The sequence below is a fragment of the Coregonus lavaretus genome, assembly GCF_964263955.1.
Source record: "Coregonus lavaretus genome assembly, chromosome: 20".
In the NCBI taxonomy this organism is placed as follows: Eukaryota; Metazoa; Chordata; class Actinopteri; order Salmoniformes; family Salmonidae; genus Coregonus; species Coregonus lavaretus.
This window is the reverse complement of record NC_140007.1, coordinates 32,266,281-32,401,918: the sequence shown is the minus strand read 5'-3', so window position 1 is coordinate 32,401,918 and position 135,638 is coordinate 32,266,281. Positions and strand designations below refer to the sequence as shown.

The 135,638-nt window shown below is 42.6% G+C and overlaps 3 protein-coding genes and 2 pseudogenes across 6 annotated transcripts; 3 read left to right on the top strand and 2 right to left on the bottom strand.

The window, feature by feature from the left end:
- The first annotated feature begins 4,222 nt into the window (after positions 1-4,222).
- Positions 4,223-9,861, top strand: LOC311148127 (putative nuclear hormone receptor HR38; annotated as a pseudogene). Its single transcript, XR_014615639.1, has 7 exons — positions 4,223-4,285; positions 4,496-5,303; positions 6,980-7,109; positions 7,229-7,392; positions 7,563-7,765; positions 8,012-8,190; positions 8,479-9,861. The product of XR_014615639.1 is annotated as a putative nuclear hormone receptor HR38 (transcript).
- A 44,122-nt stretch (positions 9,862-53,983) lies between these two features.
- Positions 53,984-60,037, bottom strand: gtsf1 (gametocyte specific factor 1; the record flags this gene model as incomplete). The annotated part of the gene is made up of 7 exons (XM_084184040.1): positions 53,984-54,407; positions 54,559-54,629; positions 54,746-54,809; positions 55,010-55,093; positions 55,192-55,318; positions 55,454-55,560; positions 59,941-60,037. Coding segments are annotated over 7 exons (552 nt in total). The 3' UTR covers positions 53,984-54,405.
- A 14,278-nt stretch (positions 60,038-74,315) lies between these two features.
- On the top strand, positions 74,316-82,947 carry LOC311148126 (LETM1 domain-containing protein 1-like; annotated as a pseudogene). Its single transcript has 6 exons — positions 74,316-74,482; positions 74,835-75,026; positions 76,798-76,912; positions 77,598-77,721; positions 82,637-82,733; positions 82,874-82,947. The product of its transcript is annotated as an LETM1 domain-containing protein 1-like (transcript).
- Positions 82,948-92,875: 9,928 nt separating this feature from the next.
- On the bottom strand, positions 92,876-108,525 carry cd63 (CD63 molecule). 2 transcript variants are annotated; one of them, XM_084185135.1, is made up of 8 exons: positions 108,449-108,525; positions 106,783-106,868; positions 100,209-100,397; positions 98,375-98,449; positions 98,137-98,235; positions 96,719-96,865; positions 96,514-96,597; positions 92,876-93,380 (listed from the first exon to the last, which is right to left on the bottom strand). In XM_084185135.1, exons 2-8 carry the CDS (start codon positions 106,846-106,848, stop codon positions 93,315-93,317), a joined length of 726 nt encoding a protein of 241 aa, XP_084041261.1. In that variant the 5' UTR covers positions 106,849-106,868; positions 108,449-108,525; the 3' UTR covers positions 92,876-93,314. The 2 variants fall into 2 exon arrangements, with proteins under 2 accessions (XP_084041261.1, XP_084041260.1); XM_084185134.1 differs by having other exon boundaries at positions 108,085-108,512.
- A 14,202-nt stretch (positions 108,526-122,727) lies between these two features.
- LOC311147513 (nuclear envelope integral membrane protein 1-like) lies at positions 122,728-129,911 on the top strand. Its single transcript, XM_084184264.1, has 9 exons — positions 122,728-122,837; positions 123,586-123,707; positions 123,892-124,111; positions 127,318-127,390; positions 127,485-127,578; positions 127,781-127,895; positions 128,040-128,265; positions 128,374-128,550; positions 128,832-129,911. The coding sequence occupies exons 1-9, from the start codon at positions 122,744-122,746 to the stop codon at positions 129,010-129,012; spliced, it is 1,302 nt and encodes a 433-aa protein (XP_084040390.1). The 5' UTR covers positions 122,728-122,743; the 3' UTR covers positions 129,013-129,911.
- Positions 129,912-135,638: the final 5,727 nt, after the last annotated feature.

Here is a 135,638-nt window from a genome sequence, read left to right as displayed (position 1 = left end):
ATACCACAAATTGGGCCAGAGGGCCCAAGATGAATTAGTTACGTCCATAAGAGGGATGTACTCAGATCAGATGGTAGGCCTCCTCAGATGGTTTATGATGATGACGACTGCTGTACTTTCCCTGGTGGCTCTGACACTGAGCCAAACACATTCACACACACACACTTAGGCTTCAATAATAAGCTCCTGAGTGGCGCAGTGGTCTAAGGCACTGCATCGCAGTGCTAACTGTGCCACTAGAGATCCTGGTTCGTATCCAGGCTCTGTCGCAGCCGGCCGCGACCGGGAGACTCATGGGCGGCGCACAATTGGCCCAGCGTCGTCCAGGGTAGGGGAGGGAATGGCCGGCAGGGATGTAGCTCAGTTGATAGAGCATGGCGTTTGCAACGCCAGGGTTGTGGGTTCGATTCCCAGGGGGGGCCAGTATAAAAATAAATGATTAAAAAAAGGGTTTCACTAACTGTAAGTCGCTCTGGATAAGAGCGTCTGCTAAATGACTAAAAATGTAAAAGTAAAATAATGTTCTATGTTTTGCTCCAGTGCTATATCGTCCATGACAATAAACAACTCAAACCCACTCAGAAATCTATACCCTCCCATAATAATGTAAAATCGGAATAATTTAAATTATGATTACAAACCACATGTAGATCGGTGTGGCTGTATTAAAAGTTACTCTGCAGAGACAAACAGCTGCTCAGCACTAATAAATCACTCACAGAGTGACAGGTGATGGTCTGGTGGAGCTTCTGCCCCATGTGATGTGTGTGTGTGTGCTTGCATGATGCGTTTGCGTGTGCAACAAGCTTGTGTGTTTACATCATTTGAAAAGTTAAGCGTCGCTAAATCTACGTGTTTACACAGTAATTCCATAGGCAGGTACAGTGAAAATATATTGTCACTAACACACACATACAAACAGATTCCACCGTGGTAAGTAAATAGGCCTATTATGCAAAATTGTGTGACAGCAACTTGCTATTTGCAGTTACACAATTTTGCATAATAGACCTATTTACTTACCATGGTGCAATCTGTTTGTATGTGTGTGTTAGTGGTTCCTATAGTAAACGTTTAGCGTTTACTCTAGGAACTAAATTGAAGCAAACAGAACGAAACGGGGAGGGACCTACCTAAATTTGTCCAATAGAAAAACATTTTCCATTTGGAGTGAACAGTTTCCGTTGCAAAACGTTTTGCAAGAGACCAAGCGTTTTACAACGGAATCCAACTAATTAATACACCCAGGGAGTCATTTGACAAGAAGGCACTTCTCTCATTCCTTGACCCTCCCAGATCCAAGTTAATATCACAAACAGGGATTCCACGGATGTCACCATATCCCAAGTATAGCCTACATCACTGGAGACACTACCCTCATAGTTTTGTTTCTCTCTTGGCACATTGAAGTACAGAGGAAGAATCAGAATACAGTAAGGCCTAATTAGAATAAAGCCTGGTGCTTTCATCACATGCAGGAAGCAGGGGTCTCCTCAATGGGACAGAGCCTGGCTCCCTTCAGAGGGCAATGACCTTGACATTCAGACAGGAATAGCTTGCATGGGACAGGGTTTTAGATAGCCCACCAGCTACCCCTACCATTACATAAATTGCCATTGGTTATCTGTACGTTTCAAAGTTTATTACATAATTAGGCTTGTCAGTCTTTAAATAATGAAGCTGCAATTTGCCGCCTTGGCTAGACACCAGGTCTTCAGCCCGTCAGGCTAAATGTGTGCGGTTTTGCTGGCTTAATGCCAATTGGAGTAAGCAACTCGTAGACTTGTGTGTGTGTGTGTCCCACTTCCTTCATTTCACTCAGCTCATTTACTGATGAATATTCAAAGGCAACAAACATTCACAGGCAACAAACACAAGTGCAGGATGCTGGCAAGCAGTTAAACTGTACAAACTACAGGTGTGGAAAGGAGATAACATCCTGCCTGGATTGTGTGATTTGAGACAGTCACTGAGACTACAGTATGTCTGATACTAGGCCCCTGACTGACACTGAAACTAATGTCCAGAACATCTGCCTGCATGGAGGTACACAGTGCTGCTGTGTAATGGACGTTCAACGTCAAGCTTTGAGGAGCTTCATTACAAGTTTTAGCTCACCCTCTTCGACTGCATCTCCTGCACATGTAGGCTACTTTGGTACGTGACATATGAATGACAGTAATATAGACAATATAATTAACCTTTATCAGCTATGTCCAAAAATATAGTCACTGTAGAAAATGAAATAAGAAAGGGAAAGGAAATACTGACATGACAAAAACATATGAAACATAATAAAACCCTGGTAAGCAGGTGTGATGAAGGTTGTTTGTCATATCTAGCATCTTTGATTGCAAAAAACATCACTGGGTAAAAAGTGGCCATTGTCAACAACTTAATTTAAATTGGGAAAAGTTTGTTTAGTGAGCGTTTTAAATGGAGAGAGCGTGCCAATTTATTATGCATGTGATAACTGCCCAATGAGCGACTGAAAGTTGTTTTGTGTAATCGAAAGTAGCCTGTTTTGCGTTAAGTTCTATTACATAGTTTTTTAAATATTTAACAAACTTCTGTCTCTCGCTGTGTTTGTAGTAAGCAACTTCTGTGGATTTGTGGACGCTTGCTTCAATGGAATCCCACCAAGTGCTTCACTTGCAAGGACGTCTGACTGAACGCGAGCTGATTGGCTTCAGCCTGGAAAGATACCCGCCTCGTCGTTGCCTTGTACGGGAAATGGAACGGGGCGTCCCTCTGACGTAATGGTAAGATACAATTTATCGTATAAAGATATGTTCCCCTCAACAACATTTGGACTGCAGAGCAAAATAACTACTGGAGATGACGACCTACCACTTGGAATACAAACATTGCTTAAAATACTAGTGGGTTATAACAGGTAAGGAACCACTCACCTTTCAGGTATTGCGGTCAGTATGATATTACATTTACTACATTTAGCAGAAGTGCTTATCCCGAATGACTTACAGGAGCAATTAGGTTTAAGTGTCTTGCTCAAGGGCACATTGACGGATTTTTGACATAGTCGGCTTGGGGATTCGAACCAACGCTCAACCACTAGGCTACCTGTCACCCCTTATTACAGTGCATTCTGTAAGTTAATGTAATTACGCTACTGAAATGAATTTCCCTTGCTATTTACTTTAGGATTGACATTAAAACCATGTTATCCTGAGATGCATACATTTAAAAAGGCATACATGCAAAATACCTTAGAACTGGAGAGACATGCCATCCACAGGTGATTGGGAGGGCAATTAAAAGTTAGGAGGAAAATACTGTATATTTGACAGTAAATTGCTGCAAGAGAAGTCAAAACAACAAATCATCATAGTGTATACTGTTATTTAGTTATAAGCATGCTACATGCACCTGTCAGCATGCAGTGGCTTACCTGTTGATACAGGTAGGAGGTACTACAGGTGCTTCCACATAGTTCCTCTGATGTTCATCTTCTGTGTCGTAATCTAATGCACTGCCAGCTACACTATTTTTAAACCAATGTACTAGTCAGACAGAAACATACTAGTGTGGCTACATGGACAAAGACTTAAAGTTGCAATATGTAACTGTTTGGGGACCTGACCAAATTCACATAAAAATGTGTGTTATAGATCTGTCACTCTTCACTGAAAACAAGTCTAAGAAGCAGTAGATCTGTTCTATGTGCGCTATTTCTATGCTTCCCGTTAAGATTTGTTGTGTCTTTTACTTTCGGTTTTGTACACCAGCTTCAAACAGATGAAATACAATATTTTGGGTCATGTCAAATATATTTGACAGCGGTTTAGATGGTACAATGATTCTCTACACTATAGTTGCTTGTTTTGTCACATAAACTAAAATTAAGCAAAACTGTTAGAATTTTAGCAATCAGGAAATGGCGGAGCGATTTCTGCATAGTGCATCTTTAAGAGTCTCCCTGACTTTAGTTGTGCTGACAGACATTCAAATCAGTCTTTTACCTTCAGTGGGGGATCTACACTCCTCTTCCTTCATGGCCTGAGTCCATGATCTGAAAGCCAACCCCCTCAGACATTCGGTGTGTTTTAAAACTTCAAGGATTTCCATGGGCGTGTTCATGATGCTGATTCTGTTGCAAAACATTTCTTAAAATAGAAGCAAATGGAACGAAACAGGGAGGGACCTACCTGTATTTGTCTAATAGAAACTATTGTTTTAGTTGCAAAACGGAACGTTAATGATGGCTAAAGATCACACCCCTGGTAATGGAGATTTCTCAGAATCTACCGGCGGGGTCAAGGAGGTAAGGATTACCTACTACATGTTAGGAGGAAGGGCACAGTTATGAAAGTTATGTGGCTTGTCCTGCACGGGAGGGGGAATCTGGCACCTGAAGTGAATTCATTTCATGCCTTTAGATGAGACCGATTTGACAGTCCTCCATAACCTATGCAGGGATTGGCAACCAAGGGGTACAGGATGTCCACTACAAATTCATGACTGTAGATTCTAGAAGATTCTAGTATCTCTTACAGTCAGCTCACACAGGCCCCCGCATGGAGCTCAGCCTTATGATAACAGCCTCTAAAACTCAGTCTCTGAGCCTGGACCTTACCTGCAGGTTAGCCATGGAAGTGAGTATCCAGACGGACCAGATCTCCGCCGACTCCCTGCCTAACATTAACCCCCTGGTGGGCACCTACACTGGCGAGTTCGATGCCTACTTCTGTCAGATCGCCACAGCACCTACAACCACTAGCCCCGCTTCTGTCCATGAGTCGCCCTTCAAGCTGGATGACTTCCAGATTTACAGCTGCTACCCTGGCACCTTTGCACTGAGCTACTTTGATGAAGCCCTGTCTTCTGGTGGCTCTGAATATTTAGGCAGCCCTGCGTCGGCCCAGTCTCCCTCTACCCCAGGCTTCCAGCCTTCATCGGATTGGGCCTCGGCCTCCTGCCCCTACTCTCCCAGCCCGGGCTGCTGGGTGGCTGATAAGACTGCATTATCACAGACATCCTCTTTCTTCACCTACGGCCCCGGCTCAGTGGAGGATCTGTCTCCTCTGGGTCAGCCACAGCCCCAGCTGGCTGAGCAAGACCACTTCTCTCTTGGCCTGGAGCAGCACCCCTCCCCCCTTTCCTTCTCCCCTCTAACCCTGGAGCCAGGCACCCTAGATGACTCTGGCTTCATGGAAGGTAGCATGTCGCTGAAACCGAACAGCCCTACTGGAAACGAGGGTCGCTGTGCCGTCTGTGGGGACAACGCCTCCTGTCAGCACTATGGGGTTCGTACCTGTGAGGGCTGCAAAGGTTTTTTCAAGGTGAGCAGCTTTTTCCTCTCTTCAGTCAATTTATTTCATAAATTGGTGTAAATGCATTTTTCATGCAATGCAAACACAATTCATACACTGCTCAAAAAAATAAAGGGAACACTAAAATAACACATCCTAGATCTGAATGAATGAAATAATCTTATTAAATACTTTTTTCTTTACAAATTATCAATGGAAATCAAATGTATCAACCCATGGAGGTCTGGATTTGGAGTCACCCTCAAAAGGAAAGTGGAAAACCACACTACAGGCTGATCCAACTTTGATGTAATGTCCTCAGTAGTGTGTGTGGCCTCCACGTGCCTGTATGACCTCCCTACAACGCCTGGGCATGCTCCTGATGAGGTGGCGGATGGTCTCCTGAGGGATCTCCTCCCAGACCTGGACTAAAGCATCCGCCAACTCCTGGACAGTCTGTGGTGCAACGTGGCGTTGGTGGATGGAGCGAGACATGATGTCCCAGATGTGCTCAATTGGATTCAGGTCTGGGGAACGGGCGGGCCAGTCCATAGCATCAATGCCTTCCTCTTGCAGGAACTGCTGACACACTCCAGCCACATGAGGTCTAGCATTGTCTTGCATTAGGAGGAACCCAGGGCCAACCGCACCAGCATATGGTCTCACAAGGGGTCTGAGGATCTCATCTCGGTACCTAATGGCAGTCAGGCTACCTCTGGCGAGCACATGGAGGGCTGTGCGGCCCCCCAAAGTAATGCCACCCCACACCATGACTGACCCACCGCCAAACCGGTCATGCTGGAGGATGTTGCAGGCAGCAGAACGTTCTCCACGGCGTCTCCAGACTCTGTCACGTCTGTCACATGTGCTCAGTGTGAACCTGCTTTCATCTGTGAAGAGCACAGGGTGCCAGTGGCGAATTTGCCAATCTTGGTGTTCTCTGGCAAATGCCAAACGTCCTGCACGGTGTTGGGCTGTAAGCACAACCCCCACCTGTGGACGTCGGGCCCTCATACCACCCTCATGGAGTCTGTTTCTGACTGTTTGAGCAGACACATGCACATTTGTGGCCTGCTGGAGGTCATTTTGCAGGGCTCTGGCAGTGCTCTTCCTTCTCCTCCTTGTACAAAGGCGGAGGTAGCGGTCCTGCTGCTGGGTTGTTGCCCTCCTACGGCCTCCTCCACGTCTCCTGATGTACTGGCCTGTCTCCTGGTAGCGCCTCCATGCTCTGGACACTACGCTGACAGACACAGCAAACCTTCTTGCCACAGCTCGCATTGATGTGCCATCCTGGATGAGCTGCACTACCTGAGCCACTTGTGTGGGTTGTAGACTCTGTCTCATGCTACCACTAGAGTGAAAGCACCGCCAGCATTCAAAAGTGACCAAAACATCAGCCAAGAAGCATAGGAACTGAGAAGTGGTCTGTGGTCACCACCTGCAAAACCAGTCCTTTATTGGGGGTGTCTTGCTAATTGCCTATAATTTCCACCTGTTGTCTATTCCATTTGCACAACAGCATGTGAAATGTATTGTCAATCAGTGTTGCTTCCTAAGTGGACAGTTTGATTTCACAGAAGTGTGATTGACTTGTAGTTACATTGTGTTGTTTAAGTGTTCCCTTTATTTTTTTGAGCAGTGTATATGCATCTCCATTGCTAGCCTGAACTTACATAGCTAAGTGTTTTTTTCTGTGTTTTTTGCAGCGTACTGTACAGAAGAAAGCCAAATACGTGTGCCTTGCCAACAAGGACTGTCCAGTGGACAAGCGGCGACGGAATCGCTGTCAATTCTGTCGTTTTCAGAAGTGCCTGACAGTAGGCATGGTGAAAGAAGGTGAGCCCAGCACATCAGATCCATTTTACTACCACATCTCTCACCATAACTACTGTTTCTCTCTCAGTTCTCAGTTGCTAAGACATTATTGACCTTGTATCCATTTCTCTCTCTCGAAGTTGTGAGAACAGATAGCTTAAAAGGTCGAAGAGGTCGTCTGCCCTCCAAGCCAAAAGAAGCCCAGGACCGATCGTCCGCTCGGTCTCCAGTCAATATCATTGCCTCTCTTGTGAGGGCACACATTGAATCAAACCCCAGTGTTGGGAAACTGGACTACTCTAAGGTAAGGACTACTGCAAATTCTCCATTGTGGTCTGTCTATTAGGACTTATTGTTTTTTGGGGTTTAAGGTCGCTGTTGGTACTCTTTCTAAGGATAGAGCATAAACTGAACAAAGAGAATGCAGGGCATTCCCCTAATGGAACTTACTTTTCTCCTTCCTTTCTAATTCAGTATCAGGAGACTGTGGCCAGTCTGTCAGAGAAAGCGGAAGTTGGTGACGTCAAACAGTTCTACAACCTCCTCACGGCGTCCATGGACGTGATTAGCAAGTGGGCTGAGAGCATCCCTGGGTTCACCGCCTTCTGCTCCGAGGACCAGGAGCTGCTACTGGAGTCAGCCTTCGTGGAACTGTTCATCTTGCGACTAGCATACAGGTAAGAAGAACCAAATGGCGTCATTGTAAAAAATGTAAATGCTCCAGAAGACCACCTTGCATATAAAGAGCCATAGCTGTGTTGTATTGACATTGGTCACTGTACTGCTACGATTATTCAGTACATACAATATGAATATGACTGGATTGATTGCACCCACAACACACTGTGCAGATATTTTAGCAGCAACAATCATGGGTTAACAAAAAATATTGTTAATCATCCTATTTATAATATCTTTCCAAGGACCAACCCTGAGACACACAAGCTGATCTTCTGCAACGGAGTGGTGCTTCACCGGATGCAGTGTGTACGGGGCTTCGGTGACTGGATAGACTCCATCATGGACTTCTCCCAGAGCCTCCACCGCATGAACCTGGACGTGTCGTCCTTCTCCTGCCTTACAACCCTGGTCATAATCACTGGTGAGAGCTCAACCCACCTACACATACACACCAGCCTGTCTGGCTCTGTTAACAGAGACATCACACCATAATCCAGTACAGTATGACATTGCAACATAGAGCCTGCAATCAATCTTTATGCTCACCCTGACCTGAGCTGCCTGAACAAGCTGGATATACATAAATCTTGATACACAGGCCTACATAATGTTATTGTGTTACAGAATAATGATAAATGTCCTATTTTTGATGCTCTCTCTGCTTTATTTAGTCACACTCATGCCTTTTCTGTCTCCTGATTCCCCATAGACCGCCACGGCCTGAAGGAGCCCAAACGGGTGGAGGAGTTCCAGAACCAGCTCATCATCTGTCTCAGAGATCACGTCTCGAGTTGCACCTCCGACTCCACTCGGCCCAACTACCTGTCCCGCCTCCTGGGAAAACTGCCCGAGCTACGGACTCTCTGCACCCAGGGCCTGCAGCGCATCTTCTATCTCAAGCTTGAGGACTTGGTTCCACCACCCCCCATAGTGGACAAAATTTTCATGGACACTCTGCCTTTCTGAGAGCGAGAAAATACTATATACAGAGTGTGCTAAAGCGACAAGAAATGATGAAGCGATCTCCCTGTTTGAGTAGGGACAAACGAAGGAAACTAGGCTCCCAAAGACTTTCTGACATGAAAGTGCTGAATAATACTATGTCTTAAAAGCTATGAAGCTATTCAAGCACTATCATATTTGAGGAAAAAAGGACCTCTTGTTCATTAGCAATGGTCATAGTATTGTGCTAAAAGGATAATAATGGACTTGTTTTTCATTTCAATAATAGTTTTGTGTTTTAGTGCAGTATTTCAGACGTATGGCTTTGAGTGTGCACTAATGATTTATTCTGCAGTAAAGAACAGACAGGCCATGGACCAAAAGCAGACCGCGCCATTAGTTAACTGAGTCTCTCCATTAGATTCTGATGAACAAGCGTTAGTGCACTTTCAAAATAGTATCGGTCATTACATTTCACAGGCCTTATGACTGCATCATCTTACTTTGTTTGTACATTATGCCTTAGCTAGATGGTATTTTTAAGATTAATGTTCAAGATTTTACTCTTATTATCATTGTGTTATAGCATAGCCACAATTAATCCACTGCAGTAAACGTGTTACAATCATAGGGAAATGTGAGAAGGGTCCCTGATCTTGTTGAGAACTACCAATTGCAGATAGTGATGATTATGCTTTGTCAGTGATGTGTAAATATCACAGAAATATGTCAGCTATGATTGAGCAGCCAGAACAAATATTACAACCTAATTATGTTTTTTGCATCTATGAATGTTATACACTGAGTGTACAAAACATTAGGAACACCTACCTAATTTTGAGCTGCCCTCAGAACAGCCTTAACTCGGAGCATGGACTGTACAAGGTGTGGAAAGCGTTCCACAGGGATGCTGGCCCATGTTGACTCCAATGCTCCCCACAGTTGTGTCAAGTTGGCTGGATGTCCTTTGACTGATACACATGGGAAACTGTTGAGCATTTTATCAAAATTTTACAATACACAGTGCAGGATCATGTTACAAATATTAACCGCCATGACAACACTAACAATCTTTTGTACAAACAAACATACAAAACTATTTACATACTGTCAGGAGTCAATTATTTGAGTACACAAAATGAGATTTACATGAAGGAAGTTTACAAGAAAAAATATTCTACGTTCTCAGAAAATAAAATGTTGTCACCCACCTCTCCCTTACCATGTAGGTCCATTGCTTGGTCAAGAGTTGTTAATATCTGATAAGAGCTTTACATAATACATCCCATGCATCAACTGTATTTGCCCGAGCTTTGTTTATTGTTTATCACGGCAACCGATCGCTCTATACGAACAATATCTTGAAAATATGATAACCATGTTTGAGGCAAGAGGATTGTAGGGGTAATCCAAGCTCTAAGGATAACCTTTTTTGCTGCTGTTAACCCCGCATAAATTAGTATTTTCTGAACCAGTTGCAGTACAAATGAAGAGTAATCGAATAAAAAGGTGGATCTTTGTTCACAGGGAAACCCATCATTTTTGTGAGGAAATCTGACAAATTTGACACCACAGGACATTCCCAAAACATATGCATTAGTGTTCCAACAGCATCTATCACAGATTGGAGTAGGAATCCGCTTCATCTTAAAACGTCTAAATGGGGTTGCATAACTTCTATGTATAAGCTTTTAATGTATAAACTGGTGTGCTGGGTTTTTAGGTAACAAATACATTTTCCCAAACGGTATCCCAGTTCAGGTCGTGCCCCAACCCCTCAATTTCAGTTGCAGTTCTTGACGCACTCAAAACCGGTGTACTGGCACCTATTACCATACCCCATTCAAAGGCACTTAAATCTTTTGTCTTGCCCATTCACCCTCTGAATGGCACACATACACAATCCATGTCTCAATTGTCTCAAGGCTTACAAATCCTTCTTTAACCAGTCTCCTTCATCTACACTGATTGAAGTGGATTTAACTGTTTGACTGCTAGGTTTTATGACACCTCCACTGTGGGGCTCTATACAATTACTTCCCTTCCCCCAGTCGCTCAAGTGACTTATTTCAACAATGAATAGTGAGACATTCTCACTTTCAAATATGTACAGTATGCCTCAATTGCTGAGTGTAGACTACCACTTCTGGCGGGTTGCTACAAAGGTAATCCTATGAAGAGACCATTCATGAAGTACAGGTGCTCCTTACATAGGTCAACAGTAATTTTGAGAATCATCTGGGTATTATTGATAAGTTATCAATTGCCCAAATCAGGCAATAAGCATTGTGGGGGGTGCAACTGCTAAGATTGAAGAAGTTGCTAACCCAGTGACGCTAGACTGAAGACAGACAACTCCATGGGGAATGACTGGGGTTTCACATGGCCTTGTGGGAACACAAACTGCTATGGCCTAATTTTGTCACCATGATTTGCACCAACAATAGTGCACAGAAATGTGTGTGCAAAGAGAGACATGGGCTGCAGTCAGACTCAGAACATGTAGCAAATGCAACCTGTGAGGAAACTTCTGAACACATATTGCATCCTAGTGGAGTTGATAAAAAGTAAATCCCTTTAAAAAGTTTGATACAGATCTTACTCAATGCTCCATTAGCTTGGTTACCTGCCAGTCACGCAGGTAGTTTCTTTCAATCCAATAACCGCTCTTATTATTATAATTATTATTATTATTATGATGATGAAGTGATGGTTTCAGGGCAATTACATAATAGCTGGGAGCTGTTACAGCCCTGTATGTTATATTCAGACAAAATGTGATTAAAGCTGCACTAGTCAAGTACAATACAATGTATACTGTCTGTCTGTATAACTACTGCCCAGTTCAATTAACTATAAAGAAAAAGGGTCACCTTGTCCATTAAGGGTCACCTTGTCCCATTTAGCTATTCCTACTGCATGAATATGTCCCATCTGTATGCCTTAACAAGGCTCTTAAATTAAGAGACAGGTGGTAGTGACTGTATATGTGCAGGTATTTTAGTCTCCAATTGTCTGATATTGAAAAACTACTAATCCTGACCAGATTCTGGTTCAATATGCCTCTCATACCCCAAGGACAGTGTTGGGAAGGGGTGCGTGTTGAGCAGGGAGGCAGTTTTTAGCATGATGTGCAGATTAGGAAAATCACTGTCTGGTATGGAAACCCAATATGAACATCTTAAAGGCATGGCAACTTTATAATAAAAAACACCAACACTCATCCAGCAAGAGTAATTGGATAAAGTCACTATCACACACTCCGATTACAGTAGTTATGTGAGCGATGGCATGCCGTCGTTAGTACCCTACCCTTTGAGAAAGAAGAAAAACATGAATGATAAAACATGTGATAAATAAATTCCTAAAGAGCACATGGAGAAAACTGGCAAATCATGGATTTACAGTTGTCTCCAGAAAGATCAAATTACATGGCCACTCCAGATCAGACCCCCCACCACCGACTGACTACCAACCATGCACTGTTTTGGAAATAGGGCGGCTGTGAGAAGATGATAATGTTACAATTATAAAACAAGAGTGACAGGGAGGCTTGGGTTCCAATTGCAGGCGACAAGTCTTGGACGCACGCCTGAAACTTGTTTGCGGCAGGCACATCCCCCAGGCAGCCAGCAATCCCAGGCATGAGGAGGTCAGGGGAAATCACATACCGGACACAAGAAGTCCGGTGAAATAAAATAAAGCCAGGGCCTGGAGAAGTCAGAGGATAATGTAAGAGTCTGCAGGGAGGCTCACTTGGTGAAATAAGCATACCTAAAATCATGGAGTGATTCATGTTCTCTACATCTGTAAATTACAACATAGAACAATTTTATCTGCAATGATTGAATTCCAGCTTTAGTCATAAAGAAATGTGGGCTACACGTCATGTGATGAGAGATGGGAGGCATTGGCATTTGATAAAATGCACCCATTGCATTCTTATCCAGAGGTGGCACCAATGCTGTAGTCTCATGCTAGGAGTAGGCCTACCAACAGACACTGCATGTTCAGATTCAGCATAGAGAAACGATTGTTGCTGTTTTTATCTGTTTGATATTTTTAAATCATCTGTCGGTTTATAGTTACTGAAGACTATCACCGCTCCCAGCTCTACAATACTCCGCTTTCGCCACTTACGTATTCCTGCGTCCCACAGCTGTGCAAAACGAGCACGCCCCTTCTTACTGGGTATGAAGGCTTTCACTCCAGCCCTAAACAAATGGTGTGAAATGGCTAGCCAGTTAGCGGTGCGCGCTAGTAGCATTTCAATCGGTGATGTGCTCTTGTGGAGCGATAGGTAACGATGCTTCTAAGGTTGACTGTTTTCGATGTGTGCAGAGGTTCCCTAGTTCAAGCCCAGGTTGGGGCTAGAGGGACGGATTCAACACTGTTAAATTGGTGCAGTGACCCAGACCACTCAGTTGGGGTTGCTGCGGAGAAGGTCAAAGGGGGGTGAGTGTAACCGGTATGAAATGGCTAGCTAGTTAGCGGTGCACGCTAGTAGCATTTCAAATTGGTGACGTCACTCATTCCGAGACCTTGAAATACATTTTTCCCTTGCTTTGTGGAGCGATAGGTAACAATGCTTTGACGGTGAATGTTGGCGATGTGTGCAGAGGGTCCCTGGTTCAAGCCCAGGTTGGGGCGAGAGGGACAGAAGACAACACTGTTACACAAACACACCTGAATCAGCCAATCAATATCTTGAGGAGCAGGGCCCAGATTCACAAAACCTTAAGAAATATCTTCTTAACTGCCATTTTCCCCTTAACTATAGACTTAACTTTCTTCTTAAGCAAAGTTGCTATTCCTCAAAAAGGTTATTGGAAATGTTCTTGCGCCATTTCTTTTGTTTCTCCTTAAGTAAAAAGTTAAGAAGAAATTAGATTCTTGAAAATAAAGTTATTGGAAATGTTCTTAATTCCAAGATAGCTAAACCCTTATCTTAAACTCAGGGCAGTGAGAGAAAAAGCTCATGAAAGCAATTTAACATGTTTAATTCACTCAAACGTCATCTGAAAGTTTCAGTATTGATTATTTTAAACCCAAGAACATGTTTTAGATCAGTAATCTCAGTAAGAAATATGCTAACATGATTGCCATTGCTAGCTAGATAGCTAGCTAAAATGGTTGCCTAGCAACAAACATCTTAAGAAGATTTGTAAGAAGTTATTTGAGAAGTTTGTAAGAAATTCATTAAATTAAATTATTGAGGAATTGCACTTACGAACTATCTTATGAACTTTTATATTTTTTCTTAAGAAGCTTCTTCAGTTTGCGTAATAAGATTCACAAAACACTTCTTACGCAAAACTTAAGAAGATTCTTAAGAAAAAAAATACAAGTTCATAAGATAGTTCGTAAGTGCAATTCCTCAACAATATCTTAAGATTTAATGAATTTCTTACAAACTTCTCAAATATCTTCTAAAGATGTTTGTTGCAAGGCAACATATTTAGATAGCTACTGCATCTAGCTAGCAATGGCAATCATGTTTGCATATTTCCTATTGAGATTACTGTTCTAAAACATGTTCTTGGGTTTAAAATAATCAATACAGAAATATTCAGTCTATAGTTAAGGGGAAAAATGGCAGTTAAGAAGATACACTGCTCAAAAAAATAAAGGGAACACTTAAACAACACATCCTAGATCTGAATGAATTAAATAATATTATTAAATACTTTTTTCTTTACATAGTTGAATGTGCTGACAACAAAATCACACAAAAATTATCAATGGAAATCAAATGTATCAACCCATGGAGGTCTGGATTTGGAGTCACCCTCAAAATTAAAGTGGAAAACCACACTACAGGCTGATCCAACTTTGATGTAATGTCCTTAAAACAAGTCAAAATGAGGCTCAGTAGTGTGTGTGGCCTCCACGTGCCTGTATGACCTCCCTACAACGCCTGGGCATGCTCCTGATGAGGTGGCGGATGGTCTCCTGAGGGATTTCCTCCCAGACCTGGACTAAAGCATCCGCCAACTCCTGGACGGTCTGTGGTGCAACGTGGCGTTAGTGGATGGAGCGAGACATGATGTCACAGATGTGCTCAATTGGATTCAGGTCTGGGGAACGGGCGGGCCAGTCCATAGCATCAATGCCTTCCTCTTGCAGGAACTGCTGACACACTCCAGCCACATGAGGTCTAGCATTGTCTTGCATTAGGAGGAACCCAGGGCCAACCGCACCAGCATATGGTCTCACAAGGGGTCTGAGGAGCTCATCTCGGTACCTAATGGCAGTCAGGCTACCTCTGGCGAGCACATGGAGGGCTGTGCGGCCCCCCAAAGAAATGCCACTCCACACCATGACTGACCCACCGCCAAACCGGTCATGCTGGAGGATGTTGCAGGCAGCAGAACGTTCTCCACGGCGTCTCCAGACTCTGTCACGTCTGTCACATGTGCTCAGTGTGAACCTGCTTTCATCTGTGAAGAGCACAGGGCGCCAGTGGCGAATTTGCCAATCTTGGTGTTCTCTGGCAAATGCCAAACGTCCTGCACGGTGTTGGGCTGTAAGCACAACCCCCACCTGTGGACGTCGGGCCCTCATACCACCCTCATGGAGTCTGTTTCTGACCGTTTGAGCAGACACATGCACATTTGTGGCCTGCTGGAGGTCATTTTGCAGGGCTCTGGCAGTGCTCCTCCTGCTCCTCCTTGCACAAAGGCGGAGGTAGCGGTCCTGCTGCTGGGTTGTTGCCCTCCTACGGCCTCCTCCACGTCTCCTGATGTACTGGCCTGTCTCCTGGTAGCGCCTCCATGCTCTGGACACTACGCTGACAGACACAGCAAACCTTCTTGCCACAGCTCGCATTGATGTGCCATCTTGGATGAGCTGCACTACCTGAGCCACTTGTGTGGGTTGTAGACTCCGTCTCATGCTACCACTAGAGTGAAAGCACCGCCAGCATTCAAAAGTGACCAAAACATCAGCCAGGAAGCATAGGAACTGAGAAGTGGTCTGTGGTCACCACCTGCAAAACCAGTCCTTTATTGGGGGTGTCTTGCTAATTGCCTATAATTTCCACCTGTTGTCTATTCCATTTGCACAACAGCATGTGACATTTATGTCAATCAATGTTGCTTCCTAAGTGGACAGTTTGATTTCACAGAAGTGTGATTGACTTGGAGTTACATTGTGTTGTTTAAGTGTTCCCTTTATTTTTTTGAGCAGTGTATTTCTTCTTAAGAAGGTTTTGTGAATCTGGGCCCAGGTCCAAGGAGGGTTAGAATGGTTGGTTGAGAATCACAGATCGGCTCTTGGACATAAACAAACGGCATGATAATCAACACACAATACCCCATGATGACAAAGCAAAAACTGGTTTTTAGAAATGTTAGCAAATGTATTAACAATAAAAGTGAAATATTACATTTACATAAAGTATTTCAGACCATTTACTCAGTACTTTGTTGAAGCACCTTTGGCAGCGATTACAGCCTTGAGAGTTCTTGAGTATGACGCTACAAGCTTGGCACACCTGTATTTGGGGAGTTTCTCCCATTCTTCTCTGCAGATCCTCTCAAGCTCTATCGGGTTGGATGGGGAGCGTCGCTGCACAGCTATTTTCAGGTCTATCCAGAGATATTTGATTGGGTTCAAGTCCGGGCTCTGGCTGGGCCACTCAAGAACATTCAGAGACTTGTCACGAAGCCACTCCTACGTTGTCCTGTTGGAAGGTGAACCTTTGCCCCAATCTGAGGTCATGAGCGCTCTGGAGCAGGTTTTCATCAAGGATTTCTCTGTACTTTGCTCCGTTCATCATTCCCTCAATCCTGACTAGTCTCCCAGTCCCTGCCGCTGAAAAACATCCCCACAGCATGGATGCTGCCACCACCATGCGGGCTGTCATGTGCTTTTTACTGAGGAGTGGCTTCCGTCTGGCCACTCTACCCTTAAGGCCTGATTAGTGGAGTGCTGCAGAGATGGTTGTCCTTCTGGAAGGTTCTCCCATCTCCACAGAAGAACTCTGGAGCTCTGTCAGAGTGACCACCGGGTTCTTGTCACCTCCCTGACCAAGCTCTAGGAAGAGTCTTGGTGGTTCCAAACATCTTCCATTTAAGAATGATGGATGCCACTGTGTTCTTGGGGACCTTCAATGCTGCAGAAATGTTTTGGTACCATTTACCACTGGTGGACTCCAATCAAGTTGTAGAAACATCAACGATGATCAACGGAAACAGAATGCACCGGAGCTCAATTTCAAGTCTCATAGCAAAGGGTCTGAATACTTATGTAAATGAGGTCTGTTTTGCAAAAATGTCTAAAAACCTGTTTTCGCTTTGTCATTATGGGGTATTGTGTAGATTGATGAGGGAAACAAAGTTACTTAATCCATTTTAGAATAAGGTGTAACAAAATATGGAAAAATGTCTGAATACTTTCCGAATGCACTGTATCTGTAGGCCAATGGAATCCTAACCCATGTGCCTACACCAATGACCATCTCAAGTAGTTTACAGGCAATAAGGAACATTTGTTGCAGAGCTTATGTTGTCCACATATTGTAGGATATAGGCCTACATATACAGTGAGGGAAAAAAGTATTTTATCCCCTGCTGATTTTGTACGTTTGCCCACTGACAAAGAAATGATCAGTCTATAATTTTAATGGTAGGTTTATTTGAACAGTGAGAGACAGAATAACAACAAAGAAATCCAGAAAAACGCATGTCAGAAATGTTATAAATTGATTTGCATTTTAATGAGGGAAATAAGTATTTGATCCCCTCTCAATCAGAAAGATTAACGAGCTGAGATTAGGAGCACACTCTTAAAGGGAGTGCTCCTAATCTCAGCTTGTTACCTGTATAAAAGACACCTGTCCACAGAAGCAATCAATCAGATTCCAAACTCTCCACCATGGCCGAGACCAAAGAGCTCTCCAAGGATGTCAGGGACAAGATTGTAGACCTACACAAGGCTGGAATGGGCTACAAGACCATCGCCAAGCAGCTTGGTGAGAAGGTGACAACAGTTGGTGAGATTATTAGCAAATGGAAGAAACACAAAATAACTGTCAATCTCCCTCGGCCTGGGGCTCCATGCAAGATCTCACCTCGTGGAGTTGCAATGATCATGAGAACGGTGAGGAATCAGCCCAGAAGTACACTGGAGGATCTTGTCATTGATCTCAAGGCAGCTGGGACCATAGTCACCAAGAAAACAATTGGTAACACACTACGCCGTGAAGGACTGAAATCCTGCAGCGCCCGCAAGGTCCCCCTGCTCAAGAAAGCACATATACAGGCCCGTCTGAAGTTTGCCAATGAACATCTGAATGATTCAGAGGAGAACTGGGTGAAAGTGTTGTGGTCAGATGAGACCAAAATCGAGCTCTTTGGCATCAACTCAACTTGCCGTGTTTGGAGGAGGAGGAATGCTGCCTATGACCCCAAGAACACCATCCCCACCGTCAAACATGGAGGTGGAAACATTATGCTTTGGGGGTGTTTTTCTGCTAAGGGGACAGGACAACTTCACCGCAACAAAGGGACGATGGACGGGGCCATGTACCGTCAAATCTTGGGTGAGAACCTCCTTCCCTCGGCCAAGGCAACAAAGGAGTGGCTCAAGAAGAAGCACATTAAGGTCCTGGAGTGTCCTAGCTAGTCTCCAGACCTTAATCCCATAGAAAACCTGTGGAGGGAGCTGAAGGTTCGAGTTGCCAAACGTCAGCCTCAAAACCTTAATGACTTGGAGAATATCTGCAAAGAGGAGTGGGACAAAATCCCTCCTGAGATGTGTGCAAACCTGGTGGCCAACTACAAGAAACGTCTGACCTCTGTGATTGCCAACAAGGGTTTTGCCACCAAGTACTAAGTCATGTTTTGCAGAGGGGTCAAATACTTATTTCCCTCATTAAAATGCAAATCAATTTATAACATTTTTTACATGCGTTTTTCTGGATTTTGTTGTTGTTATTCTGTCTCTCACTGTTCAAATAAACCTACCATTGAAATTATAGACTGACCATGTCTTTGTCAGTGGGCAAACGTTAAAAAAATCAGCAGGGGATCAAATACTTTTTTTCCCTCACTGTAACTATCATTTTAGCAGCTCAATCAATGCAACAAAAAGGGTATTTCACTACGAGAATCACAAAAATACATTGGTTCCATCTTTAAAAGGAAGTAGAAATCATGCCTTGTTTAGATTCCTCCAAGTGTACACCATGTTCCTAGGGGGACTCATTCTCTCAACCCAGATGGCGAAATGGAAGGAGACAGGCAGTCATCTGAACACCTCCAATATTAGCCTCCACTTTAAAAATAGCCAGTCATCACATGAAATCAATAATGCCACTTAGATGCGACTGAGTGTGTGTTGGCAGGGCAAGTCCCTTCTAGGATTAACACCCCACTTGTGGCCTTGGGGCTCTGTAACCGTAACTGATACTGCTCATGCTTGCTCACATGGGGCTCGAGGAACATCCAAAAGTGGAACAAGGACATTTGAGAAATGAAGTAAAAACTGCCCATTGGAGATAACATAGTATCCCCAAAGTCCTAAAGGAAGCAGCCTGGACAGGTTTATCCAAATTCTAGTCCCCCTATAATCTCTTTAGGCTAGTTCTTGAAATTGATTCCACGAGTAATCAGTGGCAAGGGGAAAACCAATCTATAATAGGTCTTGATTAACATTTTTTACATTTTAGTCATTTAGCAGACACTCTTATCCAGAGCGACTTACAGTTAGTGAGTGCATACATTTTCATACTGGCCCCCCGTGGGAAACGAATCCACAACCCTGGCGTTGCAAACGCCATGCTCTACCAACTGAGCTACAGAGGGCAATGTATAGCAACATATGTATGAAAGATTACATCTTTAAAATGAAAATGTATTTGTGGCATACATAGTCAAGTATATTTCAATAACTGTCTCTACACAGTGAATTGTGTGTAAACCTAAATAGACTTTCCAGCTACAAATAGATGAACACTGCCATCAGGTGGACATGAAGAGACGCAAAGGCTGCCCAAGAAAGGGAGAAGCGCACACACGCAAACACACACGGCTCCTTTAAAAGACTTCTGTCAGAAACCTAGCTTGACAAAGAAGCTTCAGAGAGCAGAGCATCACTACACCAAAAAAATGAAAGTCTTTGCAGTCTAGTTTTTATTCAAGAAATCGTTAACCTTTTGACATTCTTCTCACTTAAATTCTGACCCTGTTGTCCTTCAAAAATGACATTTACATTTTAGTAGACGCTCTTATCCAGATCGACTTACAGTTAGTGAATACTTTTTTTTTTTTTTTTTACATACTGGCCCCCTGTGGGAATCGAACCCACAACCCTGGCGTTGCAAACACCATGCTCTACCAACTGAGCTACATCCCTGCTGGCCATTCCCTCCCCTACCCTGGATGACGCTGGGCCAATTGCGCGCCGCCCCATGGGTCTCCTGGTCGCGGCCGGCTACGACAGAGCCTGGATTCGAACCAGGATCTCTAGTGGCACAGCTAGTAATAAACATACATACATTAAGGCATGGCTACACACTACATTGGCTATATTCCTTATTTGAGCATGCATCTGGATTACAAAGTATCAACCATGTTTACTATATTTTACCTTTTAGCACTTCCCAACATTTGCCTTATAAAATACCTCTATATATTCCCCAACATCTATATATACTTCCAAAGTCCCAACAATTACAAAGATTAACTTTAAAATGAATGTAAGCCTGTGCATTTACTTAGTCTTAGCCTTGCCATATGTGGTTACATTTTATATGCATATATTTAAACCAATATATCTTCCTCATTGTTTGACCCATCCTGATGAGGACCCAGAGCCCAGTCAGGTATTGGATACAAGTCTAAAAGGTTTTCCTCTAAATTAACCTCCAAGTTTTTCTGTTGAGGTTTGTAACCATGGCAGGCCCATCCACCCCCAGGAACAACACCATACAGACATTCAGGATTCCCGAATGGACAGTCCATTGGTCCTCCTTTAACATGACAAGGTTTCCCATATTTATTAACATACTGTCCTGGAGCTCCCTGAACTGGATGTATTTCTTTGTAAACATTGCTCCCCACTTTTGTTTAGTTATAGCATTTCCCATATATGTGTTAGTATCCTAACACATCAGAATATGCAACTTTGTCTTAATAATAATATCTAGAACATGTTAAAAATGGTGTCAACATCTTTAGCTTACATAACCTTTTTCACCCATATCACAAGTATTATAACAATCAAAATAATCAATATCAATATCTAATCCATTAATTGCAATGTCAACATCATTAGTTATTAACTTTTTTTTTTTTTTTTAGCATCTAATCCATTAATTGCAATGTCAACATCATTTTTTTTTAGCAATCTAATCTTCACTGGACTGCAAGAGCCTTACTGCCTTTACAGAGAGCTGCAGGGCTAAATTGTAGCCAAACACTGAACTGGCAGTTTTTTATCGTTTTCAAATTAATGGCAACATTAATGATCTTTACTATCATTGGATAAAAAACATATTACACATGTAACAGTCTTGGGAGGATAAAAGAGAGCGAGAGAGAGGAGAGAGAGAGAGAGAGAGAGAGAGAGAGAGAGAGAGAGAGAGAGAGAGAGAGAGAGAGAGAGAGAGAGAGAGAGAGAGAGAGAGAGAGAGAGAGAGAGAGAGAGAGAGAGAGAGAGAGAGAGAGAGAGAGAGAGAGAGAGAGAGAGAGAGAGAGAGAGAGAGAGAGAGAGAGAGAGAGAGAGAGAGGGAGAAACAGGAGGATTCATTGGATAAATGGACTGACATTTTTGAAGGGAATCAATTCAGTTACCCCACTGAAACTTGCACTTGTGTGTAGCCTATGTTATGATGTGTAGACTATTTTATGATATGTGTTGTACTAAACAGTATATTAGAAAACCATTCATGATTGCTTTACATACAACATTTGGTCATTGACATACTGTATGTCATTTGATGGTCTCTGGTGGCCTTTTAAGGCATAGCAGCACAGCACTGCCTCCCCATGCTCTCCCATACAGATGACAAAGATGGTGAATAATGAAGGTGTCGCATAAAGGCTATTTACCTATCTCTTATGCTACATGTGGCGGCGATCTGCTTTTAATAGTGCAGACATAGAGGAGGTGTGAATATAGATGTGTTGCCATGACTCTTGCCCGCTGGCCTGCATGTATTCACTGAGTAGACTCTTGGACTACAACAAGTATGTGTTCTGATTGCCAACAGTAGTAATATGTTGAGTGTGGCACTTGATAATCAACTGTATAATCATTCTCAATGTGGAGTGATTGACCTGTGCTCAGCCACCCTCTCCTTGCAACATGATGCAGGCAGGCAATAGATGAGAAAACAAAGTGCTGCAATAGGGTGAAGGCAGAGGTTGAATATGAGTACAGGCAGAGAGAGAGATGGAGAGAGAAGGAAAGAGAGAGACAGACATACAGATGTAGGATCTTAATTTGAGCCAGTTTGCTACAGCAGGAAAATAATTCTGCAGCAACAGGAAATGTGAATTATGATGTGGATTATAATTAATGGACATTTTTTGTAGGGGTTGATACATTTTCTGTTTGGGCAAATCAAGTCTGACATTTTAAAATGGAAATGACAAACTTTAGAAGCCTTTTGAAATACAATACAAGTTTGCATTTCTTGCCCTGCAGTACAAATCTCAGCCACAAAAGAGTGATCAAATTAAGATCCTACATCTGTACAGACAGACAGACAGACATACAGACATACAGGCAGACTAGGTCTATAGTAATAGGCTGCTCCAGTGTTCTGGAACTTGATGATGTCACAATGCCACTTTACCAGGGATGGAGCACTAGTTATTATAAGGGAACATTATGAGGTAACGTTGCCACGGAAACACACTTCTAACATAATCCCAGACCACATTAAAATTGTTAGACAAGCTCAGGAAGAGCGTGTTAGCTACATCTCTCAACCTATAACTGATTTGATTGATTACAACAGTACACTACCCTAGCGTGTTATGGGTCAGACACTTAGTGACCCTGTCCCTCTGGTCTCCCCTAGGGAGCAACCAAAGGAGACCCATAAACATAAAAATAAACCCAAGGAGAAGAGCATCCCTCCAGCCCTGACCTTTCTTCAGCTGTTTACACTGCTGAGCTGCGTCAGGATGAAGAAGACACCATTTGATCCCTCCCAGAGCGGTGAGGGGAGAAAGGCAACAACGATACACGATATGAACAACAATAATGACTCTGATACTGGTGAGTGTGAGGAGGTGTCTATTGACTAGTGCTGCTACATAGTACAATTATTTAGGCTTCACTTGGAGGAAATGTTTCACTTACAGGCTCTGACTATTCTGCAGGTGATGTGAAAAGGATCAAGGACAAGAGTAAAGGAAAGGTTCGGAAAGAGAAAGTTTGGATTGAAGTTCAGAAATCTCAGGACCACAAACGCAGAACGACACCGGAAACAGAAAAAGACATTAAACAAAGATCTAACTCGGTAAGACATCCAAACCTGCTTATCAATGAGGATTTGCCAATGCATTTGATAATTGATAATGACCACAATAAGGAAAACACAGTATATTGTGTTGAATTTGATACTTTGACACTGCTTGACAAATGTGATAATGTCACAATGCCCCTTCGGATGGGGTAGGCCCTACTAGTTAAAAAGTCTTAACGGAATCCATGGAACATCCCAACTCTGACCTTACCCCCATTGAAGTTGAAATTGAAATGGTTAAGGTAAGGGTTAAGGTTAGAGTTAGGGTAAGGGTAGAGGTAAGGTTAGGGTTTAGGGTAGGGATGTCTCAAGGATCTCGGATAGCACTAACCCTAGTTATTATTGGGTAACATTTTGCCATGGAAACACACTAGAGCTCATTGGCTATTGATATTGTAGTTTGAAATATCAGTAGATTTCTAACTGATGTACTGATTGTGACCCTGAGGTCTCCCCTGTGGAGAAAGCAAAGGAGACCCAGCAGAAAGAGAAGAAGCAGAGCATCTATCCAGCTGTGGCGGCCCTGCAGCTGTTCACTCTCTTCTGCTGTGGAGGGAAAGTCAAGCTGAAGAAAACTCGTCCCTCTCAGCACAGACAGAGTAAAAAGGACCAGGACGAAGATAATGCATCTGATACTGGTGAGTGTTATGGGTTGTCTGTTGATTAGATATAGAATGATATTGCTCCACTTGGAAAGATGTGTCTTCAAAATCAAAATGTCTAATCTAAACAGGCTCAGACTGGTCTGGAGGAGATGTTACAACCAAAAAGGTCAAGGACAAGAGTAATGGAAAGGTAGGGAGGGAGAAAGACTGGACTGAAGTCCAGCTATTGAAATCATCTCAAGACCACGAACCCAGAAGTACAACACCAGAAACAGACAAGGGAACTAATTTGGGACAAAGACCGAACTCTGTGAGACAAGCAAACATGCTGTATCATATTTTATTGTGAGCAAAAGATCTTTCCCATAATGTTTGATCATTGGGTATTGCAATTGTCTTATGCAGGCAAATCAAAGGACACCCCGGCAAGTGAAGACCCATGTGGAGAAAATTTACATAAGTCCTGACTCTCCGACTCAACCACGTGCCCACGTAAGTTACTGAAACCTGACTTACTATACGGACAGACAGAGATTCACACATCCAGGCAGTTTCCCCTCTGACCTCAACCTAACCCCCCTTTTCCTCCGGGTAGAGCTCCCTCTCCCAGTTCTCCCTGGCTAGGAACCTGGCCATCCTCCCGCTGGAGTGGCAGCTACCTGGAGTCCCTCTGACCACCTCGTCTATGGCAACTAGGACAGAGAGAAAGCCATCCACTACCAACACTTCGACACAGGCGCAGACAGAAACACAGACAACAGATATGAACACAGACACACAGACCACTGCCACCTCTCAGAGACAGATCTCCATGGTGACCACCCAGTCATCAGAGACCATGACAGAGGTTCACACATCAGACTCAAGCACCCAGAACTCCACTCCTGACATGGCACTGACCCCTGAGAGCACTAAGGACATGATCGCTAGTGATGAGGATGTGAAGGATGACTCTGCTGAAGATTTGATCTCCACCCTAACAGACACCTCTATGGAGAAATCCGTCAGTGAGACCAGCCTGAAAGCCCTCATCGCTGAGGATGAGGAAGATAACATTGAGATGAAGGATATGGCTGCCTCCGCTAGCCCTGCAACTGATAATGCCAATGAGGATGCAAAGCTACTGGAGCTTGCAGCACTTTATGACTACATGTTGACAGTGGAGACCGAGCTGTAGGCCTAATGAACATTTCAATATAGCAAAAGCTATACTATGATCAATTAATAAAAACAGTTAATATTTCTGCAGCAAATGTTCACTACTGTTGATATGTGAAGCAGCATGCTTAGGTTAGGCATATGTGTTTGAATTCACCAAAACTAATAAATAAACAAAAAATATATCAAACCACTACAGGTAGGGAAGAGTGAATACATCAGCATTGAGTTAATTTGGTCAATAATGATCCATGGGCATATTACATTCTGTAATACATGAAATAACAATCACCCACAGTGAATACAATGTTCTAGACATGTTCTATTTTCTCCCTCTGTCCTTCCCTCCCATGTCCTGATGAGGTTTAGATTGTCTTGTTATCCACCCCTTCAACTGTTTAGCATTTTAATAACGCCTCGCAATCTCAGGGCCTAATTATTTTTGATTCACATGCTTAAAATAGAGCCCACATATCACCACATATCTGAGCGGCCTGAAGGTGCTGTGTTACTGGTGGGTTTCCAACAGATTACAGGGAGATTGGTGAAATAAGTCAACCTACAGTGGGGAAAAAAAGTATTTAGTCAGCCACCAATTGTGCAAGTTCTCCCACTTAAAAAGATGAGAGAGGCCTGTAATTTTCATCATAGGTACACGTCAACTATGACAGACAAAATGAGAAAAAATCACATTGTAGGATTTTTTATGAATTTATTTGCATATTATGGTGGAAAATAAGTATTTGGTCAATAACAAAAGTTTCTCAATACTTTGTTATATACCCTTTGTTGGCAATGACACAGGTCAAACGTTTTCTGTAAGTCTTCACAAGGTTTCACGCACTGTTGCTGGTATTTTGGCCCATTCCTCCATGCAGATCTCCTCTAGAGCAGTGATGTTTTGGGGCTGTCGCTGGGCAACACAGACTTTCAACTCCCTCCAAAGATGTTCTATGGGGTTGAGATCTGGAGACTGGCTAGGCCACTCCAGGACCTTGAAATGCTTCTTACGAAGCCACTCCTTCGTTGCCCGGGCGGTGTGTTTGGGATCATTGTCATGCTGAAAGACCCAGCCACGTTTCATCTTCAATGCCCTTGCTGATGGAAGGAGGTTTTCACTCAAAATCTCACAATACATGGCCCCATTCATTCTTTCCTTTACACGGATCAGTCGTCCTGGTCCCTTTGCAGAAAAACAGCCCCAAAGCATGATGTTTCCACCCCCATGCTTCACAGTAGGTATGGTGTTCTTTGGATGCAACTCAGCATTCTTTGTCCTCCAAACACGACGAGTTGAGTTTTTACCAAAAAGTTCTATTTTGGTTTAATCTGACCATATGACATTCTCCCGAGCCTCTTCTGGATCATCCAAATGCACTCTAGCAAACTTCAGACGGGCCTGGACATGTACTGGCTTAAGCAGGGGGACACATCTGGCACTGCAGGATTTGAGTCCCTGGCGGTGTAGTGTGTTACTGATGGTAGGCTTTGTTACTTTGGTCCCAGCTCTCTGCAGGTCATTCACTAGGTCCCCCCGTGTGGTTCTGGGATTTTTGCTCACCGTTCTTGTGATCATTTTGGGCCCACGGGGTGAGATTTTGCGTGGAGCCCCAGATCAAGGGAGATTATCAGTGGTCTTGTATGTCTTCCATTTCCTAATAATTGCTCCCACAGTTGATTTCTTCAAACCAAGCTGCTTACCTATTACAGATTCAGTCTTCCCAGCCTGGTGCAGGTCTACAATTTTGTTTCTGGTGTCCTTTGACAGCTCTTTAGTCTTGGCCATAGTGGAGTTTGGAGTGTGACTGTTTGAGGTTGTGGACAGGTGTCTTTTATACTGATAACAAGTTCAAACAGGTGCCATTAATACAGGTAACGAGTGGAGGACAGAGGAGCCTCTTAAAGAAGAAGTTACAGGTCTGTGAGAGCCAGAAATCTTGCTTGTTTGTAGGTGACCAAATACTTATTTTCCACCATAATTTGCAAATAAATTCAATAAAAATCCTACAATGTGATTTTCTGGATTTCTTTTCTCATTTTGTCTGTCATAGTTGATGTGTACCTATCATGAAAATTACAGGCTTCTCTCATCTTTTTAAGTGGGAGAACTTGCACAATTGGTGGCTGACTAAATACTTTTTTCCCCCACTGTAAATAGGGACGATAGGAACATTATCATACTACAGCCTCATTCTCTTTGCCTATATTACAGCAGGGAGGATATATTGGTGTCATCAGAGTAATGGAGTACCACACATACTGTATGTACCTCATGTTTTCACACATCATGATGTAGTCCTTGTAAGATAACTCTGGAGCGTGATCTTGTCGTTTTATCATCTTGAAGGGTGACAGAATAGTGAGCTTTATCCATGACTTTGAGAATGTAGTTATTTTATGAATTCTCACAGGTACGATTTCTGTCAAACTGCACTTTTCTGTCTCTGTCATGCCTGCGGTCACCAGATGTACAGCCTCCCCAGAGCTGCATATTCCAGTGGCCTACATGCATGGATAATGAGCTGAGAGAAGTAGTTGCAGCACATCGTTTTAGGCTACAGCCAAGCTCTATCTTTAACCTGAGAAACATCTTAGTCCTACATGAGTGCACTCTCCACAACAAAGACCAGCCTGACATCAACATACTGTTGATAAAGTAGACATTGAATTAAATCAACCCACTCCTCTATCCACATGAAGTGGTCAGGGCATCACAGTGATCTAGTTACAAGGACATTGAGAGAAGCCATTTCTCTGCTCTAGAGACTGTAACATATTAATAACTTATTCAAATCAATCAGTCACCTTATAATTCATAATCATTATCAAATTAATTACCCAAAACAAATTTAGAATGACAATTCTTAGTTATTCACTTTGGTTCCTTCATTCAAAGTTAAAACTCTCACCTTGGCACATATTGACACTGGCAGAATGTATATTTATATTATCATAATTCTAGCATTAACTTCCTCATAACGAGAATTACAACAGATCAGTATCTTAATGCATTCCTAGTCCCAATTACTATACATTTAGCAGTGTATAATACCTCCTTAATCAACATACTACCTACTAACACTCCAATCAACATACTACCTACTAACACTCCCTTCCTCTACCGGCACTCAATCTTCTGGCGTCTTCATTATGTTCTTCAGATAGCTTCATAGTTCATCTTGGATTGCCCGTGGCAATATCCCAATTCCAATGTCACACCTGAACCACCTCACCTCTACCCCCATTTTGTTTTGTCCATTTGCCAACCAGTATACCAGCACCATCAGAGATGTTATATTTGAATAAATCTCTATTCATGCCCACTCCAAATGGACTCCTGTCACACTCTTGAGAGAAAAGGCATAAGAGAAAAGAAAAGGCAGTTGATTGCTTCGATTGGATGCTGGTTCTGATTCAGGTCTCCTGGTAGAGGTGATTCTGAACAGGAACATCTTCAATGCCTTTGTTGCTCCTCTTTAGCCGGGTAGAGTTTATTTTTATTTTTTATTGAGGTTCACACTGTTCTGGACCGAATTATCTCTGCTATGCATCAAGACATCATCCGTTGCAACCTCGAGAAAGGACAAATCATAACAATTTAGTTGAGTTCATTTCCAATCCAAAACATCCCTATAAGCATTGACTATTTGACAAGTTATTATGTTTCACCAATCATTCTTATTACCAATTTCTAATACTTGATCCTGCTGCCTGATACATTTTTCCTTGAGGGGTCCCTGTATTCCAAAGGCTATCTGTATAAATGCCACATATTTCACATTCTCCCTTGTATTCTTCCAAATTCTATAACCCAATTGTTTTATTGTACCACTCCTATATATTTGCTCATAGTCTATTTGACATTACTCTGGCGCTTTCCTTTTCCTTGTTCCTATTCTAACCACTAATTGCTTACCATTCTCTCCCCATCCTGGTTGATTATACAATTGTTTATATTTAGGATTTCCTAAATATTACAAACATTCTGCTGGCCAATATGGTCTTTCCGAGTTCCTTATATGACAAAAGTTGTGGTTGAATCATAGCACAGTCCTAGTAACTGTGGAGATGTTGAACTACTGTTAACTATTTAAAACGGAGATGTGGTGCATATTATACCATTTACTTTTAATGCAATATATTGTACTCATCTATACCAATCATTGTTTAACGGCTCCTTCAATTCCCTTTCTTCTGTATTTGGTATGGCTCTAACATGTACAGGGTTTAGTGCACTTTCCCAAGGAATAACTACTCCAATAACACTTCCCCTGTTCTCTTGTGTCTATGATTCACCTGTCTCTTTCTTTCATTATCTTAAGGTCACACTACCCCATGTGACTTCCCCATACTCTTTGTGCTGGTTCCTCCCACACCAATAATAATTTAACCCTTGTATTTTAATAGTGATCCCTTCCTGCATTTTAGTTATGGTTCCTGCCTGTGCAAGAATATACATTTTAATCCTGTCTATATCCCTTCTATGTCTTGTTCTTCTGCTCTTTACTATTATCAGTACCCCATTCCCCTTATTCTCAGGGAACTAGTCAAGTGCAGAGAAATCAATGATGGGGATATCTGGTGCATCTTGAATGTCTAGAATATCTTGAAGATCTAGAAGGTCTTGAAGGTCTTGAAGATCTGCCCCTCCGCCAAGGGAATCAGCAAGAACACATAGCTCATCAGTAATTGCCATCCTGACCCATCTGATTCTCGCCAGCATCCTCAGCTCTCTCATCTCTCAGTCATCGGTTCCCTCACTCTGGTACAATGGTTTAGATGGTACCAGGTCACGCTCCCCTCTATCCGTACCACCGTTGGTGTAACCTGGACGCCGATGTATGGTCACTTTAGCTGTTAATCTTCTTCCGTCACTAGGGTCTCCGGATCAGCCAGAGTCCCTCTCAATCTATCGACATCGGTCTGCGAAGAGTGTCCTTCTACCAGCCTACCCATAGGGAAGCTCGGAGTTACTGCTGCAAAGACACACAAGCACAGACAAACACAAAAAACAACAATGCTACCGAATGGCGGGCCGTCTTCCTCTCCTGGGGTTGGAACACTCCTATAGTGGGAAACATGGATCTAAGTATCGGTCTCTCCCACTTTTACCATCATTGAGGTAGCCAACAACACCTAGTATGGGCCCCTCCACATAGGGTCTTTCCAGCTCTTTCTTCTGTAGTCTTTTGCCATCACATAGTCTCCAGGGCGCAGAAATACTCAGATTCTCCTACTCAGTTGGGCAGAGTTATCTTCACCCATGAAAATAAAATCTTAAGCACATTGTTAGGTTAGGTGAGACACAGTATGCTACTTATGTCCTCTCATCTGTCAAGAGAAGCCTTGAGATTATGAACCCCCCTCTTCCAGCTTGTTGTAGTCCACTCATTTCATAGACCTCCTATCACAAAAACAAAAAATATTTAACCTAACCCATAACACATTATTACTACTGCTCATATCCTTAATACACCTTGCATATTTCCCCACAAAACCATTATAAAACATTAAAACCTCTGTAAGCCCAACTTCCCCCCTTGGACACATGCATCACATCGTGATTAATGTGTTCAAAAAACAAAACAACAACAATATTGCCTATCAAACCAAAAATAATAACTAAGCATATCTTTACTTAACTGTATCCCATAACACTATTCAAGGAATACCTCTCCTTCAGGACTAACTCTCTCACTTCATCCTTGTCCTGTTTGAACTAATATATAGGATTTTTTCCAAATTATAAACTTCTTCACAATTATCCTTATTATATCTAACCCCCAATTCAGCATGCCTCTAAAATTTACAGTGCGGGTGATCAGGTCACACTATAAAGCCAGGACAGATTTCAGAGGTCATTGAAATCATTCAATGAATTGTTCCATCCAATAGTATACTACTCATTAACAACCATCAAAACATTTCATAAATGTTGTATCCCGAGTGTACAGTAAGTCCTTAGTACAGCTCTTTTCAAAATAAATCACACGTATTTACTTATCCCTCAGTAAATAAAAACCCAAATTACATGTGTTTGCCCCTTTAAGATATTTCACTTCTATCCCGTGAAAAAAACTAAAATACAAATAAAAATCCTATACAGCTAACATTTCATACTAAGTGGGTTGTTTATGGTTATTTAAACACCATATAGTAAAACCATAAACAAACAAAAAATAGGCCAGGACCTATTGATAGTCTCTGAAAGTTTTTCAAAGAAAATAGAAAATCACTCCCCCCTTTTTCCTGGAAGAAAAAGTACACATTTAGTTAGTTTACATTTTGATACCTCCTAACCAGTCCAAACAATCTAAATTCGAAATTCTCACTCTCTATTCCTACATCTCCTAATTCTCCTACTCAGAAAACCCTCAAGAACATCACTTGTGACTGCTCCCTTCCCCGATGAATTCCACAATCCAGTGCACATAAAACAACATAAAGTCCCATGAGATTTCAACCCCCGAGGCTTTTTCCGTAACCTCAAATACAGTCAATTTCTCTGTGTAAGGAATCAGTGATATTTGATCCCAAGTATCTATTAAAATATTGTTTGAGACATGGGTCTCCTACATCTCCTTCATCATTCATTATGTAGGGGATTCCCATCAATCCCAGAAAAGACTCCCAACCAAGACACATCAGACATTTATCATGTTTCACCTACAGTGAGGGAAAAAAGTATTTGATCCCCTGCTGATTTTGTACGCTTGCCCACTGACAAAGAAATGATCAGTCTATAATTTTAATGGTAGGTTTATTTGAACAGTGAGAGACAGAATAACAACAAAATAATCCAGAAAAACGCATGTCAAAAATGTTATAAATTGATTTGCATTTTAATGAGGGAAATGAGTATTTGACCCCCTCTCAATCAGAAAGATTTATGGCTCCCAGGTGTCTTTTATACAGGTAACGAGCTGAGATTAGGAGCACACTCTTAAAGGGAGTGCTCCTAATCTCAGTTTGTTACCTGTATAAAAGACACCTGTCCACAGAAGCAATCAATCAATCAGTTTCCAAACTCTCCACCATGGCCAAGACCAAAGAGCTCTCCAAGGGTGTCAGGGACAAGATTGTAGACCTACACAAGGCTGGAATGAGCTACAAGACCATCGCCAAGCATCTTGGTGAGACAACAGTTGGTGCAATTATTCGCAAATGGAAGAAACACAAAATAACTGTCAATCTCTCTCGGGGAGGATCTTGTCAATGATCTCAAGGCAGCTGGGACCATAGTCACCAAGAAAACAATTGGTAACACACTACGCCGTGAAGGACTGAAATCCTGCAGCGCCCGCAAGGTCCCCCTGCTCAAGAAAGCACATATACAGGCCCGTCTGAAGTTTGCCAATTAACATCTGAATGATTCAGAGGAGAACTGGGTGAAAGTGTTGTGGTCAGATGAGACCAAAATCGAGCTCTTTGGCATCAACTCAACTCGCCGTGTTTGGAGGAGGAGGAATGCTGCCTATGACCCCAAGAACACCATCCCCACCGTCAAACATGGAGGTGGAAACATTATGCTTTGGGGATGTTTTTCTGCTAAGGGGACAGGACAACTTCACCGTTTCAAAGGGACGATGGACGGGGCCATGTACCGTCAAATATTGAGTGAGAACATCCTTCCCTCAGCCAGGGCATTGAAAATTAGGTTGTGGATGGGTATTCCAGCATGACAATGACCCAAAACACACGGCTAAGGCAACAAAGGAGTGGCTCAAGAAGAAGCACATTAAGGTCCTGGAGTGGCCTTGCCAGTCTCCAGACCTTAATCCCATAGAAAATCTGTGGAGGGAGCTGAAGGTTCGAGTTGCCAAACGTCAGCCTCGAAACCTTAATGACTTGGAGAAGATCTGCAAAGAGGAGTGGAACAAAATCCCTCCTGAGATGTGTGCAAACCTGGTGGCCAACTACAAGAAACGTCTGACTTTTTGCCACCAAGTACTAAGTCATGTTTTGCAGAGGGGTCAAATACTTATTTCCCACATTAAAATGCAAATCAATTCATAAAATTTTTTACATGCATTTTTCTGGATTATTTTGTTGTTATTCTGTCTCTCACTGTTCAAATAAACCTACCATTAAAATTATAGACTGATCATGTCTTTGTCAGTGGGCAAACGTACAAAATCAGCAGGGGATCAAATACTTTTTCCCCTCACTGTATAACATAACAAACCCATAACTACTTTCCAGTAATCTAATAATTTCAACCTGTTGCATTGTTTTTAGTAAAAATATAAATTGTTGTGTAATCAATCCAGAACCCACAATAAGTTAGTGCTGTCTCCTGTCCCCTAAATAAATGCTTCTCTAGCTATCCTGATTTGGTCCTTCCCACAAGTTCTAAGACTGCTGCCATTCAGCCAAGTTGAGCCCATTCCCTTGCCAATTACCCTGTTGTGGTTGCCTAGGCCACCACGGCTTGGTAGGACAATCCCTTCTTGTATGTCCTGATTGACTGCACCCCCAGCAGACCCCTGGTCTTCTTGGTCCACCATTCTGATTTTGCCACTGTCCAAGGGATTGTTGTGTGTATACATTCACTACTGGTAAGGTAGGAGCTCTTTGGCCCTGTTATTGAGACTAGACCCATGACCTGAGAATACTGCCCCCCTTCTGTGTATGGTGGTGGTGTAATTAAGCCAGCCCTTTTTGGTTCACACTCCCTCTATTGTTATCCTTCTAGCTTTGTATCATTACTGGATTAATGACATATGTAATAACTGTTTCGCATTAGATTGTGCCTTTTTCTGATAATGTTGTAATTGTAGCCTATTGCATTAATTTTTACCCGAGAACTAGATCATGGCATTAGTAAAGTCTATTCACAACCCAACAATAACTAATAGTATATTTGTATTCATATTATTAAAAGACGTTACTTTCATTCCAGTCTACCTAAACAATTCAAATTATGGCCACAACTCTATCGCAATTACCAGTCCGCTATTCAAATGTATGTAACTGTCCTTTCTGATTAGACTATAGACACTCCTCCTTCTTTCCTGTTGAATAAGTGAGTCCTTCAGTCTGAAAAGACGCAGGCTGCTAAATCGTCCAGTCTTATCCTGACTGTTCCGTCAATCTAAACAATCCACAACCATAGTTGAACTATACTTAGAAAACCTAGACTCTAATCAGCGATGCAGAATCTATGCTTTATTGAAATGACAAGTAAATCCTCCTTTATTCCAATGATAATGGTCAGTAGTTTTAGTATCTGGCACATACCACACTTTATCAGAAAATAGCTTTACAGGACTAAGATTTCACAAGCTGGAAGCTTTAGCAGTCAACGAGTCAAATCTACATTCATTAATTTGGAAACAGATCTAACGAATTCAATCAAATGGATTATGTTCTTTCCCCCTATTATACTAAAATTCCTTTACTATCTCACTTCTGCTTCAAATTATAGATAGTTATCATAATGCCTACACTTATTTCTATCAATGATCTATGTACTTTCTCCCACCCTCACGTACGTCTACGTTTTTGGGTGTGCAAGTCAGCACCTATTATTTTATCCAATCCCTCGTAATAAATTACATTCACATAAAATTCATTCTATTCTAATATATTCACATCACCCAAACCATTCATGTTTCTAATGATTCTTTATTACCACAAATCAGTTAATCATAATCTAGTCTCAACGGAACAACAACTAATTACCCAAATCCTTCCCCTGTCATAGAATCCTCCCAGAATCGTATAGGCTGGTCACTATTCACTGATCTTACAAAAGTATATGACAGGCATTGTTGTACGAAACTCCAAGATATCATTTACATGAAAAGCTTATTATTCAAACGTATATATAATTATCATACACACCTCTATACAGTGGGGAGAACAAGTATTTGATACACTGCTGATTTTGCAGGTTTTCCTACTTACAAAGCATGTAGAGGCCTGTAATTTTTATCATAGGTACACTTCAACTGTGAGAGACAGAATCTAAAACAAAAATCCAGAAAATCACATTGTATGATTTTTAAGTAATTAATTTGCATTTTATTGCATGACATAAGTATTTGATCACCTACCAACCAGTAAGAATTCCGGCTCTCACAGACCTGTTAGTTTTTCTTTAAGAAGCCCTCCTGTTCTCCACTCATTACCTGTATTAACTGCACCTGTTTGAACTCGTTACCTGTATAAAAGACACCTGTCCACACACTCAATCAAACAGACTCCAACCTCTCCACAATGGCCAAGACCAGAGAGCTGTGTAAGGACATCAGGGATAAAATTGTAGACCTGCACAAGGCTGGGATGGGCTACAGGACAATAGGCAAGCAGCTTGGTGAGAAGGCAACAACTGTTGGCGCAATTATTAGAAAATGGAAGAAGTTCAAGATGACGGTCAATCACCCTCGGTCTGGGCCTCCATGCAAGATCTCACCTCAAGGGGCATCAATGATTATGAGGAAGGTGAGGGATCAGCCCAGAACTACACGGCAGGACCTGGTCAATGACCTGAAGAGAGCTGGGACCACAGTCTCAAAGAAAACCATTAGTAACACACTACGCCGTCATGGATTAAAATCCTGCAGCGCACGCAAGGTCCCCCTGCTCAAGCCAGCGCATGTCCAGGCCCGTCTGAAGTTTGCCAATGACCATCTGGATGATCCAGAGGAGGAATGGGAGAAGGTCATGTGGTGTGATAAGACAAAAATAGAGCTTTTTGGTCTAAACTCCACTCGCCGTGTTTGGAGAAGAAGAAGGATGAGTACAACCCCAAGAACACCATCCAAACCGTGAAGCATGGAGGTGGAAACATCATTCTTTGGGGATGCTTTTCTGCAAAGGGGACAGGACGACTGCACCATATTGAGGGGAGGATGGATGGGGCCATGTATCGCGAGATCTTGGCCAACAACCTCCTTCCCTCAGTAAGAGCATTGAAGATGGGTCGTGGCTAGGTCTTCCAGCATGACAACGACCCGAAACACACAGCCAGGGCAACTAAGGAGTGGCTCCGTAAGAAGCATCTCAAGGTCCTGGAGTGGCCTAGCCAGTCTCCAGACCTGAACCCAATAGAAAATCTTTGGAGGGAGCTGAAAGTCCATATTGCCCAGCGACAGCCCCGAAACCTGAAGGATCTGGAGAAGGTCTGTATGGAGGAGTGGGCCAAAATCCCTGCTGCAGTGTGTGCAAACCTGGTCAAGACCTACAGGAAACGTATGATCTCTGTAATTGCAAACAAAGGTTTCTGTACCAAATATTAAGTTCTGCTTTTCTGATGTATCAAATACTTATGTCATGCAATAAAATGCAAATTAATTACTTAAAATCATACAATGTGATTTTCTGGATTTTTGTTTTAGATTCCGTCTCTCACAGTTGAAGTGTACCTATGATAAAAATTACAGACCTCTACATGCTTTGTAAGTAGGAAAACCTGCAAAATCGGCAGTGTATCAAATACTTGTTCTCCCCACTGTATCTCATCATTCAAACTTCAGAGTGCGACTCATTTACACCATTATACCACTCTCATTCCACATTCACACAATGTTGTTCTCAAACGCGCTTAATTACTATTTGTATAACCTACAGGAATATTGTATTCTATCAAAGGGCCCAAATTTGGAATGTTAACCCTATCCCAGTTATTATTTTACTGTAGTCAATGTATCACAATACTACATCACCTCTAAAGATTCCAAATATAATGTCAGAAACACACCCTAAAAGATTGACCAAAATACAATGAATAGACGTCATATGATCACACCGGTACACGTGACCTGTTCCTCCAACAGGATTTCTCATACCCCTCCTACAGTGAGGGAAAAAAGTATTTGATCCCCTGCTGATTTTGTACGTTTGCCCACTGACAAAGACATGATCAGTCTATAATTTTAATGGTAGGTTTATTTGAACAGTGAGAGACAGAATAACAACAACAAAATCCAGAAAAACGCATGTCAAAAATGTTATCAATTGATTTGCATTTTAATGAGGGAAATAAGTATTTGACCCCTCTGCAAAACATGACTTAGTACTTGGTAGCAAAACCCTTGTTGGCAATCACAGAGGTCAGACGTTTCTTGTAGTTGGCCACCAGGTTTGCACACATCTCAGGAGGGATTTTGTTCCACTCCTCTTTGCAGATCTTCTCCAAGTCATTAAGGTTTCGAGGCTGACATTTGGCAACTCAAACCTTCAGCTCCCTCCACAGATTTTCTTTGGGATTAAGGTCTGGAGACTGGCTAGGCAACTCCAGGACCTTAATGTGCTTCTTCTTGAGACACTCTTTTGTTGCCTTGGCCGTGTGTTTTGGGTCATTGTCATGCTGGAGTACCCATCCACGACCCATTTTCAATGCCCTGGCTGAGGGAAGGAGGTTCTCACCCAAGATTTGACGGTACATGGCCCCGTCCATCGTCCATTTGATGCGGGGAAGTTGTCCTGTCCCCTTAGCAGAAAAACACCCCCAAAGCAAAATGTTTCCACCTCCATGTTTGACGGGGTCTTGGGGTCATAGGCAGCATTCCTCCTCTTCCAAACACGGCGAGTTGAGTTGATGCCAAAGAGCTCGATTTTGGTCTCATCTGACCACAACACTTTCACCCAGTTCTCCTCTGAATCATTCAGATGTTCATTGGCAAACTTCAGACAGGCATGTATATGTGCTTTCTTGAGCAGGGGGACCTTGCGGGCGCTGCAGGATTTCAGTCCTTCACGGCGTAATGTGTTACCAATTGTTTTCTTGGTGACTATGGTCCCAGCTGCCTTGAGATCATTGACAAGATCCTCCCGTGTAGTTCTGGGCTGATTCCTCACCGTTCTCATGATCATTGCAACTCCACGAGGTGAGATCTTGCATGGAGCCCCAGGTCGAGGGAGATTGGCAGTTCTTTTGTGTTTCTTCCATTTGCTAATAATCGCACCAACTGTTCTTCCATTCCAGCCTTGTGTAGGTCTACAATCTTGTCCCTGACATCCTTGGAGAGCTCTTTGGTCTTGGCCATGGTGGAGAGTTTGGAATCTGATTGATTGATTTTTTTTATTTTTTATAATATGTTTATTATTTTCCAATAAAAATAAAGTAAAAGAGACAGCAATACAAACAATGACATTCATTGTACTGTTGGATGGGATGGCCAGTTTAGAGGACAAAACAAAAGTTAACTCACACATACACAAAATAAAACAAAATCCTATTAGGTGGTACGTGTATAAGAAGACAGCATATAGTCATTACAAGCAGTGTAGTTCAGCCAAAAATAAATATTGAGTGGAGTACAGCACAGAGTAGCAGCAGATCGTCAGCCCAGTTATGAAGCGGGACTAGACCATTTATCCAGTATCGGCTGCCATATTTTGTAAAACAATGGACTTCTATTGGAGGTGTTGTATCGAATCTTTTCCATATGGATTACATTCCCTAAATCCCGTAACCACATTTCAAAGGTAGGTACAGTCTCCAATTTCCAAAATTGCAATATGAGCCTTTTGGCTAATAGAGTACAAAGAGAGACAGCTTTCCCCTCCTGGTTATTCCCATCAACTATACCAAACAGAGCGATCAATGGGTCTGGGGCTAGAACTCTATCAAAGGCCTTAGATAAGTAATCGAAAATGAGAGCCCAGTAAGCCTGTAATTTAGGGCATGTCCAGAATAAGTGGGACAACGTCCCCTCCTCCTGCTTGCACCTCTCACACAGTGGTGAGGTGTCCGGGAATATTTTATGCAGTTTTACTTTTGAGTAGTGTAACCTGTGTATCACCTTAAACTGTACAAGGTTGTGTCTGGCATTCACTGAACTGTGGTTTATATTCCTGAGAGCTTCTATCCAGTCCTCATTTGAGATTTCTGAACCAAGTTCTTGTTCCCAAGCCCTTTTAATGGTGTCTGTGGATACCTCTATGTGGGCCTGTAGCACATCATACAGTCTGGAGACCGACCCTTTTGAATGGGGTTTGACAAGGATCAAGCTATCTAATGTAGGACTATTTGGCTTCATGCCATACTGTGGGATGTGTGTCCTTAAGAAATTCCTGATTTGGAGGTATCTGAAAAAATGTGATGTTGGCATGTTGAACTTTGCCTGTAGTTGTTGAAATGAAGCTAACTGACCATCTATGTATAGATTACCAATTGTTGTGAGCCCCTTCTCCCTCCACTGTGAAAACACCACATCATCCATTGCAGGGTGGAAAGCATGATTCCGGCTAATCGGGCTGTCTATGTACACAGTGGGTATGTTAAGAAAATCCCTAATCTGTTTCCAGATCCTAAGAGTATGACAAATGACTGGATTGGAGTCATAAGTGGCTTTTTTCACATATGATGGGCTATTAACAAGTGCAGGGAGTGAGGAACGTTGACAGGAGGCCTGCTCAATCAAAAGCCATGAAGGCATATCCTTCCGTCTCATCTCAGGTAAACTTTCCCTCCAGAAAGACACAATGTTCAGATTAGCAGCCCAATAATACAGTTTGAAGTGAGGAAGGCCAAAGCCCCCCTCTATCTTGTACTTGCATAAATGCTTCTTTGCAATTCTGGCTGCCTTGTTATCCCATAAAAATGGAGTTACTATTGAATCCAGTTTCTTAAAATAGCTTTGTGGTATGAAATTGGGTAGACATTGGAAGAGGTAAAGAAACCTGGGTAGGACAACCATTTTAATAGCGTTTATACGACCAACCAAGGAAATAGGCAGAGTTTTCCAGAAATCTATATTTTGTTTAAGCTGATATATTTTCATGTCCCAATTCACTTTCAATAGCTGGTCAAGGTCTCTTGTCACTACAATGCCAAGGCTTGTGAACTTGTCCCTCACTGTTCTAAACGGGGTAGATTGCAGAAATTGCATATCCACAGGCCGTGATATTGGCATCATCTCACTTTTTTGCCAGTTTAACTTGTAGCCAGAGAAGGAGCCGAATGTGTTTATCAAGTTAAGTAATGGTGGAATAGACGTTTTAGGCTTGGACAAAAACAAAAGAACATCGTCTGCATATAGGGAAATTTTGTGCTGTGTGTCTTTTATTTTAACAGAGGCTATATCGGCACATGCCCGAATGCGCGTAGCAAGGGGTTCCATGGCTATAGCGAAGAGAGCAGGCGAAATAGGGCACCCCTGTCGGCACCCCTTGAACAGGCGGAATGACTGCGACATTTCCTGATTGGTCACCACGGACGCCATTGGGTGTGCATAAATAATTCTTATCCAATTAATAAATTCCTTTCCAAATCCGAAATGCTCCAGAACCGACATCATATACTTCCACTCAATCTGATCAAACGCCTTCTCTGCATCAAGAGCTATTACCACTGCCTCAACTTTATGATCATGATACATTACGTTGAAAAGGCGTCTCAAATTGTAGTATATATGTCGGCCCGGGATAAAACCTGTCTGGTCAGGGTGTATGATGTCGGAAATATATTTTTTCAATCGGTTTGCCAATATCTTTGTCAACACCTTGTTTTCTATGGGGAGTAACGACACGGGGCGATACGACGACATCTCCATGGAATCTCTATCTTTTTTCAAGATCAGGGCTATTGTAGCCTCATACAGTGTTTGTGGGAGTTTGGTATTTTCTTTGGATTGTTGAAACATTCGCAGCATAAGTGGAGATAGACTAGCGCAGTACTTCTTATAGAATTCTATTACATATCCATCGGGCCCAGGGGCCTTGCTGTTTGGAAATTGTGCTATCGCTGTGTTAATTTCATCTAAGGTTATCCCTGCATCGAGTGCGGCAGCTGCCCCCCTGTCTAGTTTAGGAAGTTCACAATCAGCGAGAAAGCGTTCCATAGTTTGTGGATCAGTAGCATCGCATTTTGATTGGTATAGCTCTGAGTAAAACTGTGCAAAGCATTTATTAATGTCCTGCGGATCTGTTACTATTTTACCCTTCTTGTCTTTTATTTTGTGAATAGCTCTAGATGCTTGTACATGCCTTAGCTGTCTTGCTAATAACTTATGTGGTTTGTCCCCCAGTTCAAAATAACTTTGTTGCGTTCTAGCAAGTAAAGAGCCCACCCGTTTCGAAAGGATGGTATTGTATTCATACTTTAACTTTGTGATCTTCTCAAGGACTGTATACGAGGAATTTGTCCTAAAAACGTTCTCCTGTTCCCCTAACTCTCTTTCAATTTCTCTCAGCCTAGTATTGGCACGTTTCTTCCTCTCTGATGTATAAGAAATAATGTAACCTCTAATCACAGCCTTTAGAGATTCCCAAAGGGTGGAGTCGTCAACATCCCCCGTGTCGTTAGTACTGAGGAAAAAGGCAATCTGCTCCTCCAAATACTGACAAAAAGCCTCATCTTTCAACAGGTATGCGTCTAAGCGCCACGGTCGCCGACCTGTCGACATATTGTCGAGTTTCAGCACCATGGACAGAGGAGAGTGGTCCGTAATTAGAATGGGGTGATAGGTAACCGACTCAGCTGCTGAGATTAGTTTGGAGTCCAACAAAAAATAGTCAATTCTGGAATATGATTTATGAACTGATGAGAAGAAAGAATAATCCCTGTCTGTTGGGTGCGTCAGTCTCCAAATATCGACAATGTTAAGGTTTGTCATCAATGTATTTAGACAGACACTGGCATTTGATTGTTGAAGTGACCTTGATAGCTGTTTATCTAAAAGAGGGTCTAACGTACAGTTAAAGTCACCTCCAACAATAACACTTGTATCCGAGATATTTGGTATGGCCTTAAATACCCTTTGAAAAAATAATGGATCATCGAAGTTGGGTCCATATAAATTGACCAAGGTTATTGGTTTTGAATTCAGTGTACCAGCCACAATAATATACCGACCATTAGGATCTGAAATCGAGGTTGAGTAAACAAAAGGAATGTTTTTCCTTATCAGGATTGCTACCCCTCTCGCTTTTGCATCAAAGTTAGACTGGTATATCTGACCGATCCAGCCGACTCGTAGCTTGGCCTGCGCGGGGCGTTTAATATGAGTTTCTTGAAGAAGCACTATGTCAGCACCCAGTGATTTAAGATGAGAAAAAACCTTAGCTCGTTTCACGACATGCCCTAATCCATTACAGTTCCAGCTGACTATCTTTATTCCACCTGGTCTACTCTGTGCTCGGTCACTATGTGGCATTTCTTATTTTAAAGCAAATTGCTGCTGTCATACAAAACCCAGAAGAAAAACGTCCCGCCGTGCGGGAGCTTGTCATGCCACCTGTACTAATAAACGTGAACATAAAACACAGACCCCAACCCCCCTCCCGTCCCTTTACTGAGTGACTTCCCCAAACGAAGCACTCCTTGGCTAACACACAAACGTTAGGGTGTCTAGACATAAAGCTTGAACTAACTCGTCGTCTATAGATGCTCCGCATATAAACTAATATTAAATAACACTTAACTTAACTCTCATGTTAGGGGGTGAGTGGCGCTAAAACATGACATGCCAAACAATGCTATATTAGCCACAACATCTCACCTATCCTATAAGTCCCAATTTCTGATCTTCTGATCGAAAAGACATAGGCCGGAAATTCAATTCACACACATTCCTGGCCTGTATTTGGCCATTTAGCCTGCTGGCACAGCCGTTCTGTATCCTCAGCCGGGGAGCTTGCTTGTCAAGAACAGATCTGCCTCTTTTGCGTTGTCAAACGTACGTGTTGATCCCTCGACTGTCACCTTAAACCGGGCTGGGAAGAGGAATCCATATCGGATGTTGGCCGCCCTGCATTTGTTGCGTACCTCATCATACTCTTTCCGTTGGTTCCTCACCTCCAAGGTAAGATCTGGGTAGAAAGACACCCTGGCTCCGTTGTAGTTAAGGGGGAACTTTTGACTAGCCAGCTTGAGGATGAGATCCCTGGTGTGGGGATAGTGCAGCCTTACAATGAATGGCCTTGGTGGCCCGCCCTTGGCCGGCTTCGTTGCCTGTGCTCTGTGTGCGCGGTCGATCAGGATGGCCGTTTTGAAGTGTTCACTCCCCAGCAATGCCGGTATCAGCTCCGAGACAAATTCAGTGGGTTTCCCTTTCTCCGTGTCCTCCTGGATCCCACATATTCGGATGTTCTGGCGTCTTGAATGCGACTCGAGCATTTCCAGTCGGGCCTTCAGGGTTTTGTTGTCATTTTTGAACGTTGCGCACTGTTTCTCTATGTCCTGTAGCCTGGCCTCGTGATCGATTGTCGTCTGCTCAACCTCGTGCACCCTTCCCTTAGTTGCCTTCACAGTTTCGGCCAAAGTCCCAATACTCTTTGAGATATCAGCCAACCTTGTGTCCACCTTCTTGCTTAGTGCGTTTATGGCAGCCAGTATGTCACTTTGAGTAGGATCTGTGGGGAACTCTTGGAAGCTAGCCTCTTCAGCTAGCTCCTCGTGGGTCGGCGACGTTGAAATTGGTTCGTTGTCTATCTCATTCCAATTATCTTGTTTAGCGCCCCCTTTTTTGTTGCCTTTTCCCTTTGTCATATTTGTTTGAAGTTATAGGTTGTGAGAGGTTAAGATAAATATTAATTTGTTTCAAAATTGAGCGGAGCTCTAGCAATGCACGTCTACTCCATAGCACGCTCTCTAGCGCCCCCCTCTGATTGATTGATTGATTGCTTCTGTGGACAGGTGTCTTTTATACAGGTAACAAACTGATATTAGGAGCACTCCCTTTAAGAGTGTGCTACTAATCTCAGCTCGTTACCTGTATAAAAGACACCTGGGAGCCAGAAATCTTTCTGATTGAGAGGGGGTCAAATACTTATTTCCCTCATTAAAATGCAAATCAATTTATAACATTTTTGACATGCGCTTCTCTGGATTTTGTTGTTATTCTGTCTCTCACTGTTCAAATAAACCTACCATTAAAATTATAGACTGATCATGTCTTTGTCAGTGGGCAAACGTACAAAATCAGCAGGGGATCAAATACTTTTTTCCCTCACTGTAGTAATGTGAATTTTCCACTCAGCTGGTAAATGTATATCCACATAATATTCATTATTCTCTTTCCTTTTTGAACATGTTGAGTACTTATTTTTCTCTTTTTCTTTTGGCGCTTCTCTTCTTTCCTGTGTCTTTTGCTTTATGGTTCTTTATCAGTGTTTCCATTTCCTCACACACCGAGACATCAAATGTTCCTCCTTCTGGCCATTTGGTGCCCATTTTCCTGGTGTGTTTCTCCCATTTTTCAGATGTTTTCGCTATTTCTTCCTTGCCTAAGGGATACTTAGAACTCAGTATTTCTACCGCCGTTTTATTCATATTTATGGCCTATATTTTTAACTTCCTTTTTAATCTATTTTAGTATTCGTCCTATTTATTTATTTCTCCTTAATTATTTTTATATTAGTATTCGCTTTTATTGTTAAACTATTTGTGCTTCTTTGATTATTGTTTGGTCAGAACTTATTTATTATTAATGGGCATTTGACAGTCTCTTTATGTAATAATAATATAATATCTCCTGATGTCCACTTTTCTTTTGTGTGGAACACCTCATGAATCTTTCCCTTGCTAGTGTTTTTTCTTAGCTTTAAATCACTCAGCTATATGTGTTTCTACCCCTATGAGCATTCACACACCATTCACTCTTCCTCTCCTGGTGCGAGACCGGGTGCGTCCTTCCTACCAGGTTACACTTAAGTAACGGTCCAGGAAAGGTGCGCCAACCTTTCTCCACCAAAGACAGAAACTTCAAACGACCTCAAACACAGTTTCTCTCCTCAACACAGAAAATAAGCTATTATCTGCAGGATTTCTTATTATTCTCATTCATACAGATGAGTAGCCACCCACGCCCAAATGAATCAGACAGTTAAATGACTCACAGTAGCCCAAACAAACCACTCATCCACATGAGATGATCAGACCTACTCTAACACTTCCTCTATATTTTGAAGCCTTAGTGGCTGTTTAACCCGTTCACCTACTCAGGATGACCGGTGTTAACTTCAATTTATGTCACCTACTCCGGATGACCTATCTTTTTACCTGATCGACCCTTTCTGATTCACTTCCCCGACACAAGAAAGACGATTTTATACAGGATTTATATCTACCTATATAGCCCTCTAGGTGATTCACTTCCTCGACACACCCTTACTGGACTTCAAAGATCTCCTTTTATACAAATACAAGTGCATAGTCATCCTTACATAGCATATACAGTTACTCCCCTTAGGGTAAATGATTAACTTCTTTCATGGCCACGCCACCCTTATCTTTCAACGTCTAGATGTCACATGTTGTTTTCTCCAAAAAGGCTATGTGAACTTTTCCAGATGAGACCTCTTTCCCTTATCTCATTATATTGGTGGCAGACCCTTTCTTAAAAATAATACACATACATACATTAAGGCATGGCTACACACTACATTGGCTATATTCCTTATTTGAGCATGCATCTGGATTACAAAGTATCAACCATGTTTACTATATTTTACCTTTTAGCACTTCCCAACATTTGCCTTATAAAATATCTCTATACCAACTACAAGAAACGTCTGACCTCTGTGATTGCCAACAAGGGTTTTGCCACCAAGTACTAAGTCATGTTTTGCAGAGGGGTCAAATACTTATTTCCCTCATTAAAATGCTAATCAATTTATAACATTTTTGACATGCGTTTTTCTGGATTTTGTTGTTGTTATTCTGTCTCTCACTGTTCAAATAAACCTACCATTAAAATTATAGACTGATCATGTCTTAGTCAGTGGGCAAACGTACAAAATCAGCAGGGGATCAAATACTATTTTCCCCTCACTGTATGTAAATTGACATTTCGTCCCGATACCTCTGCTTCAACTCTCTGCAATGAGAATAAGCTCTTATCCACCATCTTTGGCAGTAAATCGCCAACCTTGGCTTTATACCTGTTCAAACAACAAACTCTAGGTGGCAGTACACACCCTTTCAATTTGTTTACCACCACAGAAGTAGTAGAACTAATTCAAAATAGACAGGTTGGTTGTTTAGCAACAAAACCAACACGTTTGCAACTATGGGGCAAAACAAACAGGGTTGGCTTAGATTGATGACAACATGTAAACTATATTTTGTCTCCAATGTTTATTGAAAACAAAAATGTGCACAATGAGCACTTGTCACAAATACATTGTTACAGTTGTTGGTTAGCTAGCTAGCAAATTAGCCACATCAGTCAAAACAAGACATGGTTTCAATAACAAGATACAACAAGCAGAAACGAACCTCATGATATGATTCCCCAAATGGTAGCTTCTTGTCATTGTTGCTACCTGGCCATCCAGAATCACAAAACACAGACTTCTGCCCCATTTCAAGTGCTCGCATCGTTCGTGATGTTGTCAGCTAATCAGTCTATGGAAATGGCCTCAATGGCGCTGCCCATGCGGGACAGATAAAAGATGTGTCGTTTAACTAAGTCTTTGGGTAACACCAACATCAGGGCTGCATTCGTACGAAAAATCGTACCGCAACGTTCAATTAAACGGAGCGGTTCTGAACGACCAGTTCAAAAATGGGGAGGGCTGTCAGCATTGGCCGTTGCCCTTTTAAAATACGTCACTCATAGCTTCAAGCCACACACCCGCCAAACGGAGCAAACGTACCCGTCTGTTCAAAAACGCACCTCAGTTTATAGGGAACGGTAATGAGGTGACCATTAATGGTTGCAATTGAGAACAGCTGCGCGGGTGAATTTAGCGCATATTGATGGCTTAATTAAGGATCGGACACGTCCTCTCAATTTCCGCCTAAAATGACATACCCAAATCTAACTGCCTGTAGCTCAGGACCTGAAGCAATGATAGGCATATTCTTGATACTATTTCATATGAAACACTTTGTAGTTTGTGGAAATGTTAAAATAATGTAGGAGAATTACACATTAGATCTGGTAAAAATATAAAACAAACCAAAAAACATGCAACGAAACAAAAAATAGAAAACGCATCACCTTTGAAATACAAAGGAAAGGCCATACAGGGCTGGTTGCAATTGAGAACAGCGTGGTCTAAGGCACTGCATCGCAGTGCTAGCTGTGCCACTAGAGATCCTGGTTCGAATCCAGGCTCTGTCGTAGCCGGCCGCGATCGGGAGACCCATGGGGCGGCGCACAATTGGCCCAGCGTCGTCCAGGGTAGGGGAGGGAATGGCCGGCAGGGATGTAGCTCAGTTGGTAGAGCATGGCTTTTGCAACGCCAGGGTTGTGGGTTCGATTCCCACGGGGGGACAGTATGAAAAATAAAAAAATTATGTATGCACTCACTAAGTAAGAGCGTCTGCTAAATGACTAAAATGTAAAATGAGAACATACAAAATGCTAAGGTAATTAAAAAAATATATGTTTACACACTCCCAGGAATGTCATACATGATGGATCATTAGCTTCCCTACACAAAGACATTAACCTTCACACATCTAGATGGCCGGGTGGGTGGGTGTGGAGCCATAGACAGCAGTGGGGTCAAACTGTAGAACCCAGTTCCTACATTTGAATGAGTGGGGGATGGAGGACTTAAATGTGGGTTCCCACAGGCCATGTTACTCTACCACTATTGAGGATGTTTTTTTTGTTTTTGAAATAGTTAGAACCCATGTTTACTATTACTTATTTTATTTAACCTTTATTTTAGCAGGGGGTGAGCACTACATCAATACACAACACATATCTATAAATATATATACACATTATATAGAGTATGGGGAACACAATCACTATAAAGAAATATTTGGATCAATAGGCATATCATATATTGTATACCTCAGGTCTATATATTATATAGAAAAACGTATTTTACTTATCAGTCTAAAGTAAAAAATAAAAAAAACATTTATTCTACGTTTGAGTCAAAACTGTGTTCACTAACAGAGTCCTCATCTACTTGTTCGGTGTCACTTTCCCGGTCGATTTCTGCAACAATCTCATCCAAGTCTGTATACTTGGACTTCAATTTAGCTTTTCCAGTGTTAGTAGCCATATTGTACTTCCTAAATTTGCAGAAAACTTTGTAGAACTAAATCGAGCTGTACGTAATGCAAACTCCTCTTCATCCTCTCGATGTTCAATGGAGAATGAATCTCGTTGCGCGCGGGCTTAGCACAATGGCTTTTACTCATACAAAAGGACCATCACATACTCATGTAAAGCCCACATACTCATGTAAAGCCCAGCTCATTTGCGATCTAGCTAGCTATGTTTCAAAACGATAGGTGGTCATTGGACCAAGATGCAGTCAATCAAGTGAACACCGCCTGTCTCATTGGTGCTTAATAAGGTCTGTCCTTCGTGGGCAAAAAAAATAAGGTGTTGTGTAGCCAATACATAATGTAGAATGATGAAGCAAAGTTAGGTTGACTTCTAGAGTGTCTGAAGATTGCACAGACACCGAACTTGACTGGGTAAAACAAGGTTTACATAGATTGTGTTGTTGCAAGTTGAAAGAGTCGGAATTAATGAGAAATGCTGTATACAACATGGACCGTGTTAGGATATAAAAATGGATTTTATCAAACAAAACTACGCTACATTTTATCTCTGGGACCCTCAGGATGACAAATCAGAGCAAGATTACAGAATGTAAGTACATTATTTACCTTCAGAGGTGAATGTATCAAACCAGTTGCCGTGATAAGTGTTTTGTTGTTGTGCACTATCCTCAAACAATAGCATGGTATTTTTTAGCTGTAATTGCTACTGTAAATTGGACACCGCAGTTAGATTAACAATAATTTAAGCTTTCTGCCCATATAAGGCATGTATAGTTGAAGTCGGAAGTTTACATACACCTTAGCCAAATACATTTAAACTCAGTTTTTCACAATTCCTGACATTTAATCCTAGTAAAAATTCCCTGTCTTAGGTCAGTTAGGATCACCACTTTATTTTAAGAATGTGAAATGTCAGAATAATAATAGAGAGAATGATTTATTTAAGCTTTTAGGTCTTTCATCACATTCCCAGTGGGTCAGAAGTTTACATACACTCAATTAGTATTTGGTAGCATTGCCTTTAAATTGTTTAACTTGGGTCAAACGTTTTGGGAAGCCTTCCACAAGCTTCCCACAATAAGTTGGGTGAATTTTGGCCCATTCCTCCTGACAGAGCTGGTGTAACTGAGTCAGGTTTGTAGGCCTCCTTGCTCGCACATGCTTTTTCAGTTCTGCCTACATATTTTCCATTGGATTGAGGTCAGGGCTTTGTGATGGCCACTCCAATACCTTGACTTTGTTGTCCTTAAGCCATTTTGCCACAACTTTGGAAGTATGCTTCGGGTCATTGTCCATTTCGAAGACCCATTTGCAACCAAGCTTTAACTTCCTGACTGATGTCTTGAGATGTTGCTTCAATATATCCACATACTTTTCCTTCCTCTTTTCCATCCCCCCCCCCCCCCTGCTTCATGGTTGGGATGGTGTTCTTCGGCTTGCAAGCAACCCCCTTTTTCCTCCAAACATAACGATGGTCATTATGGCCAAACAGTTCATTTTTTTGTTTCATCAGACCAGAAGACATTTTTCTAAAAAGTACGATCTTTGTCCCCATGGGCCGAGCGGCCTTTCAGGTTATGTCGATATAGGACTTGTTTTACGGTGGATATAGATACTTTTGTACCTGTTCCCTCCAGCATCTTCACAAGGTCCTTTGCTGTTGTTCTGGGATTGATTTGCACTTTTCGCACCAAAGTACGTTCTTCTCTAGGAGACAGAATACGTCTCCTTCCTGAGCGGTATGACGGCTGCATGGTCCCATGGTGTTTATACTTGCGTACTATTGTTTGTACAGATGAACGTGGTACCTTCAGGCGTTTGGATACTGCTCCCAAGGATGAACCAGACTTGTGGAGGTCTACAATTAATTTTCTGAGGTCTTGACTGATTTCCCCATGATGTCAAGCAAAGAGGCACTGTGTTTGAAGGTATGCCTTGAAATACATCCACAGGTACACCTCCAATTGACTCAAATTATGTCAATTAGCCTATCAGAAGCATCTAAAGCCATGACATAATTTGCTGGAATTTTCCGAGCTGTTTAAAGGCATAGTCAACTTAGTGTATGTAAACTTCTGACCCACTGGAATTGTGATACAGTGAATTATAAGTGAAATAATCTGTCTGTAAATAATTGTTGGAAAAATTACTTGTGTCATGCACAAAGTCAATGTCCTAATCGACTTGCCAAAACTATAGTTCGTTAACAAGAAATGTGTGGAGTGGTTGAAAAACGAGTTTTAATGACTTCAACCTAAGTGTATGTAAACTTCCGACTTCAACTTTATATGTCCCAGAAAGTTGGCTGTTGTTTACGTCGTCATTCTAGTCACATTATCGCATACTGAGCAACAACTATCCTGATTTCGTGACAACGATCCAGTAGAGGTTTTAACAAGAGATCAGTTGGGCCCAGTTTTTCAAAAGTTATCTGGACTTCACCTATACAAATAGAATGGACAAATCATGGACTTCAATGGGGATAACTTTAGAAAAACTGGGCCCTGGTGATAATAGGCTCAAAAGGACTGTGAGAGGTGTGCTAAGGCTAACCCACAGCAATGCACTCTTGCAGCCTCTGATCATGGAAAGGATCTAGCCTATACATTACACAATACATTTATTTTCAGCAGATAAACAGTAATTTCCAGTCTATTGATGATTTGAGTCATATAGATACCAAATCACAAAGATAACAGTATAATAGACACTAGCTAGGTTTCCATCCAATTTGCGACAGATTTTCATGCGAATAAAAACAATATGCATTTTCCCACCAGAGATGTTTCCATCAAATTGACTTGTTGCGGATAAAGGCTGCATGATGACATAGTGCACATAAAAATACCTTTTGCGGTTAAATTCCCATGTACTGAATATATAAAAAAATAAAAAGTTAAATGTGGTTCCATTGCATTTTCAACGCTACTGACGGTTGTCACAAAAAATGTTTTGCATTATATAGCGAATGTGCCCACTCTGGTATTGGCACGCACACTCCAGCCAACAGCTCGCAGATAGACTACAGTGCAGATAGGCCTATAGCCTAAATGATGAGATTATGGACAAAAGAGCGAGATTCTTTTTATTTGTCAAAATGGCAGCCAAGTATTGATCATCATGTCAGAATAATAAGACCCTAGATAGTTATTGGAAAGGAGCATCAAGCTCATCACCTTGCACTACTTTGTGAAGTTCATAACTTACTTCATCTGTAGCCTAATAAACGGAATGCTTTCCCCAGTCCTAGTGGGAGGACCACACGTCATCGCGTGACTCCAAGTTCACTTTGATACGATGGTTATTATATTAATGTTTGCGCATAATTAATTTTACAGACACAAAAAGATCCCACCTTGTCTAGCGTATTTAGTTGTCGACATTTGGAAGGTTTACCAACAAATTTGCTGTTTCCATAAGGCCTTTCGTGACATTTTCTATCCAACATATACTTAACGCGCATAAAAAGATTGGATGGAAACCTGGTTATGAGAATTATTTCCTGTCTAATGAACTGCAACATCAGACCATTAGCCTAATCTTTAGTGATTTGATCATGCCTATTTAGTTGCTCTGACAGAACTATTAGGCTAGTGTCTTTAGGATCATACTGCCAGAGGAACTCGTCCCCTATATTTCCAGGTCAACTATCTGACAGAGTCCGGGAGCGTCAACATTGAGCTCATCAGTGAAAACCGCTGCAATAGCTTCCCATCACAACAAGAGCAGACCGTCCCGGGACTCTAGTCATGTGTTATGACTAGGAAGCGATAGCTTCCACCCACCCCCCAATCGCTTTCATTTTGTTCAGTCCACTAAAAAGGTGATTGACAGCAACACAGCAAAAATATCCAGTTATGACAGACGGGCAAACCATAGTAAAATGTGTGTACACACATTGCAAAAATCCTAGTCACTTTTTTTGGGGGGGGGACTTGATATCCTGAGCTTTAGCTACACACAGCTACAGATTTGCTGTAAAATGCAAATTAGACAACATTACCAGCATTGCACCTTTTTAATTACATTTTGAGGAAGCAGCCACAAAAAGCACAAGACTGAACCATGTTAAAAGAATATTGCGGCCCATGACAACCATGCTTGATACACAGAAGAAAAAACGACTTAGATGATTTTCCACCAAAGACAAACATGAAAAATATAGGCTAGCACACGGGGCAGACAAAAGCCATCATTGCAGCAAGTCTGTTGCGAGTGAACCCACTAGCTCAGAGCTGGTGTACTCAATTGCCACAGTGGGTTAAATGAGCCAGCTGAGCTGTGTCTGGGAGGGCAGACCTGTGGGTCTGATACACACTACACACTCAATTGATATTGAAGATGCTTGCAGTAGCTAGCCTTTATACGAAGAGTACACCCAGTCCAAGTCTAGTCCAATCTGCTTAAATGCCCAATCAATTTTCACCCCTTCAGTTCTCTGGTGCACAACATGCAAATTGGTAGACATTTAAACCTTCATGAGGATAGAACATTACTCTACCTCACTTAAAAAATAAAATAATTACAGGCCAAAATCCAATAATACACATCAAACTGGCCAAGCAAGATCCATTATGAGGCTAAATCAACTTTACAGTCAGCATAATGAGCATCTTGAAGATACAGTGGGGAAAAAAAGTATTTAGTCAGCCACCAATTGTGCAAGTTCTCCCACTTAAAAAGATGAGAGGCCTGTAATTTTCATCATAGGTACACGTCAACTATGACAGACAAATTGAGGTGTTTTTGTAATGAATTTATTTGCAAATTATGGTGGAAAATAAGTATTTGGTCACCTACAAACAAGCAAGATTTCTGCCTCTCACAGACCTGTAACTCTGCTCCTCTGTCCTCCACTCGTTACCTATATTAATGGCACCTGTTTGAACTTGTTATCAGTATAAAAGACACCTGTCCACAACCTCAAACAGTCACACTCCAAACTCCACTATGGCCAAGATCAAAGAGCTGTCAAAGGACACCAGAAACAAAATTGTAGACCTGCACCAGGCTGGGAAGACTGAATCTGCAATAGATAAGCAGCTTGGTTTGAAGAAATCAACTGTGGGAGCAATTATTAGGAAATGGAAGACATACAAGACCACTGATAATCTCCCTCGATCTGGGGCTCCACGCAAGATCTCACCCCGTGGGGTCAAAATGATCACAAGAACGGTGAGCAAAAATCCCAGAACCACACGGGGGGACCTAGTGAATGACCTGCAGAGAGCTGGGACCAAAGTAACAAAGCCTACCATCAGTAACACACTACGCCGCCAGGGACTCAAATCCTGCAGTGCCAGACGTGTCCCCCTGCTTAAGCCAGTACATGTCCAGGCCTGTCTGAAGTTTGCTAGAGTGCATTTGGATGATCCAGAAGAGGATTGGGAGAATGTCATATGGTCAGATGAAACCAAAATAGAACTTTTTGGTAAAAACTCAACTCGTCGTGTTTGGAGGACAAAGAATGCTGAGTTGCATCCAAAGAACACCATACCTACTGTGAAGCATGGGGGTGGAAACATCATGCTTTGGGGCTGTTTTTCTGCAAAGGGACCAGGACGACTGATCCGTGTAAAGGAAAGAATGAATGGGGCCATGTATCGTGAGATTTTGAGTGAAAACCTCCTTCCATCAGCAAGGGCATTGAAGATGAAACGTGGCTGGGTCTTTCAGCATGACAATGATCCCAAACACACCGCCCGGGCAACGAAGGAGTGGCTTCGTAAGAAGCATTTCAAGGTCCTGGAGAGGCCTAGCCAGTCTCCAGATCTCAACCCCATAGAAAATCTTTGGAGGGAGTTGAAAGTCTGTGTTGCCCAGCGACAGCCCCAAAACATCACTGCTCTAGAGGAGATCTGCATGGAGGAATGGGCCAAAATACCAGCAACAGTGTGTGAAAACCTTGTGAAGACTTACAGAAAACGTTTGACCTGTGTCATTGCCAACAAAGGGTATATAACAAAGTATTGAGAAACTTTTGTTATTGACCAAATACTTATTTTCCACCATAATTTACAAATAAATTCATAAAAAATCCTACAATGTGATTTTCTGGATTTTTTTTCTCAATTTGTCTGTCATAGTTGACGTGTACCTATGATGAAAATTACAGGCCTCTCTCATCTTTTTAAGTGGGAGAACTTGCACAATTGGTGGCTGACTAAATACTTTTTTCCCCCACTGTATCTAATATGTGCAATACAGTGAGAATATATTCATCTCTGCAGTAGGGCATCAGGAACATACAGTACATTAACAGCCTACATACAGAGTTAGTATAGGGAAACACTTTTGCAAAAAGCCTTTTAATAACAAAGGAGGGGAACACACAAACCCCAATCACCATGTCTAAGGTTAAGTTACAAAGCATGCATTTATAGTCAAACAAAATAGTCAATGGGATTTCTCAAATGTGCCCATAGTCAAGTAAAAGTGAGATAATAAAGCATGCATCTATGATATAAACCTTAACTGCAAGATAGCCTCTTGACTTCAACATTCTGCCCTTATTGTCAGTCCTGAACAAAAGGAATGAGAAATACAATGAGCCTAAGAGGGACAAGTGAACACCTGGCCACAAGCTTTTAAGTGAGACAGTACAGCAAGAAAAGACAGCGTGGCTCCAAACCATAAGAAATACTGAATACTATGACATCAAACATTACTTACACATTTTCCAGGGCAGAGTTCTTGGAGCTCGAAGTCCAGGAGTAAGATTGTTTGTAGTGCATGGCTCAGGCCTAAAAAGAACAAAGACTACACTTAAAACTACATTTGAAAATATTAACCAGCCTTGTTTCAGCTATCATATTTAGAAGCAATGAACTCCTCTGCCAACGTTGTGTGGTCAGCTGACCTGTTCTGACTGATCAGGTTTGTGGACACTCCCCATACGAAAGGCACTGAAGAAATATCAGCCTCTGCAAAAAGAAAAAGCTGCATTTTAATAAAATGATGCCGATGGAAATCGAGGGAAAATCTCCAGCATAAAAATATCTGAAAAGTTGCATTCATTGCCTCAGAGTCACCGAAGTGTGCAGAAGTTACTAAACAAATAAATGCATACATGGCAACCTTGCTTTGAGTATACAAGCATAATCAGCAGCTCGTGAGATAGTACCTTTATCCCAGTCCTCATCACAGTTGGTGTTTGTCCACGTGCTAACAGGTACCTGCCATTTGGTCTGCACCTCAGCGCTGCCCACTGGAAACCACATAACCTGGTTAGACTCACTACAGGGTGCAAATAGGCTTATCATTGAATAATGAAAATACAGAAAGGGTAAAACAAAAAGAGCTCACAGTCTTCTGCATTCACAGATATTCTGTCAACACAGTTAGCAATGTGGTGTGAAAGCTCATGCTTGGGCATCAGGTGGCGGGCGTTGAAAGGGCACGTTTTTAATTCACTGGCCAGTTTAGGGTGGTTCTACAGTAAAGGACAAGAGGACAGCAGAATAACTTGTTTTCTCCATGTACTAACTGACTATATTAGCAACATTTGAGATGTCATGGACCACAATGTCATATTGCGCCTTCAACATTCCTTCCGATAGCTACTAACCTTGCTGCACTTGATCAGATGGTATGGAAAGCGGCAGGCACGGATCTGATGGTTCTTGTCGTATGGACACTGAAGGAGTTTATTTGGATCACAGGCATCTTCTGGATCTATTGACAATAGAGAGAGAGAGACTAATGCAATGGAGCCAAGTTAACATCAAGGAAATGATTTAGTTGGCCTACTTTTAGCTCATTCTAATGTAGGCAAGGTGTCACTGGTTTACCCAAATGCAGGGTGCGAATTACGGGTGCAGCCCCCCTGAATGATATGTTATCTCCCCTAAATGCAACAAAAGTCAAACTGCTAATTTAACCACTATTATTTATTTAAATTAGTGGTGAACATTTCTCACAGTGGTAAAAACAAGTTTCCAAATGAAACGAACACCCTCACCTCTCTGTCATGGTTTAAACCAGGGTTCCCCAACTGGGTGGTTTTATTTGGCCCCCCAAGTCGAGCAAAACAATTATACAAAAAATAGAAATCACACACACAGTTGAAGTCGGAAGTTTACATACACCTTAGCCAAATACATTTAAACTCAGTTTCACAATTCCTGACATTTAATCCTAGTAAAAATTCCCTGTCTTAGGTCAGTTAGGATCACCACTTTCTTTTAAGAATGTGAAATGTCAGAATAATAGTAGAGAGAATGATTTATTTCAGCTTTTATTTCTTTCATCACATTCCCAGTGGGTCAGAAGTTCACATATACTCAATTAGTATTTGGTAGCATTGCCTTTAAATTGTTTAACTTGGGTCAAACGTTTTGGGAAGCCTTCCACAAGCTTCCCACAATAAGTTGGGTGAATTTTGGCCCATTCATCCTGACAGAGCTGGTGTAACTGAGTCAGGTTTGTAGGCCTCCTTGCTCGCACACGCCTTTTCAGTTCTGCCCACAAATGTTCTATAGGATTGAGGTCAGGGCTTTGGCTTTGTGATGGCCACTCCAATACCTTGACTGTGTTGTCCTTAAGCCATTTTGCCACAACTTTGGAAGTATGCTTGGGGTCATTGTCCATTTGGAAGACCCATTTGCGACCAAGCTTTAACTTCCTGACTGATGTCTTGAGATGTTGCTTCAATATATCCACAACATTTTCCTTCCTCATGATATCATCTATTTTGTGAAGTGCACCAGTCCCTCCTGCAGCAAAGCACCCCCACAGCATGATGCTGCCACCCCTGTGCTTCACGGTTGGGATGGTGTTTTTCGGCTTGCAAGCGTCCCCCTTTTTCCTTCAAACATAACGATGGTCATTATGGCCAAACAGTTCTATTTTTGTTTCATCAGACCAGAGGACATTTCTCAAAAAAGTACGGTCTTTGTCCCCATAGACTTCCGACTTCAACTGTACACACACCTTTTTCCTCTTCATTGTTGGACATAAAATACTTTAAAAACACCAGGAAATCAGTGCCAAGTGATTTTAATTTAAGAAATCTGTTCCAAGTATTCCCTCCGACCGCAAGGCACTACAGAGGGTAGTGCGTACGGCCCAGTACATCACTGGGGCCAAGCTTCCTGCCATCCAGGAGCTCTATACCAGGCGGTGTCAGAGGAAGGCCCTCAAAATTGTCAAAGACTCCAGCCACCCTAGTCAGACTGTTCTCTCTGCTACTGCACGGCAAGCGGTACCGGAGCGCCAAGTCTAGGTCCAAAAGGTTTCTCAACAGCTTCTACCCCCAAGCCATAAGACTCCTGAACAGCTAATCATGGCTACCCGGACTACTTGCACTGCCCCCCCACCCAATATTTTTACGCTGCTGCTACTCTGTTAATTATTTATGCATAGTCACTTTAACTCTACCCACATGTACATATTACCTCAACTAGCCGGTGCCCCCGCACATTGACTCTGCACCGGTACCCCCCTGTATATAGCCTCCCTACTGTTATTTTACTTCTACTTTTTTATTAAAAATAAATGCATGGTTGGTTAAGGGCTGTAAGTAAGCATTTCACAGTAATGTCTACACCTGTTGTATTTGGCGCATGTGGCAAATAAAATTTGATTTGAAATTGTTTGCTTTTGTCAGTCAGTGGTTTAGAGCACTCATTGCTTTGTTTTTCAGGTTCTTAATTCCAAGGTAACTAAACCATGGTCTTAAACTCAGGGCAGTGAGAGAAAAAGCTCATGAAATCAATTGAATTGTTTAATTCACACATACTTCATCTGAAAGTTTCAGTATTGATTATTTTAAACCCAAGAACATGTTTTAGAAAATAATAAATACTGAAACTTTCAGATGAAGTATGTGTGAATTAAACATGTTCAATTGCTTTCATTAGCTTTTTCTCTCACTGCCCTGAGTTTAAGATAAGGGTTTAGTTACCTTGGAATTAAGAACATTACCAATGAAATTATATCCTTGAAAATAAAGTTTTCTTAAGGAGAAACAAAAATAGCGCAATAAAATTTCCAAGAACCTTTGAGGAATAGCAACTTTGCTTAACTTTCTTCTTAAGTCTATAGTTAAGGAAAAATGGCAGTTAAGAAAGTTTGGTGAATCTAGGCCCAGGTGAATACAGGTGAAAGCCATGATCCCTTATGATGGTCAACAATATGACTAGACAGCTAGCCTACAGTTACATTTTAGTCATTTAGCAGACACTCTTATCCAGATTAGTGAGTGCATACATTTTTTATTTTTTTTGTTCATACTGGCCCCCCGTGGGAAACGAACCCACAACCCTGGCATTGCAAGCGCCATGCTCTACCAACTGAGCTACACGGGGCTAGTAGACACCAATGCACAGCCAATCCATCCAACATGTATACGTTACGGACAAGTATACATTAAGGACAGTAGGCCTATAATGTGACTCTTTCAGTTAGATGAGGTTAAAGTTCAGTTAGAAGCATTCGATTTTGCAATGGTATATGCCTACATTATTTTGGATTTGTGTGCCCATGAGAACTGTTTTCACAGTGAAACATAATTAAATGTTACATAGGCATAGTTACGCTTACAGTGCATTTCTCAGAGATCTCCAAGATCCATGATTCATACAGGGTTTAAGTTCAATGTTCAAGTAAATTGTTAAATGCTTAATAATGACAACACTGTCATAAATGTAAGGAAAGAAAGGTAGTGTTATGTCACGATCTGTGAAGACTCCAAGCATTAACTCATGAATTTTGGACAACTTTTCAGGCTACATTAAGGTAAATTTGTCAGCAAGACACAAATTAATGTAGGCCTAATCAATGACAATTGATGAATGTCATTGGGCACACTTTTTGGTGTTTCGTAACAGATGTCTATTTCCATTCATCAAATGTCGCAAGTAGGCTAGCTTTACAAGCAGTTTGGATAATGGAATTATGTTGGAGTGGACAAACACAGGTAGCCTACTTTTTGAAGTGATTTGTTTGACAATCAGATGAAAATATCATGACTGGTTGTGTTCTTGCCACATTAAAATGGTAATTCATTAAATTAATAATTAGTGACCCCCCAAATGTCATGGTGTAATTCGCACTCTGCCCAAATGGATCCAATCAAAAAGGGATAGTTAGGCCTAGGCCTGTTGCCTTCCTGTAGCATACATTAGCTAATTCCAGCAACATTGAAGATTACAAACACAGTAGTGCTAGCACAGATAGAACAACGAGACATTTCACTGGATGTATAAATGTAAAGCAGCCGGTTGGCGTTTCCACTAGATTAAGCCCACTGGGAGAAGATGGAACGATATGTTTTTTTGGGCGACATTCTGCAAATTTTCTCATTGATTAAACATTTCAATCTCAATATGTTTTCTGTCCCCAAAACTATAATATGTTAAGAACAGAGTGGACTAAGTTTTGTAGACCCTTTCAAAAGTTTTCAAAAATCACGCTGTTTACGAGTGCAAATGCGAATTGAGTTATTGCACACGCGCACTTCAGAGTAGGCGTTCCCTAACGGAAATATGTTGACACATACTAGAACGCGCCAATAGGATATTGCTAGCGTTCTTGTTCTGCCCACTATGATTAATTTGTTCCCATTGGAAACGACAAGCTGTGGTCTATCTTGTTTTAGTTATACAAATCTTTGGTGCTAGTGCAGTAATCAACATTTACATTTACATTTTAGTCATTTAGCAGACGCTCTTATCCAGAGCGACTTACAGTTAGTGAGTGCATACATTATTTTTTAAAAGTATTATTATTTTATTTTTATTTTATTTTTCATACTGGCCCCCCGTGGGAATCGAACCCACAACCCTGGCGTTGCAAACGCCATGCTCTACCAACTGAGCTACATCCCTGCCAGCCATTCCCTCCCCGACCCTGGACGACGCTGGGCCAATTGTGCGCCGCCCCATGGGTCTGTCAGTTGATCACATCCGTGCAGGACAATTAGAGCATTGCAGACAGAGTACAGTGAATCACAGTATGAGAAGTCCCTAGCAGCCTCCAATCAAGGGAGGATCTGGATCCAATAAAAATTGTAATTGATTGAAATACAAATGGCAATGTATAGTTTACTCTTACCAGCCATTTCCCCCTCCTCATCATTCCATCGTGGCAATGTCTCAGATCGAGTAGTCTTCGAAGGACTACAAGTTGATCCAAATCTGATGGTAGACATCTTTCCTCGAAGTGTGGCCTGGTGGTTGCTGAAGGCAGGCTTCTACTTACCGTACCTAGCTAATTTACTCAACAAGCTCGTCGCACCTGAAGACTTAAATTATATTTCAGTTAACGTTAGGTAACTCACAATGTTACCACCATGATCATGTTTTCAACAGCTGGCTACAATGAGTTTCCAATTTGCAAATTTTTTCCTGATACTAGCTAATAGCATGTGGCATGGGTAGCTCGCTAGCTAGGAACGTTGAATAATGATTCTGCATAATAATGCTAGCTCCAGTAAACTTTGCCTTTCTCTTGGCAATAAACTGATTTTTTAAAAGTAAACAAAGCAACGTCTTTAAAAAATACTCAGATTTAGCAAAGGTAAATGTTTTCAAATATTCTCACCTTCTTAGTTCACTGAAATTGGAAGAGCGCGTGTAGATAGTTGGAGTGGAAACGGATTAGAATTTTTAAATACCACAAGAAAATGGTTTGATCCCAAGTGGGTAGGTCCTAGAATGTCAATCAGCCATGTCATTGGCTGTCAATCACGTTGCCTCAACGATGACTGATTTCACATTGACTGATTTCCTTACATGAACTGTAACTCATTAAAATCTTTTAAATTGTTGCATGTTGCCTTTCTATTTTGTTTCATTGTATATGCGCTGAGTGATGCTCAGCGCATATACAATGAATAAAAATATGAACGCAGCATGCAACAATTTAAAAGATTTTACTGAGTTACAGTTCATATAAGGAAATCAGTCAATTGAAATAAATAAATTAGGCCTTAATCTATGGATTTCACAAGACTGGGAATACAGATATGCAAAAGATAGGGGCATGGATCAGAAAACCAGTCAGTACCTGGTGTGACCACCATGTGCCTCCTGCATCACAACATTTTACATTTACATTTTAGTCATTTAGCAGACGCTCTTATCCAGAGCGACTTACAGTTAGTACACAACACATCTCCTTCACATAGAGCTGATCAGGCTGTGTTGTTTGTGGCCTGTGGAATGTTGAACCACTCCTCTTAAATGGCTGTGCAAAGTTGTTGAATATTTGCAGGAACTGGAAAAGGCGGTCGTGCACGTCGATACAGAGCATCCCAAACATGCTCTGGTGAGACTGCAGGCCATGGAAGAACTGGGACATTTTCAGCTTCCAGGAATTGTGTACAGATCCTTGCGACATGGAGCTGTGCGTTATCATTATGAAACATGAGGTGATGAATGGCATGACAATGGGCCTCAGGATCTCATCATGGTATCTCTAGGCATTCAAATTGCCATCGATAAAATGCAATTGTGTTCGTTGTCCATAGCTTATGCCTGCCCATACCATAACCCCACCGCCACCAAGGAGCACTCTGGTCACAATGTTGACATCAGCAAAACGCTCGCCCACACGACGCCATACACGCTGTCTGCCCGGTACAGTTGAAACCGGGATTCATCCGTGAAGAGAACACTTCTCCAATGTGCCAGTAGCCATCGAATGTGAGCATTTTCCCACTGAAGTCGGTTACGACGCCAAACTGCAGTCAGGTCAAGAACCTGGTGAGGACAACGAGCACGCAGTCGAGCTTCCCTGAGACGGTTTCTGACAGTTTGTCAGGTTGTGCAAACCCACAGTTGTCCGTGTGGCTGGTCTCAGACGATCCTGCAGGTGAAGAAGCCGGATGTGGAGGTCCTGGGCTGGTGTGGTTACACGTGGTCTGCGGTTGTGAGGCCGGTTGGACGTACTGACAAATTCTCTAAAATGACATTGGAGGTGGCTTATAGTACAGAAATTAACATTACATTCTCTGGCAACAGCTCTGGTGGACATTCCTGCAGTCTATGCCAATTGCACACTCACTCAAAACTTGAGACATCTGTGGCATTGTGTTCTGTGACAAAACGATATTATTGAGAAGAGAATTGTATTGGATTCACCGTTTGTGCACCATGTCTCCTAAAGGTCTGAACCAAGAGTTTGATATCAGACCATTTCTTACATGAATATGTCACTTTGATTTGTCTTGCCTTCCAGGTTCCTACTTGGTCATTTCATACATACAGTGGGGGAAAAAAGTATTTAGTCAGCCACCAATTGTGCAAGTTCTCCCACTTAAAAAGATGAGAGGCCTGTAATTTTCATCATAGGTACACGTCAACTATGACAGACAAAATGAGAATTTTTTTCTCCAGAAAATCACATTGTAGGATTTTTAATGAATTTATTTGCAAATTATGGTGGAAAATAAGTATTTGGTCAATAACAAAAGTTTCTCAATACTTTGTTATATACCCTTTGTTGGCAATGACACAGGTCAAATGTTTTCTGTAAGTCTTCACAAGGTTTTCACACACTGTTGCTGGTATTTTGGCCCATTCCTCCATGCAGATCTCCTCTAGAGCAGTGATGTTTTGGGGCTGTCGCTGGGCAACACGGACTTTCAACTCCCTCCAAAGATTTTCTATGGGGTTGAGATCTGGAGACTGGCTAGGCCACTCCAGGACCTTGAAATGCTTCTTATGAAGCCACTCCTTCGTTGCCCGGGCGGTGTGTTTGGGATCATTGTCATGCTGAAAGACCCAGCCACGTTTCATCTTCAATGCCCTTGCTGATGGAAGGAGGTTTTCACACAAAATCGCACGATACATGGCCCCATTCATTCTTTCCTTTACACGGATCAGTCGTCCTGGTCCCTTTGCAGAAAAACAGCCCCAAAGCATGATGTTTCCACCCCCATGCTTCACAGTAGGTATGGTGTTCTTTGGATGCAACTCAGCATTCTTTGTCCTCCAAACACGACGAGTTGAGTTTTTACCAAAAAGTTCTATTTTGGTTTCATCTGACCATATGACATTCTCCCAATCCTCTTCTGGATCATCCAAATGCACTCTAGCAAACTTCAGACGGGCCTGGACATGTACTGACTTAAGCAGGGGGACACGTCTGACACTGCAGGATTTGAGTCCCTGGCGGCGTAGTGTGTTACTGATGGTAGGCTTTGTTACTTTGGTCCCAGCTCTCTGCAGGTCATTCACTAGGTCCCCCCATGTGGTTCTGGGATTTTTGCTCACCGTTCTTGTGATCATTTTGACCCCACGGGGTGAGATCTTGCATGGAGCCCCAGATCGAGGGAGATTATCAGTGGTCTTGTATGTCTTCCATTTCCTAATAATTGCTCCCACAGTTGATTTCTTCAAACCAAGCTGCTTACCTATTGCAGATTCAGTCTTCCCAGCCTGATGCAGGTCTACAATTTCGTTTCTGGTGTCCTTTGACAGCTCTTTGGTCTTGGCCATAGTGGAGTTTGGAGTGTGACTGTTTGAAGTTGTGGACAGGTGTCTTTTATACTGATAACAAGTTCAAACAGGTGCCATTAATACAGGTAACGAGTGGAGGACAGAGGAGCCTCTTAAAGAAGAAGTTACAGGTCTGTGAGAGCCAGAAATCTTGCTTGTTTGTAGGTGACCAAATACTTAATTTCCACCATAATTTGCAAATAAATTCATAAAAAATCCTACAATGTGATTTTCTGGAATTTCTTTCTTCAATTTGTCTGTCATAGTTGACGTGTACCTATGATGAAAATTACAGGCCTCTCTCATCTTTTTAAGTGGGAGAACTTGCACAATTGGTGGCTGACTAAATACTTTTTTCCCCCACTGTATATATTAGATTCTGTAACTACTACATGTGCCCATCTCATTGATATCAAATTATTCAAGATACACAAGTTGTTTTTGAAATAGGTCACTGGAATTATATCTATGGCCACCACAGAGGCACGTAATGGTCATATGGGCGGGTATTCCAACAGTTTCCAACAATATTTTTTACTGTAAAAGAAAGTAATATTGAAATGCGTGTGGGCATTCCTTGTCAAGTTACTACATCTTTTTGGCGACGAGGATAAAACTTGATCAACATGTACAGGGCGATGTGCTAGCTAGCTAAGAAACAGTGGATGTAGTCAGTTAGCTAGCTAGCTTAATGAGCGACGGAGAGCAGCCGCCGCTGGAGGGAAACGCTGACGGGGACAATCAGCAGCAAGTGAAAATCGCTAACGAGGATCAAGGACAAGTTGGCGTTATAATGGCAATGTTTGGGACTATCACTGAGTTTGTGGAAGAGAACGAGGACTGGACGGAATATGTGGAAAGGTTGGGACACTTTTTCTTGGCAAATGGAATTACAGATGAGGCTAAACAGCGCTCTATTCTCGAGTGTGTGTGGGGCTAAAACCTACACGCTAATGAGGAATTTGGCTACACCACGGAGACCGGGAGAAATTCCTTTTGGGGATCTAGTTGCTCTCGTTCAGACTCACCACAATCCAAATCCTTCAGTGATTGTCCAGAGGTTCAAGTTTAACTGCCATTTTCGGAAAACAGGTCAGTCTGTTGTTAACTTTGTTGCTGAATTATGTGAACTCTCTGAACATTGTGAGTTTGGGGCTATGTTAGAGGACATGCTCCGTGACAGATTAGTCTGTGGCATTAATGAGGACAGCATACAGCGCCGGTTGTGGGGGGAAGCCACACTGACTTTCAAGAGAGCATTGGAACTATCTCAAGGGATGGAGATGGCCGCTAGTAATGTGAAACATATTCAAAAGGCCAACTGGAAGTTGTGCAGTGAATCAGGTGACAAAAGAGGCGGCAGGAGGAAAAAGGGGAAAAGCAGTGGAATGTTTCAGATGTGGAAGAACACAAGGATACTGTCTGTCACAATTGCAACAAAAAGGGACATTTAGCTAAAAAATGCAGGGGTCCTAGGAGCAAGCCAGAGGGTGGGTTTACTGGGCAGGGCAAGTTCACAGCACCGAAGCCGCAGTCAGCAGCACACCACCTAGAGAGCACAGAGGAGGAAGAAGAACATTGTTCCTACAACATGTTTAATGTGAGTGAGCCGCGCGCAGAGCCTATCTATGCTACAGTGGAGGTAGATGGAAAGCAGATGAGGATGGAGGTTGACACGGGGGCCTCTGCCTCTCATCAGTGAGGAGACCTACAAACAAATGTGGGGCTCAAAACAGGCTTCTGCCCTCACACCGGCAGGGATCAGACTGCGTACGTACACCGGGGAGACCATACCATTGCTGGGGGCTCTAGAGGTGGACATTGCATACAACAGCCAGGAAGCGAGAGCACGGCTCCTGGTGGTGAAAGGGAATGGGGCTAGTTTACTAGGGCGTGACTGGCTAAACAAAATACAACTGAACTGGGGGGAGATAAAACACACCAGAGTGACTGAGGATGTCATTCAAAAGTACCCTGAGATTTTGAAAGATGAACTGGGCACACTGCAGGGCACTACAGTTGAGCTGTTTGTGGATCCTCAGGCCGAGCCTCGCTTTTTCAAGCCCAGGATAGTGCCTTACGCCATGAAAAAGAAAGTGGAGGATGAGTTGGAGCGGCTGCAGGAAACAAACATAATTACTCCCATTCAGTTCTCCCGCTGGGCAGCTCCAATCGTTCCCGTTCTGAAAAGTGACGGCACGTGTGTATATGTGGGGACTACAAACTCACCATCAACAGGGCCTCTAAGCTAGACGCTTACCCGCTACCGCGGGTGGAGGACCTGTTCACAAAGCTTGCAGGAGGCAAGACGTTCTCAAAGCTTGACATGAGTCACGCCTACCAACAGCTCCTCCTGGACGAGGACTCAAAAGAGTATGTCACAGTCAACACGCACAGAGGCTTGTTCAGGTACAACCACTTGGTTTTTGGAGTGGCGTCCAGCCCAGCCGTTTTCCAGAGGACAATGGACAATCTGCTGCAGGGAATACCTCATGTAGCAGTGTACTTGGACGACATCCTGGTTACAGGGGAGACGGAGGAGGAGCACCTCCACCATCTGGACCAGGTGTTAAAGAGATTCTCTGAGGCAGAGCTGCGCCTAAAGCGTAGCAAGTGCACATTTCAAGCACAGAGTGTGACATACCTAGGTCACAATATCACAGCGCAGGGTCTGTGTCCTGTGGAGGACAAAGTCAGGGCAATCAAGGATGCTCCAAACCCCAAGAATGTGCCCGAGCTCAGGTCGTTCCTGGGCTTGGTGAACTACTATGGTAAGTTCCTCCCTGAGCTGTCAACAGTGTTGACTCCACTTTATCAGCTGCTCCACAAAGACTGTAAATGGAAGTGGGGGCCAGCACAAGAGAAAGCTTTCAAGGAAGTGAAAGCACTACTACAATCAGCACAACTGCTGGTTCATTTTGACCAAGACAAAGTACTCTCTCATCAGATGGAGGACGGATCAGAGAAACCCATTGAATTCGCATCACGCACGCTGACGAGTGCTGAGAAAGGTTATTAACAATTAGACAAGGAAGGTCTGGCCATAGTCTTTGCAGTGAAACGCTTCCATCAGTACCTCTACGGTCGTCATTTCACCATATGCACTGACCACAAACCACTGATGAGCCTTTTCAGTGAATCAAGATGCATTGCTCCCATGGCTTCAGCAAGGATACAGCGCTGGGCCCTCACACTGTCAGCTTACCAGTACACTATAGTGTATAGAGCGGGGAAGGACAATGCAAGCGCAGACACGCTCAGCCGTCTCCTGCTACCAGAGATGCCTGCCACAACTGTGGTGCCTCCTGAGACAATTTTCCTAATGGAGAGATTGTCAAACTCACCTGTGAATTCCAAACAGATCAAACGGGACAGACCGGGATCCTATCCTGTCCCAAGTGAAAAGATTCCTTATGCAGGGTTGGCCTCCTGTCATAGAGGACCTTATGCAAAGCGCAAAACTGAGCTGAGTGTGCAGGATGGTTGCATACTCTGGGGGTCCAGAGTGGTTGTTCCACCCCCTGGCCATGCACAAGTCATGGATGAGGTCCATGAGGCTCACCCGGGTGCCTCCCGGTTGAAAAGTTTAGCCAGATCTTACATCTAGTGGCCTAACATGGATCAGGACGTAGAAAACAGAGTGAAATCATGTTCTGAGTGCCAGAGCAACCAGAAGATGGTGCCGCCCGCGCCACCACATCTGTGGGAGTGGCCTGACCGCCCATGGTCCAGGCTGCACATAGACTTTGCAGACGCTTTCGTGGGTCACATGTTCCTTGCCATGGTGGACACGCACTCCAAGTGGCTGGAGGCTCACATCATGAGCAACATCACAGCGACCACAACCATCGAAAAGCTTCGGCAGGTGTTTGCAACCCATGGTCTGCCTGACTCTTGTGTCCGACAACGCAACAACCTTTACCTGTGACTTGTTCCAAGAATTCATGCGGCGAAACGGGATTCGCCATGTCCGCAGTGCTCCGTTTCACCCGGCCTCAAACGGCTTAGCGGAGCGGGCTGTGCAGACACTGAAAGAGGGGCTCAAAAGGATGACTGGGGGAACCATCACAACTAAGCTCTCTCGGTTCTTGTTCCAGTACCGCATCACGCCACAAACAACAACAGGACAGGCTCCAGCTGAGATGTTGATGGGCAGAAAGCCAAAAGCTCACCTGGATCTACTGCGTCCGGACATCAAAGCACGAGTGGAACGGAAGCAGGAGAAACAAAAAGAGAGACATGACCACCACGCGAGGGAGAGACAGTTAAAACCCAATGACACTGTCTACATCCGCAACTTCACAAGCAGCCAACGCTGGTTGCCATGTATCATTCTGAGTCAGAGTGGTCCAGTCTCCTTTGTGGACCACCTCCGCCTGCGCTATGACAAAGACAAGACCATGTTTTCAGACGGAACAGCTGTGGGTGGTAGTATACAAGTTGAAACCCCACAGGAAACAGTATCTGAGGAACAGGGGCATTCAGTGGTTCCAGCAGAGGGTGATAGACATTCTCTCACAAACACCCAACCCGCTCCTGTGCCCTCAGACCCAGCTCCACTGGGACACGCCTTACCTGTGTCTCGTGGCACACCAGGAGTACTGCGCGATCACAGCGTAGTCACAAGCCTCCTGAAAGACTAACTCTGTAGTTGAGACTGAGAGACTCGTGGTGTTAGTGTTTGTTTGGAGCAGCAGACCTAGTTGAAAAGAAATAAGGACTTTCATTTATTTTATTTTTGTTGTTGTTGTTTACAGTTACAGTAACACCAGCAGAAGTTTTACAGTGTTGTAAAGAAAAGAAAACACTGATTTACTTGTTAACCTTATGTTTTCCTTACAGGGGGGATTTAAATTGAGGGGGGAGAAGTGTTATAGTGTGGACACTATATAAATAATTATATTGAATATGTGTTGTACTTACTTGCAGTATAGTATGATTACTATTCATGTGTGTAGGGTTATTATTGGCATTGACCGTGACCTTTCTACTTTGATGATGTCATCACCCAGAGTCAGATCTGTACAATGTGACTCTAACACAGGTTGAGTGGGCTATATCGTTTTGCTGTTTTTGTACCGTTTGTACATGGCTGTACACCTTTTATTTCTTGGGTTGAAAGTAAAGGAAAGTAATATTGAAATGCGTGTGGGCATTCCTTGTCAAGTTACTACAACTGTTGCCTAGGTTTTAAATTGTACAGTATACAATCCTTTATGACCATGTGTACCTCTGTGATTAATTATAATTGATTGTGCACAAAAGTGAATTGAATTGTTTCCACACCCACCATTTGTCATGTGCGTAATGGTCATGTGAGGTGAAATGTGTATATTTTGGGAAGTGAGCACTCTGTTTGTTTGACCTGACAAAGATCCATTTCGGTGAATTGGGAGCTTTAACAGTGTGTGGGCCTTCTTATTCTTTCTATTTTTTATTAGCCCAGCACCTATGTTTTTAAGGATGTGTGTATGACCACAAACCTTTCTTTGTGTGACAAGACTGCACATTCTAGAGTGGCCTTTTATTGTCCCCAGCACAAGGTGCACCTGGTAGAAAAAGTACCCAATTGTCATACTTGAGTAAAAGTAAAGACACCTTAATAGAAAATGACTCAAGTAAAAGTGAAAGTCACCCAGTAAAATCCTACTTGAGTAAAAGTCTAAAAGTATTTGGTTTTAAATATAATTAAGTATCAAAAGTAAAAGTATAAATCATTTCAAATTCCTTATATTAAGCAAACCAGATGGCACCATTTTCTTGTTTTTTTAATTTACGGATGTGTTTAGTGAGTCCGCCAGATCAGAGGCAGTAGGGATGACCAGGGATGTTCTCTAGATAAGTGTGTGAATTAGAATATTTTCCTGTCCTACTAAGCATACAAAATGTAACGAGTACTTTTGGGTGTCAGGGAAAATGTATGAAGTAAAAAGTACATACTTTTCTTTAGGAATGTAGTGAAGTAAAAGTAGTCAAAAATATATATAGTAAAGTACAGATACCTCAAAAAACTACTTAAGTAGTACTTTCAAGTATTTTTAGTTAAGCACTTTACCCCACTGTGTGTAATGCTCATGCTGTTTAATCAGCTTCTTGATATGCCACACCTCAGGTGGATGGATTATCTTGGCAAAGGAGAAATGCTGACTAACTGGGATGTAAACACATTTCAGAGAAATAAGCTTTTTTGTGCATGTGGAACATTTCTGGGATCTTTTATTTCAGCTCATGGAACATTGGACCAACACTTTACAAGTTGCGTTTATATTTTGGTTGAGTATATACACTACATGACCAAAAGTATGTGAACATCTCATTCCAAAATCATGGCCATTAATATGGAGTTAGTCCCCCCTTTGCTGCGATAACCGCCTCCACTCTTCTGGAAAGGCTTTCCACTAGATGTTGGAACATTGCTGCGGGGACTTGCTTCCATTCAGCCACAAGAGCATTGGTGAGGTCGGGCACTGATGTTGGGTGATTAGGCATGGCTCGCAGTCGGCGTTACAATTAATCCCAAAGGTGTTCGATGTGATCACGACAAGCCATTTCTGTATGGACCTCGCTCTGTGCAAGAGGGCATTGTCATGCTGAAACAGGAAAGGGCCTTCCCCAAACTGTTGCCACAAAGTTAGAAGCACAGAATTGTCTAGAATGTCATTGTATGCTGTAGCGTTAAGATTTCCCTTCACTGGAACTAAGTGGCCTAGCCCGAACCATGAAAAACAGCCCCAGACCATTATTCCTCCTTCACCAAACTTTACAGTTGTCACTATGCATTGGGGCAGGTAGCGTTCTCCTGGCCTCCGCCAAACCCAGATTCGTCCTTTGGACTGCCAGATGGTGAATAGTGATTCATCACTCCAGAGAACGCATTTCCACTGCTCCAGAGGCCAATGGTGGCGAGCTTTACACCACTCCAGCCGACGCTTGGCATTGCGTATGGTGATCTTAGGCTTGTGTGCGGCTGCTCTGCCATGGAAACCCATTTCATTAAGCTCCCAACTAACAGTTATTTTGCTGACATTGCTTCCAGAGGCAGTTTGGATCTTGGCAGTGAGTGTTGCAACCGAGGACAGACGCGCTGCGTGCTTCAACACTCGGCGGTCCCATTCTGTGAGGTTGTGTGGCCTACCACTTTGCGGCTGAGCCGTTGTTGCTCCTAGACGTTTCCACTTCACAATAACAGCACTTACAGTTGACCAGGTGGGCAGCTCTAGCAGGGCAGAAATTTTACGAACTGACTTGTTGGAAAGGTGGCATCCTATAACGGTGCCACGTTGAAAGTCACGGAGCTCTTCAGTAAGGCCATTCTATTGCCAATGTTTGTCTATGGAGATTGCATGGCTTTGTGCTCGATTTTATACACCTGTCAGCAAGGGGTGTGGCTGAACTAATTTGAAGGGTTGTCCACATACTTTTTTATATACAGTCGTGGTCAAAAATATTGATAATGACACAAGTATTGGTCTTCACAAAGTTCGCTGCTTCAGTGTTATGAGATATTTTTGTCAGATGTTACTATGGTATACTGAAGTATAATTACAAGCATTCCATAAGTGTCAAAGGCTTTTATTGATAATTACATTAAGTTTATGCAAAGAGTCAATATTTGCAGTATTGACCCTTCTTTTTCAAGACCTCTGCAATCCACCCTGGCATGCTGTCAATTAACTTCTGGGCCACATCCTGACTGATGGCAGCCCATTCTTGCATAATCAATGCTTGGAGTTTGTCAGAATTTATGGGTTTTTGTTTGTCCACCCGCCTCTTGAGGATTGACCACAAGTTCTCAATGGGATTAAGGTCTGGGGAGTTTCCTGGCCATGGACCCAAAATGTCGATGTTTTGTTCCCCGAGTCACTTAGTTATCACTTTTGCCTTATGGCAAGGTGCTCCATCATGCTGGAAAAGGCATTGGTCGTCACCAAACTGTTCTTGGATGGTTGGGAGAAGTTGCTCTCTGAGGATGTGTTGGTACCATTCTTTATTCATGGCTGTGTTCTTAGGCAAAATTGTGAGTGAGCCCACTCCCTTGGCTGAGAAGCAACCCCACACATGAATTGTCTCAGGATTTTACTGTTGGCATGACACAGGACTGATGGTAGCGCTCACCTTGTCTTCTCCGGACAAGGTGTTTTCCGGATGCCCCAAACAATCGGAAAGGGGATTCATTAGAGAAAATGACTTTACCCCAGTCCCCAGCAGTCCAATCCCTGTACCTTTTGCAGAATATCAGTCTGTCCCTGTTTATTTGCTGCCCTTCTTGACACCAGGCCATCCTCCAAAAGTATTTTCCTCACTGTGCGTGCAGATGCACTCACACCTGCCTGCTGCCATTCTTGAGCAAGCTCTGCACTGGTGGTGCCCCGATCCCGCAGCTGAATAAACTTTAGGAGACGGCCCTGGCGCTTGCTGGACTTTCTTGGGCACCCTGACGCCTTCTTCACAACAATTGAACCTCTCTCCTTGAAGTTCTTGATGATCCGATAAATGTTTGATTTCGGTGCAATCTTACTAGCAGCAATATCCTTGCCTGTGAATCCCTTTTTGTGCAAATCCATGATGACAGCACGTGTTTCCTTGCAGGTAACCATGGTTAACAGATGAAGAACAATGATTTCAAGTGCCACCCTCCTTTTAAAGCTTCCAGTCTGTTATTCTAACTCAATCAGCATGACAGAGTGATCTCCAGCCTTGTCCTCGTCAACACTCTCACCTGTGTTAACGAGAGAATCACTGACATGATGGCAGCTGGTCCTTTTGTGGCAGGGCTGAAATGCAGTGGAAATGTTTTTTGGGGATTAAGTTCATTTTCATGGCAAAGAGGGACTTTGCAATTAATTGCAATTCATCTGATCACTCTTCATGACATTCTGGAGTATATGCAAATTGCCATCATCAAAACTGAGGCAGCAGACTTTGTGAAAATTAGTATTTGTGTCATTCTCAAAACTTTTGACCAAGACTGTATAGTGTATCTGGCGCTGGTGATGGGTGATCAATAAAATGGCATTCTAATGAAATATCAACGATTCAATGTAAAACTTTTCATTTGACAAATTTTGCCATGACTATGTATGAGAAAGTACTATTTTGCAAAGCCAATAGCACACATTTATGCTACAGATCGATTTGTTGAAACAAGAAACTGATCTCAGAACAGATTTTCTAAGAAATGTTGTCATACCGGTACATGCATCTGTGGATCACAATACGCAAAATGTAAAGCATCCGCATAACAGCGGGGTTCTTAATCACAAAGGCTTCGCCTTTTCCTCTCTGTTCATCATCAATCATCTCAACACTGATAAAGAAAGAAGCAACGAATTGCAGTCTGCTGAACAAGAAACATTGTAGTAGGTACGTTACGGTAATCATACAGCCAATCACTGCAGAGCGCAACTGGTAGTTTGCCGTTCCAAAAAATGGCGCTGTTCTGTGTGGGAGTGTGCGGTGGGTTGGCTGTGACATTTTACGGAATTGGACCTTATGGGGTTACAGTTATATGCTCCTCTTTCACGTCCACCTCTCGAGCAAGGTATTGACATCTCATTCAAAACATTATATACATGTATCTTAATGTTGTGTAGTCATTGTCGAGCCACTGTTTGGTGGCACTTATCTAACAGTTCGATCTCGGCAAATCTTTGGCAACACCCAACCAAGGATACTGATAACTCCCCCTTTGTCTGTGACCCAACCACTGACAGTGTCAAATAACCAGTTATATGTTTTGTAATGTTGCTGATACTACTACAACAACAACTAGCCTGGTTCCAGATCTGTCCAAGAGCTGTCTCCCTGTTAGGCATGACAACTATCATGGGAACGGTTGGTAAAAAGACTGCACAAACAGATGTGGGACCAGACTAGTATTATAGGCTACTTTTCTGTCTTGAGTTGTCATACAGACAATACTACTTTCTAATGGTAAGTCAAACTTTCAAGGGCTTGAATGTGTGGTTAAATCGTTAGCCATAATCTCTGATAACGATACACTATAAATACAAAAGTATGTGGACACCCCTTAAAAATAGTGGATTCGGCTATTTCATTCACACCCGTTGCTGACAGGTGTTTAAAATCGAGCACACAGCCAATGAATCTCCATAGACAAACGTTGGTAGTAGAATGGCCTTACTGAAGAGCTCGGTAACTTTCAACATGGCACCGTCATAGGATGCCACCTTTCCAACATGTCAGTTAGTCAAATCCGATAAACTGTAAGTGCTGTTAATGTGAAGTGGAAATGTCTAGGAGCAACAACGGCCTACCAAAGTGGTAGGCCACACAAGCTCACAGAACGGAACAGTTTTAAAAAATCGTCTGTTCTCGGTTGCAACACTCACTACCAATTTCCAAACTGCCTCTGGAAGCAACGTTAGCACAATAACTGTTTGGAGTGGTGTAAAGTTCGCCACCATTGGACTCTGGAACAGTGGAAATGGGTTCTCTGGAGTGATGAATCACGCTTCACCATCTGGCAGTCCGACGGACTAATCTGGGTTTGACGGATGCCAGAACGATACCTGCCCCAATGCATAGTGCCAACTGTATAGTTTGGTGGATGAGGAATACTGGTCTGGGGCTGTATTCCATGGTTCGGGCTAGGCCCCTTAGTTCCAGTGAAGGGAAATCTTAATGCTACAGCATACAATTACATTCTAGATGATTATGTGCTTCCAACTTTGTGGCAACAGTTTTGGGAAGGCCCTTTCCTGTTTCAGCATGACAATGCCCCTGTGCACAAAGCGAGGTCCATACAGAATGGTTTGTCGAGATTGGTGTGGAAGAACTTGACTGGCCTGCACAGAGCCCTGACCTCAACCCCATCGAACACCTTCGGAACGCCTACTGCGAGCCAGGCCTAATTGCCCGACCTCACTAATGCTCTTGCGGCTGAATGGAAGCAAGTCCCTGCAGCAATGTTCCAACATCTAGTGGAAGGCCTTCCCAGAAGAGTGGAGTAGTAGTAAAAATAATATGTCTGACATGTCCAAGCCTGAAAAGTTATCCTTAGCATGCGTTACAGTAAATGGTAACTTTTTCTATCTTTGTATTTCTCCGTTTCGCAGAGACATGATTAAAGCCATTCCGCTGCTGTTAATTTCTGTTCCTCCATTTGCAAACTACCTGGTTTTTGTCCTAATGTGAGTTCACTTAAGTCATCTCCTCAATATCCTCCTCCTTTGATTCATATTCAGTTAGAAAATGTCTTAATGATCACTAACTGTAAGTCGCTCTGGATAAGAGCGTCTGCTAAATGACTAAAATGTAAATGATCAATTAAATGGGAGTTAAAAGGTCAATCAATTATTTTACATTTATGCCCTCAATGATAATACATTGTGCCCCCCTACAATGTATTGAAACTCTCTTCGTCCATGTGTCCTGTCTCCCCTCTATATCCCTGCCCTACATATTCCTCCTGCAATCCTCCATCTGCCCCTCTTCCATCTGTTTCTCCTCTCTCTGCTTCCCTCCTCTCCTTTTCACGACCAGGTACCTTTTCCCCCGCCAGCTCCTGATCCACCACTTCTGGACCACCCAGCAGCAGACGGAGTTCCAGGGAGTGAACCATTCCCACAGGGCCCAACACCACTGGGCAGCGCTGAAGGGGCTTGAGAGCGCAGGTTCACATGTCAAAAGACAGCCGCCTAAAGAGCAGCCTACTAGACCTCTGCAACAAGGTGGGTGAATGATGATACAGAACCATTAACTCCTCCCTTGCGTACATGTTACTCCAATGTTCCAATGTGTTCACTGTCCAACATTTTGTTGGGCAAATATGGATATGTTTTTCCATTGGTAACTGTAATGCAGCTAATAAAGGCCTCTAGACACTGATGTCTGACCAGTACAGTGGGGAAAAAAAGTATTTAGTCAGCCACCAATTGTGCAGGTTCTCCCACTTAAAAAGATGAGAGAGACCTGTAATTTTCATCATAGGTACACGTCAACTATGACAGACAAATTAAGAAAAAAAAATCCAGAAAATCACACTGTAGGATTTTTAATGAATTTATTTGCAAATTATGGTGGAAAATAAGTATTTGGTCACCTACAAACAAGCAAGATTTCTGGCTCTCACAGACCTGTAACTTCTTCTTTAAGAGGCTCCTCTGTCCTCCACTCGTTACCTGTATTAATAGCGCCTGTTTGAACTTGTTATCAGTATAAAAGACACCTGTCCACAACCTCAAACAGTCACACTCCAAACTCCACTATGGCCAAGACCAAAGAGCTGTCAAAGGACACCAGAAACTAAATTGTAGACCTGCACCAGGCTGGGAAGACTGAATCTGCAATAGGTGAGCAGCTTGGTTTGAAGAAATCAACTGTGGGAGCAATTATTAGGAAATGGAAGACATACAAGTCCACTGATAATCTCCCTCGATCTGGGGCTCCACGCAAGATCTCACCCCGTGGGGTCAAAATTATCACAAGAACGGTGAGCAAAAATCCCAGAACCACACAGGGGGACCTAGTGAATGACCTGCATAGAGCTGGGACCAAAGTAACAAAGCCTACCATCAGTAACACACTACGCCGCCAGGGACTCAAATCCTGCAGTTCCAGATGTGTCCCCCTGCTTAAGCCAGTACATGTCCAGGCCCGTCTGAAGTTTGCTAGAGTGCATTTGGATGATCCAGAAGAGGATTGGGAGAATGTCATATGGTCAGATGAAACCAAAATATAACTTTTTGGTAAAAACTCAACTCGTCGTGTTTGGAGGACAAAGAATGCTGAGTTGCATCCAAAGAACACCATACCTACTGTGAAGCATGGGGGTGGAAACATCATGCTTTGGGGCTGTTTTTCTGCAAAGGGACCAGGACGACTGATCCGTGTAAAGGAAAGAATGAATGGGGCCATGTATCGTGAGATTTTGAGTGAAAACCTCCTTCCATCAGCAAGGGCATTGAAGATGAAACGTGGCTGGGTCTTTCAGCATGACAATGATCCCAAACACACTGCCCGGGCAACGAAGGAGTGGCTTCGTAAGAAGCATTTCAAGGTCCTAGAGTGGCCTAGCCAGTCTCCAGATCTCAACCCCATAGAAAATCTTTGAGGGAGTTGAAAGTCCGTGTTGCCCAGCAACAGCCCCAAAACATCACTGCTCTAGAGGAGATCTGCATGGAGGAATGGGCCAAAATAGTGTGTGAAAACCTTGTGAAGACTTACAGAAAACGTTTGACCTGTGTCATTGCCAACAAAGGGTATATAACAAAGTATTGAGAAACTTTTGTTATTGACCAAATACTTATTTTCCACCATAATTTGCAAATAAATTCATAAAAAATCCTACAATGTGATTTTCTGGAGAAAAAAAATCTCATTTTATCTGTCATAGTTGACGTGTACCTATGATAAAAATGAAAGGCCTCTCTCATCTTTTTAAGTGGGAGAACTTGCACAATTGGTGGCTGACTAAATACTTTTTTCCCCCACTGTACATGTGTTTTTAATGGGGTACACCCTAACATATCTGACATCCAGGCAATTTGAGACTTGTTTTCTGGACCTCCCCTTGGTATCAAGAGAATGAACGCAGGTCAGATGGTCAGTGCTTTCTTGAAGTCTTTATTCAGAAATTCCCTGAAACATGAGTCTGTGTTTACTGTATGGATATCAGACCCACTGGATTTGTCTCGTCTGAAAAACATATCAACATACAGTGAGCTCCAAAAGTATTGGGACAGTGACACATTTATTTGTTGTTTGGGCTCTGTACTCCAGTACTTTGGATTTGAAATGATACAATGACTATGAGGTTAGTGCAGACTGTCAGCTTTAATTTTCATCCATATCGGGTGAACCGTTTAGAAATTACAACACTTTTTGTACATAGTCCCCCCATTTTAGGGGACCAAAAGTATTGGGACAAATTCACTTCTGATATTCATAGCACGCAATGACTACATCTTGGTAAATAATGTATTGTGTCATTTTGGAGTCACTTTTATTGTAAATAAGAATAGAATATGTTTCTAAACACTTCTACATTAACTTTTTACTACTTTAATAGACAAGTGAATTTGTCCCAATACTCTTTGTACCCTAAAATGGGGGGACTATGTACAAAAAGTGCTGTAATTTCTAAATGGTTCACCGATATGGATGAAAATACCCTCCAATTAAAGCTGACAGTCTGAACTTTAACCTCATAGTCATTGTATCATTTCAAATCCAAAGTGCTGGAGTACAGAGCCAAAACAACGAATAATGTGTCACTGTCCCAATACTTTTTGAGCTCACTGCAAGTCTCTTTGTCCCAACCCCCATGATTGCCACTCGACTGAACAGCCACGGCATAGAGCTGCTACAGCTGGACCGTGCTCTCAGCAGACATGGCCTGCACCAGTTGGATGACTCTGAGCTGAGACAGGTCAGTGCACATTGCTTGACCTCATTCTAAAGATCTACATGTAATCTGATTCATGCAGTGCATTCGTAAAGTATTCAGACCCCTTCCCTTTTTCCACATTTTGTTACGTTATAGCCTTATTCTAAAATTGATTAAATGTTTCATCATAAATCTACACACAATACTCCATAATGACAAAGTGAAAACAGGTTTTTAGAAATGTTTGCAAATTTATTAAAACGGATGGAAACAGATACCTTATTTACATAAGTATTTAGACCCTTTGCTATGAGACTCGAAATTGAGCTCAGGTGCATCCTGTTTCCATTGATCATCCTTAACATGCTTCTACAACTTCATTGGAGTCCACCTGTGGTAAATTCAATTGATTGGACATGATTTGGAAAGGAACACACCTGTCTATATAAGATCCTACAGTTGACAGAGCAAAAACCAAGCCATGAGGTCGAAGGAATTGTCTGTAGAGCTCTGAGACAGGACACCAAAACATGTCTGCAGCATTGAAGGTCCCCAAGAACACAGTGGCCTCCATTCTTAAATGGAAGAAGTTTTGAGCAACAAAACTCTTCCTAGAGCTTGCCGCATGGCCAAACTGAGCAATCGGGGGAGAAGGACCTTGGTCAGGTAGGTGACCAAGAACCCGATGGCCACACTGACAGAGCTCCAGAGTTCCTCTGTGGAGATGGGAGAACCTTCCAGAAGGACAACCATCTCTGCAGCACTCCACCAATCAGGCCTTTATTTTAGAGTGGCCAGATGGAAGCCACTCCTCAGTAAAAGGCACATGACAGCCTGCTTGGAGTTTGCCAAAAGGCACCTAAAGAGACTCAGACCATGAGAAACAAGATTCTCTGGTCTGATGAAACCAAGATTGAACTATTTCGCCTGAATGCCAAGCGTCACGTCTGGAGGAAACATGGCACCATCCCTATGGTGAAGCATGGTGGTGGCAGCATCATGCTGTGGGGATGTTTTTCAGCGGCAGGGAATGGGAGACTAGTCAGGATCGAGGGAAAGATGAACGGAGCAAAGTACAGAGAGATCGTTGAAAACCTGCTCCAGAGCGCTCAGGACATCAGACTGGGGCGAAGGTTCACCTTCCAACAGGACAACGACCCTAAGCACACAGCCAAGACAATGCAGGAGTGGCTTCGGGACAAGTCTCTGAATGTCCTTGAGTGGCCCAGCCAGAGCCCGGACTTGAACCCGTTCTAACATCTCTGGAGAGACCTGAAAATAGCTGTGCAGCGACGCTCCCCATCCAACCCGATAGAACTTGAGAGGATATGCAGAGAAGAATGGGAGAAACTCCCCAAATACAGCTGTGCCAAGCTTGTAGCATCATACCCAAGAAAACTTGAGGCTGTAATCGCTGCCAAAGGTGCTTCAACAAAGTACTGAGTAAAGGGTCTGAATACTTACAGTTGAAGTCGGAAGTTTACATACACTTAGGTTGGAGTCATTAAAACTCGTTTTTCAACCACTCCACAAATTTCTTGTTAACAAACAATAGTTTTGGTAAGTCGGTTAGGACATCTACTTTGTGCATGTCACAAGTAATTTTTCCAACAATTGTTTACAGACAGATTATTTCACTTATAATTCACTGTATCACAATTCCAGTGGGTCAGAAGTTTACATACACTAAGTTGACTGTGCCTTTTAAACAGCTTGTAAAATTCCAGAAAATGTCATGGCATTAGAAGCTTCTGATAGGCTAATTGACATAATTTGAGTCAATTGGAGGTGTACCTGTGGATGTATTTCAAGGCCTACCTTCAAACACAGTGCCTCTTTGCTTGACATCATGGGGAAATCAGTCAAGACCTCAGAAAATTAATTGTAGACCTCCACAAGTCTGGTTCATCCTTGGGAGCAGTATCCAAACGCCTGAAGGTCGTTCATCTGTACAAACAATAGTACGCAAGTATAAACACCATGGGACCACGCAGCCGTCATACCACTCAGGAAGGAGACGCGTTCTGTCTCCTAGAGATGAACGTACTTTGGTGCGAAAAGTGCAAATCAATCCCAGAACAACAGCAAAGGACCTTGTGAAGATGCTGGAGGAAACAGGTACAAAAGTATCTATATCCACAGTAAAACAAGTCCTATATTGACATAACCTGAAAGGCCGCTCAGTAAGGAAGAAGCCACTGCTCCAAAACCGCCATAAAAAAGCCAGACTACTGTTTGCAACTGCACATGGGGACAAAGATCGTACTTTTTGGAGAAATGTCCTCTGGTCTGATTAAACAAAAATAGAACTGTTTGGCCATAATGACCATCGTTATGTTTGGAGGAAAAAGGGGGTTGCTTGCAAGCTGAAGAACACCATCCCAACAGTGAAGCACAGGGGTGGCAGCATCATGCTGTGGGGGTGCTTTGCTGCAGGAGGGACTGGTGCACTTCACAAAATAGATGGCATCATGAGGAAGGAAAATGATGTGGATATATTGAAGCAACATCTCAATACATTAGTCAGGAAGTTAAAGCTGGGTCTTCCAAATGGACGATGACCCCAAGCATACTTCCAAAGTTGTGGCAAAATGGCTTAAGGACAACACAGTCAGGGTATTGGAGTGGCCATCACAAAGCCCTGACCTCAATCCTATAGAACATTTGTGGGCAGAACTGAAAAAGCGTGTGCGAGCAAGGAGGCCTACAAACCTGACTAGCTTTGTCAGGAGGAATGGGCCAAAATTCACCCAACTTATTGTGGGAAGCTTGTGGAAGGCTTCCCAAAACGTTTGACCCAAGTTAAACAATTTAAAGGCAATGCTACCAAATACTAATTGAGTATATGTGAACTTCTGACCCACTGGGAATGTGATGAAAGAAATAAAAGCTGAAATAAATCTTTCTCTCTACTATTATACTGACCAGTGGCGGCTCCTGAAAAAATTCTCAGGAGGGGCAATTTTTCTGATGATTTAGGTGACCTACACACATTTTAAAAAAGATATGTCCAGCAACAACATGAAGACAGGGGCAGCATATAAGTCAATACCAGAAGCATTTATTGACTGATCTGGGGAGATGGATTCCAGTTTCTGTGACAGATTATAAATAATCTCTGATGCCTTTGTTATATTAGCTTTTGGTTGAATGTACTGTCGTAGTAAATATATAATGTTATAGCTTGGTCTGACTAAAATCTTGTGCATGACCCATTTTGTGTTGGGCGTTTGTTTTCAATTAATGCTGTTCCTATCCTATAACAATGGACAAAAGAGTCCTATCTTGTCAGCAGGTGGCCAAGGACAACACCCACGCCATAGGTCTCTCAGTTCTTCCAACTCACGAGTTCTTGCTCTGAGGACACACACACACACACACACACATCATCACTGATAACACACACACACACACACATCATCACTGTTAAACACACACACACAAAAATCCCCTCTCTTTAGGCTGAACATTTGAAGACAGAGAACCCGACTCAGAGCCAATGCAACAGTGGAGGGGACCTCGCCCAACTCATCAGGACCAATCAGAAGATCAGAACTACTAGATTCAACCTACATCATTTATTGTATAAAATGTCTGCACACAATGTTTTCGGGGCTCTCTTCAGATAGCTCCCTAAGAGTTTGACGAACGAGTCCGTGCACGCGATTCCAGATATCTTTACCTCTGAATAAACTGCCTTTATTATACCATATCCACCCTGTCCAAAGTCTCTACTTGGTCTCAGTTCTCCAGTAAACTTGTGATTATCAACAGTACACAACGGTAACAAACAATTGGGGGAACTCACGGGGCAGATAGTAAGGTCGCAGTGACACAGAAAGCAGTTCAATGTCGGGGGTACAGAGTCGCTCTCTTACCAGGATCGATTTTCCCTGTGACTGTCAGATCGCGGTCCGCTCTGACCAGGGTGAAGCCGGCCGGCTCCACTTCTCTGTCCGGGACTCTGTCATCCAGCCAAGTCTCCCAGCTGTATTGGATTCCGCTGCCAGCAGCGTTTTCATTATTTAGTCCGTTCGTAGCGGGTATGTACACGATCAACAAGATCAGTCCAAAACCCACCACTGGAAATCCATGGTTGGCAGAATGTTTGTAAACTAAGTGTACAAATTAAAAACATAAAATAACGCCACTAAGTGTACAAATTAAAAACATAAGATAACGCCACACTGCAGGTCGCAACAGAGACGCTGCTAGCCGCTATTTTCTTAGTTACGTTCATGGTTACGTCACGTATGACGAAAGCGCGTAAGTGCAAGCCCACAGACACCCATAGAGATTGTATTGAAAGCTTTGAAATTTGAAAAAAATAGATTTTACATGACAGGCTATGAGAGACTTCTGGGCGATTTTCAACCTGACTGAAATCGCCCCAAAAACGGGCGGGGCCATTTGAAGCACGACTTTAGCCTGATTTGACATTTAGTGGCAGTCAGATCAGATTAGAACACTGATAACTACTGTTGCCGTGATATAATTGATTAGAAAAAAAATCCCTTCCTTTTCCCGTTTGGCAGTGCGTCGCCCATATCGCCCTATTGAACAGACCGTCCCTGATACTGACATTTCACATTCTTAAAATAAAGTGGTGATCCTAACTGACCTAAGACAGGGAATTTTTACTAGGACTAAATGTCAGGAATTGTGAAAGACTGAGTTTAAATATATTTGGCTATGGTGTATGTAAACTTCCGACTTCAACTGTGTCTAAAAAGCAGTTTTTTCTTCGTCATTATGGGGTATTGTGTGTAGATTGAGGGAAAATGTATTTAATCCATTTTAGAATAAGGCTGTAATAAAATGTGGAAAAAGTCAAAGGGTCTGAATACTTTCCGAATGCACTGTATGTCAGCAAAACAAATTAGATCAAATACTAGTAATTTGCCACTAGTTACATTGATGTATCATATTGGTGATAATTTGACCCTGGTCTTGTCAGGCCTGCTATGTCAGGGGGCTTGACTCTGGTAGTCTCAGCATCAACCAGTGTCGGGAATGGCTTTCACAGTGGCTCCAGTTCTCCTCTCGCCTGAAAGGTATCTATTCTCTCTGTGTCTCTCTCTTTTTGTGTCTCTCTCCTGACAGTGTTTTCTGTTCGGGGAAAATATTGTTGTGGGGGAGGAGGCTGATTTGAATATGGCTGTTTGTCCTCATGCCTCTCTCTCTTCTGTCCCAGAGTCAGAGGGCTCTCTGCTTGTGCACAGCATGGTCTTGCTCTCTGCCAACTACCCAAAGCCCTACCGCCATTGACAGGAAGGAACAAGGAGTGATCCGCCACTTCCATTAATTCAGCCATCTCTCACCATGCTGGGAAGGGCAACTTTCCCATAGGGCATCAACATCTGCAGTCTACCAACGCAACGGAATAAACACCAAGCCTTACAACTCATATCTCACTTTTAGAAGGACAAAGTGATTACTTGATGCTTTGGATTTTTGTGGTGATGGTGAAGGAAATGTGATAACATAGCAACTGTTGCAATGTCTCAAACTGGTCAATGTTTTCAGGCTTCAAATAAAATCTTATGTCACATGCACACGATACAGCAGGTGTAAACGGTACAGTGAAATGCTTACTTGCAAGCTCTTAACAGTGCAGTACTCAGCCTTGAATCTGGTTTTGTTTACTTGTTAAGCTGAGGTTTTATCATAGACATGGAAAATATGAAGCATAGAGAGCTGAAAAAAATGTTATCTGTCAATGTTCAGCTTGTCATTTTTGAAAAGTAGTTAGTTAGTAGTTAGTAGTAGTCTGCAGACATTACAACCCAGACCCATAACATAGCCTTTTTGGAGATCATATGGTGTGTCGTTTTACTGTTCATATATACAAGGGCAGGGTTGGGGAGTAACTGATTAAATGTAATCTGATTTACAAAAACGAACTAATCAGTTACATTACCAGCAGAAATATTGTAATCAGATACTTTTGAAAAACTAGTTGATTACTTATAAATTCAAAGAGGATGTTTGTGAGAAAAAAAATACATTACGACACCTTTGTTTTCTCAATAACCAGGTTTCCATCCAAACTTTTTAACAAGTAAAGTACATGTCGGATAAAACATGTAATGACAGGCCTGATTGAAAGATTTTATCGGTAAACTTTACAAATGTTTACAAAACATATGCTAGACAAGGTGCGATCTTTTTGTGTCTAAAATGAATTAAGCGAGAAATGTCGGCGGAAACGCTTTTATGCGCCAATATTGATATAATAATCATATCGAAGTAAATTTGGAGTCACGCAATGACATGTGGTCCTCCAACTACGACTCGTCGGGAAAGCATGCCGTTTTAGGTTACGGATTAAATAAATGAACTTCACAGGCTGGTGAAACTTTAAGGTGATGAGCTTGATGCTTATTTCCAATAAATATCGAGGGTCTTATTCTGGTGACGTGATCGATGCTTGGCTGCCGTTTGACAAATAAAATTAATCTCGCTCTTTTTGTCCATAATAATCTCAGTTTGTAGGCTATACGTGTGTTCTAGTCAACAGCGCGCAGATACGCACATGCCAATACCAGAGTGGGCACACTCGCTATAACCCAACATTTTTTGTGAGAAAACAATCAGTGGAGTTGAAAATGCGATTTAAACCCATTTAACTTGTATTTTTGTATTCGTTATATGGGAATTTAACCGCAAAGTGTATTTTTATGTGTACTACGTCATCACGCACAGGCTTTTATCTACAATAAGTCAATTTGATGGAAACATCTTTGGTGGGAAAATGCGCATATTGTTTTTATGCGGATTTCAGAATATTCGCATGAAAATCAATCGGCAATTGGATGGAAACCTAAATGGTATTCAATTCAGCAACAAACAAAAAAGTTGCAAGTTTAACTTTGTTCCACCGAAGCAAATCTGACCACAAGTCAGAGACTACTATGATGACACCAACATTTGTTTTAATGGATCCTTTTTGTCCGCTTAAAGGTGAACTCCACTCAAAAACGATATTTTGGTATTTTTTTCATTAGTCCACTGTTGATACAGTTCCAAAATGTTTTGCATGTCAGCAGTCAAGCTATCAAGATATTGGACTTTCAAGGAGCAAAGTGTCACCGATGATGTGGCCGATGACACATTGCTCCTTGAAAGTCCAATATCTTGATAACTTGACTGCTGACATGAAAAATATTTTGGGACTGTATCAGTGGACCAATGGGGGGGAAAAATACCAAAAGAGTTTGAGTGGAGTTCCCCTTTAAGGGGAAAGTACTCAAAAAGTAACAAAGTAATCTGATTACTTTACCGAGTTTGGGTAATACGAAAATTACGTTATTGATTACAATTGGACAGGTAACCAGTAACTAACAGATTACATTTAGAAAGTAACCTACTGTGGGAAATTATTCTCTTATATTTTAGATGTGCTGTTAGCTTAGAAAGAATACATTAATGATTAAACATAATAGGTTTGTACTGTACTGATATAGATTGTTTAATATAACAAGCTGTGATTAATGTGGGGAACTGTTAGGGGGTAGGATGAGATAAGACTTGTGTCTCACATACACACACACTGCCTCTTTGATAACCGCTCAAGGACATGTGTACTGCAAAAGTGCTGACTCTCTGGACAAGTTGCAAAACAACTAACACCTGGCAACAGTGAAGCGCCAAGGGGCTGGGACCAGCCTGTGCGCCAGCAATAGGCTGGGAAAGTTTAAACCACGCCCAGCCTCTACTCTGATAGTTCCTGCTCCAAGCAGGCCAATCTCTGTCAGAGTATTTAAAGAAGAACTTATAACAATGGCTCAGTTCTCTGACTGCCCTGCGTGTTTTTTCAGTGGGCCCGTATATACGAACATCATATTTACCATTGAAGTGTTTTGCATTAATTAAAATACTAGTCTATTTTAGAAGACGTGTATTGACCTCTTTTTGTTCCTATACCAGATTTGAATTGACGAAACTTAACAATTGGTGACCACCGATGTGATCTGGTAGAGGGACTTCGCTGGGTATTGTCCGGCCCATTGGACATCGCTGTCGTTGGACGGTGTGTTTCACAAAGAGTCCGGACAACTAAAAACAGGTAAGCAGACACCTATTGTTATATAACTAAAGTTCTGCACATTGGCTTTATCCAAATAAATTTTGTGAAACACCTGTTTGATGTAAGTGAACTAAATTATGAATTATTATACGAATTATTATGAGTAGATAAGCACCATATTGTGACATGCAAACCTTTAGTGAATGTGATGTTAAACCATGGTACCATAGAGTATTGTTCCACCGGCAAGGTCCGTAACTACGGGGGTACGGCTAGGTTCGGGGAAAATACTGAAATCTATCGGCAAGGTCCGTAACTACGAGGGTACGGCTAGGTTCGAAGATACAGGGAATAATTGACTTAGTAATTGCTATCGGCAAGGTCCGTAACTACGAGGGTACGGCTAGGTTCGAAGAATTACACCGGCAAGGTCCGTAACTACGAGGGTACGGCTAGGTTTGGGAATTTTTTTATAAATACTAGGGACTGGCAAGGTCCGTAACTACGAGGGTACGGCTAGGTTCAGCTGAGTATTTTTTAGATAGGGAGTAGGATAGTAGGCGAAGTTGAATTTGACAATGTAAAGGTAAAGATAATGAATAGTCAATATAACTAAATTGAAATGTATTGAACTGATATAATTAAACTGTAACGTTGGTGTTTGAAATAACATAATATTGGTTTTAAAGAAGAAATTAAGTTGAAATTTGATATATTATTCAACTTAACGTTGGATGTTCAACACAACATGATATTGGCTTGATGTGATTAAGTTCCCAAATATAAATGTTTTATGTTTGACGCCACATCAATTTAACGTTTGATGTTTAAAACAACATGAAATTGGTTTGATGTGATTAAGTTCACTAATATATCAATATTTTATATTTAATGCCACACAATATTGATCTGGGAAATTGAAATGAAATACCTGGATTTATAAGTTGAATCAAATGTTTAGGAGCTGAGCTCAGGAGGGAGTCATTATGAGTCAGGAGATGAGAGAGTAAGAGGGGGCCAGTACCCACTGATAGCCTTACCTAATCTATTGGCGGGGAATGAAAGAGGCCCCAGCAACCTTAGATGTATAACGTATGAACTTGCTCACCCGAACGTAGACGTACATCATGGGTGAGAAAGTAGAGAATATTTACATTTGCATTTTTAGTCATTTAGCAGACGCTCTTGTCCAGAGCGACTTGCAGGAGCAATTGGGGTTGGGTGCCTTGCTCGGGGGCACATCGGCAGATTTTTCGCCTGGTCGGCTCGGGGATTGGAACCGGCGACCTCTTGGTTGCTGGCACGGTGCTCTTGGTTACTGGGCTACCTGCCGCCCCATATGAGTTTAAGGTTGTGCCGTTGTTTGATCATGTGATGGGGTTTGATGGGTGATCGGACCATGACTGGTGTGGTTATGGAAGTAATGTATAAATAGTGGAGAGCCAATAGGGGGTCCATTGAACTATTATGTTTTGTTGGGCATTTCGGTGGCATGGGGTGGGGTCTGTGTGTATGAGTGAATTCGGCGGCTGGTATGGGTGGTGACCGGATACTACTGAGTATTTGGTTTGTTGATGTTGAATGGAAGATTTGTTGCGTGGTTGGGGTTAAATAGAAAGACTCACTTATTCAATAGGGAATGGGTGAAGGGAGAGAGAGTTTTTGTGTTGCTGAATGAGGTGAGAGCTAGTGCGGTTTTCATTTGGTGACGTCACTTGCTCTATGAACTGGAAGTATATACTTTGAAAGGATCGCGGAATGTGTGGGGTGACTGGCAATGTATGTAGAGGCTCCCGGGTTCGAACCCAGGTAGGGACAGTCGGTAAAGCTTTCGCATTGGGGCTATAGACCTAGATTACTACGTGGATTGAGAAATGTGAAAGGTTGAATTAGATAGCTTAAGTAGAAGTATTCTAGAAAGGTCTATGAAAATATGTTACAAGGTCCCCGCGCCTCCCCGGTTGTGTAGGAAGGAGCAAGGGGAGGGGTGAGAGAGTGTTCAAATGATAGGAATATCATTAAATGTATGCTTATCAACGATAGCAAGTATTTGTTTTATTAATTAGGGCCTTATCAGAGAGAACAGTTAAAGAAATTGAATAGCGAACTGAAAATGGCGATAGAGCTGTGAAAATTGAGTTGAGAATAATTTATGGCTCTGGTTAGCGAAAAAAAAAAAAAAAGACAGTCAAGCGAGTTAGATTGAGCTGTAAGATTTCAAGTAGAGGTCTAAATACTTGACTGGAAGGCAGTGCTTTAATACATTCTAATTGTTATTACTTTATTCGATAGGTTGCTTAACACCAGTGGTGTATGCAAATAGTTGGTGAATTCTAGAACGATAATTTATTTTCGTTACGGGGACCAGGGGATGCAAGTAGCTTTAGCTATTATGCTGAGGGAATAGCACCAACCTATAGTGGGTTCTAGATTTGTTAAATAAACAAACTTATATTTTAAACTAAAGTAATGCAATAGGCTACAATTATAACATTATCAGAAAAAGGCACAATTTAATGTGAAATAGTTATTACAATTATTATTAATAGTTATTACAGTTATTATCATTGATCCAGTAATGATAGAAGGATAGTAGAGGAAAGGCAAGGGATTCAATCTCATTTAGGGAAAGAAGAAGAGTATGAAGATATATAATAATAAGATATATTAGGGAGAAAATACCATTAACTGAGGGATATAAAACGTTTAGCTGAAAAAGACAACAGGAATAATTTACCTTACACCCTAATATAGACATTAGACCACACCAGAAGTAGAGATGGCAGGATCACCAGTAGCAATCATGAAGAGAAGGTTCCCAGAAAATAGTGAAGATATTGGTAATATCTCTAACAAATGAGAAAAAGGACCAGAAAGATAGTAACTAAATGGCCAAAGGAGGGAACATTTGATGTAACTGTGATTGTATTGGCTAAAAAATGAAATATGACATTTATAGGGGGGACCGGAACAATAGAAGGGGAGACAGATTTTCCTAGGGGGTTGATCAAATAATTGATAATGGATCATTTGAGATGAGATCACATGTAGCAGATTTAGGATAATCAATTAAATAATCATTGTATACTCAAGGAATTTTGAGTGGTTTTATGGATTAGTTATGAGGAATTAGATTGATACAAAACAATTATTGATGGGTTAGGACTGGGGATATCTGTATCATGTTTTGTGTGAACTACCATCTTTAGATTACTGATGGTAATTGAAGGTTAACAAAATTATAACCAGGAGAAAGAGATTAGCTTATCTCATTGGAATGTTGCCCAGGGCTAGGGGGAGCAGTAGTGAAGTTAGGCAGTGAGTCTACCAAATCAAGTGGGGCCTGGCTATTTGTGGTTGTTGTTTTTCTAATTGGGTTTTTCAAATAAAAAAACAACACACCTAGTATGATGGTTATAACGGGTTGTTATGTTAAAATTAGGGGGTAAAAATAAGGGATGGCAATTGGATGATAAATTACCAATATTACCTAAGTGATTGTTTAGGTAGGTGGTAATATTGACACATGAGCAAAACATGTGACAAAGGGGGGATGGTAGGAGATGGTAGGATTAAATAATAAATATATACGAAGGAGAGGACAAAATACTTTAAAAAAAAGATTTTACATACAGTCTAGAAAGAGAATGCAGTCAGAAATAGAAATTGAGAGCTGAACATGTGTGAAGATAGTTTATTAACCACACCCGTATGTCAGAGGTTTTGTGCCCCACAGGTGAACTAAAGGAGAAGGTGACCCACTCTATCTAACCAGGTGACTGGTGAGCATCCAGTCCCTAAAGAAGAAAAACTGGAAGCAGGCCTGTTGGGAAGGGCCCTATCAGGTTATATTGGTCACTGCCTTTGCCATTAGAATAGCAGAAAGAGTAACCTGGGTCCACGTTACCCACTGCAAAAAGGTAAGAACACATGCAAGCACCACTGAACACATGCAGAGTTAGAGAGAAGAACTGTACCAATAGGGTCTGGGGATCACCTCTGTTAACGAAGATCTCCTACCCCGGCCTATCATCACTGTAGTGTGTTCTCAGGGTGTGAGTATGGGGTAGTACCAAGCAGAAAGACTGAGGACAGGAGAGGGTTGGCGGTTTTGGGGAATATGGATAACTTGAGTTGCATCAGTCTCGGTAATGGTCTTGATATGTCAAGATCCACCACCAGTTGTGCTATGCCCTTACCATTGTTAAGAAGTAAAAGAGAAGAGAAGCGACCCGACATACTGACCGTCAAGGACGAGTGGCCTACAAAATGGGAGTCAGAGAAGGGCAGACTGTCAGATTTAAAATAAGGGTTAGGGACGTAGCCAATGGGTGGGGGTACATGTCAATAAGAAAATTGGGATTATAAAATCCCATTATATTCGTGTTCGGCCCCCACGGCGGATTGTTCGTAGACTCAGGTGTTTAAATACACTTGGGGATGGGGATATGAGAACGAGGGGGACTGAACATCCAGATGGGGGTTAAAGAGAAACAAAGACATCACCAATTATCAATTGGAGATTTAAGTTCGGAAGCACAGGAGAGAATTCTAAACCTTACAACCCCTGTAACCGATGTGTGGTGGGCGTGTGCCAGTAAAGGCAGTGTAAGGCAGAGAATTCCAAAGGGGTGGCTAGATACATGCGCTCTGGTTCTACTGGTTCAGCTAGTTAGAATTAGTCACCAGGAACCAAGGATTAAACAGATGTAGGAGGAGTTTTAACAAGAAGGAGAATAGCCCTATTTAGATGGATGCGATTGGGATACCAAGGGGGGTATCGGATGGATACTGAGCTATGAAACAATTAGGGGAAGGGTTTACTACCACGTTCTTTTGGTGGGTGACAATAAACAAAATTGTGAATTGGATTCATTATATCTATTACGACCAACAACGATTTATTGGCTAGACTAGGGATGCAACAGAAAGGATCTTTTGAACAATTATCCGCCATCTCACTCTTATGACTTAGTAAAAAGAGGTTGGCTCTAGATCAGGCAGAAAGGGGTGGTGTCTATAGAATGGTAAGCCATTGTTGTACATTTATCCCTAACAATACCAGTCCTGACGGGAGTATCTCTAGTTGGTTTAGATAAACTATCAGCTGAAATGAAGAGCATGGCTGGAATGGAGGGAAATGGACTGTTCTCCTGGTTGGGGGAGTGGTTTGGTAAGTTCGCATCATTGGTGGTTACTGGATTTCTGACTCTAGTAGTTGTGTTTCTAATATTAATGTGCTGTGCTGCCTGTGTAATTCCTTGTTTGAGAAAGTCTGTTACAGATGTCGTGCATACGGCTGGTATGATGCCCCTCCTAGGGGCTCAAGAAGGGGATGCAGACACTGAGATGGGGTTGACAAAGGATGACCCTTGGTTTGCTATTGGTGAGGTGGTGGAGTGACACCCTAGTGGGTGTCTAAAGGGGACCAAAGTTTACTTCCCTGTTTATGTTTTATGCTTTATTAATCAACTTAACCATTGTGAATGTTTGTATTTCCTTATGTGAAGGTTTAAAGTTACTGGGTGGCTGGTAGCCAACCTAGTACAAGTTGGGTGTAGATGGAAGGACTTTTTATTATCATTATTGCCTATTAATAAAAGTGTGATTCTTTTCGTTTGTATTGTATTTTAACGAGTGACACCCTAAATTTCCCTGAAATTTCTTATTTTGGGTTTTCTTATTTTGGGTTCACACCCAGCAGGTGTGAAAAGGGGGATTGTGGGAAATTATTCTCTTATATTTTAGATGTGCTGTTAGCTTAGAAATAATACATTAATGATTAAACATAATAGGTTTGTACTGTACTGATATAGATTGTTTAATATAACAAGCTGTGATTAATGTGGGGAACTGTTAGGGGGTAGGATGAGATAAGACTTGTGTCTCACATACACACACACTAAATAAATTGATTAGGCCCTAATCTATGGATTTCACATGACTGGGAATACAGATGCATCGGTTGGTCACATACCTTAATAAAAAGAGGTAGGGGCGTGGATCAGAAAACCAGTTAGTTGCTGGCGTGACCACGATTTGCCTCATGCAGTGCGAAATCTCCTTTGCATAGAGTTGATCAGGCTGTTGATTGTGGCCTGTGGAATGTTGTACCACTCCTCTCAATGGCTGTGCGAAGTTGCTGAGTATTGGGGGGAACTGGAACACGCTGTCGTACACGTCGTTCCAGAGCATCCCAAACATGCAACATGAGGGGATTGTGGCGGATGAATGGCACGACAATGGGCCTGAGGATCTCGTCACAGTGTCTGTGTGTTCAAATTACCATAGATAAAATACAATTGTGTTAGTTGTCCGAAGCTTATGCCTGCCCATTCCCCCACCATGGGGTACTCTGTTCACAACGTTGACATCAGCAAACCAGTCACCCACGCTGCCATACACGCTCTCTGCCATCTGCCCGGTACAGTTGAAATCGGGATTCATCTGTGAAGAGCACACTTCTCCAGCATGCCAGTGGCCATCGAAGGTCAGCATTTGCCCACTGAAGTCGGTTACGACGCTGAACTGCAGTCAGGTCAAGACCCTGTTAAGGACGACAAGCACGCAGATTAGCTTCCCGAGACGGTTTCTTACAGTTTGGCGTGGTTACACGTCTGTGGTTGTGAAGTTGGTTGGATGTACTGCCAATCTCTAAAACGACGGAGGTGGCTTATGGTGGAGAAATGAACATTCAATTCACTGGCAACAGCTCTGGTGGACAGTCCTGCAGTCAGCATGCCAATTGCACACTCCCTCAAAATTTGAGACATCTGTGGCAATGTGTTGTGTGACAAAACTGCACATTTTAGTGGCCTTTTATTGTCCCCAGCACAAGGTGCACCTGTGTAATGATCATGCTGTTTAATCAGCTTCTTGATATGCCACACCTGTCAAGTGGATGGATTATCTTGGCAAAGGAGAAATGCTCACTAACAGGGATGTAAACAAATTTGTGCACAAAATGAGAGAAATGGTGCGTATTGAACATTTCTGGGATCTTTGATTTCAGCTCATGAAACATGGGACAAACACTTCACATGTTGCGTTTCTATTTTTGTTCAGTGTAGATTCAGTCAGGTGTTCCACTCAGTGAGGAGCCACAGCAAATGTTCCACTTGGACACACTAGAGAGCATCAGAGTCAATCAACAAAGGTGAAAAGGTATCAACTGAAATCTTTAATAAAAATCCTTAGAAATTGGGGAACCAGGAAGAAAAACATACATTTTAGAGTAGAAAATGTTCATAAGATTAAAGTTAAAAGAACATTTCACTTTCAAAACACGAGACAACAAAAACAAGTGCAAACTCCAATTTGAGAATGCTGCTCTATTAAATTACAAATAATTATCTAAAAAATAACAAAACATTGATATTCTTGGCAGGTGACATTTTGGCCTTAATACAAAGGCACCTGTTTTATGTGTTTACATCGAAAATAAGAAATGTGTAAATAAATGTTACTCTCAATCACAAATGTTTGAACAAGCATTTCCCTACACCCGCAATAACGTCGGCAAAATAAATGTGTATGTGACCAATCAAATTTGATTTGATAATTTGACTGACTGTCAGCCACTCCCCACCCGTTATTGGAAGAATAATCACATGACTTCATAGCCACTGCGAATGCCCCTCATCAACATGCAGGCGAATATGATGCCCATGATCTGAAACACACACACAAAAACACAGTTAGAAAACATGCAAATGTGTGTGTGAGATATTACAGTTGAAGTCGGAAGTTTACATACACCTTAGCCAAATACATTTAAACTCTGTTTTTCACAATTCCTGACATTTAATCTTTGTAAAAAATCCCTGTTTTAGGTCAGTTAGGATCACCACTTTCTTTTAAGAATGTGAAATGTCAGAATAATTGTAGAGAGAATGATTTATTTCAGCTTTTATTTCTTTCATCACATTCCCAGCGGGTCAGAAGTTTACATACACTCAATTAGTATTTGGTAGCATTGCCTTTAAATTGTTTAACTTGGGGTCAAACGTTTCGGGTAGCCTTCCATAAGCTTCCCACAATAAGTTGGGTGAATTTTGGCCCATTCCTCCTGACAGAGCTGGTGTTAACGGAGTCAAGTTTGTAGGCCTCCTTGCTCACACACGCCTTTTCAGTTCTGCCCACACATTTTCTATAGGATTTAGGTCAGGGCTTTGTGATGGCCACTCCAATACCTTGACTTTGTTGTCCTTAAGCCATTTTGCCACAACTTTGGAAGTATGCTTGGGGTCATTGTCCATTTGGAAGACCCAGCTTTAACTTCCTGACTGATGTCTTGAGATGTTGCTTCAATATATCCACATACTTTTCCATCCTCATGATGCCATCTATTTTGTGAAGTGCACCAGTCCCTCCTGCAGCAAAGCACCCCCACAGCATGATGCTGCCACCCCCATGTTCACGGTTGGGATGGTGTTCTTCGGCTTGCAAGCAACCACCTTTTTCCTCCAAACATAACGATGGTCATTATGGCCAAACAGTTCTATTTTTGTTTCATCAGACCAGAGGGCATTTCTCAAAAAAGTACAATCTTTGTCCCCATGTGCAGTTGCAAACCGTAGTCTGGCTTTTTTATGGCGGTTTTAGAGCAGTGGCTGCTTCCTTGCTGAGCGGCCTTTCAGGTTATGTCGATATAGGACTCGTTTTACTGTGGATTTAGATACTTTTGTACCCGTCTCCTCCAGCATCTTCACAAGGTCCTTTGCTGTTGTTCTAGGATTGATTTGCACTTTTCTCACTAAAGTACGTTCATCTCTAGGAGACAGAACGCGTCTCCTTCCTGAGCGGTATGACGGCTGCGTGGTCCCATGGTGTTTATACTTGCGTACTATTGTTTGTACAGATGAACGTGGTACCTTCAGGCATTTGGAAATTGCTCCCAAGGATGAACCAGACTTGTGGAGGTCTACAAGGTCTTGGCTGATTTCTTTTGATTTCAAGCAAAGAGGCACTGAGTTTGAAGGTAGGCCTTGAAATACATCCACAGGTACACCTCCAATTGACTCAAATTATGTCAATTAGCCTAATCAGAAGCTTCTAAAGCCATGACATAATTTTCTGGAATTTTCCAAGCTGTTTAAAGGCACAGTCAACTTAGTGTATGTAAACTTCTGACCCACTGGAATTGTGATACAGTGAATTCTAAGTGAAATAATCTGTCTGTAAATTTTTTTTTAAAAACTATTTTCAACATTGTAGAATAATAGTGAAGACATCAAAACTATTAAATAACACATATGGAATCATGTAGTAACCAAAAAAGTGTTAAACAAATCAAAATATATTTTAGATTCTTCAAAGTAGCCACCCTTTGCCTTGATGACAGCTTTGCACACTGTTGGCATTCTCTCAACCAGCTTCATGAGGTAGTCACCTGGAATGCATTTCAATTAACAAGTGTGCCTTGTTAAAAGTTAATTTGTTGAATTGATTTCCTTCTTAATGCGTTTGAGCCAATCAGTTGTGTTGTAACAAGGTAGGGGTGGTATACAGAAGATAGCCTATTTGGTAAAAGACCAAGTCCATATTATGGCAAGAACAGCTCAAATAAGCAAAGAGAAACAACAGTCCATCATTACTTTAAGACAAAGGTCAGTCAACATTTCAAGAACTTTTCAAGTTTCTTCAAGTGCAGTCGCAAAAACCATCAAGCGCTATGATGAAACTGGCTCTCATGAGGACCGCCACAGGAAAGGAAGACCCAGAGTTACCTCTGCTGCAGAAGATAAGTTCATTAGAATTAACTGCACCTCAGATTGCTGCCCAAATAAATGCTTCACAGAGTTCAAGTAACATACACATCTCAACATCAACTGTTCAGAGGAGGCTGCATGAATCAGGCCTTCATGGTCGAATTGCTGCAAGGAAACCACTACTAAAGGACACCAATAATAAGAAGAGACTTGCTTGGACCAAGAAACATGAGCAATGGACATTAGACCGGTGGAAATCTGTCCTTTGGTCTGATGAGTCCAAATGTGAGATTTTTGGTTCCAACCGTCGTGTTTTTCTGAGACGCAGAGTAGGTGAATGGACTATCTCCGCATGTGTGGTTCCCACCGTGAAGCATGGAGGAGGTGGTGTGATGGTGCTTTGCTGGTGACACTGTCAGTGATTTATTTAGAATTCAAGGCACACTTAACCAGCATGGCTACCACAGCATTCTGCAGCTATATGCCATCCCATCTGGTTTGCGCTTAGTGGGACTATCAGTTGTTTTTCAACAGGACAATGACCCAAAACACACCTCCAGGCTGTGTTAGGGCTATTTGACCAAGGAGAGGGATGGAGTGCTGCATCAGATGACCTGGCCTCCACAATCACCCGACCTCAACCCAATTGAGATGGTTTGGGATGAGTTGGACCGCAGAGTGAAGGAAAAGCAGCCAACAAGTGCTCAGCATATGTGGGAACTCCTTCAAGACCGTTAGAAAAGCATTCCTCATGAAGCTAGTTGAGAGAATGCCAAGAGCGTGCAAAGCTGTCATCAAGGCAAAGTGTGGCTACTTTGAAGAATCTAAAATCTATTTTGATTTGTTTAACACTTTTTTTGGTTACTACATGATTCCATATTTGTTATTTCATAGTTCTGATGTCTTCACTATTATTCTACAATGTAGAAAATATTAAAAATAAAGAAAAACCCTTGAATGAGTAGGTGTGTCCAAACCTTTGACTGGTACTGTATATGTGTGTGTTGAACTAACATCTACAATCAGCCGGTCTTCCAAGCCCAGGATTTGTGTGTGCAAATGTATATGGTTGACTGTGTGTTTGCTTGCTCCTACCTGCACGAAAGCGATCACCAGTGCCGCTACAATGACCCACATGATGTTCTTCTTCAACAGCTCCTCCACAACAGTCTGACACCCCTAGATAGCAATCAGAGAGAAATGTCATTCCCGACCCATACACTTTTCTGGAAGTATTTTTGCTTGGATTAATTGGTATTTTTTCACACAAAAACAAATCAACCACTGGGTTGGACCTTACCGTCTGGTGCACCTTGCTTGAATCCTCCATGGCCCCCTGACCACAGCCAGCGATGACATTGACACAGCAGGAGTCTGGCACAGAGTTGTTCTCAGACCCAAAGTTGCCTCTCCAATCAGTGGCGTTGCTCACGCCACAGCATTTCAGCTGGATGAAGAACAGCAAGAATAAGTTTGAACATGACAGGTAGACAGGGAAAGCCAGATAAAGGAAGAGACGTAGTAAGGTTAGTAAGTTAGACGGGGGAAACAACAGACCGGAAGCAGGCCAGGATATTTCTTAATAATGTCAACAGAAGAAGACAAAGACAAGAAACATCTGGCATAGAAGACTTACACACTAACAAGATGGAGTCATGTTACATGAGGTGCCAAATTAAGCAAATTAAGTAAGACATATACAGAATGCAAACTTTTCACATTACAACAAATGAAAGATGTAGGATCGAATGCAGTAAAATGTCTACATTTGCAGATCCAATAAGTGGTATGTCGGACCTCCCCTGAAGGTGGTGTCACAAAAGTATCAGTAACCAGTTTTCCATCCAACTTTTTTATGCGAGTAAAGTACATGTCGGATAAACATTTTTTATGGCAGGCCTGATGGAAACAGAACATTTGTCGGTAAACTTTATAAATGTCGCCAAAACAAAATATGCTAGACAAGGTGTGATCTTTTTGTGTTGGTAAAATTAATTAGCAAGAAATGTCAGTGGAAATGCTTTTATGCGCAAATATTGATATAATAACCATAAATTCGAAAGTAAACTTGAAGTCACGCGATGACATGTGTGGTCCTCCAACTACGACTCATCGGGAAAGCATGCAGTTTATTAGGCTACAGATTAAATAAGTTATGAACTTCACAGGGTGGTGAAAGTGCAAGTTGATGAGCTTGATGCTCCTTTCCAATAAATATCGAGGGTCTTATTCTGGTAACATGATCATCGATGCTTGGCTGCCGTTTGACAAATAAAAACACTATTTTGTTCATAATAATCTCATCATGTAGGCTATACCCGCACTGTATCTGTGAGGTGTTGGCTAGAGCGCATGTGCCAATACCAGAGTGGGCACAAAAAATGTTTTGTCCAAAAAACATCAGTAGAGTTGAAAATGCGATGGAAACCCATTTAGCTTATCTTTTTTTTTTTTTTGGTACATGGGAATTTAACTGCAAAATGTATTTTTATGTGCACTATGTCATCACGCACAACCTTTTACCTGCAACAAGTCAATTTGATGGAAACACATCTCTGGTGGAAAAATGCATACATTCTTTTTATGCAGATTTTAGAATATTCGCATGAAAATCTGTTTGCCAATTGGATGGAAACCTAGCTAGTGTATGTCAATTGTTTATTTTGTCCCAAAGCATATAGATCTATCATCTACCAATACTTAATGGTTGATACCAACATCAATCTGCAGTTTATCCAGGGCCTTCTTGAATTCGTCGGTGCCGTTGCTGTATTTGGTGACCATGTCATTGAGACTCTCATGGACAATGACTGTCAGCTAAATAAAGAAAAACATGGTTAACTTGTGGAATTACAAAAAATGATGTTGATAGGTGTAGACAGAGTGAAGACTGTACATACGTTACTGTATAGATAGGTAGACTTGTAAAAAAGCTGCCTGATATGAGTATACTCACGTTGCCTCTGAAGACGTATCCAGCGATGGCTGCACCAATCTCAGTGATAATGATCAGACCCAGAAGGATAGAGAACTTGGGAGAAAATATTACGATGAAGAATATACACTGCTCAAAAGAATAAAGGGAACACTAAAATAACACATCTTAGATCTGAATGAATGAAATAATCTTATTAAATACTTTTTTCCTTTACATAGTTGAATGTGCTGACAACAAAATCACACAAAAATTATCAATGGAAATCAAATGTATCAACCCATGGAGGTCTGGATTTGGAGTCACCTTCAAATTTAAAGTGGAAAACCACACTACAGGCTGATCCAACTTTGATGTAATGTCCTTAAAACAAGTCAAAATGAGGCTCAGTAGTGTGTGTGGCCTCCACGTGCCTGTATGACCTCCCTACAACGCCTGGGCATGCTCCTGATGAGGTGGCGGATGGTCTCCTGAGGGATCTCCTCCCAGACCTGGACTAAAGCATCCGCCAACTCCTGGACAGTCTGTGGTGCAACGTGGCGTTGGTGGATGGAGCGAGACATGATGTCCCAGATGTGCTCAATTGGATTCAGGTCTGGGGAACGGGCGGGCCAGTCCATAGCATCAATGCCTTCCTCTTGCAGGAACTGCTGACACACTCCAGCCATATGAGGTCTAGCATTGTCTTGCATTAGGAGGAACCCAGGGCCAACTGCACCAGCATATGGTCTCACAAGGGGTCTGAGGATCTCATCTCGGTACCTAATGGCAGTCAGGCTACCTCTGGCGAGCACATGGAGGGCTGTGCGGCCCCCCAAAGAAATGCCACCCCACACCATGACTGACCCACCGCCAAACCGGTCATGCTGGAGGATGTTGCAGGCAGCAGAACGTTCTCCACTGCGTCTCCAGACTCTGTCACGTCTGTCACGTGCTTAGTGTGAACCTGCTTTCATCTGTGAAGAGCACAGGGCGCCAGTGGCGAATTTGCCAATCTTGGTGTTCTCTGGCAAATGCCAAACGTCCTGCACGGTGTTGGGCTGTAAGCACAACCCCCACCTGTGGACGTCGGGCCCTCATACCACCCTCATGGAGTCTGTTTCTGACCGTTTGAGCAGACACATGCACATTTGTGGCCTGCTGGAGGTCATTTTGCAGGGCTCTGGCAGTGCTCCTCCTTGCACAAAGGTGGAGGTAGCAGTCCTGCTGCTGGGTTGTTGCCCTCCTACGGCCTCCTCCACGTCTCCTGATGTACTGGCCTGTCTCCTGGTAGCGCCTCCATGCTCTGGACACTACGCTGACAGACACAGCAAACCTTCTTGCCACAGCTCGCATTGCCACAGAATGCAACGGAATTCTAAGCAAATCTTGTCTGCTAAATGAACTAGTGTAGTCCAGAGCCATTTGGCATAGCCAGATCAGGGCCTAACATAAGGACAACTCAGAGTATGCTATTCAGTTCTTCTACATTTTCTTCATATCATGTTTCTTTAGACCTGTCTAAAATAAACAATGGATTTATTGTGATGGTGTAGGCTATATTAAATGGATTTATTAGACTTTTTTAAATGTTGATGTTCCAAAGATCTGCATCAGTGGCTTGTAGGCTATGTGTGGAAGCCAGGAGATGCTAAATGTGTTTATGTTAATTAACAGTCAATTACTGTGAGACCAGCATTTATTTGCTTGACAATCACCAGCTGAAAAAATGTCATGACCGCCACAGCCCTATGTGGACCCAACATCAAATGTGTATACAACACATTTTGTTTGGAATACCACGGTGACCACTATGCAGCAGCTCTCCTGCATAGAGGTTATATCATGTCGTGTGTCATGTCATACGTGAACATACCATGGAGACCATGCAGTAGCTCTCCTTCCAGGCTCCACAGCAGCCGAAGAAGGCGATGAAGAAGATGATGACCCCCACCACGATGAGGACAATGGGGGCTGACGAGGCTGAGACATTATTGATCACTACAGTGCTGTGAAGAGCCACCTGAACCAAGACTCCCAGAACTATCAGAGCCAGACCACACAGCTAGAGAGATAAAGAAATGGAGAGATGGAGGAGAGAGTTCATGATTAGAAGTCACAGAAATATACATTTACATCTTAGACCCCATTCACGCACAGGCTTCTACAAGCATTGTACAACGCAACAGATATTCAAACGTTTTTAAATAAGTCATGTGAACAGGATCTTACTTTGTCTTCACATGCTTTGGTTTAGACTATTTCATAATCTGTACTACATAATTATACATTTGTTATTGTAAGAGGCCATACTTTTAAAATGACAAGAAAGTACTAAAGACTCATCAGATCCTGGCTTAACCCCGTCTCAATCAAAAGATGCTTCAGGTCCTGTAATGAGTTCACAATAGCATTCAGACCTGGAGCCATTTCTAGTAACCCCTTGTCACTCAGGTATGCTGGAACCAGTCAGGTTACTGGGTCCTAAATGAGCATTCAAATTAACTAATATGGATCAAGGACACACGCGCAAAAATCCTTCGAGATATCTTTAAAAAGTAGTCACATTCGCAGCATTTTTTCTTTACTTTAAAGAGATAGTATCATAGTTATTTGCCAATAGTGTCCAGCCCTCGTCATTTAAATAACCACAAACACAACCTGCTTAAGTTGAGTAAACAGGAGGGTCACAAACACACCTTTGTATGCATTGGTTGACAGATGCTGGACCTATTACAGCAATACCTTGAACTACATGGAGACACAGTGATGAAAAAAGTAATAAATGTGGCTCTAATCTCCAGAATTTTGGATTTGAGATCAAATATTTCATAGGAGAATATGTCAAAATAATATACTGTTTAGGTTTTCTACTGCCAAGTTTACACCGTCACTATTACAGTGAAATATTTTGTCCAGAAAGTTGTCTAAAAAAGGGATTGAATTTGTTGTTGCCTAATTGTTTTTTGGTAGGTTTCCACAGTAATTTCCTTCCATCTATAGCATTTCTTAATATTATTCAGTTCCTTTGGTTTTGATGCCTCATGATTGAGTATTGCTCTGCTCAAGTAGACTATGATCTGATATGGGTGTCAGTGGGCTGACTGAACGCTCTGAAAGACTCTAGGTTGAGGTCAGTGATAAAGTAGTCTACAGTACTACTGCCAAGAGATGAGCTATAGGTGTACCTACCGTAGGAGTCCCCTCGAAGCCTACCATTGACTATGTACATACCCAGCGTGCGACAGAGCTCTCTCTCTCACAAAGAAAAGAGAAGAAGAAAAGAGAGAAGACCAAGAAGAAGACCAATAATTAGTCCAAGAAGAAGACCAATAATTAGTCCAAGAAGAAGACCAAGAAGACCAAGAATTAGTCCAAAAATCTACACAGCGAGGGATTAGTCCAGAGATCTTAACTTTTCACATGAACGCTTTGTATCAGTGAACAAGTCACATGATATTGTCATAACACTGAAATGGTCACAAGACTCAGATTACACTTTCACACCGATTCTCTCTCCTCCTCCCCACCTTTCTCTTTTACACATATATGATATTGGGATTACTCCGAATATCACACATGGACAATTCCTATGGCCGGATATGGACTCATTCAATATCCTGAGATATGCAACATCCTATTTTCTCTCTTCATGTTGACAAATACATCGCATATCTGTTTTCTCAGCACAATCAATATATTAAGCTATATTGATTCCAGATATGCTTCTCTTGGCTGAGGTCCATATCCGGATCTTGATATGCTTTTTGATATGCTGAAAATAAGGACAATTACTCAGGTGAATTGAGGTCAATTGAGCTCAGGTGCATCCTGTTTCCATTGATCATCCTTGAGATGTTTCTACAACTTGATTGGAGTCCACCTGTGGTAAATTCAATTGATTGGATATGATTTGGAAGGGCACACATGCCTGTCTATATAAGGTTCCACAGTTGAAAGTGCATGTCAGAGCAAAAACCAAGCCATGAGGTCGAAGGAATTGTCCGTAGAGCTTCGAAACAGGATTGTGTCGTGGCACAGATCTGGGGAAGGCTACCAAAATAATTCTGCAGCATTGAAGGTCCCCAAGAACACAGTGGCCTCTATCATTCTTAAATGGAAGAAGTTTGGAACCACCAAGACTCTTCCTAGAGCTGGCCGCCTGGCCAAACTGAGCAATCGGGGGAGAAGGGCCTTGGTCAGGGAGGTGACCAAGAACCAGATGGTCACTCTGACAGAGCTCCATAGTTTATCTGTGGAGATGGGAGAACCTTCCAGAAGGACAACCCTCTCTGCAGCACTCCACCAAATCAGGCCTTTATGGTAGAGTGGCCAGATGGAAGCCACTCCTCAGTAAAAGGCACGACTGCCCACTTGGAGTTTGCCAAAAGGCACCTAAAGGACTCTCAGACCATGAGAAACAAGATTATCTGGTCTGATGAAACCAAGATTGAACTCTTTGGCCTGAATGCCAAGCGTCACGTCTGGAGGAAACCCGGCACCATCCCTACGGTAAAGCATGGTGGAGGCAGTATCATGTTGTGGGGATGTTTTTCAGCGGCAGGGAGACTAGTCAGGATCGAGGGAAAGATTAACTGAGCTAAGTACAGAAAGATCCTTGATGAAAACCTGCTCCAGAGCGCTCAGGACCTCAGACTGGGGCAAAGGTTCACCTTCCAACAGGACAACGACCCTAAGCACACAGCCAAGACAACGCAGGAGTGGCTTCGGGACAAGTCTCTGAATGTCCTTGAGTGGCCCATCCAGAGCCCAGACTTGAACCCAATCGAACATCTCTGGAGAAGACCTGAAAATCGCTGTGCAGCGACACTCCCCATCCAACCTAACAGAGCTTGAGAGGATCTGCAGAGAAGAATGGGAGAAACTCCCCAAATTCAGGTGTGCCAAGCTTGTAGCGTCATACCCAAGAAGACTCAACACTGTAATCGCTGCCAAAGGTGCTTCAACAAAGTACTGAGTAAAGGGTCTGAATACTTATTTAAAATGTGCTAAGTAAATTTTTTTATAAATTCGCTAACATTTCTAACAAACTGTTTTTGCTTTGTCATTATGGTGTATTGGGTGTAGATTGATGAAGAAAAAAAGATTGAATCCATTTTAGAATAAGGCTGTAATGTAACAAAATGTGGAAAATGTTAAGGGGTCTGAATACTTTCCAAATGCACTGTATTTGTAGAATATTCTAACTCCGGAAACGGTATGTGTCAACATGCTGACATATCTAAGCCTGAATACTTTCCGAATGCACTGTATGTAAGCGGGTGCATGCGCATCAGGTGTGTGTCTTAAACATATTCACCCCAGATTTCTCCCTGGACTCGTACTGTAGCAGTGAGATTTGAGGTCTGGATTGGATAGATGTAGAAACTGTCCCATTACGGAGAATATCCTAGCTCCGTATATGAAATTAAGGACATGCGTATCTGGAGCATGTCTACTCCTTATATCTAATAAAATGTCAGATATCCAGAAATAAATAGATAAAGATTTATCCACAGTGATTTACAGGAGCAATTAGGGTTAAGTGCCTTGCTCAAGGGCACATCGACAGATTTTTCACCTTGTTGGCTCGGGGATTAGAACCAGCGACCTTTCGGTTACTGGCACAACGCTCTTAACCACTAAGCTACCTGCCGCCCCTGATATCCCCTGATAGACCCTTTCCGTCCAGTGAAGTAAATCACTAATAATCTGTTCTATGCTCCCAAGAGTTAAAAGGTTAGTCAGATGTTACAGCGAAAGTCTTGTTACTTGAATAGTTTCATATTTGTTCTCTCTCTGTTTTGTCACTGATAATGTGTTCTGTATGTACTGTTGGACACATTTCAGTAAGCCTGTAATACAGACACAGTGAGTGGGCAATAAACTGCAGCAAGGAAGGAAATACATGTAAAGCGCAGAAGTGTGTGTGTGTGTGTGTGTGTGTCCTGGGTCAGCTGACAGACTCTTGCGCAGTGGCCTTACAACAGGAGGATTACAAGCTGACATAGTCATGGGGCGTTGGAAAGAAATACACTGAACAAAAATAAACACAACAATTTCAAAGAGTTACAGTTCATATAAGAAAATCAGTCAACTGAAATAAAATAATTAGGCCCTAATCCATGGATTTCACATGACTGGGAATACAGATATGCATCTGTTGGTCACAGATACCGTTTGAAAAATAAGAGTGTCTGCTAAATGACTTAAATGTAAATGTAAATGTATGGGTGTGGATCAGAAAACCAGTCAGTATCTGGTGCGACCACCAATTTCCTCATGCAGCACCAGACATCTCCTTCGCATAGAGTTGATCAGGCTGTTGATTGTGGCCTGTGGAATGTTGTCCCACTCCTCTTCAATGGCTGTGCGAAGTTGCTGGATATTGGTGGGAACTGAAACATGCTGTAGTACACGTCAATCCAGAGCATCCCAAACATGCTCAATAGGTGACATATCTGGTGAGTATGCAGGCCATGGAAGAACTGATACATTTTCAGCTTCCAGGAATTGTGTACAGATCCTTGTGACATGTTGCCGTGCATTATCATGCCGAAGCATGAGGTGATGACGACGGATGAATGGCACGGTATCTCTCGTCACGTTATCTCTGTGCATTCAAATTTTGCAATTGTGTACATTGTCCGTAGTTTATGCATGCCCATACCATAACCCCACCATGGGGCAATCTGTTCACAACGTTGACATCCGTAAACTATTCGCCCACACGATGCCATACACGCTGTCTGCCACCTGCCCGGTACAGTTGAAACCGGGATTAATCCGTGAAGAGCACACTTCTCCAGCGTGCCAGTGGCCATAGAAGGTGAGCATTTGCCCATTGAAGTCGGTTACGACGCCAAACTGAAGTCAGATCAAGACCCTGGTGAGGATGATGAGCACACAGATGAGCTTTCCTGAGACGGTTTCTGACAGTTTGTGCAGAAATTCTTCAGTTGTGCAAACCCACAGTTTCATCAGCTATCCACCGCAGGTGAAGAAGCCAGATGTGGAGGTCCTGGGCTGGTGTAGTTACACGTGGTCTGCGGTTGTGAGGCCGGTTGGACGTACTGCCAAATTCTCTAAAACGACGTTGGAGGTGGCTTATGGTAGAGAAAGGAACATATTCAATTCTCTGGCAACAGCTTCGGACAACATTCCTGCAGTCAGCATGCCAATTGACATCTGTGTCATTGTGTTATGTAACAAAACTGCACATTTTAGTGGCCTTTTATTGTCCCCAGCACAAGGTGTACCTGTGTAATGATCATGGTGTTTAATCATCTTCTTGATATGCCACACCTGTCAGGTGGCTGGAATACCTTGACAATGGAGAAATGCTCACTAACAGGGATGTAAACAAATTTGTGCAGAAAATTAGAGAAATAAGCTTTTTGTGCGTATGGAACATTTCTGGGATATTTTATTTCAGCTCATGAAACATGGGACCAACACTTTACATGTATATATTGTTCAGTATAGATTCAATAAATACACAAACAGTTACAGACTACTTATAAGCTGGGTCACGTAACTAAAAATAACAAATATCAGTTTAATGCCAAACATTAAGAGACTAGGAAACGGAGGTAAACTAATGGAAAGTGAAACCTTGCTCTGCTCTCTGTCCCACAACCAACATAAACATTTACTTTGTAGCTATCTACATCACAACTGACAGTTGCGGAGGAGGTGTGTGTAACTTTTACAGCCATAAAGAGTCATGATGAACAAATGCTCTTTCCCCGAATACTGGGTTCGTAGATGTTCCGTTTTAAGTAGGAGTTTAAATAATTGACTTGTCTTAAACATATCACATGGACCAAACTAATACGCTACAGTAGATCTGCAGGGCAATTCCACTGTAACGGAATTACGCTGGGACTAAGATTTTTCAATTTAAAATGTATGCCAAACAAAAAACATTGATTTAACAAACCATACCACTATGCACAATGACTACTTTGAACAATTTACACAGTAAATAAATACAAAATGTAAATTTACTGTAAAAGTTTCATAACAGAATTACAGTAAAATCTCCATCAGTTTTATTCTGTTACCAAATCTTTGTACCTGCACAGTTCTTCCTGTAAATGTGTTTTTGTAAAATGTTCAGTGGAAATTATTAAAAGTAGTCCATGTGCATGGAGTTGTATGGTTTGTTAAACTTTAAATTCATGGCTTTTGTTTGGTATACATTTTACAGTGAAAAATCTGAGTCTCAGCGTAATCCATTACCATGGAATTTCCCTGTAGCAGTTAGAGTAACTGTGAACCCCCTGAATTAATCATGAGATGGGTTAACTAAGTGTCAGAGGCATTTCACAATCAATCTAGACGCTGAGCTGTATTAGAGCCACAAGTTGACACTTCACAGACCTCACAGGACAGAAGCAGCACATCCTAGCCAGTCGGGTTTCCAAACCTCCACCTGCATTACTCACCCAGAAGATGAAGTTAAAAAAGAAGAGTAGGTACTTCACACATTTCATTCCCCCCTCGACACCCATGGTTAGTTCGGATCAAGTCCCTGGATCAACACAAAGAAAAATTAATTTTAACTAGACAGTAAATAACTATTATTTTGTATTACAAAGAGTTGGCTAGTTTCAGGATATCGCTTGTTGCTTCATTGTCTAGGCCTAGTGTGTTTAGCTCATCTTTTATTGCGTCAATGGTGACAGAAAACTGGCATGGTATGCTGAGAATATGCACGAATGAAAGGCCAATATTGACACTGACAGGTAGGCCAGTAATCAGTTGATGTAAAAAATTTAAATAAATAAAAGGAATCAGTTGATGTGTTGGGGGACCTTTTAATTGAGACTGGAGGCAAAAATGAATCAACACATATAGGAACAAACTGTGCCTAGTAAAATATTACTCATAAATTCATAAGGACGTGATGTCCTATCAACAGTTGAGAATCACAGGCTTGCTGTCAGTGAAAGGCTTTTTTCACAAATGTTTAAACAGCAGATTAACATTAAACCACATTTGTTTCAAGAGTTTAGTTTGCACAAGTGTATATGCGTTTAGATCTGGGGTAAATGTAATCTCATTGGATTTCATTAGGCTATTATGACTACTATGACCACAGAGTCTAGGCAACATGAAAAATCCCATTTGTGCTTGATTACTATCCAGAATTTACTGTAATGTAGGCTATGGTTCATAACAATGATGTTGGTTCTTATATTGGGTGACATAGGTTCATCAAAAGTATACTTTTTTGGTGCCTTCCTGTTTCAGATTAAGATTATTTCAATTCACATCTCCTACTAATCTTAATTGGCTATGTAGACCTGCTATAATTGAAATGACAAATGGACACAAAACAACAAAAGATCATGAGAAAAAACATTTGATATTGGAATAATTACTACGTGAGAAGCATTATAGCAGTTAAGCATTTTGACTGAAAAGTGTTTTAGTCATCAAGACTGCGACATCCATTGCTCACCACAGCAGTGAACCAACCACACAACAAAACACACCGGTGCAGACGATACGATGTAACTATTGTTGTAGCCAAATTTGATTTGTTATATAGTTTTTGTAGCTAAATACATAACTTTTTCATGAAAACTAAGTAACCGTAAAGACAGAAGGTTTATTATATTAGGCTACAGTCTTAGTTCAACATCTTTATCTCTCAAACTTTATTTTTTTCTTGAATTTAATAATGACTATAGACTACAACATCAATCGAATCAATATGTGGATTAAATAGGCGTACAATGTACCTTTTTTTTCCAATTAAAATAAGTAGAGGCGGCGAAGTGATTCGAGGCGATGGTTGAAATTTGGAAACAAGTTGGTGAAGTCAGCGACGCAATTCTCAGTTTTATAAGCCCCTCCCTCTCTACATCTGATCCAGCAAACGTAAACGTGATCATGGAAAATTACAGTCTAGTCAACACATAGGCAGAGGTGGGTAGTAACGAGTTACATTTACTCCGTTACATTTACTTGAGTAAGTTTTTGAAAAAATTATACTTCTAGGAGTAGTTTTAAATCACTATACTTTTTACTTTTACTTGAGTAGATTTGTGAAGAAGAAACTGTACTCTTACTCCGCTACAATGAGGTCGTTACTTTTCTTTTTACCTCTACGCGTCATTGTCTTTATCCCCCCGCATATGCCTTATTTTAATGTTTTATTTTGACAGAGAGAGACTTCCGCTAAGGCTCTACCACGTGACTGTGTTTCACCAATCAAACGTAGTTGTGCAGTCTCATCACGTTACCATACTCAATCTCAGTGGCGGTACGGGTTGGCTTTACAGTCGTAGCAACACAAATGTCAGAATTAGCCGTCGGCAATGCAGACACAGACGAGGAGGAACACCCGCACCCCTGGCCTCATATTGAAAGCATGTTTACCTTAGTAAAAGTGCGAAAGAGCAGCTACATTATGCGGTGTCTACCAAAACAAACGGACATTTCAGCATTCAAGAACTCAACATCTAACTTGAGGAAACATGTAGCGGTAAGTTTCCTAAATTCGTTTTTTTTTTGTCTTTTAGGTTACATATGTTTTAAACATTTTCTCTCTCTCTCTCTCTCTCTATATATATATATATATATATATATATATATATATATATATATATATATATATCCAAATTTGATGTGATAATGAGTCTCTTTTAATGTCTTGATCTCCCTGTAGCCTCACAGATTTTTTTTATCCACAGAGGGTTCACCCCAACAAACTGGCAAAGTACACAGACTTACTAGAGAACCACAGAAAGCGTAAATCCTCCTCTTCCAGTGATACTCTTGTGAAAAATGCAAAAATCACAGCCTTCGCTGCCCCAGGGCGGGTAACACAAGCAACGCTTGACAAGCTGGTGCTAAATTGTGTATGTGAGGCCAACCAACCATTTTCTGTGGTTGAGACGCCATCCTTCAAGACTTTGATAGAAACCTTGCAACCTCATACAGTAATGACAAGGAAAACGTTATGCACAAGAATACAAGAAGCTGCAAAACACAAGAAGAGCATAATCATCAAAAAGCTGAGTGCTGTGAACTATGTTGCTACCACAACAGACTGCTGGTCTGCCAGACAACGTAGCTACTTAGGTGTCACCTGTCACTGGATAGACAACACCTCACTGGAGAGGCACTCCGCTGCATTGGCTTGTAGACCTGTCAAAGGCTCGCACACGTTTGATGTCCTTGCTGCTGCATTCGAGGAAATACATTCTGAGTACCACATCAGGGAAAAAAAGTGACCAGGATGACAACAGACAGTGGCTCAAACTTCCTGAAGGCCTTTCGATTATATGGTGAGGAGGAAGCCATCAATGTACAAGAGGAGAGTGACTCCACCCTTGATCATGCAACAGAAGATCAGAGTGAGTCAGGGGTGGAGTATCAAGATGTCTGCTATTCTGGATGACAACACAGGCCTTGAGTACCAACTTCCAAGGCACCAAAAGTGTGCATGCCATCTCCTCAATCTTATATCCACAGTTGATGCCACTGCTGCAGGAGGAGCTGCAAACGAAACCTACAAGAGGCTGTCTCGGTCTGCTTTTGCAAAATGTCATGCTCTTTGGAATAAAACCAGCAGGTCAACCATGGCTCATGAAACAGTGGAACGTGAATGCAAGCTGAAGTTTCTCCGACCCTGTTCCTCGCTGTAGAAAGGATTGTGCGCATTCACCGAGAGCAAGGAGAACAAGCAATTCGCAATGTCTGCACAGCATTAAAGATAGATGTAAGTTGACAATTTATATTTTGTTTTTAAAGAATAATAAAAATAAATAAGCCTTGCTGATTAATGGGTGAATCCACTTGTCTCAAGTAACTAAGTTTTCTTTGCATGGTGGTGTGACAATTGTGGATGACTTGAATGAAATAATTTAACTAATTTATTTTTATTTATTTGTGTATTTAACATGTACAATGCATAATAAAGACATTGTACCAGAAATAGCTATAAGTAATTTTTTTATCGTTACATCTTTTATAGGTTCAATCCAGCTGAAATTGGGTTTTTGGTCGAGGATGCTGCTGTGATGAAGCCTGTTGCCATGGCCTTTAATATCCTCCAAGGGGAATCATCTGTGCATATGGGCCTCCTGCTGCCAACACTTTATCAGTTGCGGGACAAGCTGAAGAGGTTGGAGTCAACTTGCAAAATGTGTACACCTCTTGTTCACGCCCTGCAGCAAGGGATCCAGAAACATTTTGGAGACCTCATGAAAGAGCCTGAGCTGATTGCTGCAGCAATACTCCTACCAAGATTCAGAACATCCTGGACCACAGAGGAGAACATCTTAAATGCTGGTAAATATACTTGTTTATCAATTCAAATGTGAACCAGTAGACATTGACCTATATAACTCTGTATAATGTTACTGTCATTTAGGATTATAGTGTGTCAGTGACAAACCACAGGGTGGCAATATAGTTAGAAGGGGGGAGAGACAAGTGTGACTTTTTTTTGCTGACTTTTCTTGTTAGATATTGGAACTGGAAGTAAACATAATGCCCCATCTACAACTACATCACTCTCCTCTGATGCCTTTTAGAGAACATGCATTCAGCTTAATTTGTGTTCTGGGATACTAGGCCTGCAATATTGTTTTATTTGGCCATCTATCATGGACTGGTGCTTTTTCAGTTGATGTGTACTTTTGCTCTTTTCCTCTGCTCAGTGAGATGTGCAGTGTGGCCTAATCACAGATCAGAGTATTAATTTCTAGGCACACAGAAAAAGGGTTGTTGCTTGCCATGCAATACAAAGGTACTGAGTAGGCCTAATCAACACCTATTGATTATTTTACGTTGACCGCTTCCATCTGGTGTGCAGTTTTCTGTTCAGCATGCCTGGTATGAAATGTTTGTGTTTCCTTCTGTTGTTCTGTCACTGTGGAGACACACATACACAGTTTATGGGCTGCCTCATTCTAGTTCTGCCTGGTAAAAAAAGTATAAAGGTTTGGACATTTGTGTTACTTGTGCTTATTTATTTATTATTTTATTTTTTAAGTACTTGAATTTACCTGAATTATTTTAATTTAAGCTAATTTGTAATTTATTTTATTGATTGGATGAACTATAATTTGCCTAAAGATGATTATTTTGTATTTTTGTCTGTCTGATTGTTGTCTTGTGTTAAAAAATAAATCAGACGTTACTCAACAGTTACTCAGTACTTGAGTCGTTTTTTCACCAAGTACTTTTTTACTCTTACTCAAGTAATTATTTGGATGACTACTTTTTACTTTTACTTGAGTCATATTATTCTGAAGTAACAGTACTTTTACTTGAGTACAATTTTTGGCTACTCTACCCACCTCTGCACATAGGCCAAGATTCACTTTCATCCGGAGTCGGCCAACACAGGTCGCAGTTATCAGTTGAGCCTGTACTCTTTAAAGGTGAAGCACTATTTATTTCATCAGATGCACATAGCCTGTAAAATGCATGAAATGTAACTGTATGCCTATAGCAAATTTGTAATAGACTGAACTTAATATAGACTGAAATATATGCTGTAGCTCAGTTGGTAGAGCATGGCGCTTACAACGCCAGGGTTGTGGGTTCGTTTCCCACGGGGGGCCAGTATGAAAATGTATGCACTCACTAATTGTAAGTCGCTCTGGATAAGAGCGTCTGCTAAATGACTAAAATGTAAATAATTAAATCAATCAATCCCTTTGTTCTTGCCTGGCTACCCAGACTACTTGCTCTGGCCAAACGTCAGGCTACCTTTGTTCAGTGTTCTTTCAATTACTATTAAAAAATCCCAATTTTTTACATTAAACTCTGAGTAGTCAGTCACAGAGCTGTGGCCTGGCTTCAATTGCATGGAGACAGTCCGACATGGAAGATAAATTAACATGAGAAATCATGAGAGAGTAAGTGAAAAGAGATTCTCCCATTGATAATTTCTTGCTCAACCTCTTACTGCAATGAGAACATGATGCAATGCATCATCACATGTCTACCAGTGTAAGTTTCAAGTCAGTGAACTTAGGAGAGGGATCTTAGTATAAACTACTATGTACAGCTGTGCTGTAAGCACCTTTCAGTATGATTTTTACATCAGATGGACTAAAATGGCTACATATTTTGAGGAACATTATAGAGAAATAAGAGCTGGTGATGAATGGAGACATAAGGAGATATAGCCTCCCGAGTGGCGCAGTGGTCTAAGGCTCTGCATCGCAGTGCTAGCTGTGCCACTAGAGATCCTGGTTCGAATCCAGGCTCTGTCGTAGCCGGCCGCTTCCGGGAGACCCATGGTGCGGCGTGCAATTGGCCCAGCGTTGTCCAAGGTAGGGGAGGGAATGGCCGGCAGGGATGTAGCTCAGTTGGTAGAGCATGGCGTTTGCAACGCCAGGGTTGTGGGTTCAATTCCCACTCACTAACTGTAAGTCGCTCTGGATAAGAGCATCTGCTAAATGACTAAAATGTAAGCAGGGCAGGAACAAATAGGAGTGAGCTGATTGGAGATCTCAAAAACTGTGATGCATGGGGATGAGGTCATCGGAGGCCAGGGAACGTAGTCATAATCACAAGTCTGAAAGAGTTCACAAGTTGATTGCATTCACATGGTCATATTCTTGTAGTATGAACATTTTGTTTTCATTTAAAATTCAACTATATTATAGGCTTAAGAACAGAAACCTACTTACAGACATTATTATAGTCCATGTTCACTATACAGATTCTATTTTCAAAAGATTAAAGAGCAACAATACCAAATTCTGCTAAGGGCTACAGACAATGCTTTTCCCTGTGACATAGGGGATGACATTAGAGGTGACTATAGTCACTGGGTGAGTTCATTTTGCATGGCCCAGTGCCCCGTGTGGGCAGAGTTTGTACATTTTAAACAATTCCATTGGTCCTTACAGGCCCAGTGCAGTCAAAAACGTGATTTCCCTGTGTTTTATATATATTTTCACACTATGAGGTTGGAATAATACTGTGAAATTGTATTATTGTTTAAAAAGACAGCCTGAAATCTCAGCCTGTTTTGGTGGGATGGAGTTTTGGTCTTCCATGGTGACATCACCATGCAGTGAATTAGGGTGTGTTCATAAATTCACTCTGGAGTGCCTGAGTGCGTTCAGAGTGCGGTCTGGGCGTTCGTAAATTCAGAGCATTGTCAGTTCGTAAATTCAGAGTGTTTCGCTCTCTCAGCGTTCAGAGCGCACACTGGACGCTCTGGCTGAGGGTTGATCTGAGCGTTCTGACCTCACAACGGCAGTCAAGCACCCAAGCTAACTGGCTAAAGTTGACTAGCTTGCTAGCTACTTCCAGACACAAATGAGAGAACACCTCACTCTGACCATTTTTCTCGCCCTAGCAGAGCTGGTTAGGCTGTTTTCATGTTATCTAGAGCGTTGGTGACTGTAACTGTGCTGCTGGCACATTCAACGTGTGTTGCACATTCGTAAATTCCTCAGTTATTCTATTCTGCGCTCTGGCAAACTCAGACGAGAGTGCTCTGAAATCGGAGTAGATAGCCAGAGTGAATTTACAAACGCACCCTTAGTTAACAGACAAATAAGAAAGAGCGTTCCAAACCTCTCTGCCAATAACAGCTCATTTTCAGTTTTCCCCTCCCCACTCAGACCACTCCCAAACAGTTCTAGCATGATTCTTGCTTGAGAAATTGCTCTTTGCTAAGAAGCTATTTTGGTTTATTTTTGACCATTTTAGTTGAAAACAATCATAGTAAGGTACTTAAAGCGGCAATCAGCAGTAGAAACAATAACAAAGCGACTCCCCACCCTTCAAAAAGCTGAGGGATGGGGCTGGAGAAATGTAATCACTCTCAAATTCATAGACAGAGTTATGGATGCAAGGATTGACCATCCATGATATCCAAATTATAGTTTATCCATGTTTTGAGGTGCTTGTTTACAAAAGTATTTTTTTTTTTCAAACATTGGCGTAAAACAAGCTTATATTTTGGGTTCTGATGGAGTACGACAGTTGACCTAAGCCCATGAGGCATTTATAAGCTATATTCTTCAAGAATCAATGGGTTTATATAATTAATTTATAAGTCCTAAAAAGGAATACCTAGTCAGTTGCACAACTGAATGGATTCAACCAAAATGTGTCTTCCGCATTTTGATCGACATCATCATTGCCCAGGGAAGCAGTTTTTGTTGGGGGTTAACTACCTTACTCAAGGGCAGAACAGCAGATTTTTCCACCTCTGGGATTCAAACCAACAACCTTTTGGTTACTGGCCCAATGCTCTTAACTGCTAGGCTACCCACCGCTATGCATATAGCAACCGCTGATTGCCCCTTTTAATTGTTACTCAGAAATGATTTGAAATTGAGATAAAACGGCTGCATTGGACCTTTAAGTGACATCTACATCCACCCGGGGCAACTGGCCATGCAAAACGAACTCGCCCACTCTGAGTCATGTAGGACCTGGGTTTCTCTACTTTTTTTTATACCAGCGGCCGGAAAGCTATAGCCAAGTTCTATATCGTGGAGCTCCGCCCCATAGGGGAGCTCTGCTCCTAGTGGTTTACCCTCTGCCCTAAGGCAGCATCAGCCTGAGACAAAATTATGCACACACCTGCAGCCAATAGGAGTACAGGTGTCCCTATAAGAGGGGATGCCTCCCCTCAATCTGCCTCCCTTTATCTTCAGCGACTGGACTAGACTGAAGAAGCCAAGAAGAGACGAAGAGAAGACTCAGGACGAAGAAAACGCCGTCGATTTTCCAGATCATCGACGTCGTCCTACAATGAGCACACCAAGCTTATCCATAGGGTAGGTATTTAACAAAAGCTATTTTCAGAGCTCAATGTCGCTGTTCCCCTTGGCGGCTGTCACCCCCCCCGACATATGTTTCGTGGGTCGAGGGACACAGCACGCCAGGGACGGCCTCATTAATCCCCCACTATGCGCCAGCTGCGCCCTCCTTTTTTGAAGGAGTGGAAGCAGCGTTGGGCATTTTTAGGGAGGATATTCCTCTTGAGGATGCGCTATCAGTGTTAGTCTCAGCTTCTGAGGCATCATCTGAAGGCGCTGACTCAGGAGATGACAGGGCTATTGGGGAAGAAATGAATATTCTATTGGAACAATTCATTACACTGACCCAGATGTTTAACACCCCTTTTCCTTCGGGAAATTGTGAGGTCATTACATCCCTGGATGATGACGCCACAGCCTCTCTGTGCTCTGAATTCTCAGGTCTCATTGAGTGGGCTGCTAAACAGCGGGAGATTAAGCTGCCCCCCATTCCCTCCAACCCGGAAGTGGATATGAGGAAGGGCGGCCGTTACTCTCGCTACAGCTTGGCGTCAGACGGCGGCCTCCAGCAGCAAGGGAGCGGGCCTCGCCCCCCCCTGCAGCGCCAGAGGTGCCGGTGAGAGAGGTCATTAAAGCGTCATCCTGGCATCACCCGAAGGGCGGCCAGAAGAGACGCCGTTTATGACAGGCGAGGGGGAGAGAACGGAAGACGGCGCAGCACCTGCTGTGACCGAGCCCACTGTCCCCCCCCACCCTACCGTTGAGTGTATGGAGGATAATGTTTTTGTTGATGTGTGTATTAAAGAGTTGGCTCTACTTGACACTGTCAAAAAAGAGCCCCTTTTCCATAATACATCCGAGAGCGTTCGACCTTCCTCACTCTCGCTCTCTCTCTTACCACTATGAGTGCAGCTCAGCCCACCATGGTGCGTTGCTGAACGCACACATAAGGCAGGTATATAAAAGGTATTAAGTGTACCTTATAAAGACCTCACTTTACAGACTCCTAGGAGTGCTGTAGTGAGTGTCTCACATAGCAGGCTGCAGTCTCAGCCAGATAATGGCATGATGACGCGACCGCTATTCGGGACGGCGCTCTGTCTCAGGCTAACGCCTCAGTCAGTGCAGTTCAGACCCGTGCTGCGTTCACGGAGGGCCTGATTACTACGGTTACGGGCGTAACCAACGTATCGGCGCCCCCGTTTCTCTCAGAACGCGCTGATAATAACCACATTGGGGATGGCGCACTATCACAGACTAAGGTCTCTGTTAGTACGACCCAGACCCATGCTGCGTTCAAGAAGGGCCCGATTACCACGGTCACGAAGGTGCCAAGTGTATCGGCACCCCCACCTTTTTCTGAACGCGCCCAGGCTCACCACACTGAGTGTAGTTCAGCCCACCAGAGGTGCAGAGCTGAACGCACACAGGAGGTGAAAGGAGGAATAATACCTAGACGCCGTCTTGGTTTATCTCAAAGAGACCTCACATTACAGACTCCAAGGAGTACTGTAGTGAGTGCCTCTCATAGCAGGCTGCAGTCTCAGTCAGGAGACATGATGACGCAGCCGCTAGTTGGGGATGGCGCACTATCGCAGACTAAGGTCTCGGTTAGTGCGATTCAGACCCATGCTGCGTTCACCGAGGGCCCGATTAACACGGTGACGAAGGTTCCCAGTGTATCGGCGCCCCCACTTCTTTCTGAACGCGCTAATACTCACCACACTGAGCGTAGTTCAGCCCACCAGAGGTGCAGAGCTGAACGCACACAGGAGGTGAAGGGAGGAAAGATACCAAGACACCGTCTTGGCTTATCTCAAAGAGACCTCACATTACAGACCCCAAGGAGTACTGTAGTGAGTGTCTCTCATAGCAGGCTGCAGTCTCAGTCAGGAGACATGATGACGCAGCCGCTATTTGGGGATGGCGCACTATCGCAGACTAAGGTCTCGGTTAGTGCGATTCAGACCCATGCTGCGTTCACGGAGGGCCCGATTACCACGGTCACGAAGGTGCCAGTGTATCGGCGCCCCCACTTTCCTTTGAACGCGCTAATACTCACCACACTGAGCGTGACTCAACCCACCAGGGGTGCAGAGTTGAACACACACAGAAGGTGAAAGTTAAGAAGGTATTAAGGCGCCGCCTTGTTTTACCTCATAGAGACCTCATACTACAGACTTCAAGGAGTACTGTAGTGAAGGGCTCTGATAGCGAATTGCAGTCACCTAAGATGACGCAATCGCTTGCTGGGGATGGTGCCCTGCCGCAGGCTGTGGCCTCGGTCAGCGCAATTCAGACCCGTGATGCGTTCAAGGAGGGCAGGAATACGACGGTTACGGGTTTAACCGACGTCCCTGCTCCTCTTTCTTTCTCAGAACGCATTAATAGTTCCTCTCCCTTTCACGGGAGGCCCACCTTGGGCTGTTCCACCACTCCAATGTTGGGGAACAGTGGCGGTAAGGGCCATAGAGGAATACAGGTCCTTTCTACTGGATGCACCACAGCTTCGCACCCAGCCACTTTCTCTGCATTGCTGGCAGTGGCGAAGAAGCTGCACCCTCTCACGCTGGCTAGAACAGATGTTGCAGAAGGGTTATGCTCTCCAATTCCACCGGACCCCACCCCCGTTCAGGGGACTGGTGGAGACGGTGATGAAAACGCCAGACAAAGTGGCCGCTCTGATGACAGAGATTACGGAACTTTTGGCGAAGGAGGCGGTGACAGTAGTTCCCCGGGAACAAAGGAACAAAGGGCTATATTCGCCTTATTTCCTAGTGCCCAAAAAGACGGGGGGAGTGAGACCGATTTTGGATTTACGCATTCTCAACGAGAGCATAACCAAACGGCCCTTCCGAATGCTAACGACAAAACGTCTGCTGGAATGTGTCCAGAGAGGGGACTTTTGTACGAGCATAGACCTAAAGGACGCGTACTTTCATGTGCCGGTTCAGCCGCGTCACAGGAAGTTTCTGCGGTTCGCCTTTCAAGGGGTGGCGTACGAATACACGAGGATGCCATTTGGGTACGCCCTGGCACCTCGCACATTTTCCAAGTGTGTGGAGGCGGCATTGGAACCGTTGCGTCGTCAGGGAATACGGCTACTAGCCTACCTGGATGACCTACTGGTTCTCGCCCCGTCAGCAGAGCTGGCGATCACTCACACAACACAGACAGTGATACATCTCACAAGTCTGGGGTTTGCTGTGAATTGGAAAAAGAGCGCGCCCTGGCCCACTCATCAGATTGTCTACCTGGGGATACAGCTAGACACTGTGAGGATGAGGGCTCGAATTTCGGACCCCCGAAGGGTAGCCTTGTTGCTAGCCCTGAGGAAGTGTCGTCCGAATCACACAGTGACGGCGCTGTCGATCATGTCACTTTTGGGTCTCATGTCGTCAGCCCACTCTGTGGTTCCGCTGGGACTCCTGCATATGCGCAGGATGCAGCGATGGTTCGCCCAACTAAGACTAGACCCTTTGCGTCAACGTCATCGGTTGGTGGTGGTTCCACTCTCGCTCAGTGCAGATCTGAACTATTGGAGAAACCCGCGCGTTCTCACGCACGGAGTCCCGATAGGAAAGGTGTCCTCTCACATCCCAGTATTCACGGATGCGTCCCTGACAGGATGGGGAGGGACATGTCAGACTCAAGCGATAGGAGGTGTGTGGCCTCAATCAGGTCGTCATATCAACCTCTTGGAGTTGGAAACGGTTCGACTGGTTCTGACCCACTTCGCGTCTACCCTTCGGGGTCGCGATGTGCTGGTCTGGTCAGACAACCGGACCACAGTAGCTCACATAAATTGCCAAGGAGGAGTCAGGTCTCCTGCTCTCCATCGGGCGGCAGAGGAATTGTGGCTGTGGGCTCACGAGCACCTTCGCTCATTGAGAGCAGCACACATTCCGGGCTACTTGAACGTAGGAGCAGACCTCATGTCAAGAGGGGGTCCTCGAGACGACGAGTGGTGTCTGCATCCGGACATTGTTCTCCAGATTTGGGAACAATTCGGGAGAGCCCAGGTGGACCTATTCGCGTCACGTGTGAACGCGCAATGTCCTCTGTGGTTCTCTCTGAGGGAACAGGACGAACCGCCACTGGGAAGGGACGCCTTTGCGCACCAACCATGGCCAAGAGTTCTCCTGTATGCATTCCCTCCGCTGTCCTGCATTCTCCCACTGCTAGCCAGGGTGAGGTCAGGGGGGCTGTCAGTGATACTGATAGCGCCCGATCGCCCGGGGGCTCCGTGGTTTGCGGAGATGAGTCAGATGTTGATTGCGCCACCTTGGCCAATTCCACATCGACGGGACGCGTTGTCTCAGGCGGGAGGCACGATAGGGAAATTGCCCATAATCGGCCAACCACTGAAGGCCTGGCTGCTGAGAGGGACAGGCTAGAGCGCTGTGGGTTATCTGATGCAGTGATCAGGACCATACAGGGTTCACGTGCCAGTTCCACTTCTAAGATGTATGCCAGTAGATGGAATGTGTTTTCACGATGGTGTGTCACACAAGGTGTAGACCCCATGAGCTGTCAGGTGGAGAGTATTCTCTCTTTTCTACAGCTCATGTTTGATAAGCAAAAATCGCCTGCCACTATTAGGGTGTTTGCAGCAGCGATTTCAGCTTGTCATGAGGGGTTTGGCAGAGACAATGTCTTTAGCCACCCTCTAGTGAAACGCTTCCTATTAGGAACGCGGCGACTTAGGCCAACACCTAGAGTCACGCTTCCTCAGTGGGATTTGGCTTTGGTACTCGAAGCGCTATGTAAGTCGCCGTTCGAGCCATTGAATCAAATACCCCTCAAGATGCTGTCTATTAAGACAGCACTGTTGCTCGCTTTGACTACAGCTAAGCGGGTTAGTGATTTGTGTGCTCTTTCGACGAGACCTGACTGCCTGGCCATCAATGGTGACCTGAGCAGAGCAGTGTTACGTCCTAACCCGGCATTTGTGCCGAAGGTTATTAAGAGTTCATATAGGTCACAGACCGTGGAGCTGTGGGCTTTTTCTCCTCCTCCTCATAGAGAGAGGAGTGAGGAAAAGCTCCATCGCCTGTGCCCGGTACGCGTTTTGGCGTGTTACGTCGAGCGCACAGCAGCGATCAGGTCATCGCCTCAGTTGTTTGTGTGTCACGGTGCGGCTGCACTAGGTAGACCACTTTCAAAACAGCGGTTGTCTCACTGGCTTTGTGAAGGCATTGAGACAGCTTATGAGGCAGCGGAGCGGCAATTGCCTCAGGGTATCAGAGCTCACTCCACTCGTGGAGTAGCGGCTTCTACTGCCCTTTTCAGAAGAACAGGGGTAGAGGATATCTGTAGAGCAGCATCCTGGTCGACGCCGTCTCCATTTATCCGTTTCTATCTCTTAGATATGTCTTCTAATTCTCTGGCTCAATCTGTACTCAGCGTGGCTGAAGGGAGATCTTGAGCAAGATAGAGAGGAGAAGCAGGACTGTGGACATAGGTTTCCATCAGATCCGCTTTGGTTAGGAAGACGTGTTTTTGATAGATGTGTTTTCTAACTCTTTGGCTCGGTTTGTACTCAGCATAGCTGAAGGGAGATCTTGAGCTAGGAAGAGAGGGAAAAGCAGGACTATGGACAGGGTTTCCATCAGGTCCGCTTTGGATAAGAAAACATATTTTGTGGCATGAATCCTGACTGACAGGGTCAGTACAGTAGAGGCATGCGTTGATTAACAGAATGTGAGGTCATCTATCTGCTTGTTCAGTTAGTATGACTCATGTTTTTGTTCCTTCCCACTAATCTCTGGGATTCCATTGAGTGAGTGAGGCGGTCTACCGCGTTTACAATGTAGAGTGACACTTGGTGTCATTCCATTAGTGGTCGGTAGTGTTTTCACAGGATATTGAGGCACATCTATCTGCTAGTACAGATTAGTATGGCTTCTATTCTGGTGATCTGCCCACTAGTCATTGGCATTGCCATTGGACTAGGTGGGGCGGGTCTTTAACCGATGACGCGGTATATTGTGACGCCCGAAGGGGTTTTTAGTTGCAGTACTGCGGGACTCGGTTGCAGCCATTGCTAGGCCTGACTTTCTCGTTTAGATGGGAAGTGTTAGGCTCGGCAGGGAGTACATTTTGGAGCGCTACGCTCCGCCTTAAACCACTAGGAGCAGAGCTCCCCTATGGGGCGGAGCTCCACGATATAGAACGATTAGTTACCGGAGTGTAACTCCAGCTCTATGAGTGGAGCGGAGCCCCATAGGACTTAAGGCCCTGCCGACCCTCTCTAGTCTCGCTGAAGATAAATATCTCGGGAGGCAGATTGAGGGGAGGCATCCCCTCTTATAGGGACACCTGTACTCCTATTGGCTGCAGGTGTGTGCATAATTTTGTCTCAGGCTGATGCTGCCTTAGGGCAGAGGGTAAACCACTAGGAGCAGAGCTCCCCTATGGGGCTCCGCTCCACTCATAGAACTGGAGTTACACTCCGGTAACTAATCGTTTTCCCTGTACGATATACTATAGAGTGAAATAGTAGGCCTAATGGCGTCTTTTTGTAGGCACTAACTCCGCCATGGTTTGTTGGACAAGGCCTATGAGGAATTGAATGGCGTTTTTGTAGTTTTTTTTGATCAATTCCGAAAATAAGGTATGTGGTAACAGCTATAGTCAATTTTTGTGAATTTTTAAGCATTTATGTCATTTTTAAAAAGCACATAAAGGCTTCATCATTCATAGAGGTCATGGTAACTGACTGATATTATCTCATAGAACAAAACGTATAAGATCGCCTAAGCCTGTTTTGGACTTATTTTCGGCGTTCATCCCAAAACCGTATTCTTTCCCAATTCATTTTCCCCACAGGTTTTAGGACTACAAGCTGGCGAGCTCACTTAGCCCTACATTAAAGGACTAATCAGTGGTAGTTTCCATCTGTGTTGCGGGACCAACCGGTCAGCACAGGTGCAGAAAATAAAGTGCCAGTGAATAAAGGCACTTATGTTATGTGGTGTGATAATTTACAACATCAAAATGTGATGTGATATGGCTCAGAAAGGACTGCTTTGCTTACTGTATGCACAGAACGCCATCTACAGTAATTCATTTGAAATCTTTAAATAAGAAGTGGATGGCTGCCTCCTGGAGTAGGGTCCATTGCCGCGTTGACGTGCTAGTCGGAACTAGGAAATTCAGAAATGTCCGACTTGCTAACTGGTTGAATGCGGCACGTGTATAACTACAGCCAGTTACGAAGACGCACATTTCCGACTATCCTAGTTCTAACTAGCACGTAAACACCGCATATCTGCAGATAGCGTACTACATGCCGCACCCACTACGCGTCACTTATTACATGCCGCATCCACTGCCATTGAAGCTGCTAGCAAGCTAGGAACCCCGCACACACTTTCCTTTGTTTGCCGTGCACTGCTTTCCTGCAGTTATTTTAACGTTATGGCGAGGGCCTCCTGCGGCAGAAAGAAATAATTATTTCAAATAAACTCATCATGGTTAGAAAAATATACCCCCATAATGTCTTATTTTCGCATATTTTGTTTTACAAATTAATAAACATTCACGCCACTTTCGCATCTTGAATTCTTGAACGTATCCGAACAGTTTACTTATGCGATTGGTTAGTTGTTGTAACAAGAACCACGTGGTTTCTGTATAATCGTCTGTCATGGCGGGATGCATGAAATGGAAAAATGGACCTCTCTCCGAAATAGTTTTGATAATTGTGATTTTGTGTATATTAAGTACACAACAAACCTCAGGTAGAGTGTATGTTTCTGGCTAGGTCATTTTGTGGGGGGGGGGAATTTGATTGCCAATATGAAATGTGAGATGCAAACTTATCGTTTACGATGAGGCCAGCTAGCGTAGTTATTGTTGTTCTCGAGGGCCCAAGGCATTAACAATGCGTCTATGAATGGGCTAGCGTAGCTAGTAGTGAGCTAACTAGCTGGCCAACTTTGCAAACGTTAGCTGGTCCAGGTGAACTATCTAGCCAGCCTGCTAACTAGCAAGCTAACGTTAGCTAGTCTGTCAGTAGCTAGGTGATTAGACATTTCATTCATTCTAATTCTAAGAGATTAATTGAAAGTTTAACTATTACCAGAAACTAGCAAGCTAGCCAACCGGTGCCGCCCTCTCCACAACCTCAGCTTGCTTTGCTAGCTAGTCAACTAACGTCGTTGGCCAAATACTTCAGTCGTGGTTTATTTCTGGTATCTCACTAACGTTACATAACCTAGTAGTAGTTACTACTAGCTAAGCCCAGTCCTATGAAAGCCAATGTCCAGCTTTCGGTGGTATACAGAAGTTTACTGGTGAATACAGTCCGTGCTGACTTATGACTTAATATTACTGCATTGTTGAGGAGAGTTTGAAAGCAAGTAGGCTAAGCATTTCACTGTACTGTTTACACCTGCTGTATCCTATGCACGTGACAAATGCACTTTGATTTGATTTGCTGGATCACAAGTGCACAAAGCTGACCCTAACATCTTATAATTCTCACAGGAAGTAAGATCAACATAGTCAATATTAAAGATGGCCAAGAGTCTGCCAAAACAGGGTCAAGTCACTACTGCTATCTCAACCCCATTGTCCCAGGTTGGAAGGAAACATGGACAAGAATCCAGGCAAGAGAAAATTAGCCTCATCCCAGATCTATTTGTGCTCTTGTCAACTCCATTGCTGGAGTTGGCATGACAGCACAAACAGACCGGCACTCAGGCTTTGATAAAATTAGTCTCTTATTTGAAAGAGAGCCTATATATGTTTTGTATTTGGGTGTAGCTAATACTTGTGTCGTATTGCCGACAGGTTCGAGTATGGAGCTCAAAACAGCTGAAGGTGACTGTTGTGGAGGATGAGGAGAAGCTGCAGGAGCTAGAACATTTCAGTGTCTGGGGTCTGGTGCAGTACCTAATGCATGAGCAGACCAATGAAACCACCCTCAGCATCAGCCTGTTCAGCCCGAAGACCTGCTTCAAGATCAAACCCGTCGACCCTGCAGCAATATACACTGTAAAGCCCACACGAAGTAAGTAAAGGAAAATGTAAAAATATATATACATACACATATACACACATACACACACACACATACATACATACATACATATACACATACATATCCTTAAAAAAAAAAAATATATATATATATATCCCCTTTATTACTTTCCAACCCTGCCACCCTTTCCCCACTTGGAGTAAACTAGTGAACAACAACGCCTAGGCCTCTACTTCCAGCCCATACCCACTATCTACATTTTATGGACACAGTCAATTTTACAGTAATTACATTTTGTTTGTTCTTTCTCCTGAACTTCCTTTGTTAGTTACATGCCTATTACCCATTCATTTTTATGTGGAATCTTTGCTGTCTGTGCTTCAGACAGTATGGCGAACGGAGGGGATGGCTGCCGTTTTACGGGCTCCTAATCAATTGTGCTATTTTGTGTTTTTTCACATTGTTTGTTGTAACTTATTTTGTACATAATGTTGACGCTACCGTCTCTTATGACCGAAAAGAGCTTCTGGATATCAGAACAGCGACTACTCACCTCGAACTGGACTAAGATTTTTTTATTTAATGAGTGCTGTGAAGGATATAATGTTGCTCCGAGACAAGGCCCAAATCCCCGTCATTCGCATGAAGAAAACAAGGAAATACAGGGGGGTGGAGAGCAGGGTGCCTTGTGAGAATTCGTCAGCGAGTGGGTAACAGCCTCTACCATTCTTTCTATTGGCCAACGTGCATTCACTGGAGAACAAACTGGATGAGCTCCGTTCGAGACTATCCTAACAATGGGACATTAAAAAATGGTAATGTCTTATGTTTCACCGAGTCGTGGCTGTACGATGACACGGATAATATACAGTTGGGAGGGTTTTCTGTGCATCGGCAGGACAGAACAGCTACGTCCGGTAAGACGAGGGGTGGGGGTGTGTCTATTTATCAATAACAGCTGGTGCGCGATGTCTAATATTAAGATAGTCTCGAGGTTGCTCATGATAAGCTGTAGACCACACTATCTACCAAGAGAGTATATCTATATTTTTCGTAGCCATCTATTTACCACCACAAACTGACGCTGGCACTAAGACCGCACTCAACAAGCTGTATAAGGCCATAAGCAAACAAGAAAATGCTCATCCAGAAGTGGCGCACCTAGTGGCCGGGGACTTTAATGCAGGCAAACTTAAATCCGTTTGACCTAATTTCTACCAGCATGTCACATGTGCAACCAGAGGAGAGAGAAAAACAAGACCACCTTTACTCCACACACTGAGACGTGTACAAAGCTCTCCCTCGCCCTCCATTTGGAAAATCTGACTATAATTTTATCCTTCTGATTCCTGCTTACAAGCAAAAACTAAAGCAGGAAGTACCAGTGACTCGCTCAATATGGAAGTGGTCAGATGACGCGGATGCTACGCTACAGGACTGTTTTGCTAGCACAGTCTGGAATATGTTCCGGGATTCATCCAATGGCATTGAGGAGTATACCACCTCAGTCACCGGCTTCATCAATAAGTACATCGACGACGTTCTCCCCACAGTGACTGTACGTACATATCCCAACCAGAAGCCATGGATTACAGGCAACATCCCACCAAGCTTTTATTTATTTTATTATTATTTAACTAGGCAAGTCGGTTAAGAACAAATTCTTATTTACAATGACGGCCTACCAAAAGGCCTCCTGCGGGGACGGGGCCTGGGATAAAAAATATAGGACAAAACACGCATCACGACAAGAGAGACACCTCAACACTACCTAAAGAGACCTAAGACAACAACATAGCATGGCAGCAACACATGACAACACAGCATGGTAGCAACACAACATGGTAGCAGCACAAAACATGGTACAAACGTTATTGGGCACAGACAACAGCACAAAGGCAAGAAGGTAGACACAACTGTCAGTAAGAGTGTCTTGAGTCTTTGAATGAAGAGATGGCTAGAGCTAAAGGCTAGAGCTGCTGCTTTCAAGGAGCGGGACACTAATCCGGACATCTATAAGAAATTCTGCTATGCACTCAGACGAACCATCAAACAGGCAAAGCGTCAATACAGGACTAAGATGGAATCCTACTACATCGGCTCTGACACTTGTCGGATGTGGCAGGGCTTGCAAACTATTATGGACTACAAAGGGAAACCCAGCCGCGAACTGCACAGTGACGCGAGCCTACCAGACGGGCTAAATGCCTTTTATGCTCGCTTCGAGGCAAGCAACACTGAAGCATGCATGAGAGCACCAGCTATTCCGGATGATTGTGTGATCACGCTCTCCGTAGCCGATGTGAGCAAGACCTTTAAACAGGTCAACATTCACAAGGCCGTGGGGCAAGGTGGATTACCAGGACGTGTACTCAGAGCATGCGCGGACAATCTGGCAAGTGTCTTCACTGACATTTTCAATCTCTCCCTGACCGAGTCTGTAATACCTACATGTTCCAAGCAGACCACCATAATCCCTGTGCCCAAGAAAATGAAGGTCACCTGCCTAAAGGACTACCGCCCCGTAGCACTCACGTCGGTAGCCATGAAGTGCTTTGAAAGGCTGGTCGTGGCTCACATCTACACCATCATCCCAGAAACCCTAGACCCACTCCAATTAGCATACCGCCCCAAGAAATCCACAGATGACGCAATCTCAATTGCACTCCACACTGCCCTATCCCACCTGGACAAAAGGAACACCTATGTGAGAACCCCCGCACATTGACTCGGTACCGGTACCCCCTGTATATAGCCTCATTATTGTTGTTTTATTGTAACCTTTTTTTATTTTACTTTAGTTTATTTAGTCAATATTTTCTTAACCAACAATGCAGTTTTAAGAAAATAGGGTTAAGGGCTTGTAAGTAAGCATTTCAAGGTAAGGTCCCTCCTTTTACGCTGCTGCTACTCTCTGTTCATAATCTATGCATAGTCACTTTAATAACTCTACCTACATGTACATATTACCTAAATTACCTCGACTAACTGGTGCCCCCGCACATTGACTCTGTGCCGGTACCCCCTGTATATAGTCTCGCTATAGTTATTTTACTATTGTTATTTTACTGCTGCTCTTTAATTATTAGTAACTATTTTTATTTTTTTTAGGGTATTCTTTCTTAAAACTACATTGTTGGTTAAGGGCTTGTAAGTAAGCATTTCACAGTAAGGTCTACACCTGTTGTATTCGGTGCATGTGACAAATAAAATTTGATTTGATTTCACTCCCACAGAGTTTGACATTTTCCTGTTTGTGACATTTCTGGCTGGAGTGCTGTTGTTCATCTTTGCAGACTCACTCAGCAGGTAACTAAATTGATTGTGTTCACATTTTACCCTCTCTATTTAAATGACATGGTCCAGATAATATCACCCATGTTTTTTTGTTGCTATCTAACAGGAGTCAGGTATTCTATTACTCTGCTGGCATGAGCACAGGTATGATTGCCTCCCTCATCATCCTCATCTTCATCATGGCACGCTTTTTGCCCAAGGTAAGAAGTCAACACTTCTATATCAAGGCCTCATAGCTAATCACACCCACTACTAACAGTTTGATTTGAACAAAGCAATAACAAGTCATTGTACCCTGATAGTTAATGTTTTGGTGACCTTTCTGATTTCTATAATGTGTGTGTGAGAGTCATACAAATATGTTTAGATTTCACACCCCATATCTTCATTTTCTTTTCTCAGAAAAGCCCATTTTATGTGGTGATAGTTGGTGGCTGGTCCTTCTCTGTTTACGTCATCCAGCTTGTGTTCAGGAACCTGCAGCTGATTCTGAGAGAGCACTGGCACGTGGCTTTTGGTAAATATTGATTGTAATAAACACTATCACAACAAACTCTGGGAACTACATTGTCAAACTTTTAATATCTGTTATTAGTTCACAACCATTGCTCCATGTTTGTAATATGAACAGTTACATTAACTGTTTGTCTGTGTACCTTAGGTTATGCTGCAGTGGTCGGGTTTATCAGTTTTGCTGTGTGCTATCGTCATGGCCCTCTTGTGGAGGAGAGGAGTATCAATATCCTGTCCTGGACGCTGCAGTTGTTTGGCCTGCTGCTGATCTACGCTGGGATCCAGGTTCAGCAAGTGGCGTTGGCCACCATCGTTGCTGCATTCTGCTCTAAGAACCTGGAGTACCCTGTTTCATTGCTCCTTCTTGCTTGGCAGTAGGTGTTAATTTGTAGTACCACTCTCAAGGAAACGTGAACATTTCTGTATTGGTGTCAAGTGACATGTTGTCTGCTGTTGTAATAGTGTACAAACATATTGTGCAGTAAAGTCAAGCCAACTCTACGCTGGAAGCCAGAGCCTCGTCGGCTGCTGACTGAAGAAGAGTTCCAGAAACAGGGGGAGGAGGAGACGCAACGTGCCCTGGAGGAGCTCAGAAAGCACTGCAGCAGTCCAGACTTCAGCACCTGGAAGACAGTCTCTCGACTTCAGTCCCCAAAAAGGTGACAAGACAGTTGCATTGAAATACCCACTAATGATGTTCATTCTGCTTTTAATTATCTGGTATCAAACCTTGGTTGTCTGTACTATAAACAAAGTCAAATGTACGTACATTGGCTACTGCTGGATCGAAAAGCTAGCTTCTGTTCTGGGGGTGGCGGTTGTCTTTTTAGGTTAAGTAGTCACAACTGTGTCTCTTTCCCATTCATTGTTTTAACTAAAGGTATGGTCAGTGTGGTACTGAGGCTTGGAATAAAGATATAATGCTCTGTCTGATTCACAGGTTTGCAGATTTTGTGGAGGGCTCACCTCACCTGATATCAAATGAGGTTTCTGTGCACGCGCAGGAATATGGATCCTTCTTTGAGGATGATTTCTTTGACACGGATGAGGACAATGATGAGGAGAATATGGTCAACGGCTTGAAAAAAGGAGACCTTGGATGGAATGACAGAGACTTGTGAAGATGGATAGATGGGTGTTTTTCCCTGTAGAAAGGTTGATGGAGCATAGTGCTGACTGGCTTTTAACCCTCACAGGTCTCCTCCAACCCCAAGACAGGTGTTCATGAATCACCAGGAGATAGTGGAATCTGGCCATTAGTAGGCCTGTGAGAATGTCTTGCATCCAAGTTGAGGCATAGAGCCTACTGATTGCCGATGGCAACCACCAGTTTTTGTAATTGACACATAAAGCCAGACCCTGAGTGGAATATACTGAACTGAGAATTTAAATTTAATTGATGTGGAGATCTTCCAAGAGTTAGGGGCATATTTATAAAGTTTGGATTCATCCTAGTGTTTGAATTCAGCTGAGAAACCACTTGAACACAGGGGTATACTACAAAGCAGGATTAATGAGGTAGCCAGCTAACTTTGATAAACAACCAGAAATGACTATAGATTTTCTGGTTAATTAAGAAAGCTAAACTTGGATACAGTATGTGTTTTTGGTCATTGAGTCAATTAGACAATGCACATTTCATGCTTGTCTTTCTAAAAAATTAAATTTACATTTTCGTCATTTAGCAGACGCTCTTATCCAGAGCGACTTACAAAATCAGCTGGCTAAGTCATTGGTACACCCCTCAGCAAGAGAAAGTTTATGATGACAAAGAATGTCTGCCATTTTATTTTCTTGGAGCAACTTTGTTTTCACTGTCTTTCCTCATTGGTAAACTGCCAGGGCATATTTTTGGAGATATTCTAATGTAAAATGTTTTCTTTGGTATTATTGTTGATTTTACATAACTGACTTTTTGTGTTGTCAAACGCGTTGATGTAAACGACAAATGATTCATAGCTGACATCTGTTGGGAATAAGTTAGTATACTGAGCAAAAATATAAACAATTTCAAAAATTTTACTGAGTTACAGTTCATATCAGGAAATCAGTCAATTGAAATAAATTCATTAGGCCCTAAGCTATGGATTTCACATGACTGGTCAGGGGCGCAGCCATGGGTGGGCCTGGGAGGGCATAGGCCCACCCACTTGGGAGCCAGTCCCAGCCAATCAGAATGAGTTTTTCCCCACAAATGGGCTTTATTACAGACAGAAATACTCCTCAGTTTCATCAGCTGTCCGGGTGGCTGTCTCAGACAATCCTGCAGTTGAAGAAGCTGGATGTGGAGGGGCTGGCGTGGTTACACGTGGTCTGTAGTTGTGAGGCCGGTTGGATGTACTGCCAAATTCTCTAAAACAACGTTGGAGGTGGCTTATGGTAGAGAAATTAACATTCAATTCTCTGGCAACAGCTCTGGTAGACATTCCTGCAGGCAGCATGCCAATTGCACGCTCCCTCAAAACATCAGTCGTTGTTTGACAAAACTGCACATTTTAGAGTGGCCTTTTATTGTCCCCAGCACAAGGTGCACCTGTGTAATGATCATGCTGTTTAATCAGCTTCTTGAGATGTCACACCTGTCAGGTGGATGGATTATCTTGGCAAAGGAGAAATGCTCACGGACAGGGATGTAAACAAATTTGTGCACAACATTTGAGAGATGTTTTTTGTGCGGATGGAACATTTCTGGGATCTTTTATTTCATCTCATGAAACATGGGACCAACACTTTACGTGTTGTGTTTATATTTCTGTTCAGTGTATTTTGGTATTTGAAGCAGCATGTTTACAGCCATTGAGCAGGTCCATACATTTTTGGACAGCGACACAATTTGTATAATTTCCTTTCAAAATGGATTTGAAAGGAAACAATCAAGATGTGCTTTACGTGTAGACTAATCATCTTTAATTTAAGGGTTTTGTCAAAATGATTGTATGAACCGTGTAGGAATTACAACCATTTTTATACATAGCCCCCCAATTTTAGGGGCTCAAAAGTAATTGGACAAACTTACATAAATTAAATTGTGAGTTTTAATACTTGGTTGCAAATCCTTTGCAGTCAATGACTGCCTGAAGTCTGGAACCCATAGACATCACCAGATGCTGGGTTTCTTCCCTGGTGATGCTCTGCCAGACCTTTTCTGCAGCTGTCTTCAGTTCCTGCTTGTTCTTGGGGCATTTTGCCTTCAGTTTTGCCTTCAGCAAGTGAAATGCATGCTCAATTGGATTCAGGTCAGGTGATTGACTTGGCCATTGCAGAACATTCCACTTCTTTGCCTTAAAGTATTGGGTTGCTTTCGCAGTATGCTTCAGGTCATTGTCCATCTGCAGTGTGAAGCGCCGTCCAATGAGTTTTGAAGCATTTGGCTGAATCTGAGCAGACAATATAGCCCTAAACACTTCAGAATTAATCCTGCTGCTTTTGTCAGCAGTCACATCATCAATAAATCCAAGGGAACCAGTTCCATTGGCAGCCATACATGCCCACGCCATAACACTACCTCCACCATGCTTCACAGATGAGGTGGTATGCTTCGGATCATGAGCAGTTCCTTCCCTTCTCCATACTCTCCTCTTCCCATCATTCTGGTACAAGTTGATCTTTGTCTCATCTGTCCATAGGATGTTGCTCCAGAACTGTACAGGCTTTTTTAGATGTTTTTTGGCAAACTAATATGGTCTTCCTGTTTGAGGCTTACCATTGGTTTACATCTTGTGGTAAACCCTCTGTATTTACTCTGGTGAAGTCTTCTCTTGATTGTTGACTTTGACACAGATACGCCTACCTCCTGGAGGGTGTTCTTGATCTGGCCAAATGTTGTGAAGGGGTTTTTCTTCACCAGGGAAATAATTATTCTGTCATCCACCACAGTTGTTTTCCGTGGTCTTCCGGGCCTTTTGGTGTTCCTGAGCTCACAAGTGCGTTCTTTCTTTATAAGAATGTACCAAATAGTGGATTTGGCCACACCTAATGTTTTTGCTATCTCTCTGATGGGTTTGTTTTGATTTTTCAGCCTAATGATGGCTTGCTTCACTGGCAGTGACAGCTCTGGACTTCATAATGAGGGTTAACAGCAACAGAATGCAAATGCCACACTTGACATCAACTCTAGACCTTTTATCTGCTTACTTGTAAATGACTTAATGAGGGAATAACACACACCTGGCCATGGAACAGCTGAGCAGCCAATTGTCCAATAAATATTTGGCCCCTTAAAAAGGGGGGGACCACATATAGAAAGTGCTGTAATTCCTACACTGTTTACCCGATTCGGATGTAAATACCCTCTATTTAATTTCAACTCCAATATGCTGTGGTAGACAGCTAAAATAATAACTTGGTCAATGTCCAAATATTTATGGACCTGACTGTATATGACACATGACAAAATGGTTATTTTTTTCTTTCATGTTTTATTTGTACTGAGATTTCTAGGTTTCATACCACAAGCATCGCCTTTAATAAAAAATAATTTAGGACAAAATGTGTTTGAAATTGATAATATTTTTATACTGTGAGATATTGTACTTTAGTATCCTAGCCGCAATTCTGTATTCTGTTTGCTTTCAATATACCTGTACAGATCTGGGCCAAAGCGTCTGAGTAGAAGTGCTGATCTAGGATCAGGACCACCCTGCCCATATAATATTTTTCATTATCAACTAAAAGGCTAAACTGATCCTACTTTGAGATGCTTTGGGCCCTGGTGACTAGGTACTTTTGTAGTCTACTGTAAATAATCATGTGGATGTCCAATATTTTCATGATATTGTAAAATGCCACTTACAGTGGGGAAAAAGTATTTAGTCAGCCACCAATTGTGCAAGTTCTCCCACTTAAAAAGATGAGAGGCCTGTAATTTTCATCATAGGTACACGTCAACTATGACAGACAAAATGAGAAAAAATTCCAGAAAATCACATTGTAGGATTTTTAATGAATTTATTTGCAAATTATGGTGGAAAATAAGTATTTGGTCAATAACAAAAGTTTCTCAATACTTTGTTATATACCCTTTGTTGGCAATGACACAGGTCAAACGTTTTCTGTAAGTCTTCACAAGGTTTTCACACACTGTTGCTGGTATTTTGGCCCATTCCTCCATGCAGATCTCCTCTAGAGCAGTGATGTTTTGGGGCTGTCGCTGGGCAACACGGACTTTCAACTCCCTCCAAAGATGTTCTATGGGGTTGAGATCTGGAGACTGGCTAGGCCACTCCAGGACCTTGAAATGCTTCTTACGAAGCCACTCCTTCGTTGCCCGGGCGGTGTGTTTGGGATCATTGTCATGCTGAAAGACCCAGCCACGTTTCATCTTCAATGCCCTTGCTGATGGAAGGAGGTTTTCACTCAAAATCTCACGATACATGGCCCCATTAATTATTTCCTTTACACGGATCAGTCGTCCTGGTCCCTTTGCAGAAAAACAGCCCCAAAGCATGATGTTTCCACCGCCATGCTTCACAGTAGGTATGGTGTTCTTTCGATGCAACTCAGTATTCTTTGTCCTCCAAACACGACGAGTTGAGTTTTTACCAAAAAGTTCTATTTTGGTTTCATCTGACCATATGACATTCTCCCAATCCTCTTCTGGATCATCCAAATGCACTCTAGCAAACTTCAGACGGGCCTGGACATGTAATGGCTTAAGCAGGGGGACACGTCTGGCACTGCAGGATTTGAGTCCCTGGCGGCGTAGTATGTTACTGATGGTAGGCTTTGTTACTTTGGTCCCAGCTCTCTGCAGGTCATTCACTAGGTCCCCCCGTGTGGTTCTGGGATTTTTGCTCACCGTTCTTGTGATCATTTTGACCCCACGGGGTGAGATCTTGCGTGGAGCCCCAGATCGAGGGAGATTATCAGTGGTCTTGTATGTCTTCCATTTCCTAATAATTGCTCCCACAGTTGATTTCTTCAAACCAAGCTGCTTACCTATTGCAGATTCAGTCTTCCCAGCCTGGTGCAGGTCTACAATTTTGTTTCTGGTGTCCTTTGACAGCTCTTTGGTCTTGGCCATAGTGGAGTTAGGAGTGTGACTGTTTGAGGTTGTGGACAGGTGTCTTTTATACTGATAACAAGTTCAAACAGGTGCCATTAATACAGGTAACGAGTGGAGGACAGAGGAGCCTCTTAAAGAAGAAGTTACAGGTCTGTGAGAGCCAGAAATCTTGCTTGTTTGTAGGTGACCAAATACTTATTTTCCACCATAATTTGCAAATAAATTCCTTAAAAATCCTACAATGTGATTTTCTGGAGAAAAAAATTCTCAATTTGTCTGTAATAGTTGACGTGTGCCTATGATGAAAATGACAGGCTTCTCTCATCTTTTTAAGTGGGAGAACTTGCACAATTGGTGGCTGACTAAATACTTTTTTTCCCCCACTGTAATCTTCAAACATAATTTCCACCAGCCTGTTGCCTGTAGAAGGGGAATGAATACAGAGTAGAAATCCCTCAAAAGATTGTGGTACTGAATGATGTAGTCTGTATGATGAGTTATGTTTAAACTACTCTACACAAACAACAGGGGGTGCAATATACATTTTATGTAGCTATATACCATGTACTTCAGTTTTCTAGTTTGATTACCTGCAGCATAGATTTATCTTTCCCAACCTATTTTCATTTCAGTGGTTCTCAAGCTACTCTAGGACAGTTCCATAGAATCCCCAAAGTTTTACTGATGAGTAAGAGCACAGACCTCTGAAAATTATGTCCAAACTGAATTTCTTTTTTTATGCTGTTATAATTTGGGGAAAATATCTCTAGTTTTTTAAGGAGTTGTGGTTTCATATAAACCGAAGAGGAACATACAGGAACATGCAGCTTTATTTGACACTTCTAAGGTACTTCTGATACACTTCAGACAACAACCTATACTCAGAAATTCTGTCAATAATGATGCAAAACCCCTGTATCTAACAGAATGCTGTTTATATCCATAGTCATAATACTGGTTTAGGGATTTTTGCATGTAGTAGTTCAAAGACATGCATCATCAAATCAATGGTTGTAAAATAAAAAAGTGGAAGCAGAACCATTTTTTAGTACCTATTGCTCTCTTATGCTGGTTTTAGGGTAAACTATTGGATAATCATCATCAGGTCATGTGGTTGTTAATTGAGATATCTACACGTATCTGGTCAGTGGTGGAAAAAGTACTCAATTGTCATACTTGAGTAAAAGTAAAGATACCTTAATGGAAAATGACTTGAGTAAAAGTGAAAGTCACCCAGTAAAATAATACTTGAGTAAAAGTATCTGGTTTTAAATGTACAGTGGTGGAAAAAGTACTCAATTGTCATACTTGAACAAAATTAAATGCAATACATCAAATTCCTTATATTAAGCAGACCAAATAGCATGATTTTATATTTACAGATGGGCACACACCAACACACAGACATACAGTTGAAGTCGGAAGTTTACATACACTTAGGTTGGAGTCATTAAAACTCGTTTTTCAACGACTCCACAAATGTGTTGTTAACAAACTATAGTTTTGGCAAGTCGGTTAGGACATCTACTTTGTGCATGACACAAGTAATCTTTCCAACAATTGTTTACAGACAGATTATTTCACTTATAATTCACTGTATCACAATTCCAGTGGGTCAGAAGTTTACATACACTAAGTTGACTGTGCCTTTAAACAGCTTAGAAAATTGGCTTTAGAAGCTTCTGATAGCTAATTGACATCATTTGAGTCAATTGGAGGTGTACCTGTGGATGTATTTCAAGG

What these genes read in the sequence shown, in the direction of transcription:
- cd63 (XM_084185135.1), bottom strand. Translation starts at nt 106,848, where the DNA reads ATGGGTGTCGAGGGGGGAATGAAATGTGTGAAGTACCTACTCTTCTTT. An exon ending in CAAGCAAGGTGCACCAGACG is followed by an intron (nt 96,598 to 96,718) that starts GTAAGGTCCAAC and finishes ATTGCTATCTAG; the next exon opens with GGGTGTCAGACTGTTGTGGA. An exon ending in TGGTGATCGCTTTCGTGCAG is followed by an intron (nt 93,381 to 96,513) that starts GTAGGAGCAAGC and finishes TGTGTGTTTCAG; the next exon opens with ATCATGGGCATCATATTCGC.
- LOC311147513 (XM_084184264.1), top strand. Translation starts at nt 122,744, where the DNA reads ATGGCGGGATGCATGAAATGGAAAAATGGACCTCTCTCCGAAATAGTT. An exon ending in TTGCTCCTTCTTGCTTGGCA is followed by an intron (nt 128,266 to 128,373) that starts GTAGGTGTTAAT and finishes CATATTGTGCAG; the next exon opens with TAAAGTCAAGCCAACTCTAC. An exon ending in CGACTTCAGTCCCCAAAAAG is followed by an intron (nt 128,551 to 128,831) that starts GTGACAAGACAG and finishes TCTGATTCACAG; the next exon opens with GTTTGCAGATTTTGTGGAGG.